The following is a 106,775-nucleotide window of genomic DNA, read 5'->3' as shown; positions in this document are numbered from 1 at the left end:
TCTTTGCAAAAAAAGGGGGGGGCACCAAAGGGCATTTTTGGGTGGAACAGCAAATTTTGTTCTATACTGTATCTTATATTTGTGAAAGCATATGTTCTGATCTTTATACCTTTTTACTGAAGTAACTAATACTGATTTTATATTATTTTTAATGAATTTAACTTTCCAGCAAAGAGATTAATTCTGTACCTTTCACTTTGTACTGAAAAAATACAGGGCGGTTCCTCATCTCTGTGTTAATATGCATTCCTCTCATTCTGCAGTTGGCAGAGAATTATGCCAGCATAATTTGTGTGGCCCCAAGGCCAGGCTCTGTTCTGTCTCAGTGATGAGGCTGGTGGCTGGGGCTGCCCTTATAGTTTTCTTGAGGCATAAGTTAAAGACAAAGATCGTGGATTCCCCTGGCTGTGCTTCCCCTGCCAGGTAGGTTTGAGCAAAAGTGACAGGTGCCTGGGACAAAAGCTTTCAATAGCTCTGAATCTGCCTAAGTGACAGATTGCCAGCATGGAACTTATCCAGGCTTATGACCTGTCACTCAAGCTATATTTGAACACAGGCCTAGCAATCTTCTGGAAGACCAACAAACCTGAGTCCTGAGTCCCAAACCAGCAAAACTGGCCTGCCTGACAGACTGATGGAGCAAAGGAAGAGTGCTAGGTAAGGCAGGAGGGAGCACACTGGGCAATCTTCCTCCCACTTCATCCTGTGCTTCTCTTCCATTTCCCCAACCTGTTAGCCTGGATAGTTCTGAACTTGGCTTTGGTCAATCAGACGGCACTTAGACCCCTTTTTAGAAACAGCATGAAAGACAGAGCACTGGTGGGCTGAAGAGGTTGCAAGGAGCATTGGCCAATCTCCCGCCAACTTCACTCCATACGCCTTTGCTTGCCTGTGGCCTGGCATTTGGGCTAAAAGAGATAACAGACAGAAGTCTTATCAATTCCTATATATTCCAAATCCCTACTTGACAAGAGAATTCAGTGCTGACAGCAGGTGGCTACAGCCAACAGATCTCAGTAGCCCAGAGATTACACAAAGTAGAGTTGAAGCAGGCAAAATGGCTCCCTCCAGGAAAAAAAATAGTAAAAAGAATGGCCACACAAAACCCCTTGTTGGCAGAAGCAGTGAAAATCTGTAACACACCTGGCTCTCTTTTCTGGTGTAAAATAATCAACCAGAGAAGGGGTATTTGCAGGGGGAGTCAAAAAAGTCAAAGTGGCATTTACGACCACATGATCAAAGCCCCGCCTCTTTTTTACATTGTTGATCATGAGGTCATGGTCACTGTCTTGAGTTTTTGACCTCCCTGCAGCCACCTCTGTACCAGAGCATCAGTCCTTTTTTTTTTACAAGATAGATGTAGCATTCTTTCAAAAGAGTGTTAAATGTGTTTTTAAAAATAGGTCTCACACTCTTCCAGAAAAGTGTTAAACCTGCATATATAAGGACCCTGCATAATGCCCAATCAGGCAGTCTCTGTAGCTGTCTGGGAATGAGACAAAGGGGATATCATGCAAACGTTTGTATACTGACAATGTGTCCTCTAAAGTCAGTTAGTGAGGCATTTTTATGTATCAGTCAGTAGGATGGGGGGATGAGCTTTTAGGTAGGCTACAATTACAAAGACTCTCTACTAGACAGTGACTGCCATCAAGTTGGTGTCAGCTCTTAGTGACCACATGGATGGTTTCTCTCCAGAATGATCTTTAATTTTTTAGGTCTCTCAGTGGTGCATTCATTACTGTTGTAATTGAATCCATCCACCTTATCACTGACCGCCCTCTGCCTCATTTTCCTTCAACTTTTCCAAGTGTTAAGCCCAATAAACACAGCATGACTGGACCTCAAGCAATCCAACCACGTTTTAGCCTAGTCTGTTGTGTGAATCCAGCTGGTGTGGTTTACTTTTTAGTTCAGGATGTTCTCCAAACCCAGAACATTAGTCTAATTGCCAAGCTTTTGAAGGATAAGCATGTTGTGCCAACACAAGGCAAGACTTACATCTGAGTTCAAATGTACAGGATCTCGTAACAATGATTTCAGGAGCAAGGAGTCAGCGAGATTGGGCAGTTTATCTGAACTGAAAAGAAGCTTCTAAAAGTAGTAGCAACACAAGAAAAAGGGCCTTTTCAGTGACGGTGCCCCTGCCCTACAGAGGAGCACACTTGCTTATGGTCCTTTGTGTGCTAGAGAAGCCCTTTTTATTTTCTCAGGTTCTGGGGCGTTTCTATAACTTTTAGTGGTACTTCTATATTTATCATTGCCATGTTTAGTACTGTATATTTTTATTGCCGTTATTACAGCCGCTACTGATTCTTGCTGTTGTGCTTTTTTTTAAAATGCTGCTTTAATACCGTGCAAACTTTATGCAGAGCAGGATACTGAAGGATAAATCATTTGTAGAATTGGCTTTATTGTACCCCGCCCAGAGTCACTTTGGGTGAGATGGGCGGCCAAATAAATTTGATAAATAAAAATAAATAAATAAACAGACAAACAAACACGGGAAGGTAATGGATCTGAATGCTCTCCCCTCCCCCTTGCGTGTAAAGTAGCTGGAAGATGGGGCGGTGGGCACCCTCCCACCCTGGAAAACAGAGAGGACGGGTTCACCGTGGCGGTCTCGAGCCCGGGCGTTTGCTCGTATCCTTAAAAAATGCGGCCGAGCCAGTCCCCCTCGTCCAAAGGGCCCGTAAGGAGTCGCAGGGGGAGGCTGGCTTGCAGGCCCTTTCATCCAGCCTGACCCGCGAAGGCCGGACCAGCCACACCCCGGGCGTAGGGACGCTATTATTTTCTCTCCTGGAAATGAATCACCATCGGCCCGCTTGGCTCTGAACAGCCGCCGCTGACCGGGGCTTCCCGCTTCCTTGCAGAGCGGCAGGCAGGGGGAGCGTCGCGCACTCTGCTCTCCACCCCAGAGAAGCGGCCGGGGCCGAAGGCACCATGGCTGGGATTGCCGCTAAATTAGCGAAGGACAGGGAGATCGCGCACGGGCTGGGCTCCAACTCCAAAGCCGTGAAACACTTGAACCAGGACTTTCGCACGCTGAGGGACGAGTGTCTCGAGGCGGGCAAGCTCTTCCAAGACCCCTCCTTCCCCGCCGCCGCGGCTGCCCTGGGCTATAAAGAGCTGGGGCCAAACTCGTACAAAACGAAAGGCATCGTCTGGAAGAGGCCGACGGTAGGAGACCATCTCGCAGACGCTGGCGGGAGAGAGGAGGGGGCGACCCGCAAAAGGGGGAGGGGAGGAGAGACAAGGCAGCCCAGTACCGTTGTAACGTCGCGTTTCTCTCCGATTTGGGAGGGAAGGAGAACGACGAAGGAGCCTGAATGACAAAGAACAGCCAACGAGTGGTTAATTCCTGGGAACGAACCTTTCCGTTCTTCCATCCGGATCCCCAAATTCCTGCACGAAGGAGCCTCTCTCTGGGTGTCTGAGGTCCCCACTGATCCCGTGATTAGTTCTAGGCTGCGGATCAGGTCAGGGTTGAGTTGTGCCGCAAGTCTGCACTAGGGTTGGCTGGCTTCAGCCGGTTAGGAGGACAAAACCCAGCACAAAAACCCCACCAGCCAAGACTGCTTGGGGCAAATTCGACACCACCTTTTATTTATTATTTATTAACAGTATTTGTTTGGTGTCCAATGACAGTCTCTTTGAGGGGCCTACATTAACTCTACAGGCATTTTAAAATGCCATCAAAACGAGGAGGAATATATATGCCAGCTTGTCATGCATGCAGAGTGCTGAGGAGAATGTGAAAAGTTTTGTGCCTTTTTCAGTCCTTCCTTTGCATGTTCCCAGTGGTGTACAGGATTCCTGATTATTTGGAATGTGGGATGGTTATTATTCAGGTTTAATTAAGTTGTAAGAAGGATATCCATTGTTTTTTGGATGTTCTGGAGTTAAAACTGTCTTTCCAGTATCTGGTAGCGCCTTTTCGACTAACAAACTTTATTAAAAGGCATATGTTTTTAATAAAATGTGTTAGTCAGAAAAGGTGCTACCAGATTGTTGACTTTTTTTTTTTTGCCAGCATAGACTAGCACAACTCTCTTCCTAAAAAAATCTTTCCAGTATGAATCAGTCTGACCCAAAAAAAAAAAAAAAATCAAAGTATGATGCCCCTCTGCACAGGAACAGTTCAAATGCCTACAACAAGAAACCAACAGATCTTTTACTCTCTTATCTGAAAAAGCTATGTAAAACTAAAACTCAAAGTCCGATTTATAGAGCCAGTCTGTAGCAGTGTTTCCCAAATTTATTAGAGATAATGCTGAGAAGGAATTAGGAGAATTTGAGATCTGGAAGACACTAGATTGGGGAAGAATGATTTGCATGCTACACTTACCAATTCACAGATGTTGTCATTAGCGTTTTCCTCATGGTGAAATCTTCATTGGAATAAATACCCTCATGTTAAGAGTTCCTGTGCCCTTACTGAATGGTCTCAATGATTGATAAAGTCTTCCACATTTTACATCTCAGAGATTGTTAACTGTGGGTAGTATCCACATGAGATGCCTAAGCCCTGAATTAAATCCCCACTTAGCAATCAACCTACACATTTTATTTCAATTCAGCTGGTACATCTAGGCAGTATTCATACACTGGGTTTCACTCTACACTTATGCTGTGACTTATTCCTTCTTGGATCCTCAGGAGTGAAGATAGGTCATCATTTCCTAATCTGGTGCCCTCCAGATATGTTGGACTAAAATTGCCATAGATCCCATGCTGAGTGAAAGTTAATTAAGTGGGTAGTCCAACACACTTAAGAGGGCATCTAGTTAGACAAATTTCTCCTGATGTTCTCTCCTGATGTTTCACATTCTACTTCTTTCCTCTTTCATTTGGCATAAGTAGGAAACCCATCATATTCCATTTGCACATTGCAGTTATAAGAACTGTAGTCCAACAATATTTGAAGGGCTACCCCTCACTGCCTAAACCAATTCTTCATTGCCTTGCCTGTTCTTTTTCACCAACCCTGGTACCTTAGTCTTCTCTAGATGAATTCATTGATGCATCTTCTTTACATCAGTTAACTTTACATCAATTTACTTTGTAGAAGCAGCTGTTTAAATGTTTGGATCCTGTAGTTACCAAACAGGAGTTGTTTCCTTTATGACATAGTTCTCTTTTGAAATAAATGGAATATTTGGTTTAGAAATCCAAATATATTTCCCATTGCCAGGGATACATGGGAATATGTAGGAATACACAAATACATGTACACAGACCTGCATATATAAACATTCCTGAGTGTGGATGCCAGCCAGAACTCCAGATCCCACTCAATTCACTCTTTGAGGGTGAAAAGGCAGTTGAAGAAAATGCAGGGCTGTTTATTCAAAGAGCTGGATTTACAGAGTCAGTACAAAGTTTGCTTTGCTGCAGGTTTTACATCAGGTTGTAGGTGCTCAAATTTCAGTTTAGTTAATCCAGAAGAATCTGTGTGCTTTTCTAAGAGCTAGCAAAATCAGCAGAAAACTACATAGATTATGTTAAAGCAAAAAATAAAATAAGGAATAAGACCATACCTGTCCATAGCCCCCTCCAAGGGGAGAGACTCATCTGAGAAGATTGACATTCACCAAAGCCTCTTGGATAGGGACACCTGGAAGAACTTTCCAAAGTATGCCACTTCCAAACTGGTATACGCATCCTCCCGTAGTTGCCAATATTTCTTGGTTTTTAGAAAAGGAACTTGAGATGCATTTTTTTAATTTGGCTTTTCAATGTTTTGCATATTAATGTTTTTTGGATGGTTGTAATATTAGTTTTAATAGCTTTATTCTTATTAGGGTTTTCTTTGGTTAATGTTAATAATAATAATACCTTGCTGTAATGCTTGAGTGGTCCTGTTCAGGTTACATAAACAATGGCATTCATAGCCAGAACATAGGAAATAAAAGTGAATTATGTTTACTTCAATGATGTGAAAAGCTTCATTTGCAGTTTCATTTGTTTAAACAGAATACTTTGTCTTCTGTGAGATTTAGCTAAGTCAGCTGACTGAAGTCTTTATTATTTATGTCGAGAAATATAATCTCAGCATCTCATGGACGCTGATTTCACAGCTCAGGAGCTCCATAAATAAAACATAAACTCGCCTTTCAACTGAGATTGACTTCTGATGATTGGATCCATGTAGGATTATTTACAATGTTATGGAAGTGGTGCCTTTTCAAGATTTTTTTTTCCAAATTTCCACTCTAACAACAACCCTAGAATACCCAAGCAATCTGCCATCCAAGTATTAATCATATCCTTAAAACAACAGAAACAACAACTCTAAGACAAACTCTAATTTGTCCTTTCCTTATTTTGCCAGGAATTGTGTTCCAATCCTCAGTTTATTATTGGAGGTGCCACCCGGACTGATATCTGCCAAGGGGCTTTAGGTAAGACATGTTCTGTATGGCTTCATGAAGCAGCCTTACCACTTTGTCTGCATTGCTGAAGATGCCCTTTCTGGACCTGATGTATTCTGTTCTGTGCAGCATGCATTCCAAGTTCTTCACTGCTTCTAATGTATTTCTCCTGCTCCTAATGTGCTTCTCCTTTTTCTGTGCATTGTATTGTTGATGGTAACCAAAGAGCTGACTGTGAACTTGGAGGGTTTTGCTGTACCTTAATTCTAAACATTAAGGAATTCCTGAATTCAGCAGTTGCTGAGAGTAATCTTCGTGAATGGGGAGAGTCCAGCTAAGCCAGCTTCTGGGATGGCTGTTGCCTGCTTTCCGCCTTCTTTCTTTAGAGATCTTTCCCAAATATGGTTGGGCTTCCACAACAAGCTGGACTGCAAACTACCCACCTCATTTTAGTGTAATCTGACACGTAAAAATCAAGTTATCCAGTATCTTCTCTCTCCGTCCATTTGCTTGAATAGGCTGCTAACCTGCATCAGTTTACTCAGGAGGAAGTTGTATTGAATCCTGCTCAGATTATTGCAAAGTATTTGTTGTGGAACTACCTTTGAAAACTGTTCAAAAATTTCAGTTCAACTGAAGTGCAACTAAACTGGTAATTAATACATTTTTATATAATTCTTTGAGAAGAATGAGGAAATGGGCCACAAAATAATAAGTAATAAACATAAGATATAGAAAGCAGATTCTGGTTGAATGTTAGCAAAACGTCTTAATGATAAGAGCATTTTGGCAATGGAACCAATTACCCAGACTCATGAGGGGCTGTCCTTCACTGAATATATTCAAGAAAAGGGTGGACTACCAAGGGTTAGAAACCAATTGCTACAAGAAGCACAGGGTTGGATTTGATGGCTAAATGAGCCTTCCAACTCTATGATTCGGTGAGTCCAAATATGTTTCATCTAGCCTTAAGATGGTGTATGGAGCTTCTGTTCCACTTCAAAATGTCAAACCAGCCGCACTAGAGAAATGGACCATATCTTAGTCACCTATATTCTGGTTATATCCAGATCAGATTACTGTTTTTTACATGGGGTAGTCTTTGAAGATAGTTCAGAACCCTTATGGAATGAAGTGTAAATATCCTATCAGCTGTATTAGCTGCCTATTTTCAGGTCTGAATTATTTTGAAGAACCACTGGCACTTGTAGAATGTTGCCAAGGTTTTAAGAACAGTGTCATGGGCACACTGAGAAAGTCAATTGTAAATGGTGACTAGTAAAGACAAACCTATTTTAGTAGTGGCTCTATCTTTGCAGCTCTCACCCCAAATAATGACATAGTAGTTATTAAACAAACCTTACTTTAAAAACTAGTTTGTTTCAGTCTACTTTCTGTTAAGAGAGCTGTGAATAAACTGATTTTTTAGAGTTTTAACAAAATCATTGGAACTATTTTACTTTTTTACTGTTTCATTATTTTAATCACTTTTTATAAACTGCCTTGGCAGAGTTGTGCCATGTAAAACAGTATCCATGTACTACAGATGAAGTCCACCATTCTCTTTCCATAGTGACGAACATGACTGTGCTGGGAAGCTCATAAACAGGAAGAAGAATAATCGCTATCTCCTTTTGTTGTTCCCTAGCAAATAATGCAGATGCTGTATATGTTCTCAGAACATGGGGAGAGTCTATGTCCATTATGATTTGTAGCCAGCCATTATCTTCCACAAATTTATCTATGTGCTTTTTTGCTTCTCAGCCCTTTGAGGTAGGCCAGGTCAGGAAACGGACAGACACCACAAGGCCTACTGCAGTTCTACTTTATTGTTGTAGGATTTAGTAACAGAATCTTAAAAACCTGACAGAGTCTCACTCTGCTCCCTCTTATACTAAAGAGAATCAAGCTGGGGTTATTTTGAATTTCTTTCTTACCCCCTCTTCCTTGCCAGGGCTAAGTGGATGTTTACCTGACCATTCTTGCATTCCTACTTCAAAGTTAGCTTCTCCACGGTGTCTTGAGTTGATGGCCATTGCCAATATTAAAATGTCTTAATTTGGCTTCTTTTTGCTATATATTGTACAGTACACAAAAAGTCACAATGTGCACAGTTATTTGTTGGAGGAATGTGTGTTGGGAATGCATGCTTAAGCCCTGTGCCCTCCAGCAACCAGCGTTGTTGATGAAAATGCATAGTTGGGCTATATATATGACTATTTGATTGAATGCAGTTATTGTCTCTGTGGGATTGGGAACCCAGATTTCATGCTGTCCAGTCCCATGTAGATCGTAAACATAAGATTTGTCTTATAAACACTGTGAGATGTAACTGTTTTTACATGTTCACGTGTAAGATAGCTATGTTCAGTTAAGAAATGTAAGATAAGGATTCTCTATCTTAGAACCCATGAACATTCCAAGCATTTTTACATTTCCATATATAAGAACTAAAAAAATTGATTTTTATGACTGAAAACCTGCTTTGAGTACCCTAAATTAATAACTTCTTATTGAGGTTTTCTAACTTTGCAATTCTGCCACTTGTGAGTCATCTGATGAAGTGAGCTGTGGTTCATGAAAGTGTGTACCTTTTAATAAAATAGTGAATCTGAAAAGGTGCTACCAGACTCCTTTTGATTTTTGGATAAGATTGTCTAATGTGGCTCTCCTCCTACAAGAGGAAATTATGAAGATCAATTCTTTCTTCAAGACCCAAGTGCTTAGACTTAACGTAGGGATGCTGGATATGAAGCCCTAAGCATTTTGTTGACATTCCAGTTGTTTTCTTACCATGGTGCTTATATTATGCAGCACAAACATGCACAGACTCAGATTTGCAGAGTCAGAAAGGCCATGGAAAAATAAAATTGGCCATTTTGAATCCATAAATTCAACTCTGACAAAAGGTTCTTTTGACGGGTATACTAATGAATTGCACTAGTGGCTCCAAATATTGAAGTAGTGAAAAACTACCAGCGTTCTTTACGTTGGCCAGTTAGTATTCAGTAACCACAAGGTCCCTATCCCTGAACTTTTAAATTGAACCACCAAAATGTCTCTCTAGGCAAGTCTATAGAACCTGAAATAGTGGCTCAGAGAGAAACCCAGTGCCTGCTCCCCCATCCTGCTACCAAACTGTGGTAAGAAGAGACTGCAGTCCTGGCCACTAGTTTATCCTGGCTGGGAATCTTGGAAGGTATAGTTCCAATACAGAAAGATGACACCAGATTTCAGACAACGAATAAGGGGATGGGAGGCTACTCAACACGCATAGTTGATAATAACTTTCATCCTTCTAGTCCATTGGTTACTTTGACAGAAGAAAATTGTGATATGCATCACAATTCTGCCCAAACTTGTTTCCTAAAAATGGTAATTGTTCAATCTATGTTTTCATACATACACACATATCCATTTCCTTTCAGAGTTAGCCATGTTATGCAGAGTGCAGAAAAGGAATAAAAAATAGCGAGGCAAGAAATTAAAAGCATAAGATATGTAAAAGAGAAAGAAATATAGCTGAAACCTAGTTTATAACAATACATTCACAAATACCCCTCCGTCCCTTTTTATCCTGCAAACCACCCTTGTTTCTATCACAACCATATACCACTTCATACATTGCCTTTTATTCTTTTAACTTCTCGCTTCTTCTTTTTTTCATGATCTCATCTACACCATCCAACCATGAGCTTCTTGGTCTTCCCCTTCCTCTCAACCAATTCGTTCTCCTTATATTTGTTTTGCAATTCAATCCTCATTTATTCTCTGTATAATGAAACAGTCTCAATGTACTTCTTTTGTACTAGTTCTTTTTTTTAATCAGTCCACATTCATTCAACACACATTCATTCTTGATGTGATCTCTTCTTGGTTTACCACAGATGCTTTTTGGTACCTCATTTTCACTTGTATTCATATCTTAATTTACATTTAGGTTTCTCTTGATATGCCCCACTCTCACTTCCATACAACAAAGTAGGCAGAAGCATGCTCTTATACACAGCGATTTTTGCTTCTTCTGACAGTCCGTCCTGCAGCAGACCACACACTACTTACTACCTATCTATCAGCATTTGCACATCTTAAAATCTCTCTATTTTTATATTTTCAGTAAACATTCTACCAAGGTACACAAATTCATCTACTTGCTGCATTTTTTGCCATTTATGTGTCAAACACCAGTATTTGGGGATTTGATATATCAGTTTTCAGATCCATACTCCTCATTGCATCACCTAATTGATCTGACAGTAGCTGCAAATCAGTGGTAAATTCTCCTTCACTAAAGGTCTTCAAACAGAAGCTGGAATTTCATCTGTCAGAGATGTTCTACTGGATCCTGTACTGATCAAGAAGTTGAACTAGATGATCTCTGAGATAACTTTTAACTCTATGATTCTAATACCTTTCATCATTTTTGTAGCAATAATTCTCTTATATGCATTTTCCCTCATTCACAGCCTCCTTCACTTTATTATTCTATCAAGCATCCTTTTTGATATATTCCATTAGTGTAACTCTATGCACTTCTGTGGCATTCCATAATATAATACTTTTCACTTTGTTCCATGCAACTTCCACATCCTCTTTCATTATTTTCACTTTCTATTCATTCTATTGCATGATTAATCTGGATATTTTTTCATACTGGGCTTATACTTCCTCTTCCTTCAATCATTCTATTTTCATTCTATTTTCATTCTCATTTCTTTCACTTTTTTCCTTTTCTTTCCTGCCTGTTTTTCCCCAAGATCCACTCTTGATGCTACCAAATAATGGTCTTAGGCTCCCATCACCCTTATATTTTTAAGTAATTCTTTCAATATTTTGTTGTAAGCAATCTACTCAATGATATTTTTTAGATTTATATCAAAACAAGCAGACCTTTCTTTTAGCAGATACTTGCCAGTTATCTTTCTCATTCATTCTTGGGTTTCCAAACAGTCCAGTCATCTTTACTGTCTTGTCGCAGTCTCGCCCACTTAATTGTGTGAGAGAATAGGAGAAGCAGAGAAATTCATCTCTGCTTCTCCTATTATCACTGTTCAATGGAGCATAACTTGCACTATCAGCAGCTTGTGGATTCTTACTTTCATATTAACTAAAACAGCCTAGATGACACCAATTCATATTTTCTTTCTTACACTTCCATTGATAGCAAGTCTACACCTTCACTTCCCTGCATATATTCATTAATTCCTTTGCACAAGATTAGGCCACCTTTATTCAGATCTATTACACCCTTCCCCTTTCTCTTAGTTTCACGACATACAACAGCTTTATTCTTCCTTTCTTCGTTTCATTCCTTAATACTTGTTCTTTATCATTTATTCTTCAACATGTATTAAATAATCTACAATATTTTATTTAGAGTTTATTAGAATTATAACCTGTCTTTATTTTTGAACATACAGAATGCTCCTGCCTCCTATTTTCCCTACAGCAACCCACTATGGGGTGTGTTGGTCTGAGAGAAAGAGACTGCCCATCATGGTTTTGGTCAATCAAGGCTTTTGCATAATGTTTTTAAGTAAGCTGGAGAAAGGTTAATAGTCTTAGTTGTTGCCATGCCCTATGCAGCATTCCCTACTAATATTAAGGACAGTACGAGTCAGTTTTGGCACATTTTGACCGGTATGCTATATACAACCAGTTTTATCCAAGCATGTTCCCACTTTACTGTGCAATTAGGATCTCTAATCTAGAGAGTATGTAGCTTGCAAGCTGAGATACTGTTGCCTACATTCCATCGACTGAGAGAGTTAACTAAGTTATGCAGTGAGCTGATGGACTCAGGATTTATCTAGGCTTTCTTCCTAGAGCATTCCACTCAAAAAAGCTATTAGACCCTTGACCTTACTTCCCCTCTTTTCCGTATAGTGATTATCAGTCCCACTGCCCAGTTTCCCATTGGATGTGATAGGATGATCTTGAGGGGCAATATTGCATTTGCCAAATAGCATCTTCTGCTTACCATTAAAAAAAAATAGGAATGGGAGAATAAACCATGGGAGTAGTTAAATTGGTAGAGGCAGTTTAGAAAGTTTTGCTACTTCAACCTGTTCAATTTCAAACGAAAGAAAAAGAGGGAGGGAAAGAAACAAATACGTGACGATGCTATCAAGTCTCCCCCGTAAACATGTTCCCTCTGTAGCAGGGTTCCTCAACCTTGACCACGTGAAGGTGTGTGGACTTGAGCTCCCAGAATTCTGGGAGCTGAAGTCCACACAACTTCACGTGGTCAAGGTTGAGGAACACTGCTCTATAGACAGTCTTAGTGAGTAAAGCGAAGGTCTTCACAGTATGGTAGCATGACACCATTATAGAAAAAATATTTCTTTTTCTTATGCAAATATGCTCTTTTACAGAGGAGACATCTGCCCCCTCCCACTCAGAGGGAAACTGTTTAAAGGCCATTGCTGTGATACCATGGCAACTTCTTTTGAAAAATGTATAAATACTAAACATGTTTTCTCTATGAAGACACCATTGGTTTCCTTCCTCTTGCTCTAATGATTCATTACATCCAATGAACTAAGCTTCCTGGCTATATGCAACCATCCACCAATAAAATAGACATTTAGCTATATTAGAATTTTGGGGAAGAACACTTCTCAAAATATACTAATGAATACCCAGAGAGGATTCTTTAAAAACCAAGCTGTATGAATTCTAGTTTGCAAGAAGCTTGCTAAATCTTTTATATGGAAATTATAAATTTGATTTGGCCTGTACTACAAAGTAATTGTGAGACCTAAAATGTGGTAAAAGATAATTAATGACAACTATTTTATAATACATGTTATATAAAAAAGTAGTTTGAAATGTGAAGTGCCTGGTTTCCTTATAGTATCATGATGAAATATTGGTGCTATTATGGCTCCAGTGTGCCCAAATAACATACTTGTTCAGACCTCTGTAATGCTACAGGCAGAATTGGGCTCTAAGGCAGCAATCCTAGTGGGAGACAGAGTGGGAGGAGACTCAGATTTTGAGAAGCTCCTCTTTGCAGACAGAGTGCTCTGTGGAAGGTGAAGGAGGTCTACCACCAGAGACCACCAGTTTGCTCATATCAATGAAAGATTCAGGAGGCCTTTAATCCAGAGGATCCAGAACTCTTAAACTGCTGACCCACAACTGAAAAATGCAAATATTATGCCAGTTTTAACACAGGCATTCTTTTTTTTTTCTTGTGGTAATGTCAAGAAGGGCTTTAACAAAGCTGAACTGTAGGGGAGAAGATGTTTCTTCTACATTGGCAGGGCTCAAAAAGTACTGGTTATTCTGCTAGGGATTCTCCCTCTCTAGAGTCATAAGGTTGCTTTGATCACCTCACTGGCTTACCTGGAGATTCAACCTTGATTCATGTGATATTATAGCAACCTGGGAGTTGCAATCCATTGCCTCAGAGTGTATGCTGCTATGATAATGGCTGGATAGAGGAACCTTCTAGATGGACTAAAAGGCCTAGTTCTTTCTCATAGAAATATCTACAGGGAAGATGATGCTGAAATAACAAAAAATTACCTTGGGTTAATTTACCTTTATCCTTTGCTTCTTTTCATTAGTACCACAACAGATATATGGACCTTGCCAAAGAAACTAATACAAATGTCTTGACTGCAGCAGCATAGAAGCCAAAAAATTAATTAATTAATTAAGTCAATAATCTGTATTACTGAGTTAGTGTATTCAAGCATTTCCCACTTCACTCACCTTCCCAGAGAGACTGAATAGCTGACCAGAAGGCAAGGGCAAGGCAAGACAAAGCAGAAGCACATCTAAGATAAATTATGCTAATCCAGGTCAAGAGTTTCCAGTCAAGGAATCAGATGAGAGCACAAAGGGGTGAATAAACAGAGATGTTGCACCAATAACAACCAGGCAGCAATGTAGCCATTTATTAGCTGCCCTTATTCTCCAAATGTTCCTGGATTATCAACAGGGTTCTGATCCAGGACACAAACTGATTCTTATTTCCTTTTTAAAGGAGAGCTATGCAATAGGAAGCTTGTGCTACTGTAAGAGACTGTGGGTACCAGGTGGAAGAGGAATTCATTGGGTTCAGGAGGTGGGGGTAATAGGAAGGATATGTTTCAAAGAGACTTTACCTTAATTGGCTTGCTATAAATCTGCCTGGGAACTTAACCAAATCTTGAACAGTCTTCAAGGTGGTTTTTATCCCTGGCAAGCATTAAAGATGCCTTTCTGAAATCTGTATCATTCTTGCTTTTTGAGTTAGCCAGCTGTTGGAGCTTGTTAGCTAACAATTGTGTGACGCAGCTTCTGATTTGGTCCTCATTTGGGTCTTGCTACCATCTCTACTTCTGGGATTCTAGTAAGGTGTGAGTCCAATTGTAGGCATTTAATTCCCTGGCACTACATTTTTCTTTATGTGGCTGTTCTCCAGGGTGACAGTTTCAGGATGTCTCTTTAAGTATACTGTACCCTCTTGTTTCTGGGATCAAGTCTTCATTTCCTACATCTAACTCTGAGCATAGAGATGAAACATATACTAAATGTTTTGGAGGGTAGAACCTATATTAAAGTGCAACTGATTGATTATGTGCCATCAAGTCAATGTTGACTCTTAGCAACCACATAGATTGACTTTCTCCAGGATGATTGGTCCCCAGCCTGGTCCTTCAGGTCTTCTAACAGTGCACTCATTGCCATTGTAAGTATGTCCATCAATCTTACTGCTGGTTATCCTCTTCTGTTTCCTTGCACCTTTCTCGGAGTCTTTGCATAATGTGTCCAAATTTTAATAAGGACATTTGTACTTAAATAAGAACAATGAATTGATTTATTCTATGATCCCAAAGTCATTTTATATACATTTTAACCCATTGCTTACGCCTGTGCCCCTGCTGTGGGGCAGAATGTTATCCAAAGTGGAAGTGCAAAATTGTTCTTTATTCAAGGCAAACAGACTCTTAAATAACAGTTAAATGTCTGTAGAAGAGCAAAAAGAAAGAAAAAGGTGGGGAGAAAGTTGTTGTGAAATCAAATCAATACTGTTACATGATTGTTTACCTCTGTATACAGACTGTTCCAACTGTATTGCCATGTTTGCCCTGAAGCACAACCAGCATGCAGTGCCTGCCACGATGCTCACCTTGCATTAAATATAAAATCAAAGAAGCCTGTTGTCTGTGATTGGTTTAGCTGAGTAAAGCAAAGTCAACTGTCCAGTCCCAAGAATGTTTATGGGAGAGGAGCACATATGCAGGAGTGGCATGCTTAAGTGGCATGCTTAAGATCAAAGCAGAACTGCATTGAATGGGATGGGGACCAGAATGTTGCTGGCTTAGCCACTGATTTTTGATGGGTTCAGGTTGTTGTGACATGGAGGCCTTTGGTTCCCTAGGAGGCTGTTGTTGCCTGCATAATCCCTGATAGGTATTTCTAGCAATGTAGGGTGGGAGTGAGGTGTCTGCTGTTTTCAATAATTTTGGGGGATATTTCTGGAGCTTTTCCTATCCAACCCAGGTAGAGCATATTTTGGATATAGTGTCTGTTCTCACGGACATAGCAGTGGCAGTCTTTATCTGGCATTGTTAGAACAAGAGTGAACTGAAAACCCCAATATATACCAATGGAGCCAAGGGCAAAAGACATAGAACTGAAGCATTATTTGTTTTGACTACCAGAACTGAATGGGGCTCATTGTCCCTCTGAATAAAAATCTACTCAGCGTCATTCCAGGCTTTTTTCATTTCTGCTGTACAATTTGGCAGCTGATGTTGTTACACCCTGTTGATCTTCTGCAAATCAGTCAATAGATTCTATTATGTTTTCTTCTTATCCCTAAACAAGATGATTGCTCTGGATGGGTCAGTAGGACTCAAATTTCCTAAATGTTGTTGTCTGTCTTTAATTAGCATTTGGTTTTATTTTGGTTTTTTCAGGAGACTGTTGGCTTCTAGCAGCCATTGCTTCTCTCACTTTGAATGAAGAAATTTTGGCTCGAGTGGTTCCCAGTGATCAAAGCTTCCAAGACAGATATGCAGGAATCTTCCACTTCCAGGTATCACAGAGTCTGGTTTTCTGCTGTTTCACTGAGGCAAAATTTACTGGAAGAACAGAAAGAGGCCTTTTAGATATAATTTCTTCCCAGGAAGGTCATGATGCTTTCATAGCACTTTCTTAGCAATGTTTTTCAAGTAATTCCCCATTTACAAATACTGATGAGATATAAACTTTCTGGAAATGTTGAAGACACGAAGTGGAAGGGGAGGGTAAAATTTTAAAAAATGTTGGAAAAGTATACATAAGTATAGTGCTTTGCATAATGTACCCCAAAGAGAACTACAGTGATAGGTATGTATGTATATCTAGTCAAGGCCTAGTGACATGAGCTGGAGCCATGCTATTGGTCAGCAACACTGGTTTGAAGTTCTGGAATGGTATAACAGAAATAAAGTTAATTTAGATTTGATAAGAAAAACACTATCGCATATTTTACTATATGCCTCTGTATTTGCATACAGGAAACATAGTAAAATCTGTCAACGGTAGAATAGTTATTGGAGGATGTGAGTTCCCCATCTCTGAAGGTTTTAAGAAGGGCATGGACAGCCACATCTCACGGATGGTTTAATTAGTTTTCCTGCATATTGCAGAAAGTTGACTAGATGATGCTTGTAGTCCCTTCCAGCTCTACATTTCTATGGTTATATTATGTGTTTCCATTGTTCTTGTGAAAAACCATATTCCTTGCCATCCAGAACAATCTTCCCAGCCTCCAGAACTTCCAGCCAGCATTGCTGACCTAAAGCATGGCTCCAGTTCATGTCATTAGGCCTTGATTGGATTGTTTTTTTTCTCCTTTCAGTTCTGGCAGTATGGAGAGTGGATAGATGTTGTTGTTGATGACCGACTGCCTACCAAAAATGGAGAACTACTTTTTGTTCATTCAGCAGAGGGGAATGAATTCTGGAGTGCCCTGCTGGAGAAGGCCTATGCCAAGTAAGTGAAGATTAAGAACATTATGCTACTTAATGCAAACTTTAGAAGCCTTCTCTTATTTTATACTGGATTTTCTTACCATTAGTGAAATCCAAAACTAGGGTATATACAGGTGGGCAGGCTTATGGCTTTGAGGATCTATCTACTATGTTTGGACCCCAAATCTGCTAGCTTGAACCTGGCTGAAAAGAACGAACTTAGAATGAAAGAATTCAGAGCCTAGAAATTTGTTCTGACTAACAAAACTAAACAGGGTTCACAATCCTTGGATACATAGCTCTATTTCTAATATCCCTTCTCCCATACCTTTTTAATTTTGGAAGTATAATCTAGCTTCCTATTGTTTCTCCTGCTAATATTCTGCAAATCTCCTATGGAAGAATACAGATAGTACATTTTAATGACACAACATTTTTTAAGATAGTAATAAAACCAGCGTATTCAGTATCCATTAATCTTTTCTCTCTTTGTAGCTGTGAGCTACCCTGAAAAATGTTGAAAGAGAGGGAGAGGGAGAGACCTACCTACCTGACTATCTAGGAGAGCTTTCGTGTCCCAATAGGGATAATATGCTTTGGTCTGCATTTCTAAGCAAACTGCCCTCATTTGTATTTTCTGGATTAATATATGAACCAAAATATGGTTATCTTTTGGATGGCCCTCTTCTTTATCATTTGTGATACAGTTTTCAGCTCAAAAATCATGTGAAAGGGCTTATGTTTAAGAAAATTGTAAAAATAGATGTTGTTTGAAAAAGAAAATTTTAGTGATTTAATATAGATTAATCTTACACTGAGTAGAAAAATATTGATTTGCCCATCCCTATTCCCTGTTGTACTTCTGTGGAAAGCTTGCTTTAGCTAAACTTTGCCCATATTCCTTTTAAAAACATTCGTTTCTGACTTTCACAATCCATGGCATTTATTTGGAGCCAGAACAAGAGTACAATAGCATAAAGTCATACCATAACATCAGGGGATACTGGATGCATAGTTTAATATGACATAATAATTGATACAGGCCAAGTATGTCATTAAATAAGTGAAAGAACCCTTTGTGACAGAGTCCCCATGTTGATGTTTGACTTTTCATGAATGAAAAAAGAGATAGTGTTAGACACCAAAGTATGGGGTTCCATCTCTGTTAAGATCAGATTTCAAAGATAGAGATACTAAATATTAAAAGTTTCGGTTGCATTTTTCACAGAGTGAATGGTTCCTATGAAGCTCTTTCAGGGGGAAGCACTACTGAAGGCTTTGAGGACTTCACTGGTGGAATTGCAGAGTGGTATGAGCTGCAGAAAGCACCACCAAACCTATTCAAAATAATCCAGAAAGCTCTTCAGAAAGGTTCTCTCCTTGGGTGTTCTATTGATGTAAGTTAATGCTATATTCTCAAAGCTCTTTTGAATGCAGAGGAATTGTTTGACTGATGTAATTGATAATGACATGATGACAATTTTCTTGCTAGAACAGAAACTGTGCCTAGAAACTGAAAAATCCATAGCTCTTCCCTTCTTTAAGAATGGAGGTACAGCTTTAAAGTGGACCAGCCTTGTCTGCTACAGAGCAAGAAGAGGCCAAGTGTGCTGTGCTAAAAGCATGAAAGGACCATGTCTTCCCCCATCATTACTATGCTGCTTAGCCTCTCTTGCAGCAAATAAATGGGTTGATGAAGGCTACAGCTGAGGAGTACAGAGTCAGCTGCTGCTTTGTAGTATCTAGGCATCTTCCTGCATTTGGAGACCCTCTCAAGTAAACACTAAGCCCAAAATCTTCTAATAACGATAGTGATTGAGCAGAACTAAGCAATATTCCTGGAAATCTTCACTGGAAGGGTTGAAAGTAGAGAGTGAACCATTTTAATTTCTGGCCAACCAGCTCAGCTGATAAGAAAGAAGCAGATATATAATGAAGTAAAGCAACTGACTCAGTAGTGAATTCTGAGCAAACACTAAAGCAACTAAAGCATCCAAATAGGGGATATTGTTAAACTGTTCCTCTGTCAGCATTAAACATTGCTAGCATGAGCATTCAGATTTTGTTTTCCCCTTTGAAAGCATTCTGAATCCAAATGGATTAGAAATCTCTGATTGCGTGGCAGAAAATTATCTGAGGTAATGCAGAACAGGTCTTTTGGTGATTTCAACATATACCCGTGGCCTCTCTTGCCAGTCCTGGCTCTTTGTAAGCTCTGATGCACATACAGATATTCTCAGCAAGAAGGTTTCCTTATTTACTTTAGTGGCAATGATGACTCTTCACTTGGATGTCTCAGCATACAGTAATTGTTTCCAGAACTAGACCAAATGGAGAAGCTTTGACTTTTAAGGGGTCTTCCTCAATATTAAGGCCAATTATCAAGGAATGATTTATTGCCTATGTATATTTCTCTGGTGTTGTCTCCAATGAGCCCCTCTACTCTCTAAATTTTATCATACTGTAAATTAGGCTAAGAGAGTTCATATATAATATGCTAAGCCCCAAATCACGGTTTACAAGCTACACTGGCTGAGTTCATCCAATATATTGAGCTAAAGTATGAACCCAGCCAGTGACTGCTTTAAGTCAATAGCCAACCTTTACAGTTGTGATAACATCAGATTTGAAAGCATGTCTCTAAATAGGGAGCTACCCATGTACATGTAAACATGACCTCAGAGTTTCATCTTAAAATGCAGGAGGAGCACAAAAATGAGAAGGATGGTGAATCCCTACCATGTCTGGGCTACATTTTCTACTCACATTATCCATGTACTATTCTCAACAACGTTTCTGCCAGGAAATATGTTTTTTAGAACTGAAACCCAGTTGGGGAAAATAATCTAGGGCCTGGGCCAACTGTGACACAAGGAAAGAATTGGCTGGCTGATGAGAGCTTGTCTTTGACATTGTGGCCTTTCTGGTTGTCCATGTGATTAGGGCAGATATATGTTGAAAACCTCTTGGGTGCTACCTGGAGTGAAACACATGTAGTTTCACTCCAGGTAGGGAACTGATCTGGAAGTTTCCTTCACACCAAGTAAAACACACTGGTCAGGATACTCTCTCTGGCTTATAAGAGGTTAAACTTCTCAAATAAAAACAATGAAGAGCAAATGCCAAAATAGGAAGGTTGTAAACATTTCCTTTTTTTCTTGCTGCCAAAATTAATGCTAGTGGTTTGTGAGCTTCAGGCTTGAAACTGATAGGCTGGCCCCTTTTCAATAAGGTTTTAATGAAATATGCAGATGGCCTGATAGGGGACTTTTTTTCGAACAAATGACAAACATCGCAGGAAGGAACTTTAGCAATGGCTCAAAGGGTTTTGAAAAATAATCTCTGCATTTTAGAATGAAATAATGCATTTTGAAAGAAGTACTTTAATGAAAGGAGAAGGCTCAAGGATAAAAAAATCAAAGTAAGGATGCAAATCTTTGATAGGTATGTCTGGAAGATGTGGTCTAAATAATATCAGTGCAGCAGCAGGTGCACTAATTTCTCCAGGGATAAGAATGGAATCACTCTTTTATTCTTTTCAGGAAGGGAGAAACAAGGTTTTATCCACTTTACTGCACAGTGCAGACATTTCCAAATTCCAGTAATGCAAACCAGTAAGTTTACATTGAAAATTCACTCATCGCTGGCTTGTTTTTTGTGTCCCTTGCTAGAAAACGTCTTGCATCTCAAGGCAAAACTACATTACAGGTAGTCTTCGAGTTGCAACAGTAATTGGGACCAGAATTCCCATCGTTAAGTGATGCGGTTGTAAAGCACGACATCATGTGACCGCATTGCTTAGTGACAGCAATCCCGGCAGTCCCCGTTGCTGTTGTTATCTCACCAGTTGTTAGGTGAGAACCCACCCTGATCCAAGCCATTCTTGGTAAGATAAGGGACTGCTTCCTCTTCAACTCCCCCCACCCACCTATCTCTCCCCCATCTCTGCCCTTTTGGTCACCCTGCACTCTGCCACCTCTATCGCCCTGTCACCCCCAGCTGACCTTCACCTTCTTCTTCCTCCCGCTGCTGATAAGGAGCACCCGGCCTGGTCCTTTGCAAGGCAGCTGCTGGCCACGCCAGGCCTTCTTCCCAAGGCCATGCACAGCCTTGTCCAAATCGTGTGTGGCTTTCTTGCGAGGGTTTGGAAGGCTTCTAAAAGCTTCCTCGGGAAGAAGGCCTGGCACAGCTAGCAGCTGCCTCATGAAGGGCCAGGCCAGGCGCGCCTCATCAGCAGTGGGAGGAAGAAGACAGCGATGGTCAGCTGGGAGCGGCAGAGTGAGCGGATCGCAAGGCGAGAGGAGTGCAAGGCTGGCAGAGTGGTGGAGTGCAAGGCAGTCTAAAGGGCAGAGATGGTGGGGGGAGATAGGTGGGGGGTTGAAATGCCCCTGCGATCATAAGTGCAGGTGGGCTGCCAAGCACCCAAATTTTGATCATGTGATTGCAAGAGTGCTGCAACAGCCATAACTTCAGGGACCAGGCATAACTGCCATTTGTTCAGCACCGCAGTAATTTTGAAGGGTCGCTAAATGAATGGTCATTAAGTAAGGACTACCTGTATTGTCATACCCATTCTGATGTTGTGCTAAACCATTTTTAATCCTGATTTACCAAATAAATCACAGCAGGCTGAATATATATGGCATATGCCATGGTTTATAGAGCCAAACAGGTAAGTTCTAATAGCATTTTAAGCCAAAATCAAACAAACCACATTATGGCTTAGCATGGTGTTGCAACCCATCTCTGCTTCTGATCCGAAAGTCTTCATTAGTCCTTAGGACTAGTAACTATGTAAAGCTGGCCCTCTTTCTAGTTGATACTGTATCCATAGCATTACCCAATTAGGATTGGTCCTATTGCTGTCTTAGTTTTCTAGGTAAATAGAACTTAATTTCTTCATGTTTCTAGATCACAAGTGCTGCTGAGACTGAGGCAGTCACAACACAGAAGCTGGTCAAAGGGCATGCATATTCTGTCACAGGAGCTGAAGAGGTAACTTCTCCAATTTGGAAAAGGGAAAGATGAGTGTTGGTTCTGGATATGATATGCCCATGAACCAATTTTGTATCCAGTGCTCTGATGTTTCTTTTGCTCAAGTGGTTGTTCTGTGAGATGGTTGAGTGTGCTTCCCTCTTGTGGCTGCATGGTTTCACAACGGTCAGTTGCTTCATTTAACCTGAAGAGATTTTTGTGTAGCTTATGTAATTTGCATCATGATGTCTCATACAAGTTTGTGTTATTTGTGCAATGACACTATGATTCACGTACCATCCTTTCCCCCCTTGCCTCTCCCCACAGATGCCCATGTACACACTATCAGTAAACAAGCCAATGTACATTTAGCTTTTTTGCCAAGAATTGCATGAGAAACTGTAATTGGCCTCACTCCCATTAGAGAGCAGTTTATTTCACTGTTATAAAGTAACCTCTTGCAGTCTCCTTGCACAATGGAAATCTGGGTGGATTCATTTCCAAGGTTCCAGGGACTGAGCTCACTGAACAGAGAAATAGGGAAAAGGAAACAGAAGTTTGAGATAAAAATTGAAAAGAGAGTCCCTAATAAATTCTGGGTGCCCCACTGTTTGCCCAAGTTACACTATTGCTGTGTGAGCTGCGCTGGCTCCCTCTTGTTTTCCAGGTGCAATTCAAAGTACTGGTTATCACCTTTAAAGCCCCCTACATGGCACAGGGTCAGGTTATTTGTGGGACTACCTCTCCCCCGGGCTACCTGCCTATCCTGCTAGGTCAGATAGGGTGGGCACACTCCAAGTCCCTTTCCTTGAAAGCTGATGGATCCTCGGAGGCATGCCTTTTCTGTAGCCACTTCCGCCATTTGGAATAGCCCTTCACCTGAGATTCAAGGGGGCCCTACCTTTTTAGCCTTCTGGAGGGCCATGAAGACCTGGCTCTTCCCCCAGACATTGGGCTAGGATGTGGGTTGAGTCAGGAGGCTAATAGTCTGGTTAGTCTGGTGCCTAGTCAGAAGGGTTGTTTTTTATTCCTGTTTTTACTGGTTGTGAGCTGCCTGGGATCATTGTATGTGATAGGCAACCATATAAGTTCTATATTTTTATATAAAATGTGTGTGTGTGTGTGTGTGTGTGTGTGTGTACATCTGTATGTACGTGTGTGTGTATTCCTTAAAATCAACACTATATATTTGACTAACCTGCAAGTCAAGAAGGGAATAAGAAGAACTAAAAGCCTTCATTTTCTGAACTATCACTTACAGTAGCCGTACAGCCACGCATACCTACCCAGCACAAAATCTCCCTGGCCAGCTAGATTTGAGTTTCAGAAGAATCAAAGTGGGATGCCCGCTGTGCACAGTGTCTTGTTCTGTGTGATGGCTCTAAGGGACTATTGCTCCTCTAAACTTCTATAACTTCCAAGAAGGTTGATTAGTCCATCATGGCTTGGCCAGTTCCACCTTGGCATTTCTCCCATCTCCTGGTACTTTTCTACTTGAGAGCCATTGCTGCCTCTAATTCACATGAGAATTACCTCTTATTTATATTTTGTTGTGAGAATGGTCTTCTTCAGAATTGCTATTCTTCCTGGGCTGGGCAAGCAGAAGTCTTCCAGGATAATTCTTTCTGCTTCTGTGGCCTGCATTATCTTTTATCTTTATTTTTTTTATGTTTTATTGGTTTTATTGTAATTTTTTTGGTTGATTGTTGTGAGCCACCAAGAATCATTGAGAGTTGGATGGCATACAAGTGTTGTTGTTGTTGTTGTTGTCGTCACATCTACTCCATATTTCATACATATAATAATACCATTTCTATTTACAAAGACCATACAACAGATACAATGTAATCCAGTAAAATAGGGTAAGGAATTAACACAAAAAGAAGAATAGAAGTTTAATAATAGATTTAAAATGCAAACATTTATATTTGTTCACAAAAAATTCCCAGAAATACATGGTATAAAACTCCATATTACCACTATATCATGGCAAAATATAATAATGGGCAAGACATGCTAGCAACATTATACTTGCATTACAGGTAGTCCTCAGCTTACGTCCATTCGTTCAGCGACCATTCAAAGATACGGCTGCGCTGAAAAAATGGACGTATGACTGGTCTTCAAAGTTCCATCCATTACCACACCCCTGTGGTCAAGTGATCACAATCCAGACACTCAGATGCCCAGCTGGCAATTATGTTGCAGGGAGCCGCAGTCATGTGATCACCATTTGGGACCTTCCCTGCTAGCTTCCCACAAGAAAAGTCAGTGGGGAAGCCAGGAGGAAACTTTGCAAGTTGCTCCAGTAAGTCACTCATGCTTTTTCTCCCGCCCAAAGCAATCCACACACAAAGCCTCTATTGGCCCTCCGAGTGCCCCCCCAGCCTCCCACAACTTTCACGTGGCCTGCACTGGCCATCCCAGGCCCTCTCCTAGCCTCTGCTGATTCGCACGCGGCCTCCAAATGAACGTATGTGTGTATCTAGCTTCTATCTATCTATCTATCTATCTATCTATCTATCTATCTATCTATCTATCTATCTATCTAAAGTAGGCAAAAAAGTTTAAAAGCACATTGTTTCCTTTTTCAGTTACTCTATCTGTTAATAGCTTGTTTTTTTTCTACTGGTCCTACCAGGTGAATTTCCAAGGCAGCATTCAGAAACTGATCCGGGTCCGAAACCCCTGGGGAGAAGTTGAATGGACTGGAAAATGGAATGATAAGTGAGTTTTAAAAGTTGAGGCCATAGCTGTCTATTTGCTGCCCAGTGCAAGCAATGTTTCCTGTAGAGTTTTGCATTGTGAATGATTAAACTTTAAACTGTTGGCTTCCTTGAAAGCATGTTGGAAACCAGTGACCAAAATTACATGTTTTCTGTGCCACTATAATGAGATCTCTTCTCTCTTTTGGTGAGGTGCATAATCCTCATTCATAAAAAGTTATGGATTTTTTTAACATTTAATATCCAACCCCCTCCAGCTAGCAATGGGGGAAAGATGCTCTCCTACTTTCCTAACATGGATGCTGCCCCTACAGCCTTGGGCCCAAGCATGGATGCATTTCTGCATTATGAACTACAGTATCTGTCTAGCTGCTCCTTCCTTCACCTGCCAAAGTTAGAGGGAAAGCTCTGTTGGCTTTACTGAAGTGGTGTGTGTGTGTGTAGGGAACCTAGTTAATTTGATGCATCATCAGGTACATTAAATAAAGTATTATATTTTGCAAAACTCAAGTGTGAATATTAAACTTTTTGAAGGGACAAGACGGCAAGACAGCCCCTTGTCTTGGATATCAAATAGAAGGAGGCACCTAGATGAGTTCAGTGACTTCGTCTTTATTAGATGCAATATCTGTAGTTCACTAGGCTGGGAAAGAACAGTATTCTTTAATAGATCTCTAGCTTGTACAAAAATGAACTCTGTCAGGTCAGCTTTCAAGCATGCTGCTTTTCCATTTCCAGCTAATCAGTTAAAACCTCAAGGCAAGATTGCCAAACAGAAGGCCATCAAATCATTTCTCATTGTGGGCAAAATCTTAATTTTTATTTTTAGCTTTCCTTGTTCAAGATGACCCTATCATAGCTTCCTGTTTCCATTGTCCTGATTAGCTAAGATTTTTTCTAGCCATTGACTTATAATTTAAAATGAATTCCCTGTTCTCAGAAAAGGGAGTGAATTAAATGCTTCCTGTTCTCCTTTGGACAACATCTATCCACCAATTGTTTTTACTGCTAAACACACACCTTTCCCACATCTTCCTTTTCCATTTTATTTTCAGTCCTTTTATGTATTGACTACAGAGCTTTTGTATTTCTTCCAGACTATAAATAATATCCTTGTAGAACTGTATTACAGAAAGGGGCACTTTAGTCTATGCATAATATTTCATATTTGTTTGCACTGTGCATCTTGTTACTGATCTCTAAGACTAATTTACCAAGGCAATTTTATTATATCTTTCAAAGTAAAACAAACAAACAAAAAGCTATAGTCACCATTGTGATAATCCAAAGTGCTTCTTACAATACACATAACTGGGCATAGGTGGACTTAATGTGTCATGAAAACAGCTAAACTCAGTCAATTGTAGGGTTACAGAGGCAATTTTTAAGTAATGTATCTCTGGGTTATTTTGCATGAAATTAATCTCCCTCATCAATAGTGTCATCTAAAAACAGAAGAAAGGGATAACATTGAAAGGACATCTCTGGGAACTCCCTCTCTCTAATTATTTGGTTTTTCATCCTCCTCTGGCTACATTGAGGACAGAAAAACATTAGATAAGTCTGTCTGTGGTGACTTATTATCTTTTTCTGGAGATTAAAATAAAATAAAATAAGCACCTTTGCAGTGGTAAGTCTTCTATAAAAATGGCTACTTTTTGAGGTATCCCTGGTCATCTGTTAATGGCTGACAGGGGTGAATATGTACCTTGAGATAGAAGCAGACTGTGCCAGCAAATGCAAGCATTACGTGTTTGGGTTTGAGCTAAAATGTTGAGGCCCTCCAGGATAACACAAACACTATCCATAGCTCTAAGTATGAGCCTGAAGCTTCAAATAATTTTGATTTTCTTTATTTAGCTGTCCAAACTGGAATGGTGTTGATCCAAAAGTGAGAGAGAGACTGACCAGACAACATGAAGATGGAGAATTTTGGTATGGATGGTGACTTGCTAAGGGTTGGGAGAGAAGGACAGCATATAATCTTTCTGTAATACTTAAACATGTTGTCACATCAGTATATTTCATCAAACTGTAACAAGGATATCTTAGATATTCCACATTTTAGATGGAAATATGAATATTAAGTCCTGGTCCATATTGGACTATAGAGGATCAGAATACGTAGGAGAAAATGTGTAGGAGAAAGGTTTCAGATAGATGAATGGGGAAAAAAGTAGCTGTCGCTATCCTGAAACCCCATTGCTAGATGGTGCTATAGTTCAGCCTTCCTCAATCTTTCGCCCGCTAGATGCATTTGGATTTCAGCTCCCAGAATTCCCAGCCAGTATGGATAGAAAGCATTATGGGCATTGAAATCTAACATATCTGGAGGGCATGACACTGAGGCAAGTTAACTTGTCAAGGAAGCTTGCTCTCATAGTAACCAATGATTTTTTTTGGTTTTCTTTGATGCTGGAACAGCAGAAGGGAGGAAGCTTATCTGAAATGCCTTTTCTAAGTATGTCATTTTTGGCATTATTCCATAGGATGTCATTTAGTGATTTCCTGAGGCATTATTCTCGTCTTGAGATCTGTAATTTGACTCCAGACACCCTGAACTCTGACAAGTATAAAAAATGGAGCTTGAACTTGATGGATGGAAACTGGAGAAGAGGTTCCACGGCTGGTGGATGCCGAAATTATCCTGGTAAGACTTTTTTCAGCCTATGCTTGCCTTCATATCCATGTCTGTTCTGCTGTATGTATGTATGTATGTATTATTTTTGAATTTGTATGCTGCCCATCTCCCCCAATGGGGGACTCTGGGCGGCTCACAGTTAAAATCAAAACCCCGACAACAATTAAAAATACCCCATAAATAATTAAAATGAATTAATCCATTAAAAATCAAGTATAAAAAACAAACCCTATACATAAATACTAAAAACATTCAAGATGACAGGGGCAGGGGGCAAAGTCAGTCACCCCACAAGCCACCTCCATTGGTGTGAGCCCCCATCTGGCCCCCACGCCTTCTGGCACAGCCAGGATTTCACACCTTTCCTGTATCTTCCTAACAATCTGTGAGTAACAGAATTGCCTATTATCAGTTTGGAATGTGGGCATTTACTTTGTTCATAATGCCTTGTGGATAAAATAAATATCTTATTTTAATGCATTATAATGATCATCTCCTAGAAATGGTCACATAAATTGTAGCAGCAGTACAAACATTTGAGAGCCACACGGAGGCTGCACGTTCATTAACTACAGTAATAATTACTCTCCATGTATGTAATCACATTATGAAAATTACAATTTGTTGACAACTTTTGGAATGACTCTAAAGGCTGCACTTAAGAATTTGAGGCGCTATATGCATTCCTGGGGTTACAGATTGTATTGTATTGCATTGCATTTTGTTTGGTGTTTTTATTTTGTGAAGTGCTGGGACCCTCCAAAATTTGGCAATGTATAAAACTCATAAATAAATAAATGGCATTTTAAATCATTGAAAGCTGAATTCATTTGATATAACTGGCAGCTCTGGTGTTGTAAAAAGGTCCTGTATTTGTTTTGAAATGAAACCCCAAATTCAGTGTGCTTCTCTCTTGGCAGCCATTTGTAGAAAATCTTAGGATCTGAATTTTATTTATAACATTTTGTTCTTAATTAAAAAGACCAAAGCTATTTATAGTAACAAGTACAATAAAATAAAGATTAAAACTATGAAAACAATGAAATACAGATAAAGCCAACAAAATAAATGAGAAATCAACTATGTTGATTTAAAATCAAGGGAGGACCTGTGGAAATAAATGCACTTTCAGTTTCCAGCAAAAATGTTCCACATCAGGGCCTACCTAATTTTCATCACAATTTTATTCCACAAAGTGGACACCATATCCCAAGTGAATGAATATTAGCTCCTGAACATAAAGATCAGGTATGCCTGAAGGTTCCTTAAAGAACTGAGATATTGTGATGGAATGTATCTATGAGGAGGAGAGTGATGTGGGAGATCAAGGCTATCAGGAGGGAGGGCTTGCATTCCAGGAGGGGAACAAGAGACAATACAGTCCTCAAGGGGAGTGTGGGAAGCGAAAGAGGTTCAGGATAGCCACTCCCTAGAATCTCCCAGGGTATATCCAATAGTTGCTGTAGTATGGATTTAGTTTGGCAAGATTCTGTCTATAAAGTGTAAGCAAAGAAAGGAACTATACTTGACTGGACTGTTTCACCGTTGTTCTTGGGCTGGACCTGACAGATATTACGTCCTTTCAGACCAACAGTAACATCTCAAAAATGATTCAGTAGCTAACTGGCAAGCAGCAGAAGGATTCCACTGAGAAATCTAGTAATAGCATTCTGCATTGCTGCAGTCTTGAAACACCCTTATGAGGAAGCACATATAGGACATGTTACAGTGATCCAGACTTAAGGGTTTTATGCTTAGACTACTATAGCAAGACTATCTGAGAACAGCTGTAGTTGTGAAAATATTCATAGCTAGTAATTATTGGGGCATCCAATAATAAAGTTGATGCTATAAGTACACCCCAAATTGCCCACTTGTCCCTGTAGGAGAATGCAGATCCAACCAGAAGACATAATAACACAATCCTCAGATCCAGAAATCACCTCTTCATAGGACTTCAGGCTTACTGGGATCCAGCCTCAGCCAATTTGTCCTCATCAGAGGTTCACATTGTATTCAGGCACTACTCTCCCTGATGAGAGAGTACATGGTTTAGATAATGCAGAGAAATACAACTGCATATTTTCCCACTCTGCTTCAAGTGACTTCATATAGATAATAAATAATATTGGAGACAAAATAATGCCTTGCTGGATACACAGTATAATCGACAAAGGCCACAGTGTAGTCTTTCAGTAAAAAGGTCCATTCCCTTGAGTCAAGCTCAACTCTAAGTAGATTTCTTGCCAACAATGGTTTGTCATTCCATTCTTCCTGAACATTTTTAACTTTCCAGTTTTAGTCTACAGCCCTGGGAAATCCTGGTAGTTTCCCTTCTTAGTACTAATGAAGTCTATCCTTGCCTAGCTTTTTTGAGATCAGCCAAAGTCTGATTTTGCCACTTCTAAAAATAGATGCTTCTGCTAGGAGCAGAAATCACTGCAACCCAGCACTGTCCACTTCAACCTAACAGAGGATACCATCAACAACCAAATTGTCGTATCTGTGACTTATAAAATGTCCTCAGGCAAGAGGAAACAAGATAAGGTGCTTAATAGATTGGACACAGAAAGCCTAACCCCAACTAATAAAACAAAAGTTTCATGGTTTATAATTACTTCCATTTAAACAATCAGTCAAACTTTATTTATAGTCCAATACCAAACATGACTTCCATTTACAACCTCCACTGGAATTTAATTGTTTAAAAGGAGGTACACCCATCCATAATCTGGGGGAAATAATTCTAAATCTTGCTTTTAGGTATACATTTATAAGTGCTCTTAAGGTGGGCACACCAATCTAAAATGTGTAGAGCTGCATCTTTCCAAGCCACAATTCCTTATGAAAATCAGAATAAGTTGACTTACTGTACCCTGGGGATAGTTTTAGTGACCTCCTTTCATTTTGTCAGATACGTTTTGGACGAACCCACAATATTTAATTAAACTTGAGGAAGAAGATGAGGATCCAGATGACCCAGAAAAAGGTTGCACCTTCCTAGTTGGTTTGATTCAGAAACACCGTCGGAAGCAGAGGAAGATGGGGGAGGATATGCACACAATTGGCTTTGCCATCTATGAGGCAAGCTCTGTTTTTTTCCTGGTAAACCAAATCTTGAGATAAAGATGATGGATCACTTCTTTCTAGCCACAGAACTGACACATTCAGGAATATCTTGTTAATGAATTGCAACATTAAAGAGTCCATGTAATCTTCACAAATGAATTAGATGGTATCTCTTTTTTACCATAAATGTGCAGTTCATTAAAGTTTATGTTTATTACTGACTTGACAGTTGCATGAAATGATGATTTATACAAGGGTGGAGAATCTTTCCGATTCTAAGAGCCAGATTACTACTTGGGAAATCTCATAGGAGCTAAACAAATGAGATTGGGTGGGTCTCTTTTCTCTGAAACCTCATCTTGGGCCAGTGCCTTTCATTGAGCAGAGAGATGGCTTAACTGTGTCTGGCTTTTTCTGATCATGGGGAAGAATTATGGGGAGGAGGAGGAAAAGAACGGAGAGGAAAAATAAATCAGGCATTGGGGGCTTGCATGTATGTGAGATACAGAGAGAGTTGGGAAACAGAATGGAGAGTAATTTTATACAAGAAGCATGGGTTTGGACATTCTAGAGTTTGACACTAACCCATCTTTGTTTGGACTCAATTTTTAAAAATTTTACCTATGTAAAATCAATGCATTTTATGCTCCATGGATCATTAGATATTTGGGACTCACATCCAACCTCTTGTAGTCATTTTTTATTTGTATTTTGTAATCAAATACCTCTGCCTTTTATGGCAGTATTTTCCAAAATTCCAAATGCATTTGTGGGCTCAAAGAGTTTGGGGGGCCCTATAGAGTAGGGCACAGTAAGGAATAAAACAAGTCAAATTGTTTTAGTAAAATTGGAACTATGACATTCATTCATTCATTCATTCATTCATTCATTCATTCATTCATTCATTCATTCATTCATTCATTCAAACTGTATGCCTTCAAATCAGTAAATAGGGCAGTTTACAATAATTGAATAAAAAGCTCCCAACCAATGAAAATGTCCATGGTGAGCATAATTAACATCACAATTATAATCCGTATTATATTAATAATAGACCATGGAAATACAGCAGTTCAGTTGAAAAAAAATGCAACAATTAAATAGTCACGAAATGCTATATGGAAGAATTCTATCTGAAGCAGCTTCTAGAAATGTTAGAGGGGCAGTGTGTCTTAATTCTATAGGGAGGCTCTTAATTCTTCAGGGAGGCTATTCCATAAGGTTAGAGCAGTGACTAAGAAACAGTGCTTCCTGGGAAGGATAATTGTTCAGTGTTATTAATAAAAAGTGAATAATTTGTTTCTCTTTTTGCTCTTCTACAGGTGCCTCAACAGGTATGTGGTGTATATTTTTTCTAAGAGAGTAAACATATTTTTAGCTAAACATTGTACTGAAAAAAGGGACCTCTCAATGTTAATGCTGCAGAATTGTATGTATTTTTTTAATTGTGGAAGTTTTGTTCTTCATGATCTTTAAAAATAATTATCCATAAGAGAAATTCAAACTGGGCAAGTTCAGATCTATTGTTTCAGAAAGAGTGTTGAGGCTTTTCATTTTTGAAAACCTCTGCATTGTTCAAAAACATCCTGTTGTTAAAGTAAGAATCAAGTATTTAAAAAACCATTTTAGTCACACTGCATGGTAAAACAAATATATTAGTTAACATTTTTAAGAAAAAAAATTAAAATGATTTTAATATTGGTGGTCAACAATTGCAAATAATATCTTATATCCTTATTTCTTTGACTTGTACCCTGCTTTTCTGCTCAGAACAGCTAGTAAATATATATCAAGTTAAATGAATTCTAAAATCAAGTGACATATAAACAATCTGGAGATGCATCTTTACAGCTTTTCTAAGTGCTGAAAGAGTGGGACCTAAACACAGTGCTGAGAGAGTATGTTCAGTAGTCTGGGAGCATTGTAGGAAAAAGTCCCTCCTGGGTGCCACTTGGATAAGCATCCACTAGCTTTAAGTTAGCTTTCTGAAATGCGGCAGAATCTCTTCAAAAGGGCCTTTCTTACATCTCCAAATAGTTGGAGAATGGAGAGGTGGTCCTGCAGATAAACTGATTAAGGTCTTAAAGGTTAAATGTTTGCCCAGTTAGCAATTGACAACCAATACAACTTCTTTCAGTAGAGACTTGTACCTTGCAGCAATTCAGTTGAGCTGCTGTGTTTTGTGGCATTTTTAAAAGGTAATTCAGTGTAGAGTATGTTGCAATAGTTATGACTGGATCCAAGTAAGAGATGGATAACAGTTGCCAAATCTAACTGGCTCCTGAGAGGTTGCAGCTGGTGCATTACCCATAACTGTAGACAGACTCTTTGCCACAGTCACCATTTGTGAGCTGAGGATCAAGGAACACTTCCAAACTGAGGAACCTCTCTTTCAGGAAGAGTGCAGCTATGTCCCAACCAGGCTGGGCTTCAATTCTCAAACCCACTTTCTTATTGACTAACAGCACTTAAGTGTATGTAAACAATAGTCAGCACACAGAACAGATTTTATTGGTTTTATCCTGGCATCTAAAGGACACTTCCAAAAGTCCTGTGTGCTGTTTAAAAATAAATCAAACAAATTATATACCATGACAGAAGTAAAACATACTAATGATTGCTTACTTACTTGAATAATAGACATGTTGGTCTTTGTGCACAGAGTTTGTGTCAAGAGCTGATCTTAAAACTGTCTGCCTCAAAATGGTGCTAACTTCTCATTATGCCAAGTCATTATGGGCATGATGGAAATTGCAGTATGATACAACACACAATTGGCTGTATTGGATGGGAGTGATAAGAATTGTAGTTTACCATTTCTGGAAAGCATCAAAATTGAGAAAGGTATCCTAAAGCTATACTGCTGTAAGTCTTTGATCTATAACCTAACCTAACCTTCTCTATCTCCCAATACAATTGTGTGTTTTCCAACTACATAGTTTGGAAAGAACTAGGGCCAGACTCAGCATGTTGAGCTTTACAGTTGAGGAGGGTTTGTTTTTAGACTCATTAACAGGGCTTCATTCTTCAGAGATGCATTTCTGCCCTTAGTGCAAAATATTCTTGAGCTTTCCTCATTTTCTAGTGATAATTTGCCTCATCCTTTCTTCAGTTGCCAAGTGCTTGACCACTTTTCATTTGCGATGCAGTTGTAGGAGTCTGTAAATTTACTATTACTACTATTCCTCCCACATATAGAGCCATAGAGAACTGCTATCTTGGCTTTTGATGTTTTGTAGATGTAGATGTTCTGGAGAACCCTCCTGTCATGCAAATTAATAGAATGTAACTTCCATGCTACACAAGCTTCCTCTTCTGATGGACTAATGCTATACTGCTGTATTAACACAGTCATCTGAGTAGGATTCAGGTAGCTTCAGAATAATAATTTCCATTTTGTCCTTTCCTTCCATGAAGTCTTCTGGCCAAATGAATGTCCACCTGAGCAAAAACTACTTTCTCACAAACCGAGCAAGGGAACGATCCAACACATTTATCAATCTTCGGGAGGTGTTAAATCGATTCAAGCTTCCGCCAGGAGAGTATATTATTGTGCCATCCACCTTTGAACCCAACAAAAACGGGGACTTCTGCCTCCGAGTCTTCTCTGAAAAGAACGCTGACTCACAGTACGTCACACATTCACCAGTCCACCTTCTCCGTCTTCTGCATTGGTGGAGTCCATGGACCTGAAAGTATTGAGGATAATAAGAAAATAAGGGGTGGTGGTGGTGGTTGTAAGCCATCCATTGGACAGCTGAGGGTCTGTAGGGGAAGTTAAAAGGAAAGAAAACAGTTCTTGAGGCCACTCTCAGAACAGAGCCATAGCTGTGAAGCTAACAAGGAGCATATATTTCACTTTAGTTCTGTTGGGCTCCGACGTTTTATGATTTCTTGCAATATCCTGTTTTTTATATCAGTTGTTAATTGGAAACTAGGGGGAATATCACCAGAGATCATAAATCTAAAACAATCACACTATCATTGCTAATAAAGATAAGTGAGAAAAACAAAGTAAAAAAATAGAACCAGTATCTACTATATACTTGAAGTAACCTCTCTAGCTGCCTTTCTTCTCACTGAAAAATATATTTTTAAATATTAAGTATTATTTCCACCCCTTCATGAGAATTCCTGAGTGAGTAACAGTGATACCACAAGCAATAAAATATCATAAGATTAATTAAAGGCATGTTGAGAGACAAAGCAAATATCAACAAGCAACGATAGATACAGATACATTCAATATAACAGGTATCAAATACAGTGGTACCTCTACTTACGAACTTAATCCGTTCCGTGACTCTGATCGCAAGTCGCGTTGGTCGCAAATCGAAGTAAATTTTCCCATAAGGTTCAATGTAATTACCGTTAATCCATTCCGGCGTCCACGGACCACACGTCAGGGGCAGAAAAACAGCCGCTGACCACGCGGCAGGGCAGAAAAAATGGCCGCGGACCACGTGTCGGGCGGAAAAACGGCCGCGGACCACGTGGAACGGGCGGAAAATGGCCGCGGACCACGTGGAACGGGTGGAAAAATGGCCGCGGACCACGTGGAACGGGCGGGAAATGGCCACGGGCCACGTGGAACGGGCGGAAAAATGGCCGCAGACCACGTGGAACAGGCGAAAAATGGCTCGTAAGTCGAGGCGAGTTTGTAAGTAGAGGTAAATTTTTGGGGCCGGAGCTGATCATATCTCGAAAATTTCGTAAGTAGGGGCGTTCGTAAGTAGAGGTACCACTGTACTCATGAATGCCTAGATATAAAATATGGTGCCAAAATAGCAATGAAATGGGCACTTGATGCACTTCTGGAAGGAAGGCATTCCAAAATCAGAAAAGACACCATGTTCTGCTTGATTTATTTCTTTTATAATAAGAAATGATGGACCTCCTTTCCCATTTTTAAAAATATTTGGTAGGAAATTACCTGAAGCTTGGGTCTCCATCGGCATCTACAAAGCTCTCTGCTTCACCTGATTTTATCTTATTTTATTCTATATTTTACATTTTATATTGTTTATTCTGTAGTTTCAAAATTAAATGAGAAGCTAGCTTGCTTCAAACGAAAACCTAGTGTCGAGTTTTTCCAGTGATGTCCCTGGGCTCACAAAGATCTTAGAAGCAGTCTTCAAAAACAGCCAAACGTTGAGTAGCTCAGTGCTGCATTTGCACATGCTCAGAAAAAGTAAGACAAGCAAAGGTGGTAGAAAGCATCCTGGGAAGCTGGGGAGGGAGGTGGGAAGGGGATCAGCCTCGCTAGTTTGACTTTTGGGATTTGGCATGCCCACATTTGAGGGCATCTCTGGAATATGCTCTCAAAATTCCAAATGTGTCCACCACCACCCTAAATTTGGGGAACCCACCCTAGAATGTGTATGTCAGCCTTTTGAGGTAGGCCAAATCAGGAAACGGGCTTCATAAGTTTGACTGGAAGTCTGCTTTGTTGAGAGGGGCCCAACATAACAGAATCTTGAAGGCCTGACTTGCACCCCAGTGAATTAGGGTGGAGCTAGTCTGAGCTTCTTTCTAGTCCTTTCTCTGTTTCCCAGGCTTAAGGGACGCTTCTGTTTTTGTAACCATTTCTGCATACTGTAGCTTCTTCAAGGTCATCTCCATGGCTCTCTGCAATGCCTGTGCTCACTAAAAGCCACAAATCACTGTGTATCAGAATATCCATCCATCCACAGCTTTCTTTATTTTGCCATCTTAATTATTTTTTTAAAAAGCTGTTTTAAAATTTTTCTGAGTGATTGTCCAGGTAACCAAAAATGGCAATGTTATGTGCCTTTTCTGTGAATAGCTCTCAGAATACTTTTCCATGCATCTTGACCCTACTCCAGTACATAGGAGCTTATAGGTGGCTTGGTGCATGCATAAGTTCACCCTGCCCCAGTTGTGTTCCTCTTCCTATCCCCTGATCTAAAAGTCAGTCGTATTTTTTTGTGTTAACTCATCTTCCTGTGTTTATTTGTAGAATTGTTGATGATGAAATTGAAGCCAATATTGAAGAGGTATGTTAGCTAACAAGAATGCTTATTTTGGCTGCAGTCAGGCTGCATAAGCCAGGATTCCCAATTGGTCATGCTGGCTGGGAATTCTGGGAGTTGTAATCTCAGTGTATTTGAGGGATATCGGGGACGCAACTTTATCAGTGAACATTTTGTGTTCAGGTTTGTTGTGCTTCTGAACAGTGGTCAAACTGCAGAAATCTTTCTGATAGAGAATCCAAATGTTGATGGATTCAGAACAGCACTTGGTTCGGGGGAGGGAGACCAAGTAACACTCCATGTTAGCCTCTGGCTTATAAAACCTAGATCTGCAGTGTTACACTGTGAAAGGTGCCTTGTAAAAAAATTCTCTCTCACCCTTCAAGAAGACATAAAAACGGCAGTGTTGAAGGATAGGCATGCCCAGAGACAAAACAAAAGATATGCTAAATGCATTTAAGGTACATTTTCTTCTTTATGAAATAGCAACTTCTATAGCAGAAGCTTTTTTTATTTTTGTTTCCTTGCCCTGGCAATTCTTTTCTTTCCTAGAAAGAACTTACTGAAGATGAAATTGAACCCAGTTTTAAGAAACTATTTGGGCAATTAGCTGGAGAGGTGAGTAAATGAATTTTACATGGGGAAGAGTACACAGCTCTCTGGGCAATCTATGAAGATAGATTCTAAAATACCAAGGCAGAATATGGCTTGATAAAAATATGTTAATCGGTTTCAGAAACAGTATTTAACACACGTGTTCTTAAAGCTATCCTTATCTCTCCTTATACCAGGATGCTGAGATCTCAGCCTTTGAACTGTGTAATATTCTGAAAAAAATTTTGGCAAAACGTAAGTATTTCCTTTTTCTTCCCTTTCTTACCTGGTTGGGTGTCCTTCACCTGGCCTGTGCTGTAATTCCCATTAACCCCAGCTGTATTAGTGGGTCTGAAACCCTGCACATCTGGAAGACGAACAAGCTGGAGAAGAATTAGTTTGAAAACGAAGGGCCTAGGAACAGCTTCTACTTAGATGCTTAAGAGCAAAGGAGATCCATAACATCCCAAAATGTGGACTGTGGGTCTGATCAGATATCTGATTTCTATGCTCTTTGATCAGTACTGTACCGTGAGAGGAAAAGAAGTCAATTTTGAGGATATTGTATCCTCATAGGAAGCCAACTGAGCAAATTGGACAGGCTATGCTTCTTAGCCCATGTTGGACCCTTATGGATATGCAGACCCAAAATTTATTTGTACGTTCTGTGAAGCACTAAAGCATCTCCAAAGTTCTGCATGTCCATGGGATTTGATTCAACAAATCAAAACTTTAGCTTCTTTTTCCCTTTGATTTTAATACTGGACGAAGTTGACAAGAAGATTTTACCTCATTTATTTGAGCTTCATATGTCTGAATTTCCTTTGTACAGCTTTATATTGAAGAAGTTCCATATGAGCTTGCCCTTTTTGCTGAGTATGTGACTTTCTTTGGCTCATTGTCATAATTGTAAGGAGTTAAAATCAGAAATGGGACTTTAGGGTTACCATATCTAAGGTGCAAAAATTTGGATAAACATTAAATCTAAGTGTAGAGTAAAAGGTATCTGTATCTCTTTGCTGCCGTCTTGTCACTGTCCAGTTTTTTGCAGCCCAGATGATAGTGGGCTTAGGACTTCTCAGTGATGTTACTGATTGTGGAATGCTCCTGCCAGAGAGGATCATCTGGCACTTCATTGTTGTTCAGTGGTAGGCAAAGCTTCTTTTTTCAGGCATTTAAAGTGATATTTTTAACACATTCTCTTTTATTGGTGTGGCAGCTTTATTAAGTTTTTCTATTTGTTATTAATTGAATTGTGTATTCAGATATTTATAAGCCACCTTTCTAGGATTAAAGCCTTCAGTGGTAATAAAATAATGCAAGTATTAAAAAGCTCCAGTAGTGAAATATTGTAAGAAAATATAATAATTCATAAAAATTTTAAAACCTCATTAAAATGTAATTTAGCCAGTTTGGAAACAAAACATCATTATAAATAGAAAAAAGCAGCATAGTTAATAAAGCACATCCATTAAACTTTTTGAAAGAAAGCCTTTTAAAGTTTTGCAAACGAGGGAGATGACTTCGGGCTTGAAAAAGTCTTATCCTTTAGTGCCTGTTAATTTATTAGCACAATAAAAGGCCAATAGAACCTGCAGTGTTGGACTTGTTCATGATTTATTTGGGATTCTTAGGGATTTTAATATGCTATGTTAGCCATCTAGGGTATTCTTGGGGGGCGGGTGGGGAGTTATCAATGCTTAAAATTACCTGTTTAAAAATGAAATAGAAATAGATGAATAGAATAATTATGGGAGCAGGAAAAGAATTTAAAAGGCTTGAGAGAAGTTTTCTGTATGTAACAAATTTGCTGTTTTTCTTTGCAGGTCAAGATATTAAATCTGATGGCTTTAGTATTGAAACATGCAAAATCATGGTTGATCTGTTAGATGTATCCTTCAATGCATGTTGTGCATTTTCTGCTTAAGGGTTTAGTAGGGAAAAGTGCGGGGGCAGTAGAATTATGGTTGGATAGTCATTAAAACAGGATGATGAAGAATTACCTGGAAAGGGAGTGGTTAAGAGTTTGTAGCGTGCTTTATGAGTATTCCAGCTAACAAAATCCTCTCTTCGTTGAATCTTCTGCATTTAATAGATGTATGCTGCATCTCACCCCTTGGGTGAATGGATGGGACCATGCTGATCATAGTTGCCTTATTTTACCAGACAGCATTTGTCTGATGGGGGCATAGCCAGTAGCAGGACACTCCATGTTGAACTGCCAAGAGTCAGTTCAGATTGTGGTGGGATAGAAATGTAATAAATAAGTATATAAATTGCAGGGTGTACACATCCATAGTTAGCCTGTACATTAAAAAAAACATTTGGTAGCAAGGCTAGAATGAGATTTCAGGCTGAGAGCGTGGGGACACACCTGCCAACCAAACAAAATGAATAGTGCTAAGCTGTATGGAACATGAGTTTGACTCTGCATGCGCTGTCTGTATGCTCATAAATAGAGAAGGGTGCAGCTGGTTACGGTACATGTGCCTTTATTCACATGTGCAAAGAATATTTTTGCCTGCATATAAAGCATTAAATCAGGCAAACCCTACCTGGGCTGAAAAATTATCACTAGATGGCAGCAACAAGATACTGAAAATTTTAACATGCCACCATCTACTGGTGATCTGGATTTTTGGCATGCCTAATAAGATGAAGTTACAAAGCTTTTTCTGGAGTTCCACTATATTGTTCTCCCATATGCCCCATCCTGCAGTTTTTCTGTCCTATAATTCTGTCAACCTCAGCTACCCAAGACCTTCTGCCTCTGGTTACTCCACTTGTTTCATGACATGTTTGGAACATCTTCCCAAACAAATGAAGAACCCTTCTCAATTGCCCAGGTTGTTTTATGAAGAATTTGGCCATCCTGGATGGAAATTCTCAAATCTGCAGTCTCAACACATCTGGAAGTATGAAGTTAGGAAAAGCTGACTTAATCTTTCTTTTCCAAGCATAAATACATATGGCTCCATTTCCTTGCATTCTTACCTTACTATATAATTGTATTTTCCTCTCCCTGCCCTTCTCCAATATCAAATATTAGACTCCCTGCTCCTTAGTGAAGGAATCTTTTTTTTTTTACCTCTGACACTCTGTAAAAGATTATGAATATACATGGTATTGTGTAAGTATGCAACAAAACAACAATATGAGGCAGAACAACAGATCAACAACTATGTTGTACAAGTCAGATATCAAGTAGAGACAACAGTCCTTGTTTCCCAAAAGAGTTAAACACATCTACCAGCATACATGGCAAGTAATCATAAATGTAGCTGTTAGAGACAGATGCAAGTCATGTTTCTGATCAAATGTAGCAGGGGTTAGCTGTATATATGACCGGAAGTCCACTTTTTGCAACCTTGGAGACCCCTCTGACCATGAATGCTAAAAATGAAAGCACCGTAACTAGGCAAATAATAAATACAAACAGCCCGCAAACTCTGGCTGCGCATTTGATGTGGCCGCATTCATTTTGCATCTGTCCATCCCCACTCCCTAAAGTTTGCCCACGCCTCAAATATAGTAAGTAGTAAAATGGTAACATAAAAAGAACAGGTGTCCACCACATGCCTAAGAATTGGTTTCTTTCTACAAAGGTAGCAACTAAGATTGCTATTGCTCTATAGACTGATTTGGAAAAAAAATATTGCCACAGAGTGGCAATTTGGGAGAAAATTGGATTTTTTGTTGTTGTTGTTTAAAGTGGAAGTTTCCTTAACTAAAGCAGACTGATGGAAGTGGTAAACTTGGGCTGAAGGAATTCCACATACTTTGGACAAAGATTCAGAAATACCAGGTAAAAGTGGATCTTTAAATAAAATAATGTGGATTATTTTGAATCTGTTTAGCATCTTGGATTGTGTAGGCTGGATAGGTTTCCTGGGACCAATAGTGTCACTGGTATCAAGCAACATACATTGTTGATCTGAGTTCATAAAACTTACTAGTCTTGGCTTTTATAGTAGAAATTGCAGCCTGTAGTACTGTTCACTTAGACCAGTGTTTCTCTTCCTTGGTAACTGGAAGATGTGTGGACTTCCCCATGCTGGCTGGGGAAACCTGGGAGTTGAAGTCTACAAATCTTCAAGCTGCCAAGGTTGAGAAACCCTGATTTAGACATTATTCCATCAAACTTACAGGGCCCTAGATTAATTTTCCAGAAGAATACGTATTTTAAATTTATCAAAAGATATGCATGAATCTGCATGAATATTGGGGAAATAAAAGTGACTATCTGTATATGTCTTCGTTTCCCTCAGAAAATGCAGTGATTTCTTTTATAGGGAAAAAAATGTCCCTTTTTTTCCCTTGCATTCTGCAGAAAATTTATCGGGAAATGGATGTAGATCGTTCTGGCACCATGAACTCCTATGAGATGCGGAAAGCCTTGGAACAAGCAGGTATATTTTGGTCAAACCTCTTAAGATCACCAAAGACCAGTGATTAAGGCCCAGTACATGATAGCCTCCCTCATCCTAGCAGCTTCCAGATGTGGTCCTGAAAGGTTGTAATACTCCACAGTTAGAATACCATAGCCCAGCTTTCCCCAACAGGATGTCCTCCAGATTGTTCTCCTATAACCTCCACACACCCAGCCAGCATGCCACCCATGGGTGTACTTTCTAAGAATGCTGGGAAGTATAATCCACACAGTTGGAGGACACCTAGCTGGGTAAGGCTGGAAAGACCAATTCCAAACTCGGTAAGTTTTGTAGTAATGCCGAAGCTTCTGCTTATTTGATCGGAATGTTTATCTTATTAAAATGTTTTGAAGCATTCTACAGCAGCCCCTGCCTGCTTTGTATTCAGCTGCACCAAAATGCATCTGTAGCAATAAGATTGTGTTTATTTGTATTTCAGGATTTAAGTTGGATTGCCAGTTGCATCAAGTCATTGTGGCCCGTTTTGCTGATGAGCAGCTAATCATTGATTTTGATAATTTTGTTAGGTGCTTGATTCGACTGGAGACTTTGTTCAGTGAGTACCTTGTTGTCAGTTTAATTTAGGCTGGCAGTCTTAACATAATGCTTTTGTTTAGGTTTTAACTTTATTGTATTCCAGATAGGCAGGATTAACTGTTTCCTCACATCAAGATTTGCAGCAATAAAGTGGAAGTGTACATTATGTGCATTTTTAATATATAAGGGACACTTAGTGAAAATAAACAAACTGACCTCCCTGCTTTATCTCAGAACAGATTTATTTATTTATTTAGTAGACTTGTCCCCGCCCATCTCCCCACAATGGGGGACTCTGGGCGGTTTACATCAAATTAAAACCATAAATACATAATTAAAAGTTGTAAAAAGAACCACACTTACAGAGATAGAAAAAAGATAAAAAATCCAAGAGGCCAATGGAAGCCACACCAGGCCACTAAGGGGCTAGCCAACCCCATTTCTGACAACCTCCCTCCCCGCCCCAGGCCAGATGGCAGAGCCAAGTCTTCAGATTGTATTTAGGAAATGGAACAATGTTGTATGTTCTCATAATTATACATCTTAATTTGATTACAGACTTGTAGGCATAGGCCCAATAGGTAACAGTGATAATTTTCTCCCTGGTTTCTCTTGATGAAATAGTGATTGCTGCTTTTTTCTTTCCTGGGAGAAAGTGATGAACGTTATTATTCAAATTCAATTCTCTTTTATCCCCTTTGTAGAGATATTTAAGAACCTGGATACTGAGAAAACAGGAACAATACAGATGAATCTTGTCACTGTAAGTCAGCAAGCCTGTCAAGGTCTAATGAAACAAAGTCACTTTGGAGGAAAAGCTCCTAGTCTTTGTGTTTGCTAGTTTAAAACAACCTTGATTATGCATGTTCTGTTGACATGTCAGGCACTGGAAGCCTTCTGTTAACTAAATATCCAGCTCATAGATGTACAAAGTTTCTTGATTTGCTCATTAAAGCTGCTGGAGTCTAAAAACACAGGGCAGGAAATTTTGCACAACACTAAGATTGCAGTCTTCATGCAGCTGTGGCTGAGATGTGACAGGCTGTGCCTCAGGAGGGCAGACTGTCATAATTAAGCCCTGTGGCCAGCAGAAACTCATCAAAACTCTTTCATGTCTTTTTTGTGCTTGCCTACATAGGCTCCATAAACAAATAATGCTTACAGGCTTTAAGAGATGAAACAGTAATACACAACTCACTCATCAGATGTGTGTATTAAAATAATTCTGGACTACACTGATCCCCCATAAGTCAAATTGTTCATTAATGCTTCATATATTTTTCTTCTTGATAAAAACAATGTTTTGGCAGATGTAGAAACCACTCAGGCCCTCTGCATCCCTGAAAGCAAAAACATGAATTGTTTTTTGTGACTATTTAAGCATTGTCTTGTTCATAAATGCACCAGAGACAGTGCAGCATTTCAGTAGACTCACAGAGGGAATGACAGCATTAGATGGCATGGATGTATCTTGCACTTTCTTACTTTAACTTGAAAATATACATAACCCAATACATATCATTACCCTGAACATGATAGATCTTTAAAGATACTGTAATTGATTATAGTATATTCTATGTGAATATGAAGGAGTAGAAGACAAGAGTGACAGCAGAGAATATAAATCAGCTCATGAGAGCAATTTAATTGCGCATCTATTAACTGAGTTCCGCAAACATTTTGTACCAGAAAGTTATTGCTCTGCCAAAAAATATACATGGGCCCCCTCCTCACACACATTAAGCCATGCTTAGGATTTTCATGGGTTAAGAAACTAGAATTATGATGTCATCTAGCAAGGAGAGGCATCCTGGCACTCTCCATATGTTTAAGGCTTCAACCCCTATCAGTCCTAGCCTGGCCAATAGGAAAGCATGATGAGAGATTGCCAACCTGTGGTATAAAATTAACACAAACGATCTGCATTTGTAGATATAAATCAGAGGAATTCATATGTGGGGTTTGGGGCTTTTATGAAATGTAGATATTTTGGGACTGCTGTATCACCTACACATCCAGGCAAAAAAGTGTTTATTTCCACCCTGTGAAGCAACAAATGCTGGGCAAATTTGTCTAGAATTTGTAAGAGTGTCAAGTTTGCTTTGTTGATTCTTTTTCTACAGAGAATTTTAGTTTTGAAAAGAACATAATTCAGCTAAATTTTATCTAAATTGCCATACATTTGTTTAAGGTTGCTTATAGCATGTTTTTCTTTCTCTTCCACAGTGGGTGTGCTTTACTATCATATGAAAAAGCAATGCACAAATGGTGGAAAGTTCTCTTGGGAATCAGCACGGAACATTTAAAAAAGGGCTTATTATGCATCTTGTACTTACAGTGAAGCTGCTAAAGGAGAGAGAGAATTGAAAAAACAAAGTAACTGCCAAACAATCTCAATATATTAGCTTTAACTTTTTATGTAATACTATAGTATTTGCTTAAACTTTTCCAGGTTTGCCATAAGGTATTAGTTGGAATTTCTGGGAGCTGTAGTTCAATTACATCTAAGGGTATTGGGAATGGCTGCATTTTCTATAAGAAATTATAATCTGAAGATCTGTGCTACTACTAGGCAAAAATGTAAATGACATATTTCCCTACAGCTTCCCACTACAGATCAGATCTTAAATTAAGCAACTGAAATGAGATTTATCAATAAGGAATGCTTTTGCCACTCAAATAAAGGATGGTCACTTTGTAATGCTCCCAGGTCAAATTTTCTTTTCTCTTTTCTACTCTTCAAATAAATTTCAAGTTTTGAGCTTCTTCAGGAAAAGATGGTTTTTTAAAAGTATATCTAGCAGTGTAACTTGAATAAAAGTCAGAAAGGTTGCATTCATTATAGAACAAATCTATAGTAAAACTGGTGCATCTTAGCAAATGCTTATTTGCAATGGAGTAAAAACTCATAAAATCTGTTTCACTTACATGCACAATGTAATGGCACTCCGTTTTCACTGATTACTTAGCAATACTAGCAATTTCTAATTAAAAAAAATTGTAATGATTTTTGGTATGTTATTTGAGCCAGTAATATTTTTTAACCAGTAAAATGGAATAAATTGCTTGGATTATAATTGCCAACTTACCTGCCATTGGGTTGTCCTGCCTCTACAATACAGGTGGTCCTCAGTTAGCAACAGTAATTGGGACCAGAATTTCCATCACTAAGCAATGTGGTCGTAAAGCGCAACATCACATGACCACATCGCTTAGTAACAGCAATCCCGGCACTCCCCATTGCCGTTGTTAATTGAATCCCACTGATTGTTAGGCAAGGACCCACTCCAATCCAAGCCATTCCCAGCTTGGTCCCTCCCAGCCCTGAGCCTCAGCAAGGTAAGGGACTGCCTCCACTTGAACCCCCCCCTCCCCAATTTCTCCCATCTCTGTCCTTTTGGCTGCCCTGCACAGCAGCAGTCCTTGTCAGTGGCGCTGGGGCTAAAGTAGAGGCTTTGGGCCTTCTGCAGTCTCAGCTGGCCACCGCCACCCCTGGGTGTCTATGTCAGTCCCAGCGCTGCCGCCGAGGAGTGCTGCCTCAAGCCCCATGCTGCAGCCAGCCACCCCGGCATGAGAGAGCAAAGCCTCTGCCACCCTGCAGGCCCTGCCATGCCCAGCCGACCTTTGCCTTCTTCCCGCTGCTGACAAGGCATGTCTGGCCTGGCCCTATGCAAGGCAGCTGCTGGCCACACCAGACCTTCTTCCAAGGCCATGCACACCGTTCTCCAAATCGTGTGCACTGTTCTTGCAATGCTTCGGAAAGCCTTTGGAAAGTGAAGATTTGGAGAACAGCGGGTGTAGCCTTAGGAGCCTTCCAAAGTATTGCAAGGCCTGGGGGCGGGGGTGGTTGGCTTGAGACTGCTGAAGGCCCCCTGGCCTCTACTTCAGGCCCAGCACTGCCAAGTGCCTCGGTGCAAAAAGGGCAGAGATGTGGGGGGGGGGAATAGGTGGGCAGAGTGTTGAAGCACCCCTGCAGCCGTAAGTGTGGGCAGGCTGCCAAGCACCCAAATTTTGATCAAGTGACTGCAGGTGTGCTGTAACTTTGGGGACCGGGCGTAAATATTCATTCAGCACCAACTTTGAATGGTTGTTAAGCGAGGACTACTTGTATGTACTTTAAGAAAATTATAGCTGTCAGTGTTTTTTGGGATATCGGTAGTATTCTTGCCTAACACTGTAGAAGGGAATTGTAGTTTTATGTATTCTCACTAGATAGACAAGTGGTATTTCAGGAGTCTAAATTCACAGAGAAAAAGAATAGTCCATCTTGCTCCTAACACAAGGTGTTTATTTAGTTAACAGAATGGTTGATCATCAAGTCTAAGAATGCATTTTCTGGGTATGGATGCTCCCACAGAAAAACCTACCATATACACGTGTGCCCACATATGCACAGAGCTGTTGAACAGATCTCTTATCAGCCTACAGCCTTGTCATTGCCAGCAAATATTTTGCCTCTAGTGCTTAGCGAAAAGCTGAATGTCCAAAGGAGTAAGTACTGTTTCAGGCCATAGGGTGCTTGCTGCAGCTGGGGAGATCTTAATTCAAGTAGGTATGATCTTGTCAATAATCAATACAAAGCAATTTTGGAACAAAAGGTTTCCTTTTCAGATATCTCCCTTCTCCTGTACCCCCACACCCCCCACCCAGCTATACAATCTAATTAGTCAGGATCAAGTGATATAACTTAAACATCAAGAGCAATGTCATTTTTATAGCAGTTACAGGTCACAGAAAACATTTCCCAACCTAATAACCAAGAAATGCTGACAACACTTGGAGTTACAAATTGTAACCTTTATTGTGCCCACATCAGCACATGAGAACAGCTCAATGATAAGAGCATTGCGTAGTCAAGGAGTAAAGACAAACTAGTATTTTCTGAAGCAAAGGTTTAATCACAGTTAAAGAAAAGACAGTTGTAACAAAATTTGTGAGATGCAAAATCTGTGGCTTTTCTACATTTAATATCGAAGTTACAAACAAGTTTTTTGTTTGTAAAAAAAAAAAACCACTCCACATAAGCTACATCACATATGATATATTTCAAATACTTTGGAATCGTAAAATGCTACTTGCACTTTAAAGTTATTGCTCAAAGAACTGCTTTAGATTCCTTAATTTAGGAGATGTTCTGTCACTTCATCCTATTAGCTCTGCTACTAAGACATTTTAAAAGCATAATGTTACTAGTTTCTATATGAATAGGTTGGCTGACTTACATTGCTCTGTTTCTAGAGAAAGAAATGTAAAGGCTTAAGAACAGAGACTGTCTAGAGCAATTGTTGGGTTCTATCTTACTAGTAAGTTATAAAAGAGGAAGAAAAGAAAGCCATCAGTAGAAGGAGAGCAGGCAGTGATTGACCATCAGGCCTAATTTGCCTAAAGGGAGACTAGTTCATTGCTTGAAAGTAGCATCCCAGATTGTAGTTTCTTCTATAATTATCCTTCATATGTTTTCAAGGTATATTCAGCCTTGCTTTTACATCACATTATAATCAAAGGAAGCCTCACAGATGCATTTCTTCAGATGAAAAGGAAAACATCTGGCAGCTAATACTTCACAAAATTGCTTTAACATTTTCATGCCAAGGTTCTTTGCCTTGGCTTAATCCTTGGGTATAGCTGGAAAAAAGAGGAAAGAGATTGTTGTCCAAAGTATGCAAATTAAGACACACAGTATTTAAAGAATACCTGAGAGGCTATCTTGAAGCTTTTTTAAAGGGAGTGCATATATATAGATGCACACACAGACCACAAAAATCATGCAACTCCTGGCAGTTGCAAGAAGTCAAGAAGTTCAAGACTAGGGAGGGAAGAATAAATTAGAGAAATTCTATAATATCTATTGGGTACATTTTGGGAATTAATCAAGATCTCAGTGGATGGATTTAATTCTATACCTGCATTTCTGCATCAGGATTCTTTTTAAAATAGCATATACTGCTTTTTCCTCTTAGAGGTTCCTCAATTCTCTAAAATATTATAATGTATTTCTGGAATTGTCAATGCAATGTAACCATACATAATATTTGACTGTCTCACTTGCTAATCATCCTTTAAAAGAGTATCAGTTACACAACTACGGTCAGCTGAACGGATTGCCACTATAGGGTTGTTTTCATTCCATGACAATACATTGGAGCAGCATTCTCAACACTGGATGGGCATAACCATTTCTTTAAAATACATGTGTTCATACAGAATAATTTGCTTGCACCCTATCTGTATTCCAATAAACCAGAATATACCATCAGCAAAGTTTTATGTAATCTGACTTGAAACAGGTCTTTTATGAAATCAGCTTCAGCTGCAGAAGAGGAGCTGCCACAAGATAGAAATTGCTGATTTTACAGCATCACTAACATTGAACTGGAAAGATGTGGATTCACATCCATGAATTTAGGATAAATCATACTAGCATCCTAATTTAACTTGCAGGAAACCCTGACAATGAGGGAGGAAGGTGAGGGAGACCATTAACACAGCCAAATCATTTGTGTAAAATGTATATTGCCATCCACCTACTAAGAAACATTTGTAATTATTTCAACCTACCCCAAGCAAATTCCGTGGCACATAGCCTTCTCTGTCACTTAGCTGAGCCCACCACCATTCTATTTCTTCTTCATCTTCCCGGCGAAGGACTGTCATGCAATCCCCTCCTTTAATGGATAGTTCATCCTCATTCTGAGCCTCGTAATCCCAGAGAGCATAAACTACTCCTTTGTTCATTATCCCCATTTTTTCTTGCACTCCTGCAACACAAAAAAACAGACCAAGTGATCACAACCAAAATTTATTCCACAATGTTAGCTACCACAAAAAGTCCTAACTATGTAACAAGTGCCAAAAGTCAACAGACCTACAGCAAACATAAAGCAGAGTTTTTGTAGGAATGTTCAAGTAACACGAAGTGGGAAAATAATTTCTACTGGAAATGCATGTGAAGATAGAATCTTTTTTTTATTATTTATATTTATGGAGAATTTTACAGTAAAAGTCAAATCTAAAGGAAAAAAAGGATGCGAGAAAAGAAACTAAAGTTATGAAATATAGTATGATGACTTCTGACCTTCTCTTCAACAGATAGTTACAATCTTATACAAATCTCTTCAAACCCTTACTTAATCCACATCTTTTTCAATCCAAAAAATCCCATAAATTATCAGATCATTTTTTTGTTTCAGCAAAAAGTAAATATATGGTTTCCAGTCTGCATGGGGAGATACTATCTGAAGAACTAGCAAAACACACCACACACTTTTGTTTCTATCCAATATCCCCCACCTCTGTTACACATGAAAATCCTATCATGATACCAAAAGTTGAGACATATTCCACCTTTTTTGTACATATCATTCACTATTTATCCAAAAATTGTTAAAATTATAGCATTTAATTTCTAGCTGGACAAATGTTATATTCAATACCAGGAACCAGCGAAAGGGTTTTTATTCCAAGCCATTTGGTATTTATTTAGTAAAACCACCAATGTATAGTGGTCTTTCAAACTAAGTACCATACTAGGATGCTACATTTTCACTGGATAAGGGGGACTTAGCTTACTTAACTGTAAAATCCTGAGTGGCAACACAGTTAAAACATGGTATTGGTGCTCTTAAACAAGACACTTATATAGGGAGAGATCATTTTGAGATGCAATCCACTCTTAGTGAAAACATGGTCCACCTGTTTTCCTGGCTTCAAAACCTAACACACTTGAAAATATTTGGTATACTTATGCTTGAGAAAGCCTGGAGTCAGGCTGTGAAAGGGAGGAGGATGTCACTTATCATTTCCCTGGTAAATCAGTGGCAGAGATGACTTTTCTGAACTAAAGTGGCTGGTAGCAGCATATCTAGTTGGCTTTCCCAGGGGTTGTGAGAAAACATTTTGGAGACCTCTCATGCCAGCGAAGGCTCAAGAGACCAACTGTCAACTAAGAAGGCAGCTAAGTTTATCCTAAGATTCCTAATCAAGTTTGAAAATTCCCCAAACCCTCATGGCTTTGCACTAGTGTTTGTGTTAGCCTTCCCCAAAGGCACTCTCCAAATGTATATGTTCAACTCCCAGACTTCTCAACAGTGGCCATGCTGGCTGGGGACTTCAGAGAACTAAAATCCACATAACACCATGATTAGAGAATGCTCATCTACATTGTCTGATATATAAACAATCCCTTACTGCCTAAATGTTTCAGTGCTTTGTTCTCTGAAGTTCCCTTCAGAAGAAAACTGGCAAAATAAAAAGAATTTTCATATGTAACTAAAAACTACTGGAAATTAAGGGATGGCAAAGCAGATAAGACTGAACAGCTAAATAATCCTTTCACATGGATTATTAAAATTCAGTAAGATTTGCTGAAGGACGTGCAAAATGTTTTTAATTAAATTAGTTCAAGCTTGAAACACTTCTGGAATGGTCAGAACAGCTATTCTGAACATGAAGCAATTGCTTCAAACTCAAAACTTTTCAGGTTTGTAACACACACTCCTCCTATGTAAGCTCTTTGCAACTAAAATATTAGGAGAATATTATCCAAGAGTATGTCTTAGTTTTTCTCTGCTATCAAACAAAGGAAGCCTCTTTAGTTGCCCTGTTTCTGTCAGATGTAAGTGAAGGTCAAGTTTCAATCCATGAAGAAACAACAATAGCATAAGCAAGTGCAGATAAGGGAAAAATCTAATCAGCTCTATGGCAGAAGAATTAACACTCTGTAGTGAATAAACAATCTCCACAAACATTAAAATCAAAGCAAGAATTGAAAATTTTAACACATGATGCAATATATTAATCTCAGTTCAGGATAAAAAAGAAAATATTTTGCATTCAAAAGGAGCAAGTGACCATCTCTACTACAAGGAAGGAGATTTCAGAGAAAAATCAGTTTATAAGAGAAAAAGCAACAACTCCAAGGACAGTCAGCATCAGGTCATCTATTAAGTAGTAAATATGCAAATAAGCCTATAGTGAAGGTTGGGATCAGGGAAGAAGAACCAAATAATGCTTTTCATTTGATGTCACATCTAGGAATGGGCATATTTAATAAAACTATCACAAAACCTCAGATGTATGGACATGTGGTTTCCTGAAGCTTGAAAAAATCTTCTAGATGTAGAGGGGAAAGCTGGAAAAAACCTACTCCTCCAGGGAATCCCATTTTGGGCACATACCATAAAGAAACTGGGAACACTGGGTATAGCCTTCTTCCATTTCTTCACACTTGTCTGCTGCAGTCTGCATGTCACTATACGTTGTGGCAAATACAGCAGCACCTGACTCCACTAGGAATTTGCACACTTGGACATTATTGCAAGATGCTGCACAATGCAGTGGAGTCCTATAAATTGCAAAGGAAAAGAAAAAAGTAATAAGAATGTTTTAAATAATTTTCCACAAATACCCAGATTGATGGGTATTTGGCGCTTGCTCTTTGGAACATCCTCCTCCTGGAGATTAGATTAGCTCCAACCCTGGGGGCCTTTTGGACAGTTCTGGCTATGTCATTGGGTGTGGCGTTTGGAATATGTGAGAGTCCATGAGATGGTGTGTTGATGGTTGAGAAGTTTTTTACCTTGACTGCAGAGTTGTATTTATTGTGATTATTATCACTATTTTATGTTTTTAACTTCTATTCACTGCCCATATGTCACAAGGTTGAGGTGGGTGCCGTATAAATAAATATATACATCTACTATAATATGAAAAACAGATAAAAGTCTTAATGGTTGTTATGGTTTCTTAAACTTTTACCACTAACAACTGCATTTCCTCAAAATTACTTTTTGAGAGCCATATTCTTCCACCTCTACACCCCAATTCCCTTTTTGTTGATGACAGTAATGGTGTTCCTATCCTATGGTGCCCAATGCTGTAACTAAAATCTTTTGCTTTGTATTCCACAGCTGTTGAAATCACCAACTATTCTTCTGAATCAATGGCAATTCTTCCCACACGAAACAGGAAGATGATTACTTCTTCTCTCGGGCAAATATCGAAATGGATGTAGACTATCATGTGTTTACTAGATACCACAGCAAGTTGGAAAGTTCCACTAGTTTAACTTATGTACGCTAATTCAAAAAGCCAAAGAGCACCCTTACCATCCATCACTATCTGCAGCATTTACGTTCACACCAAACTGTACCAGAAACTTCACAATCTCTGTGTGACCAGCACAGACAGCATTGTGAAGTGCAGTAATGCCCTCATCATTGGGCAAACTGGGATCTTCAACCTGTACAGCAAAAAGAAAAGGGAATGCTAAGTATGCCTTTCCATTATACCAAGTACTATTTTATATTCCACAATTTATTGGATTGAATAACATCTGAAACTATTTAGGAGTATTGCTCTCATATTCCAACCCTGAATGTTGCTATAATTCATGCAGTTCTAAATGTAGGTCAAGTCTCAATACAGGAACATGGAATTTGTACCTCATAAATAATCCGCTGCACAAGGTCAAATTCCCCCTCAAGAGACGAATCTAGAAGTAAAGCAAGCGGATTGAATTTAACTCGCATTCCGTGACCAATCCTGTCTGAGCCAGTTTTGCGCAGGTTTGTCCGCTTACCCTAGAGAAAACAAAACAGTGGTATATAGGGGCTTTTTCACTGAAAATGAAAACAATTATTTAGATAATATAAATGCTATAGAAAGTTTTTAAAAATTAACATGACCAATTATTGCATCATATTAAAAGTTACAATTGCTTAATTGATATACTCTAGTAAAAAACCTTGAGTAGATTGAGCAACATATATTTCATCCTAGTATGCCCTAAGAGTAGAACATCTCCAAACCTGTCCCCTGTAGTCCTGGACATGATCAGCTTCAGAAAAGGGCCAAGCATTGCCTCCTTAACATTTCCTTAACTCATACAAGCATTTTCCTGAGCCTATATGGCAACCACATGAACCCAAGAAACACTGCAGCTTCTTTAAGGCGCACCCAACAAGTAGAGAGAGGCCACTTCTGAAGCATGTTTACAAATTACTAGAGATGCACAACAGTGTGATCAATGAAGAGTTCCTCTAAGATGATGGATAGAATGAGGCACCCAGAAGCCAGAAATAAAGGGGCTAAGAAGCAGCAAAACCTGGAAAGTCCCAATGGCCATCTATGTAGGACCTCAGTGTACATAAAATCCCAAATCAAACAAAATATAGGATCTTTCTCATATCAGAAGCAGTGGCTGGCTTGAGAAATAGTATGGTGCTGTATCAGAAGCAAGTGACACAATTATTAGCATAGCATGCATTAGTTATTCTCCAAATAGCCTAGCAAAGGTATCGCCCCAAGTACATGGTTACACTAAAATATTTGTTCCTAAAGCACCATCACTTGGAGGCAAAAACTAGAAACCAACATTTAAGAATGGAAGCAGGCAAGCAATGTCATCTTCACAGAGTAACCATCAGGAAAAGAACTAAAAAAAAGTTTGTTTTTTTAAATCAATACCTCAAATGATGAACACAATCTGATAAAGCAAAGACTGAAGAAGGCTAACATGAGGGAGAGGCTCAGCAGTTTTAAAAATGCAAATATTTGAGCCTGGAACACAAACATAATATGCACCAACTTGATAAAAGGAGTGAATAGCTGCCATTGAGCAAACAACATATTATTCGTAAGTACATAAACCCAACTGACATCAGACTACACTGAAAAAGTAGAATATAACACCAATAGCCTTGACTCCTTCCATTTGTTCTGTTCTAGAATCAATAGAATGCTAAGATTTGGAATATTGTAACTGAGTTAGCAGCAAAACAAAACTACACAAATAATTAAACGAAAGCTGCAGCAATTCCACTTTGTGGAAGATAATTATTCAGTATATCTTGACGCTGGCAGCAGTTTAGCAAGCTACAAAACTTGTAGGATAAGTGAGATTTGAAAGTCTTTCCCATTTTTCTAAAGTAATGTCGTAATGCTTTTATTTTACTTTCCTGATGGATGTTATAGCACACTCATACTGTACATTTTCAAAATATTCCATAGTGAATTTTAAACACTTTAAGGTGATGGAAAATCGAAGCATCAGTGAAGAGAGAGAGAAAAAGAGAATGAATGTGCAAAGAGGCTATCAGACAGGAGGAAATTTAGGAAATGTATTGTTTTTTAGATGCTACAATGGCTTCTCCACATTGGCAGAGTGTAGACATATTAGTATTCTCAACCAACTTGTACTTCTTACTATATAACATAGAAATGTTACTGAAGATATCTGATTATCACGAACTTCATAAACATTTCAAAGTGAGGTACTGACCACATTACTTTTTACAACAGAGACATTTAGCTGAAATGTATCCCACAGAAGTAAAACTTACCCTAGCATAATAGCCACTTTCCACTTGACTTTACCAAAGCACATCCACCCGTCATTTCAGTTTGAACAGGGCTTTCAATAAATGAAGTCTGAAGATACTGCACAGCAGCAATGTATGGCTAGCAATCAATAGTGCTGAATTATCTTAGTTAGAGTTACACACTGCAGAAGTGGCACAATAAATCATCTAACTTGATAAGTGTCGAAATTACTGAAACAGTGTATTTTTACTTACAGGTGGCAAAGAAAACTGTCCGGTGACTTCAGGTGGTTGCATATTGAATGAGTCCTCTCCCAAATTCTCTGGTTCTCCTGAAGGATATGGAGGTGGTGGGTAGGGAGGATATTCCTCCATGTATATGTCAATGGGCAAAGGCACATCTAGACTTGGTTCTTCCGTTTCAGGCTGAATGAGAGAAGTGATGTCAGAGATCCCCTCAAGAACACTATCTAGTCCTGATGAAGGTAGAGAGCTAGTGTTGGACTCAGAATTTGGGGTTTCTGCTTCCTCTGAAATAGTTGGCTCAGGTGAAATAGGAATCACTTCTTTCACCACTTCTGAGTTTAAGTAAGGGTTTGGAATTTCTGTTGAGATTTCAGTAACTGCAGGTGAAGTTTGCTTTGGTGGATATGATGGGGCTGAAATGGTCTCCATAGCAGCCAGAGTGGTCCTCTGGTACAATAATTTCTGAATGTTGGGCCCATTAGGACCCTCTGGCTCAGTAATAGAGCTACGTTTCTTCAGTGGCCTCGGTGCGTTAGACAGCTTCTTCCGAAGGGCCTCCAGATCAGCATCGCTTTGATTTCGGTACGGATTTGACAAGAAAGGCAAAAGCTTGGTTGGGCTGAGTGGGCGAGGAATACGTTCTGTTTCATTATTTTCATTGGCCAAAGCTGTAGTTTCCATTTCAGGCTCTGGACTAGCTGGCTTGCCTTGTGTATTTGAATAATTATTGTCCATCTGCTGCTGCTGGTTTGGGACACCAGCTGCAGCAATAACTGGCTTTCCATATACTAAGGAGCAATTCAGAAAGAAAACCATAAACACTTGGCAAACAGAGCAAACAAATGCACAATGTATACATCCAACCATTTCGATTTATATCAGAAGAGGTAATATCACTGACTACTCCAATCAGCTAAATGCAGTCACCTCATTCATTATATCCTTAGGAAGTGTAAAGGAACATGAGGGTTTTTTTACATTTCTTTCTTTTTAAATTTAAGCACTGGTCTCTGATGCAGTGTGGACCACCACAGAAATAGAGGAAAAATTGAGGCGTTGGAGGTTTCGACAATTCCACTACAGCTTGACTTATGTTTTAATACCGCCACTGAAAAGCAGCTTCTCTCTTAAGCAGTGTAAATACTTGCAGTGGGAATGTCAACATATTATGCACGTGGCTCAATCAGACAGTCACAAAACAAACCCTGAAGCCACAGTCAATCGGAATTAACCATCCTCAATACTGGGCCAGGCCGAACTTATTCATGCTCAATGCAGACTCACTGCAACCTCTGGAACGAAACTATGACTGCCATACCCCACTGATTTCAATGGGTACTTAAGCACAATTAAATCCAGATCCATAATATTTAATAATTACTGCACTTAAGAAAATCTATACATTTCTCCAGTAAAAGGAGAAACTGTTGCATATTCCTTAGACTATTCCAACTCAACATCTGAAGATCAAACTTCAAATGAATTTCAATTAAAAATTTTTATAAATTGACAATTAATAAGAGTGTCTGCCACAAAACCCAACTTTTAGTCAGTTCCAAGTTAGAACAGAATATGTATTTTTCTATTCTGCTTTTCAGTTAGCCCTAAAAAGGAACAATTTAATACAAGTTGCAGGTTTCCTATTCCTTTTTTATCATTCTGAGGGAGTTTGGGGGATGTGTATTTGATAGCGCATCCAACTCTCCAACCCACCCTCCCCAGTTTGTGGTTAGCTATTTCTTCATACTTCGATTATAAATTTCTTTGGATCTAAATAGAACCTATTTGGATTCAACTCAGTATATAAGTAATAATACATGAAAAGAAAAGGATATCTTAAAACAGGGTGGATAAATTTGGGAGTGGGGCCCACAACTTTCTTTCAATTATTGTGGCAGACCCAAAATGGTTGGATTTTTTATTTGCAACATTTAAGGCAGTGGTTCTCAAATGGAGAAATCATGAGCAACTTGGGAGAGGGTTATGTGGCTTATAAGCATTTTTTAACCTGATCAAGCTTACAAAACCAAAGCAGGAACACAGACAAAACCTACCCCAGGTTTTGCCTATATAAGCTGCTGTGAGCAGTTGTGATATTGTCAAATTTGAGAACTCATGTGAAATATAGGTTAACATGTAATTATTAAAAGTGAGTGGCATTTTTATTTCTTGAGCAACCCTAATACCAACAAAATAATTAGCTTTTTTTTAATGGCAGCTGACCCAAATGCATTTATCATTTTAGGGCTCATGTTACCACAAACCACTGGCTTAATTTTGCTCCTTAAAAGACCTGAAAATAAAGGACCAGTATTTCCAGTTCCAACTACTCTAGGGATGACAAGATGATAGGGACTGCAAGCAACTTGCAAGTTACTGGCCCCTGTTTTAAATAGAGTGGCTCCCTGAATTCTCACCACAGTTCAGGCTGCCCTCCCCTTTAGAGACAGTCTTTGGTGAAACAGAACATGACCTAGAAAAGCAAACATATCCTCAAAAGCTCACCACTTGGAAAATGTGGTCCTCTGGTTTGGGCCCTTGTCAGAGCACTCTGCACTGCCTGCTGAAAGTTCTTTCCAGGGGTTTGCTGCTTTGTGTACATGCTGTAAATGGAACTTGTAGTCACAGTCTGTGGCTTTCGAAAAGGTGGTGGAGGGGCTTCTTTGGCTGGCTGAGGAGTAAAAGGTCTCACAGCTGCTGCAGGAGGACTCTCTTGCTTGGGAAGAGCTAGATCCAGAGTAGGAGGAGGGCCACTTGGAGAAACACATATCTTCTGCTGAGCATATTGAGATGCTGATGGTGCCAGTGGGGCTGGTGGCTTCTGCTTGCTTCCTATGCTGGCAATTGCCAGAGGCAGCTTCTGGACATTACCATCAGGCTTAACATCTGACGAAGGAAGCTGACCAGTTTGACCAAAGTAAGGTAAGTTGATCTGTTTTGGTTTGGTAGGAACAGGTGGCGGTATTTTTGCCATACTTTTAGTACCCATCTGCAAGTCCAAACAGCCAAGAAAATAAAACATCTATTCTCATACTGAGGCATCAAAAGAAATATTATTTTACAAGAATAAAAGCAAAATATAAATAGTACACAAGATAATGCTCTCTATATTCCCTTGCTCATATACTGTATTAGGGTTGGGGTTAGATGGTGGTCACTGATTTCCAATAAATATGTACATATTAAAAGGGTGAAATCTCACAAGACAGCCAAATATTGCAAAATCTCAGTGTTCTCACAAGAATCCTTATGAGATTTGGAACATTTTTAATCAAAAAGGAAAACAAAAAAGGGTCCCCCCTTCCCCATGTTTATGCTTTGGCATCTGTGATATCTTGCAAAATCATGCAATGGCACCCACTGCTTGAAAAAGTTGCTGATCCCTTGTTTAGGAAGTTATAGATTATTATTATTCATTAGGTAGCATACGAAGCACTCCCACTGTACAAAATTAATAGTTGTGAAGTAGGTTAGGCTAAGAGGAATTGACTGACCCTGAGCAGACCAACATCCCAGAATATTCTCTACTGAGCTGTTTCAACACAAAACTCAACCTTCTCTCCATCTATATAGCATTAAGCTGTCAAAAATCCCCAGGGTTTGGACCACCATAGTGACCCAAAGGAAAGTGAATGGCTGAAAAGGCTACCTGCACCAGGGAAAAGTGTATTGGTCATACAGACCAATATAGAGCAGAACAGAATAGGAAAGGACTATTTAAGCTATCAGGCTCCTGGGGAGCCATCACTGGAACAGGAAGAAATAATTTTTGTAAACCAGCCAGAAACCTTCTGTAATGAACCTGGATAGGAGTACAGAACACAGAAATCATAAGTAAATGTCCTATCTCAGTGTCTGGAGGCTGTGAGGATCTGGATGGGGAACAACAGGCTTCAAATGAACCTGGCAAGACTGAGTGGCTCTGGGTTTGAGCTCCTCTGGTTCTAGGATTTTACTAGGATCTTTGTCACTGGATGGGGTTGCACTGCCCCAAATAGGCCCTGTGCACAATCTGGAGGTCCTCCTGGACTCATGACTTCTGTTCGAAGAGCAGGTGGCAGTCATAGCTAGGAGTGCCTTTGCACAACTTTGTATTGTGCGCCAGTTACACCCATCCTAGATCAGAGTGACCTACTCACAGACACTCATGCCCTAGTCACCTCCAAGTTAGATTACTGAAATGCGCTCTACATGAGGCTGCCCTTGAAGAGTATCCAGAAGCTGCAGCTGGTGCAAAATGTAGCGGCATGAGCAGTTATGTGTGTTTCTAGTAGGACATGTGTTATACCTCTGCTTCATGAACTGCATTGGTTACCAGTTTGTTTCCAGGTCCATTCAAGGTCCTGGTGTTGACCTTTAAAGCCCTTCATGGCATGGAGCTGGGCTATCTGAGGGCCTCTCCCCAATTTCATCTACCCGTCCTACCAGATCCAGCAGAAAGGCGTTATCAGTTCCGTCACTTAGCGAACTACATTTGGCGGACCCCAGGCAGCGAGTCTTTTCTGCTGTGGCACCTGCCCTGTGGAATCTTCTCCACCCTGAGGTGAAGTTGGCCTCATCACTGTTGAGCTTCCGGATGTCGCTTAAGACTTGGTTATGCCAGCAGGCCTGGGGACCCCAGGGGACGGGGGAATTAGTGAGGTGGCTCCCTTATTTTTAACACACTTTTATTCTTTGGTGTATTTTGCTTTTTATATTTTCAATGTATTTATTGACTGTTTTCAGTTTTGTTGTACGCCGCCCAGAGTCGCCTGTGGTGAGATGGACGGCTATATAAATTGGTTTAATAAATAAATAAATAAACTCTCTGGAAAGAAACAAACAAAACTTGGATCTTCAGAGATAAAAGAAACTGCAGAATATGCTGGATAGGACAGAAGACTGGGTTCATATGCAAAGTGGCTATGAAGCTTTCAAAGTTACCAATGTAACCTTGTAAGAATAAATGGTAGAAGGCTTTGTTAGGTGTCTTGAACATCCTGAATTGACAGCCAAGAAGATATGTCAGACAGAGCCAGTTTGCCATCAGGTAAAGACTTTGTACCTTTGATAGAGAAATTAATCCTAAACTTGGGACAGAAATATCTGTGAAGAAGAAAGTGAGGATACAATTCCATTGCCAAATTGAGTGAGTCAGCAGTCAGAGCTATCTTGACCACCACAGGATCACTAAAATACAAAGGTCCAATTATAGCAAAGTTTCACTGGGACGTGGTGATTAATGGGATCAGAGAAAAAGCAGAGAGAAAGCTACAAAGAACCCAAACAAAAAGGTGACACCCCCCCCAACCTCCAAATTATAATCTGTGTCATCTGTTATAGCAGAGTTACTTGATAGTTGGTCCTGTTCACAGCATTCTCTAGAGTTTTGCTTTTCTCTGGCAGTGCACAGCCACTGAGAAGTGGATGTAGATGCATCAGTTCCAAATGTCTTCAGAGTGCTGGAGGAGGGTGCAAGATTAAGTTCCTCATTTGTTGATGCAAATAATCATTCTGTTCTTTAAAGCAGTGTGGAACATACAGCCAAAAAAGAGCCTGGAAGGCTTAACTAGCATTCTGAACCACCAACTGCTCAAGTTGTTAAAGTGCACTTTTGCTTCTGCCATACTCCACAGACCCAAAACTTAATACTTACTTCACTGTAAATTAAGTTTCCAATTGTGAGGTTGCAGGGAGCCACCCACCAGAGAACACAATACATAATCAAATGAGAAAGAAAAGTATAGTCATATAGAAGATACCACAACCATAGTCAATGCCTTTAAGTTGAGGAAATGCTGGATCTTGTCTGCCCTGATCACACCAGAATAAAAGAGGCAAGTGACAAGTTCTATGATAGAATCCATGTAATCAGGGGAAAAAACTGGAGCCCAGGAGACTTCACTGAAGATGGGGAGAGAGTGGAAGCTGAGGATGAGGAAGTGCCCAACCTATATGTTCATTTTGTGGCAGCCACATAGGCTTGGCTACTCCTGGAGGTTCTCCTTCCTCCACAGCATCTGGGAGGAGTATTCTTTATCTTCCCTCCACCCCTAAGAAAATGTGATTAAGAGGAGGAGGAGGAGGAAGAGGAGGAGGAATAAGATAAAGCATACGATGTACATCAGGGCTCCTAGAGATGGAGGGTCCCTTTCTTCTCTGATGGTGAAATTCTGCTACTTGGATTTGGATGTTGTCTACTAAATTGGTCTAGGAGATGGAGCAATTTTCCTTTGTGTGATTCAAATAATGAAGGGAGTAACTGTGTCAGTCTCTGACTTTCTGCCCTCCAAATGAGGAGATAAGGCTGGCTGGGCACTACAATGCTTCTTCCTTCAATTAAAAGATGAAGGGAGGAAGCATCACTCTCATCTAAAAATGAATATTATGTCCATAATATTATTAGTATTAATTAAAAATCAATGGGAAACTTTTATCAGTACCCATTGTATCAAATCAATTTAGTTACTTCTCCTGGCATGCAGAGAAATCAAGATCAAAATATCACTTAAATGATATTATGCTTTTTAAAAATACCTGGCCATCCCGCAGGAGGTCTTCACTACTCTGATTTTTTCTTAGCGCAGTTGTTGTAGGCATAGAAGTACTTCCACTCGATTCAACAGAATCAAACATGGAAAGGGGACGCACTTTCTTTTCTCTTTCTCGAAAAGGAACATCTCCTTCACCAACTAAAAAAAGACAGACTTGGAGTTAAATTAAATAGGTATTTGATATCCACATCACAAACATAAACTAAGAAATTATCAGGGTTTTTAGGGCTTTTAAGCTAGATATAAAGTTGTTTTCAGCTAAATCCAATTGGGTTTGTTTGATGTAAATAATAAAGAAAATTAGTATTAACCTTGTATTTCAAAGACAAACAAGACACAAAGAAGTCATTGTTTATATACTATCTATAATAATCTATAATATCTTCAGAAAAAACATTGCAAATATGAATTATAAAACATACTTGTACTACAACATAGTCATAAGATCCTTTATGAAGAAGCAAGCATTGGATTCGAAAGAACACTGAGGCTTCTTGCTGAAGGGATCTGACAAATGTCAACAGTATCACCAAACTTAAGCAGATATGAATAGAACAGGCACTGTTAACTGAGTTCAGAAATTATATTGGCCATTTCTGTATCTAAAGGAAGCACCACAGCTCACTGACAAAATCTCTAGAAATGGGGACTACCCAATACTTTAGGTATTTCTACATACATTAGTCTCTAAACAAAAGCACATAAGTCGCATAACACTTGATTCATTTTTTAAAAAAAAATACTGTCTGGGACATGTCAGAATGCTTGTTTTTCATTCTGATTCTGGAAAGATTTTGAAATATTCATTAAAAAGGTTTAGTTTAACAAACGATCAGTGAAACAAATTAATGAAATCCCCACAGGTAGTTTACCTTGCCCTTCATTGTTGCTACTGACATTTATCGCTGAGGGAGTTGGGCCTTGATTGATAAAGTTATCAGCACTTAAATTATTCCAATCATTGACAGCAAGTTGAGGTTTTGAAGCAGCAGCTGTAGTTCCTGTAGTAGAGATGAAGAATAGAAAAATTAAGTTTAATTTTAAACTTGCAGAGTTTTATTTTGATAGATGCATATATAAAAGAAGGCTCCTCTCTGATATATTAACTTGTACATACTACCTTTAACCCATTGGTTAATTTTGACCCCAACAGAAAAATATTAACACTACATTTTGTCTTTTGTAATAAATGTTTATAGCAAATTCAAGAAAATATAATATATTGGAGTTAATGCTAACCCCAAAACAGAAGAACCCCATTTACGTTCAACCCCTATCTCAAGGTAAGTGTGGCTAACTCTTATAAATTTTGAACATAAGTTAGACATGTTGTATTATCAAAGAACTCATTTTCTGAGTATTTCCAGTATGCAAAACACTAGAAAAATGCAGAACACAAATAACTTCCTTTCCTAACAATGCATATCCTGATTGTGGGGTTCAGTCAGTATACTATATGAATGTTTTCCACAAATGTTCCGTTAGAAACATTCAGATACAATAAATCACAGAACAAAATTGCCATCCACTTTACATATCGATAATGGCAACAGACAGCTTGTTTAAAAAAATCTGTACAGATTAATAAAGATTATGAATAAATGCTGAACAAATCCTGTAACAAATCTCTGTTCAATCTCTTTGTTTCTGAAGCAAAGATATAGCTTTATAAGAAAATGTTTTGCATTCTTATAAAACTATCTTCCTCGTAGCAAGTGCAGAAAACCTCTTTTTTCTTTAATTTGCAGATGAGTTCACTCACTCAAAGCTATTGACATTAATTCACATACAACAGGGAGATGAATCAAAGTTCCCTAACATTCATCCAGTTCTTTAAAGAAGCTTTCACTTTAATAATTTTTAAGTGTGACAACAATAAGTTTTCACAGACAGAGCAAATATTAAATAGTTTCACAAAACTATTAACAGAAATAAAGTTTGAGCACTTTACACAATGGTTACAAGCACTTCTAAAAAAAATACACTATGTATCTTACACCACACCTTTCTTCCACTCAAAATATTTATGTTACCAGTAACAAAGCTGAAGTCTATAAATGTTTTCGTTCATGAAAACAAAACTAGGTTTCTAATTATTAGTATCTTTCATGTTTCCAAATAAAACTATACTTTTACTTCCAAGATTTTATGTCCACACTAATGCTAACATAACAGAACATTTCCTAATGATGTTAATGGAACAAATATTCAAGCAAAATTAAATCATCCGTTTTTACACAATGAGAATTCTAAACAATTACCTAGAAACAACTATCTATGTTTTTGCATTTACATTATTTAATTTTTTATATATCCTACTGTATAGTCTGAAAGAACTATGCATTTAGAAGCCGGATGTTACTTCAACTAGTTCAAGTGATTGAAGAAAGTATGGAGAAACATTATTTTTATTTTTCAGATATCCTGTGGAATTAATTAGCCTAACTGCCTTACTTAGCAATCTGCATGGCAAACTGATAGAAGATTAGATGACAAGAGGAAATGTCAAAATACTTCACACAAGTAGAAAATAAAAGGGGGAAAAACAGCATTTACCACTAGGAGCTTTTGTCTGTGAAAGAACACCAGCTCTTATGTTTGGCAATGTCTGAGTTTTTAGTGGACCATCAGCAACTTGTAAAGTTGGATTCCCATCTGGAAAGGCTGGTTTAACTAACAGTTCATTCCTTGAGGCAATACGTGGCATGGTGGAAGACTGGATGTAAGGACCAACAGCTGCCACTCGGCTTGGAGTAGACACAACTGGTTGTGGCTGGTTCCCATCTGAAGACACCTAAGCGTGAAGTTTGCAGATTAAGAAAGAAATTAAATATTGCAACTCAAAACTTGTCCAGGAAAAACTCAGTATAAAAAATCAGTCTATTGAGAGCACCAGAGGGGCAAAAGCATTTTTCCTTATCTAAAAATAGATTAATGCTGATGTGTTATTTCAGATGGTTTTCATACTATAAGAAAAATGCTAGGAATACAGCATGGGGACTCTCAATAAATGTCACATGCCCACTCATCCAGCTAAATATGCTTCAGTAGCAGAACAGGATTTTTGTTGTGTCTTCTGGCACTCACTGGCACATTCTCTTTTTGCTGCAGCGCAGCTTTCTTTTTCCACAGCCGTTCCCTCAGCTCATTAACACGCTTATCCATAACTGCCACCTCCGAGTTGCGTTTGTTTAAAGAGTCCCTCTGTTGTTGCAGCTTGGCATTCTGCTCCTGGTTCAGCTTGTTCCTCAGCTGAATGCAAAAGAAATAATTTTTTCAGGACAATGCTAGAATGCACCTGACAATTAACAGAACATTATGCAACTTCTGAAAAGTTTGGGAGACAGAAGTCCAGAAAAGTAGTTCTGGCTAGGCTTTACTTCTTCCCACAGAAATGGCAGGTAATTAGAATTATATACTGAAAGTGACCTAGAAGATGACATAATCTATGTTCATTGTTATGGATTATATAATTCTGGCTTCCTAAGGTTTTTCTTTCCCTGAGACAGTGTGATATACACCCCAGTTAGCCCTTATTGCCGGTCTGCAGGGTAGATTTCCAGTTACCTGAAGCTCTTTGTACAGGCGGTCAAGCTCAGCTACAGCAGACTGGTTGTCGTGGTAACCATCAACCCGGCCATTCTTCAGCATCTCCAATTGCCTAGTAAGTTCTTCTACCTTTGACACAGCCAGTACCAGTTCTCGTTGTTTTTGCTGGAACAAACTGTTCATCTGCTCAATCTCCTCCACTAAAGAGGAAGACAGAATACAATAGCAGTAGTGGAGAAATGACCAAATGTTGGCTGCTTCCAAGGCAGCTATTAAAGGGACAGAAACACCCTATCGCTCTCCAGCACAGAGCTGGCAAAAAGCTAAACATAAAGTTTGAAAAGAAAAGCACATTTTATCAATCCTAAGCAAAACTGAAGACAAGGGAATTATAATTTGGAAATACACTGCCTTATGCTAAATATTACTTGAAAAGAGTTACCATCAGAATATGGAACATTTTTAGCCTCAAAGCCCTATTTAATCATGGGAAAATTTTTAGGGTCTATGTGCAGTGGTAAAAACAAGACAAATGCCAAGCCCTACACCAACACCCGCATATTTGCATTCTGCATGCATGCATGCATTATTTTTATCCCTTCTCTCTCATTCTCCCATATTTATTTCTCCCTCCCCTCAGACAGCCTCCCCTCTACCCTAAACATGCCACATAAGCTTTTAATTGTTTAATTTTGCTTTCAACATGTATGTATAATGAAACAAAAAAGCAACAATTTTGAAATATAACAATTATTTAAAATTTGCCCTAATGGTAATGGAATCTCTACCTCCCATTTGTACAACCAGCATGGCTAATAGTTAACCACTAACCTTCAGAAGAGTGTCTGTGTTGGTCTGCTTATGTTACTCTGCTTGATTAGTAAACCAAGCCTCATAAAATAAAGAAAGGGTTTTGAAAAAACTTGAAGGAATACATTAGCATGACATTTTATATGCTGCATATCAACTATGAAATAAGTGCACTGTTGTCTCCAAATTCAGGCTATTTCAGAAATGAAACAAAGCCAGCTTAATAACTACTCTAAGAAGTTACTCTGTAATATTCAGGGGAATACTATCTTCTGTTGCTTTCTTAAATGATTTAAATGTTATTCAAACATTGCTATACATAAGCAACAGCAAATCAGGAAGAAGGGATTTGAAATTAGAGTAATACTACCACCATTTAATTTTTATTTAGCCCCCAAAGCAAATATATGTTTCATGTTTATCCAAATCCAATAACGCATACCACAATGCCAATTACGCATTTCCCAAGATTTTATTTATACTTTCTGTTCAATTGTCTATAAATCATTCTTACGGCCATTCTCAATTTAATGTTTGTGAAGATGTTAAATTCTAATACCACTATGCATTTTATGCTACTTGGTATGTAATAAATATAGAAGTACAATCACAGGGAGAGAAAATGCAGATGGGAGAGGGAAAAGTACTACATACAAATCTGTAAAATTATTTCCAAATTGCCTTTCCATCAAGACAGCCCTCCCCGCAAACAGTTCACAATCTGAAGAAACAGTTTTAGTCCTAATATAGTTCTATTAAAATTTTAAAGCTAAACTTGTAAGTGAAATGCCCATATCGATCATTTTCTCTAATCAGATTCCAAACAAGTTAAATTCCTTTCTGTATCAAAAAGGGCTACAATATAGTAATTTAATGAACAGGGTATTAAAGCATATTTTCCTAGCGGGAGCAGAAAAAGTTAATGCAAATCTGAAAAAGATTCCAGCAAAGATACTAATTGGAAATATCTGAATTTAACTTTTCAACAAACCAAAATCCAAAAACTGAATAATAGCTCACCTAATTTCCCATTACTGAGCCGTTTCTGTTCTACATGGCCTTTAAGCGCTCTCACTTTTTTCAGCTTGGCTTCCTGATTCTCAGCAATTTCTTTTAATCTTTTGAGTTTCTCTTGCTCTGCAGCTTGTTGCTGCTGCCGTTGATCCTGCTGTTTCAGAAATTTTAAACGCTGCTCCTACAGGTGCAAGCATTAAACCAACTTTGAATATATTATATAACACTGACCTATTATTCCTAAAATAGACAAACACTCTACAGTGCATCCAGTGAGTACAATTCATTTGATTATTTCTGTTACTAAACATAAGCCAGCAGCAACATGTTATGCACCAAAGAAAGACAATCATATTAAATTAAACCTACAGTTTAGGTTACCCAAATCTCCCAATTATCAACACAACTGGGAAGGGGGATTAATTTTAATAATCAAAATGACCTTCAAGGAAAGGATTAGGTATGCACATACACACTTCTGTAATTCTCCAAGTTTTCATCCTCTTATTAATCTTCCCAACTGAAGAATCCTAGAGGATTCCAACAGATCACAAGATCCTTGGACAGTCAACATCAGAAAAAAATACTCTATCCACTGATACTCAATATATTATACACTATATGTTCAATGATAGCATATTTGACATGGATAGTGCCTGACTCCATATCCCAGCTTTGCTATCAACTTAATAGGTGCCCTTGCTGGAGTCTCAATTCACCTCAACATACTGCTTTATCCAAACAGTTTAGAACAATTTAAAGAATTTCAACCCACTTTTAAAGAAATACATACTTCACAAAACTCATACTTCAGAAAGTTACTTTGTCATGCTTTTTTGAAAAATTCAAAATATATACAAAACTTATTTCAACAAACCTTGTTAGCGAGCAGCTGCTGCTGCGCTTCTATTTGCTGCTGCTGTCTTGCTGCCATTTCCTGCAGCTCTGCTAACGTCATGTCCATCCGAGGAACAATGACCTTCATTTTTAAAAAATGGTATGTAAATGATATTTTGTTGAAGCTCACACAATAAATTTGCTGCTAGCTTTCAAATACAAAAGGCTACCTTTATATTTGGGGGATGTAGTAAAAAAGGAATTAAATGTAGCATGAGAGTTCATGATAAAAAAGACCATTAAGTTACTGATGGATCTTTTATCCAATGGACACAAAATAAAACAATGAAAGAGAATGTCTCAGAAATTGCCCATGTCTACTAGCATCCAGCTATCAACCTTCTTGATGGACTGACTGAATACCAGAAGCGAAGAGTAAATGAACCACCCAATATTCACATTACGGGAGAATTCAAGTGGTGGCACGGTGCAAACACAGGCTGCTTGCCAGTTTGACTAGAGGCTGAAAAATGGTTATTCTCCCATCCCAAATACAGCAAGCAGAAGACAAAACCAGGAAGTTTCCAGGAAGAACATTTTACACACAGAGATCTATCCTTATCCTCAAAATTTAAAGATGCCAAGTTTTTGACACTTTTCTTAAAAATATTTTTCTCGAATCTTCCAATAAGAGAACAATACTACCTCATACTTCAGCCTACTATGCTAATATTTGTTTATCTAGACCAACTTATGAGGATGCTTGTAGCATGACCCTAATCCTGCTGGTCTTTACAAAGATGCTGAGGACCTGGTTTTTCCCAGAAGCCCATTTCTGGCCCCTGGCACAGTATATTTTATTTTATTATGCTTTATTATAATTTTCCTTTGTATTTGTCGTTTTAAAAATTATTTATTTATTTATTACAATTTAAAGGCTGCCTGACTCTTGGTGGCTCATAATTAAAAAGAGAAATACCAAAAAACAACAACCCCCCCCAAAGAACTAGAAATCACAAGCAAAATGGAACATAAAAACAAAAAGTTCTAAAACATTTTTTGTCCTTGAATCCCAAGTGCTGCAGAGCCCAACTTCCTAATTCCTTAACGTTAGGGCACACTTGTCCTGCAGAAGGAACTGATGACATATTTCTAATCGGGAGGTCGGTCTCTTTTTCTCCTGTAAACAACTTGGGATTGCTTACTCTGGGTAAAACTAGAGTCCCTTAAGCTGAGCTTAACTCCTGGGTGATGACATGAAATTTTCTCGGCAACAATATGGATAAGGTTTGCCATTATCTTTTTTCAAAATGCTTTTTTAACCCCCCCCATGGACTCTACAGTCCTAGAATTCTCTAATGAATTCCATCCAAGTACTAACACATTCAGCCTGCTTAGACAAGGTTGGCCAGATGCTGCCACTTGTTTGACTGCTTTAAAACACTGTATGAGATATTCTGAAAATAGTACATCTGTAAACTTTCTAGAGCAAATTATCTGCTTAGTTTTATTTAAGAGTGCTAGCTGAAAATACTTACTCCATTCTCCATTCTCCGTTCACCAGGCATTTTAATGCCATTTCTCTTTAAACTTGGATCCTGCATCCTTGGCCCACTCCCTTTATTAAGTAAAACACAGAAAATATTACTTTTGAAGAACAGAATTGGTTTAAGTATAATTTTCCTTTTGCACAGCTGGAAAAATGAAGTGGTAAAAGAATCCAATTGGTTTGCAGTTTCAAAATAAATACAAAATACTCATCAATGTTTGAAAGTCAGTGTAAGCAGATTTGTAGCCCTGTCAGGTTTCTACCTAACAGCTGACTGTGCAACAAATTCATTAGATTGCTCTGATATATAGGGATAAATAAATGAGAAAAACAATTTTTTTCATAAAAATTAAAGTACCCAAGCTATAGAACACAACCACCCAGCAGTTACAGTAAAAACGAAAGGACTGGTTTATAAAAATCAGTGACACTCATGCCACTATAACATAACCATTTTGCAATTGTGATAAGAATTCAAACATACTTGCTTATCAACCAAACTCCAGAAAAAAAAGCTTCTCACTGATTCATTTATTCATTTGTTCAGCCAGTCAGTTTAGAGGCCACTCAACTCCACATGACTTCACATTACAGTGTTAAAACCAAGAAAAGAATAAAGCAATAAGAATGAAGATCATGTGCATTCATAAGATTTTTAATTGAGTAGCATTCTACAGGGGCTCAACATAACTATCTCTTTAATTTTATATATTCAATTAGTTAGCTAATCAATGAAATAATGAAGCAATGAATTTAAAATGTTATGACAATTGTAAATTCTGTTCATTTACTGATATTTTACTTTCCGTCCACTATGCCTTTTTTCATTTTCTTCTTTTCTCTTTTGTGTGGTCATTTATTTTATTCTTTAACTGTTTTAAAATAAATTTATTTAAAAATAAATCACTCTATCCCAAGGCCTAGGAGTATAGCCGGGGGGTTCCAATGACTTTTTGAAGGTCATCAGGGTAGGAGCCATATGGTTTTCTGGGGGGATACTGTTCCAGAGAGCAGGCATTGCAACAGAGAAGGCATGCTTCCTAGCTCCAGATAGAAGGCTCTGCTTGATCAAAAATACCTGGAGTGTACTCACTCTTTCAGGATAGGATAGGCTCCACCATTTTATCTCTTACCAGTTTCTCGAGTAGGAGGTCGTTCATGGCGAAGGAAGAAGCGAACATCATTTCTCTGGACTCCATGGCGCTGCATAAGATCTAACATACGCTCATTATCAGCTACAGGGCGCTCTGAAAAACAGAAAACAACTTTGACATATTTTCTCCATTGTGCTTTCCATGCTAAGCATGTATTCTATATTTCACCAACACATGTTCAGTCACAAAGGATTATTTTATCCGATTTATCAAAAATGCATTTGCAGAGTACCCATAACATTTTTATGTTTAAATGTTGTGGGTTCATCCTGCAGATGCCAGAAGTATGTCACTTAAATGGATAATAAAAAATATGGGGGAAAATCCTGAGCCACACACAAATCAAATTCTACTGAAGGTTCTGTAAAACTGAATAGTTGTTCCAAAGCCAATGAAACAGAAAACACTGAGACATCTAACAGCTATGACATATTTGCCAAATACAAATATTAACAGCATTATTAGGAAAGTCCAACATTTTTACAAGTAATCTGCAAATGAAAGGGGAGACTCTATTCCAGTTTACAAAGGCATGTGTTTCTATTACTGAAACTAAAGCAAGATATATCCCAATTAGAAAGACTGATGTAGCTTTTGCAAGCACATCTGTTGGGGTCTACTGTCTTCTTTTAATACTTTCATCTCTCCCCATTAACACTTGTAAAATTCCAGAAATTGTACCAAGAGCTGTAGTATTAGTCATCAAATGATGTCTTCTGAATGTAATATTTCTAGTAAAGCCAAAGAGAAGGATCTAGTATAGTATTATGGTCAATTTAAACTGGAAAGAAAAAGACTACTGTAAATCTTGAGACACAATGTTATGTCTATACCTCAAACAGGGATATATATTTCCATGGGAAGTCATGGTTCTTTGCCTGGTAGAGGTAGAGGTCCAGAAGAGATACCCCAGTCCCTCCCTAGCCTAAGAATGGAAAACAAAGGCAGAACTGGAGGGAGGAATAAAGGAACTGAGGGTGTCTTTATCTCTCAGTACAAATTAGGACATTCTTTTTGTATGTCAGTCTTGAATCATACTTTTCAGGCATGTTCCAGAAGATCTAGCATTTTCTTTTCTCTTTAAATAGAGGAGGAAGAGGTGGAACATCAACTATTACTATTCCCATCTCTTTCCTGGAACTGTGGGGAATTACAAGCTACTGCCTAATTGGAGTAGTGGGTTGGGTGACTCTCTCAGCCTAGTCTTCCTCAGTGGGTTGCTGTTGTGGGGAAAATAAGAGGAAGGAGGACTGTGTAACATCACCCTGACTTGATTTTTTTAAAAGGCAAGATATAAATCTAATACATAATCTGAACAATTCTGTAACTGATTTTTTTCACTACTGAACGTTTACATTTTGGATATCTGAAGTTAAAAGAGAAGGGGTTTATTTCATCTTTTTTTTGTATTAAAATTTGATGTTTGCCTCTTATGAGATTTCTATTTCCTATTTCCCATGGAAGAGCTGAAATCCTCTAGCAACACACCTCTTAGCTACATAGCCAGGCAATGGTATTAAAGAAATACTTCTTTTGTTGTTTTTTTACCTTGTAATCACCAGAAAAGCAGCACAGGATGTAAGAACCCTATATCGAACATAGATTGGGGTTGGGGATAGGAAATGCCAGATGAGGCACCCCCTGAAATATAGGTAGATTTAGTAGTTAGTTGTCTAGATAGCTAAACAGCTCTGTATATCAAAAAGGGGAAAGTACTGTATCTCTTTGTTAAAAAAGGGAGGGTTTGGCTTATCAGACATTAAGTTTTAATCAATACTGCAGTAAAACTAACTGAAGTTAAGGAATGCCTTTATTCTAAGATTCACTCTACATAACAGCCATGGTCACTGTCATAATCGACTGCTGTCAAGAATTAGTGGCCTAGCACGATTACAAATGACAATCAAGATACAAGGTCAGGGTTATTAAAGAACTGAATGTTCTGCTGCTGGTACTTCTAATTTAAAGCTTCATAACAACTACACCCGCTCATATCGATTATTGTACCATGAAATTGGTGTTTTGACAAGACAAACTAACCTGTTCTGTTGTGACAAGCTGAGTAAGTCAACATGCTAGCACAACACAGTAATACACCATGCTCAAATAGTCATCATTATTCATCACCACACTACAACATAGTTTGAAGCTGCCAGACTGGGAAAGTGAGCCAAGTATTTACCTATGAGTTATTTTTGAAGGTTTGCAACAAAGAACATGAAGTGGTGCTTTCTCTACTTCCTTCACACAAGAAGGTACAATAATTATAATGGCTCTGTGAGTTTTCAGAGGTGTGATTCCATTTGAAATGGCGGGAAAGGAAATATTGCTACCTTAAGTTAGCAGAGCATTTACTGCAAAACAATTGTTAATCCACTAGCTACTAGTGCTAGTAGACAACAACATTGTGCTAAAGGGAGAATCCAAATTCAGAGCTACATTTTAATGTTCATTTTCTTTTTCAGAGATTAAGAAACAGATTGCAATATAAATGCTTCAAATTATAGCACCAAACTTAGATTATGAGAAGAGACATTTTAGTAAAAGAAAAAACTATCTTGCCACAAATGTAGAGCCTTTATAATTCTGAACAGGAAAGTGATAAAAGATGGCATGCCCATATTTTTATCTGATTTCAAAACACTCTATAGAAACATGAAAATATAAAAAAGCAGCAGATAAAAGGACAAAAATTTAACATATCTGAAATTGTAAAAATACAGTAAAAATAATGCGATAGCAACCCTGCTGGATCAGCCACGGGCAACCCACTCTAGCATTTTCTTGCAGTAACCAGCCAGGTGCCTCTGGAACGCTCACAAGCAGATGTTGGAGACGTGCCCCTTTCCCACCACTGCTCCCTGCAACTAGAATATGGAAGTTTCTCTGGGGTACCAATGAGTCTTTAATAGCTCTTGAAATATTTGTTCCTCGTGAATTTATCCAATAAATTTTTAAAGCTACCCAAATTAGTGACCATCATTACATCTTGCAGTAATGCATTTTATTTATTTATTTGGTAAATTTATATATCCACCCATCTTACTTATATAACTGAGTGGCATACAAAGTTAAAAATACAAAAACAATACAACAAAACAACCAAAAATGTAACAAAAAACATTAAAAAACATTTAAAACAATTACAAAAAAACAATCTGCGAGAGAGAACACTCAATTTCCCTAGCAATACAGCTGCTATGCAGGCTCCATGCTCATGTTACCAGATCCCCATGCCAGATGGTAAAGCCAGGAAACATCTGACTTCAGGGGGAATGATGTTCTAAAGGGCAGATTCTGCAGCAAAAGGGTCTTCTCCTAGACAGAGGACATTCCTTTGTGGGCAGGACCTGCAACAAGCCCTTCCTGCTGTGGAGTCCCTGGGATTCTCTGAGCTTGGTTCTTTTCTTGCAAACGTTTCATTACCCAGCTAGGTAACATCTTCAGTGCTAAAATGGGCTGGGGTTTGCTCTCTATTTATGTGCTGTGGCCTGCCTTGCCAGTGCTGGTAAGGGTGGGGGTTTTGTTTTGCTCCTCTGATAGTTCTTTGTTCTATGTTTGCTGCTTGACTGTGTGCCTGGTGGTAGCCTAATCACTCCAAAATACCCTAAGTAAACCAAAAGACCCAGTAGCCCAAGAAGAAAAAGCAGGAGTCATCTACAACATACAGTGTAAGGACTGTAACAAACACTACATAGGACAGACAGGCAGAAGATTAGCAGAGCGCATCCACGAGCACCAACTAGCAGTCAGAAGACATGATGAAAATTCCTCAATCTCACAACACATGGACAGATTCAACCATGGTTTTAACTGGGAAACTGTCAGCATTTTAGACCAAGCTAAATCCAAATATGCAAGAGAATTCTTCAAAGCCTGGTATTCAGACAAGGCAGCAATTAACAGACACACAAAGATTAACAGCATCTACAGTGGGGCAAAAAAGTATTTAGTCAGCCACCAATTGTGCAAGTTCTCCCACTTAAAAAGATGAGAGAGGCCTGTAATTTTCATCATAGGTATACCTCAACTATGAGAGACAAAATGAGAAAAAAAATCCAGAAAATCACATTGTCTGATTTTTAAAGAATTTATTTGCAAATCATGGTGGAAAATAAGTATTTGGTCACCTACAAACAAGCAAGATGTCTGGCTCTCACAGACCTGTAACTACTTCTTTAAGAGGCTCCTCTGTCCTCCACTCGTTACCTGTAGTAATGGCACCTGTTTGACCTTGTTATCAGTATAAAAGATACCTGTCCACAACCTCAAACAGTCACACTCCAAACTCCACTATGGCCAAGACCAAAGAGCTGTCAAAGGACACCAGAAACAAAATTGTAGACCTGCACCAGGCTGGGAAGACTGAATCTGCAATAGGCAAGCAGCTTGGTGTGAAGACATCAACTGTGGGAGCAATAATTAGACAATGGAAGACATATAAGACCACTGATAATCTCCCTTGATCTGGGGCTCCACGTAAGATCTCACCCCGTGGGGTCAAAATGATCACAAGAGCGGTGAGCAAAAATCCCAGAACCACACGGGGGACCTAGTGAATGACCTGCAGAGAGCTGGGACCAAAGTAACAAAGGCTACCATCAGTAACACACTATGCCGCCAGGGACTCAAATCCTGCAGTGCCAGACGTGTCCCCCTGCTTAAGCCAGTACATGTCTGGGCCCGTCTGAAGTTTGCTAGAGAGCATTTGGATGATCCAGAAGAGGACTGGGAGAATGTCATATGGTCAGATGAAACCAAAGTAGAACGTTTTGGTCTAAACTCAACTCGTTGTGTTTGGAGGAGAGAGAATGCTGAGTTGCATCCAAAGAACACCATACCTACTGTGAAGCATGGGGGTGGAAACATCATGCTTTGGGGCTGTTCTTCTGCAAAGGGACCAGGACGACTGATCCGTGTAAAGGAAAGAATGAATGGGGCCATGTATCGTGAGATTTTGAGTGAACACCTCCTTCCATCAGCAAGGGCATTGAAGATGAAACGTGGCTGGGTCTTTCAGCATGACAATGATCCCAAACACACTGCCCGGGCAACGAAGGAGGGGCTTCGTAAGAAGCATTTCAAGGTCCTGGAGTGGCCTAGCCAGTCTCCAGATCTCAACCCCATGGAAAACCTTTGGAGGGAGTTGAAAGTCCGTGTTGCCCAGCGACAGCCCCAAGACATCACTGCTCTAGAGGAGATCTGCATGGAGGAATGGGCCAAAATACCAGCAACAGTGTGTGAAAACCTTGTGAAGACTTACAGAAAACGTTTGACCTCTGTCATTGCCAACAAAGGATATATAACAAAGTATTGAGATGAACTTTTGATATTGACCAAATACTTATTTTCCACCATGATTTGCAAATAAATTTTTAAAAATCAGACAATGTGATTTTCTGGATTTTTTCCCCCATTTTGTCTCTCATAGTTGAGGTATACCTATGATGAAAATTACAGGCCTCTCTCATCTTTTTAAGTGGGAGAACTTGCACAATTGGTGGCTGACTAAATACTTTTTTGCCCCACTGTATACTAGTGGATCACCCAGCCTCCCTTACCATAATGTAACATGAAAGCAGATTATTCACATCCAAGAAAGCAATATTTCTAAAAGTTTCACGAATGTTAAATATTTTATGTTCTTTTACAAGATCCTTTAATTAAATATATTTAATTAATTATCTTTAATTAAATATATTTAATTAAGCTTGATTTCACAATAGAGATAATTCTATAGATGCCCAGGCAGGTAAAAGCACCATGATGTACATACCTGACCCACACCATACTTCAGCCAGGTAGCATTCACTCTCACCAGGCTCTTTGCATAAATCTACTACATCTCTGCAAGTAGTTTCTGGAGTGACTGGCACTTCTGTGAAGTGTTGTTCATTGTTAGTGAGGTACACTGTGAGAAACATCTGGAAGAGAACAGTTGAAGTGTTACATCAGTAACATTCATAACCTAAATTATAGAAGTTGATATTTTGCTCATATGTAAAATATTTCCCATTAAATATACATCTTGTCTGCACACTGATGATGTTGGAAAAAGCAAAGCCGTAGGATAACGACTGCTAAATATAGGATTTCTGCTATCTGAGCTTAGAATTTGACTTAGCTTTGATACATACCTCACTCACTGCATAGGAATTTCTAAAACTCATTTCTAAAATTATATGCAACTACAGTAACTGATCCAAAAATATTAACTGAGGTTGAATGATACAGTTGTTCACTTTTAAAAGATAAAAAGTGGAAAGCATTCCTGAGTTGTTGATCCTGCTCATTTCATGATTAACAATGCAAGCATCTCCGTCATCCAGGTATACCCAATCAAAAGGACATATTGACTGGTTCTGACGTAACTGGATGCATTTATAGAACAGCCTAAGGCATATTATTATTTGACGTAATGTAACATTCAAAGCTGAATCTTGGGAAGACTATGGTGAGGGCTTAAAGTCATAATCTTGTTTTAAGTTCCATGTCATCCAAACCTAGACATGGGACTAACCAATTGTTAATTCCCTCTTTCAGCTACTGGGTGTAATGATAAACCGCAGCAGAAGCAAAACAAAACACAATTGTTTTGTGTTTTCTAATTATTTTCCTTATGTATTTCTTAAACTAAAGGATTTCTAAACCATCTGTTTTTCATGGTCTTATTGTGTCAATATCAACAATTGCTTCTTCCAAAAGATATATAACACACGTTAACTAGAAAGTCATTTTGGAGTCAAAGGAGATCAGTATTGATAAAAGCTAGTCCAATTTTCCCTCAAAGCATGACACAGAAAGAATCTGCATGAGGTCCCTATTAAAAAATTTACTCAAATCCTCCAAGGAAACAGATCTCACTATTTCCAATATCAAAACTTATTTACATGTAATGTATAATGGTTAGAATTATAATAATGTTGATCATCATGAATAGGATATATAGATGAGCTCCAGGCTGAGCCATAAGATATTATGTCCCAAGAAGAATGGAAATTGTGCCTGCCAATATCAAGATGACCCTCTATATAGGCATGGCTAGCTCATAAGCTGTGATGGCTTATGACTGCAGTCATTACCTATGGCAGGTGATACATTATTTGGTGCCTCTCAGCAAAACTAATGGCAACTGTAGTCCACAACCTAGGAACTGAAAAATAACGGTCACTCATGGGGAAAGCACCCACTATGCCGCTACTATGGCCTTTGCACTAGTAACTGGTCACATCTCTCCCTTTCAGCAGTGGATTTAATAGCTTCTGCATCATTAGAAAAGGGAAAGTCCCACAATCTTTGAAATTGTCTCAGGCCAGAAATGGAAGTTCATAGAGAGGAGATCCTCAGCATCAAAATCAAATAATGTTGTGAATGTCCTTTACTGTCCTTCCTTTCTTCTGGTTCACCATACACTATAGCATTTAGATTTAGTCTCCTATGCATCTTTAATTTTAATTTTTACCAGTGTAGAAAGATGTTGAGATCTGAAAAAGCTAGTTTGAACTAGTATGTTCAAGCTTGGTATTAAGGTCCTGAGACACTAGTCACCATGGAAATCAATGATTGAGAGTGGCTGGAATAAAAACAAACATTAAAACTAGGCAAGAGATATCCATACCCTAGCTCTAAAAAAAAAAACACCCGTGCTGGATAACTAAGATCAAGGCCCAAACAGAAGCTTATTGTAACATTCTGGGGCCAAAATGGGTCATAATGAAAGACTCAAGGACCTCTGATGGTTAATTTCTAGCAATATTACCAGCATCTTGTAATACCTACTCCAATAGTAGTATCTGAAAGAACAGTAACCAAATCCACTGAGCCTGTTTGGTGAAAACATGATTGAGGGGAGTTTACTCCCATGAATCAGACACCTATGAAAGAGAACCATAGAAGGTTTCACAGCTCAGAGAGATACTATCAAAGGAGAGGATAAGTATACAAGGAGGAGAATAAAATAAAAGAACGATCAAGATCTGCTGAATTTGGTAAGAAAGAAACTTGGTAGAGATAGGGAACACTCCTAGGCAATGCTGCTGTGGAAGAACTCTACAGGATGAGTGAAGTAGACCTCTGCACTTTAAAGATGGTGGGAGCATGCAAAGATTTAAAATGCTTCTTAGTTCTACAATGTTCTAAGTTCTATGCCAACACAAACTTACTCAAGATTCCAATTCAAAATAGATCCTTTAGATACCAAACAATAGATAACCCTGAAATACAGAGTTACAGTGAAGTCTCTTCTTTCATCCTATATTTAAAATACCACAGAAATTATTTAGAAAATGAAGATTTTGGGGGTTTTTTTAGAGTGGCACAGGCACAGAATACAAAAAAGCACATTAACAAGAAAAGGTAATATAAAGGAAATATTTCCTGAAACATCTTTAATTAAAGCTGTAATGTCCATTTACCTATAAAAAAAGCCTAATCACACAATATTTTTCCATGTATTTCATAAGCCAAGCAAGCACCACATATTTATCATGCATTCCCCATATAAACATTTTTCCGATTCAAAAAGAATATAAAAACTGCGCTGTTTTGGGAAATGGTCATTATAAAATTCTATTTCAACATTATTCCTTTACATGATTCATAGCTTATTGTAATTTGAGCTAGTGCTATATAAAATACTGAAAATAGTTTCAGTGGTACAGAACACACTTTTTTGATTAATATGTTTATAAAGTATTTTGAATCACAACATTGAAAGAGCTCCTAAAGATTACCCTATACTACAAAGTCTGATTCTCTCATAGCAAGGTATGTAACAAACAGTGTTAATATTACACAAAAGAACTTTCTGTTCTACATTACCATCAACATTTTGGTAGCTGTTCTTCTTCATAGCATGACTACTGGGTGAGAAGCTATGAAGGGCTTCATTTATATTTTCTAACAAGAACAAGAACTTACTTTAAGTTAAATTGGGGGAAGTAATACAAGCTCAGCAATTATGTTATTCTGAGGATTACACAGCCATACTTAAACAGCCAGATTGTTTACAAAACAAGAAATCCATTTAGATATTTCTCAGTATTGCTCAACTTACCTGATCCCAGAAAATACACATACAGGCAACCACAAAAAATCAACACCAGAAATATTTTTGTCACAAATGTTTCTTTTTGAAATGTTTCTATATATCTTTTACTATCACTAATTAAAGTCTTTATGCAATATTGGTATTTACTTAAAGATCAAGGTACATGACACTAAAACTAACCTAACCTATCAACAAGAAACTGCAGCTTCACATGCTGTGATATTGCATAGCTATTTACTTCCCTGCATTAAAGTAAACCTTAACAGAAGGCAAACGTAGTATTTCTCTGTGTCAACATCTAATGGTCAGCGTACATTTTAGTCTTCTCAGTTACTACAAACACAGTCCAGCTAAGTTGATTTGGCATTTAGCCACAATTGTAAGAAAGGAAGCTGTGATGCAGATTAGGTGGAGTACCAGAGGAAATACAGCATAATTGTTTAAATTATTCTGGTACTGAATAAGATGAGGGACTTTTTCCCTTTATTTATTCCATAAGTAAGCATACACTTACTCTTTGCCATTCACAGTAATCTCCATTAGCTACATAACTTACTTACAAATTGTAATTAAAGTTTTCTGCTGTTCAAGAACAGAGGGAATATTTTTGATATTCCATAGACAAGTAAGGTTTATCAATATTCTGATTTTTGCTACTTTATAACATAATCCTATGTATGTCTTCTGATAAACTCAATGGGGTTCATTTCACAGTACACATGTTTAGGATTGCACTGTAAGCTGCTCAAGATGAGCCTGACATCTGGAAAGTCAAAAAAGTGTTAATTTACCAAGACACAAACTATATTTATATTATCTCCCCAGCAATCTCCATTCAAAGTGAGATGACAAAGTACCAACATTTAATTACACTTCACGATCACAACTTTCAGGACAAAAAATTATCCTGAGATATCTTAAGGAATGCATTATTTTTGCCTGCAGTCAAAAAGCTGGCTTCACTTTTTGGCTGTAAAAATGGGAGCATAACCAAAGACTCCCTCTCCAAGTCCTGCCATGCTATCTCATCATGGCAAGGGATGTTCCTGAGAGGAATCAGCAAAGAATGCCAGGAGTGTACGCCAAGAGCACATACTCCCAGCAGGGTCACCCAAAGGGTCCATAAGGCATGAAAGTCATTGGTACTGCAAGCAGGCATCTATATCGGGCTAGCAGTGATATAGGAAGATGCTGGAGGCATATCATCACTTCTATGGCAACAGCAGTACTTTGCGGGAGAAGGCAATGGTAAAACCACTCCTGTATTTTTGCCAAGAAAACTGCACGGATACACAAGATAAACTAATTGATGTTATAGTGCCCCTCAGGTTGGATGGCACTCAACATACTACTGAGGAAGAACTGAGGGTCTTTTGGAATACTAATGATGTTCATGACATGGTTAGATTAAAGCCTTGAGATGTCCAGAATGTTGCTGATGTTGTTATGCAGGAAAAGAAAATCCAAAGCTGCCAAGACAGAATTACAGCGGGAACATGGAATGTGAGAAGCATGAACATGGGAAAGCTCAACACAATGAAAGGTGAAACGATTTGACTACACACTAAAATATTAGGTATCACTGAATTGAAATGGAATGGAATTTGACACTTTCAGAGAAGATCATATTGTTTACAATGTTTACACAAGTGCTTTCATAGTCAAGAAGGACATAGCTAAGACAGTACTTGGATACAATGCAGCCCAAAACCAAATAATACAGTCAAACTTCATGATCAACTCTTTAATAAGGCAGTTATCCAAGTTTATGCTCCAACCACTGATACAAAGGAAGAGGAGGTTGACAAGTTTTATGGTTGAGTTCAAAGTGAAATTGACAGAACATGCAAGCAAGATGCATTTCTTGTGGTTGGAAACTGGAATGTCAAAGCTGAAAATGGTAAGGTGGAAATTGTAGTTGGAGTGCATAGCCTAGGAAAGTTTTTGCCAATCCAGTGATTCCTTCATTGCTAATACATTCTTCAAACAACCAAAATGATGAATCTCACCAGATAGAGCACGTAGAAACCAAATTGACTATATTATTGGTACAAGGAGGTAGAAGAGACATAAAAAAATAAGAAAAGTCTTCCAAAAGATCGCCAATCTTAGAAGGAGATTCCAACATCAAATTGGTACAGTACAGAATGTCAATGGACAGATAATAACGGATTCAAAGAAGATCTAATAAACTTGGAAGGAATTCTGCATGGTAGGGATATCGACATTCAAGATACCCCTGAAGATATTTCCTATTTACAAGAACTTCTAGTAGTAGAAGACAAAGTTCCATCAGCACTCTGGTTATTACCAAGTTGGAATGCTACAGACACTCAAGATATATCTACAGAAATATACAGAAGCAACAGAAGAAGAATCAGTAAAGGTTCTAATCAAACTGTGCCACAAATCTGGCAAACAACATAGCGGCCAAAAGACTGGAAGAAGTCAATATACATACCAATGCCAAATAAAAGAACTTTGCATTCAAACTATTGTACAATATCCTTAATTTCACATGCTAGCAAAATAATGCTTGGGATCATCCAACACAGATTAAAGTCCAACATGGAAAAAGAATTGTCAGAAGTTCAAGCTGGCTTTAAAAAAGGCTGAAGAACAAGGGACTTTATTGCTGATACACTCTGGATAATTGAGAAAACTAATGAATACCAAAAAGAAATCCATATGTGTTTTATTGATTACAGAAAGGCCTTCAATTGTGTCAATCATATAAGGCTGTGGAATGTCCTTAGGAAAATGGGAATCCCAGAATTTCACTGTCCTCATGCAAAACCTAGACACAGGTCAGGAAGCCTGTGGCAAAACAGAGAGGCTCCAGGTCAGGAAAGTGAGGCAAGGGTATACAGATAGTCCTTGACTTACGACAATTTGTTCAGCGACCGTTCAAAGTTATGATGGCACTGAACAGACTTACGACCCATGCCAAAGTAACAGCCGTTGTAGCACCCCCGCAATCACATGATCAAAATTCAGGCATTTGACAGCCCACCCACACTTACAACCACAGGGGCACTTCAACTCCCCCACCCGCCTATCTCCCCCCTCCATATATGCCCTTTTGGTACCCTCCCACCCTACGCACCAGCTGACCTTTACCATCTTCTTGCTCCTGCTGTTGACGAGGCATGCCTGGCCTGGCTGCTTGGGCCAGGCTGCAGCTGGGCTTTGCACTGCAGGGCGGGGGGGGGGGGGGGGAGCCAAAAGCAGCAAAGGGCTTTTTGGCATGCTGCAGCCCAGAGGCTGCTTTTGGCTTTTTTTCACAACACAAAGCCCAGCCCTGCCCAGGAGCTCTTTGCAAAGGGGCTGCTTTGTACTGAAAGTTTGCTTTAAAGAGGTTCTATGTTCCATTGCATTGCCTCTCTGAAAGCAGGACATGCTGGTTTACTAGGCAAATGGATGACTCAAGTCCAGTAAAACTGTACTCATGGAGAGCCTAATAGAGGCTATTAAAAGAGCCTCAATTGTTTGATATACAATATGTTCAATGCTATAAAAAGAAAAAATGGTGCTTTTCATAAAAACATTGGTTCAAATGTTATTATTCCAGCAAGTATTATCAACCTCCATGTGGACATACTTACTATAAAAACTACTATTTGCAAATATTTGCAAATATCCAACGTATTATCACACCTCCACATGGACATACTTACTATAGAAACTACTATTTGCAAATATCCAAAGTGAATGTGATCATTTAATGCTCACTCAATGCTAGTACAGGTAGTCCTCACTTAACAACCATTTGTTTAGTGACCATTCAAGTTTAAAGCAACACTGAATGAATGGTAGTTATGCTCAGTCCCAGAAGTTACGGCCATTGCAGCGCCCCGCCGGTCATGTGATAAAAATTCAGATGCTTGGCAGCCCACTCACACTTATAATGCAGGGGTGCTTCAACTCCCCCCACCTGTCTATCTCCCCCCAACTCTGCCCTTTTGGCCACTCTGCACTCCGCCACCTCTGCTGACCCTGCTGCCCTTCCAAAGCCTTGCAAGAAAGCTGCATGCAATTTGGGCAAGGCCACACATGGCCTCACGAAGGGCCAGGCTGGGTGCACCTCATCAGCAGTGGGAGGAGGAAGACAGTGAAGGTCAGGTGGGGGTGACAGGGCCTGCAGAGGTGGTGGAGTACAGGGTAGCCGAAAGAGCAGAGATAGGTGGGTAAGGGGAGTGAAGCGGAAGCAATCCCTTACTCTTACTGAAGCTTGGGGCCGGGAGGGACCAAGCCGGGAATGGCTTGGATCGAAATGGGTCCTCACCTAATGACCTGTGGGATTCCATTAATGACGGCAATGGGGAGTGCTGGGATTGCCATCGCTAAGCAATGTGATCATGTGACATCGCACTTTATAACTGCATTGCTTAGTGATGGAAATTCTGGTTCCAATTACCATTGTTAATGGCTGACTACCTGTATCATGCTTTCTAGATATCTGCTAACAAGCTAAGAACTCACATGATTTTCGCTATCTGTACAAGAGGTTGTATGCACTATAACTCTCATGTAAAACATGGCCATACTGAATCACGTACAGAATAATGGCAACATTCACATGAATTAGCTTTTACACAGGTGTTAACATTCAGCCCTAATTAGAGTTCTTTGCTCTTTTTTTTTTGGACAGAGAACTCAAAGCCACCTTATCTGCAAGCAGAAGCTACCATGTTGAGTACACATACAGTCAGGTCCAGAAATATTGGGACATCGACACAATTCTAACATCTTTGGCTCTGTACACCACCACAATGGATTTGGAATGAAACAAACACAATGTGCATTAACTGCAGACTGTCAGCTTTAATTTGAGGGTATGTACATCCAACTCAGGTGAACGGTGTAGGAATTACAACAGTTTGCATATGTGCCTCCCACTTGTTAAGGGACCAAAAGTAATGGGACAATTGGCTTCTCAGCTGTTCCATGGCCAGGTGTATGATATCCCCTCAGTACCCCAATTACAATGTGCAGATAAAAGGCCCAGAGTTCATTTCAAGTGTGCTATTTGCATTTGGAATCTGTTGCTGTCAACTCTCAAGATGAGATCCAAAGAGCTGTCACTATCAGTGAAGCAAGCCATCATTAGGCTGAAGAAACAAAACAAACCCATCAGAGAGATAGCAAGAACATTAGGCGTGGCCAAAACAACTGTTTGGAACATTCTCAAAAAGAAGGAACGCACCGGTGAGCTCAGCAACACCAAAAGACCCAGGAGACAACGGAAAACAACTGTGGTGGATGACGGAAGAATTCGTTCCCTGGTGAAGAAAACACCCTTCACAACAGTTGGCCAGATCAAGAACACTCTCCAGGAGGTAGGTGTATGTGTGTCAAAGTCAACAATCAAAAGAAGACTTCACCAGAGTGAATAAAGAGGGTTCACCACAAGATGTAAACCATTGGTGAGCCTCAAAAACAGGAAGGCCAGATTAGAGTTTGCCAAACGACATCTAAAAAAGCCTTCACAGTTCTGGAACAACATCCTATGGACAGATGAGACCAAGATCAACTTGTACCAGAGTGATGGGAAGAGAAGAGTATGGAGAAGGAAAGGAACTGCTCATGATCCTAAGCATACCACCTCATCAGTGAAGCATGGTGGTGGTAGTGTCATGGCGTGGGCATGTATGGCTGCCAATGGAACTGGTTCTCTTGTATTTATTGATGATGTGACTGCTGACAAAAGCAGCAGGATGAATTCTGCAGTGTTTCGGGCAGTATTATCTGCTCACATTCAGCCAAATGCTGCAAAACTCATTGGACGGCGCTTCACAGTACAGATGGACAATGACCCAAAGCATACTGCAAAAGCAACCAAAGAGTTCTTGAAGGGACAGAAGTGGAATGTTATGCAATGGCCAAGTCAATCACCTGACCTGAATCCCATTGAGCATGCATTTCACTTGCTGAAGACAAAACTGAAGGGAAAATGCCCCAAGAACAAGCAGGAACTGAAGACAGTTGCAGTAGAGGCCTGGCAGAGCATCACCAGAGATGAAACCCAGCATCTGGTGATGTCTATGCGTTCCAGACTTCAGGCTGTGATTGACTGCAACGGATTTGCAACCAAGTATTAAAAAGGGAAAGTTTGATGTATGATTATTATTCTGTCCCATTACTTTTGGTCCCTTAACAAGTGGGAGGCACATATGCAAACTGTTGTAATTCCTACACCGTTCACCTGAGTTGGATGTACATACCCTCAAATTAAAGCTGACAGTCTGCAGTTAACGCACATTGTGTTTGTTTCATTCCAAATCCATTGTGGTGGTGTATAGAGCCAAAGATGTTAGAATTGTGTTGATGTCCCAATATTTCTGGACCTGACTGTATAAATAATACTAATATGGTTGTCATTAAATCCCTAGTACGTAAGTATTTTAATAATCTGAACTGCTTTTTAATTTATTAGCCAGACTACTGAAAGAAGGAGCAGCACTTTCTCTTGAGTTATCGGACATAATCGTACAAATTTATCCTCTCTCTGCAAAGGAAGGGGGGGGGGAGTTAGTTTTTAAAAAGATAATAATGAGACCAGCGCAATTTCATCTCCTTCACCCTGTAGTGCCAAGGCAGAGGAGAATGGAGTTAACTAGGGATAGGGAAGCACACTGTGTGGGTGTATATGTATGTAGTGTGTGTTTGTATATACACACATGGACACACACAAACACACACACAGCAATAGGGATTTAGTGTTTTTCTGACATTTTCAAGAAAAACAAAGAGCATTCTACATCTCTTGATGCATCAATGAAGCAGATGGTAATCCATTAAAGCTTATTCTATAATAAATATATTAATCTTTAAAATGTCACAAAATTCTTTGCTATTTTTGCTATGAGAGGCCATTCTGGAAAATGTTTCTGCAGATATAGATTAAAAAAGGAAAAACACAAAGGTCATTTGGAATATTATCTGCAGAAAAATATACTGTAATCTTAAAGCACCTCCCCTTCTCTTTTTGTCAGGCAGTAAGACAGTAAAATTAACTCTGTGGGTCACTGGGAGGAAAAGTACTTTTATTTTAAGCTTGTAATGTATTGCTAAACTAAGGTCACTGGCATTACTAAATCCAAAATTCATGATTTACAGAAAAATAAAATCTGCATCCCAGAACATACAATTTTTAAGTTGTACAAGATGGCTGGTGTCAGTTTTATTTATTACATTTACTGATTAAAATACCTTACAAGTTAGCATATATCAGTTAAATTCTGAAGCTTTTGCAGTGATTTTTTAAGAATGGTAATTAATCTAGCCTTGTTCTTGTTTTTACAAATTATGTTTAGACATCTCAAATTTCTTATGGAAAATTTCATGTCAGGGAAATGAACTAAAATGGTCATTAACACAATGTTTTGATACTGTCTTATTTAAAAGTCAGTACAGGGAGAATAGCCTCTTCATTTAAGATGGGGGTACCTATCGAACTGGGAAAGTTGTAGAGCGTTCCTAGTTGTACAGATCAAAGATAGTTGTACAGATCAAAGATTTCTAAAATGGAAATTATAGTAAGAGAATATAGTAGAGATTACAAAATCATAACTGATATATATAAAGCAGCAAAAAGCAATACAATATGGGATTCTCCCAATTAAATTCTGTAAATTCTGGACAGATAGAAAATAGTGCACAAATCTGGTGGAATTTGCTGATAAGATATGGCAGCTACAAGCAGCTTGGATGACTTCAAAAAGATATTAGACCAACTAAAGATGGTAGGCCTAACAATAATAGCTAACTGGAATGTTCATGTTCAGAATTGCATGGACTGCAGTAAGCTATAATATCATTTATTTACTCTTGATAAAACCAGCCAAGTATGGCTTATTTAACAAAACATTGTTAGCAAAGCATGCCGTAGTATAATTTATGAGCTTAACTGAATAACCTTTTAATGGAGCAATAGTGCTCTGGATTTACAGCATTACAAATGTGCTTTACTGTCTTCAAGAAGGTATAATCACAGGATTACAGCTATCCTAGGATGCCCAGTACCAACCGCATTCCATTCCAGTACAAACCATTCAAGGTTCCTGTTGGTTCAGACCTAATTCCATCTAGTTCACCATCCTGCTACCCATAGCAATCATTTTCCAATATTAGTTTATGTATTAGTTCTAAATATTTTCAGCTTCCTTACTCACCAAACAGGTTTCTCAAAACAGGGGACCAATCAGCTGTAGTTTAAGATACAGTTTTGTTCACTTCTTAGTATCAATGGAAACATTCTGTTCTGGGAAACCAAATGAACTAACCCCTTCCAAGACTGTAAGTATAAATACAGAAATAATTCTTATGTTCAACACAGCATGTGCAAATCATTAAAAAAAAATGAAAACTAAAAAAAATCAGCCTATTAAAGCGCAGTCTCAAAATAACAGTAAAGTAACATTTAGTGTTTGCACCTACGCAGCAAAAAGAGAAGAACAATCTAAATTTAGATGCTAATTATTTAGTTAGTTACCAGCCTTGCACATTTAAAGCTTTAAGACAATGCTGCAATCTGCATCTACTCATACACGTAGTATGTTCAAGTTATCACAATTATATGGAGTAGCTACTATTAGTAATTAAATATTAATTTATTTGAAGTATTTCTAACTGCTTTTCTGCTCAGATGCTCGCCAATTCAAAAAAAAAAAAAGAATGGGTGGAAAAAAAATAATAAATTTCATAATAATGCATTTAAGGTTGGAATCCTATATCCACTGAACTGGGATCATTACTCCAAAGCGTCATTCTCACTTCCCCTAAATCCATGTCAAATCATGCCATAGGATTACAGAGCTGAAAGAAGCCATGTCATTATCAAATCCAATCCCTCCTGCAGTACAAGAATTTAAAGCTAAAGCATTTCCCAAATACAGTTGCCTAGCCTCTGCGTTAACACATTCACTGAATAGGAAGCTACTACCTCACTGGGAAATTGTTCTCATTCTCACATTGTTCTTACTACTAGGAATTCTTTTCTAGTATTCAACCAGAATTTCCCTTCCTGTAATTTAAATCCATTATTTTGTGGTCTGCGCCCTGGAAGGAAAGAAAACAAGCCATGTCCCCTTTGCAGGTGTTCGAAAAATGCTATCAAACCGCCTCCCCCCCCCGGCAATCTTCTCAAAGCTGAACATTAGCAATTTCTTCAATCTTTCTCCATATGACTACATTTCTAATATCTTGATAATCTTTTTTATCCTTCTCTGAACCTGTTCCAGATTCTCTTAATCCTTCTTAAAATATGGTGTCCAGAACTAGATACAATATTAGAAGTGGGGTCAACCAGAATAAAATGAATCTACTTCCAGTGATTTGGATGTTATGCATCTGTCAGTGCAACTTAAAATTGCACTTTCTTTTTGTAGCTATGTCAGATTGTGTCCTCTTTGCATTTCACATTCAATTTGATTCATATTTATCTTTTTCACATGAATGTTTACCAACAGGTAATCCTACCCTATAACTCTGCATTTTTTTTCTTAAGTGAAGAACTTTGCATTTGCTGTATTAAACTTCATTCTCTTTTTTCTAGGCCATTTCTCTATCCTATCAAGCACTTTTAATTTATTTTCTAGATATTAGCTATCTCATCCAATTCTGTGCCACCTGTAAATTTGATAACCATTCCCATCATTTCCTAATGGAAGTCATGAATAAAAATGAACAATAGAGCCCATAAAGAAATTTGTGATATTCTACTTGATGCTTCACTCCATTTTGATGAGGAAACACTGATGAACACTCAGTGACCATAAATTTCAAGCTAGCTATGTGTATACTTGTCATATCACCCAGCTTAACTTAAGTTGCTAATAAGAATGTCACAAGGTCTTTGAGGGTTATATGAGGAACTCTCTCCAGTTACATTTATCTGTACCATTAGGTCTAGCAAGGGAGGCACGCTCCAGATCCCATCTATTAGGGAGTGCCATCTGGCAGGCCCTAGGAAGAGAGCTTTTTCTGTTTTTGTGTCTGCCCTTCGGAACATGATCCCTCCAGAGATCAGACTGGCCCCAACCCTACTGGCTTTTCATAAACTTTGTCACTGGGCTTGGGGATCCAGGTATGCAGTACAGCCTGTGCAGTGGCTATACTGAATGTTGTTGTTTTTATACTTTGGCTGCAGATTATGTTATATGGTTTTTATTTTTTTTTATGCTTTGTATTCTTTCATTTTGAACTCTTGTAAGCTGCCCAGAGCCATGTATTTGAGATGGGTGGCTATATAAATTAAATAAATAAAGTCATAATCAACATATATTATTTCTACAGTTTGACTAATTTATGCTAATTGGTTTGATTACATGCCTTCAAGTAGGTGTCAACTCTTAGTGACCACACAGACCTTCTCCAGGATGATCTGTCCCCAATCACATGGGTGCTTCTACTGCCACTGTAATTAAGGCCATCCACCTTGCTACTGATCATCCTCATCTTTTTTTTTTTCTTCCCATCTTTTCCAGTATTATAGTTTTCTCAAGAGAGCTGGGTCTTTGCATAATATATTCAAATGTGACAGTTTGAGCCTGGTCATTTGTGCCTCAAGTGATAACTCTGGATTGATTTGTTCTATGATTTGTTTCTTTTCTTGCCTCTTCATGGTATTCTCAAGAGTCTTCTCCAACACTGAAGTTCAAAAGTGTCAATAGTCTTTTTATCCTGTTTCTTCAAAATCCAACTTCCACTTCCATAGCGTGAAAGGAAAAACCACTGCCTGCATGATTCTGATCTCTGTAGTATGGAAATGTCACCACATCTTTTCCAAGACCTTCCCATATCAAGTGTTGACCTATGATATATTTCTTTGCTTGTTTTAGGATAGTTAGTCATAAAAGGCAGAAGCTATCCACTTCAATACCGTCTCTAAAGCTGGTTGCTGTACCTGTTGTGATTAATGTGGCCTTTAATCATAGTCCCATTTTTTCAGTATGCTCCCTGACTTCAGACAATTATCACAATGTTTTCTAAGTGCTTACTGACTGATTTATGATCTGCTGTAGAATTTTCCTAAGCATCAGTATCAGACTGACTGGTCTATAGTTCTCTGGATCCTCACTTTTCTCCTTTTTGAAGATCAAAAGATTCCTTTCCAGTTGTCTGGCATTTATGTTTTCCAGGATTTCTCAAAACTAGTGCAAACGCTATTAGCAAATTCCTTCAGGATGCAATTTATCTGACCTTAGAAATAAAATAAACCAATATTCTCTAACCATGCTTTTGTCAATATCAAGCTTCAATCTAATCCTGCATTCAGCTTTTCACAATTGCTTGATAGAACACATATCTTTTTGTTGGAGAAGAATAAAACTAATTAAGAGTTAAGTAACCACTTTTTCTTCATAACTAGTTACTGTTTTGTTGCCTTCACTGAACACATAACATACTGACTCTTTTTCTCTTCTTTTTATTGTGAACATATCTATGTAAATGTGGTTCTTAGCATCCTTCAATAATAAAAGCTCATTCTGAGCTTTTGCTTTCCTGACACTATCTCCACAGTTCCAAACTATTTGTTTGTATTCTTCTTTGTTGACTTAGCCTTTTTTCTACTTCTACATGTAATTTTTTGTTTTCAGTGTTCCATGAAGATGTTTTGTGCAGCAACACTGGCTTCTACTGCTGCTTTATATTGTTTTTCCTTGTTGGAATTGCTAGTAACTCCTTTTATTAAGAATTCCCATCTATCCTGAAGTTCTTTTCATCAGCTTCACTTTTCATGGAATCTTATGCATCATTCCCTATTATTAAAATCCAATTCTGTGAAGTCCCAGATAGAAGCTTGACTATACTCCAGTTCTCTAAAGTAGCAAGTTTCATAAAGTATATATTTATTTGCAACTATAGGTTGTAGCAAAATTCATATAAAATTGCAACAATCCATATCAGTTCAATACATCCCCTCTAATATTAACAGCACTGTCAACATCTGCTTTCATATCTTCCTTGCAGCTACTGCAAACAATGCAACTTGTTTTGTTACATGTTCATCTACATCAGTCTGCAGGAAATAGATTTTTTTCTTCTAAACTAGACTGATTTAGTTGGATTAACAAAGCAGATTAAAACCACAAAAGGTACCCACCAGGGCTGCATACTGGCTCCTTTCCTCTTTAATTTTTATATAAACAACATTGTAGAAGAGCTTAATAATCCTTCCATTTATGTTCCATCAATTAGAAGTAGAAAGGTCCCCATATTACAGTACATGGACATGGCACACTCATGTTGATAACATGGAATAAGAATTATGACAGAATTTGGCACTTATTCTGGGAAATAATACTTACAGATAAATTATTCCAAAACCAAGATAGTATTTGCTAAAAGACCAAAGAGACATAGATGGACACTAGATGGTAAGGAGACAGAACTAATGAGGTCATTCAAGTATCTGGGTATCCAGTTTACTGAAACACTATCATAAAAAACACATAGAGCATGAGGAAGAACAATGGCTATGAGATCAATGAGAGCCATTTGCTTCTTCTTCTATTCAAAAGGAGGCCAGTTAGTACAGCCTGCACTCAAAATCTTCCAGAGCAAAACAATCACACAGTTGACATATGGGGCCCCAATTTGGGGTTTCAGTAAACTAGAAGAATTAGAAGTGATCCAGAACAAATTCATGAGATCAATCTTAGTCTTACCCCATATATACCAGCAGCAACACTGAGATTAGAAGTGGGCCTTCCATCAATTAATATAAGGGTGAAGAAAGCAATCATGTTATATTATAGGAGACTAGTACTCATGCCCAACATTTACTTGGCAAAACAATGCCTCCATGAACAATTAAACAGAAACAGATGGGTGAATTTGTGTCTAAAACTATTCTCTCAATTTTCACTAGATCAGGAACTGTTGAATGACATACATTATCACACACTATTGAGGGACTAGTCATTTTTTAAAGATTTTAGACAAGATAAAGAGCAGATATGTAAGATTAAGTTGGCCAAGTGGTATTGATCTTTTAAAGTTTATTCACTTGCCTCTCTAAGCAGGAGTGAATATTTTTACATTTTAAATAGCAAGATGTACTACATGAAGTCCCTTGCAAACACCAATTCCACAAATCTCGGTTTAGAATAAATGCAACAGAAAAAATATGAATTTTAGAACAAGTTATTTAAATAAGATCTTGACAACTGAACTGCAAATACATCAACTGAGTCCACACAAGCTATTTTATGCATAGCCAAGAGACTGTTTAACCTAATAGGGTTTTTTTATTTCTTTAAATCACTTCCAACAGTTGCCATACAAAACACTGCTTTAGACTACCCTTAAGTTAAATACCAATTTTTGTATGTCTGTGAGAGAGAGTACAGTTCAAGAAGCATAAGAAAAACATTCTCTAGGGTACAGATAATTCTTTGGATACTAGCCATTTTCAACACAACTTACTTCCAAACAGATGCGTTTAGAGCAGATCTGCCAGAATTTTTATCACCAACATATCACAGTCTACAAACAGTAGTAATAAGCATGTCTTCCATTCAGTAGCAGAATACATATACAATGCTGCTTTTTCCTGAGGGTCCCTTTTTCAGGGAATGCATGAGGCTGCAGTACAAAGGCCTACAATGGGATGCAGAGATATTGCCAAAATCAGGATAAAAGCAGCAGCAAAGACAAGATTTATTTGCACAAGTTGCCTTGATCTGGTTTTGGCAATTATACCTCCAACTGAAAATGTATATATCAGCAACATTGAAGAGGGTCCTCCAACTTTCTGAGCACTTTTTCGTGAGGTACAAATTGCAGAAGAGAATTAGAAAGTCCAGCTGTGAATCAAGTGTTCCTTCTGCTTAATATTCAAGATATTCAGTATCTATTGCCTAATAGGAGGCAGTACCTAAGAGATCTTGACTGATATTACAAAAACTAAACAATCACCAGTACCATTAGTACAATGAGGGCTACCAAAAAATCTCAGGGCAATAGCTAGACGGAGAAATCAAAAGCAAACATATGAGCAGATGACAATGACAAATCACTTCTACATTGTTACTAAGAAAATTACATATCCATGTTATCACTAGAAGTCAAGCTCAACTTGATGGAGTTTTCACTTTTTATTCTATAACTTCTTCGTGTTAATTTGATATCCACTTTTAAATAATTATTTTTATAAATGTGGCTGTTCTACTAATCTCCCAGTATAAACTATAGAGTTAAATCCAATATTGACCATTCACTTACTGTATTGGTATGTGGGAATGACCTTGTGAGATAGGAGGAAGAGCCACAGCCTAGACAATGATATGATAAATTAAATTTGAGTCTGAAGGAGGAAGGGTAGCGAAAGCATCTCAGAAGGGACCCTGCGTAGTTTTCAGGAGAGTAAAAGTGGGGGATGGGAGGGATACTTTCAGATTTGCAAGATTGATGTTAGCTTTCCGAGGTAGTCCAGACAAGAAGCACAATCAGGAATTCTAGCTCTATCTTTATTGTAAGGTTACATTAAGAGAATCTTGCAAGTCTGAAAGTACTGTTGTCTAGGCTGCGGCGCTTCCTCCTCTCTCCCAAGGTCATTCCCACATACTATTATATCTATACAAGATGAGGCACATGATTCTCACAATCCTTTCCTTCCCACTGAACCCCACCCACCAAAAGTTGCTTCTGAAGATTGGGGATATTTCCTGGATTGTATGGGAAGTAACACAGATGTACAAAGAGCATTCAATATCACCAACCAGCATAATTTATCAACTTTAATGAGCCATGTACCACAAATCAATATAATTGCTAAATAAATAAAAGAAGAATGGCAGAAGCTATTTAAATCCCAATGTTATTTACAGTAAAGAAATCTTTGGGCTTGGTTTCAGGAGACTGTATACATGTAGTTTCCTTGGCTGTGTTACACAAGTGGTTTGCTACTGAAATGCTTTTACATCACTTGAATATTTTAAAATAGGACCACAGATTTAATTTCATGGAACAACGTAAAATGAAGGTTACACTGATGTAAATAATTCTGAACTGCCTGCAGTAGAAATATAGACAAACAAAACTACAAATGGCTAACAAAGTGACTAACAAGCTGTGAACTGGTTTCTTTCTTATTAATGTTTCCCTGGAAGAAGTTTCATGAATGACTATAGACAGTGACTAATGGAAAGTTTTCATAATATTTGAGAAAAATGTCAATCTGGCAATCTTGAAATGTCCTGACAATAAACCTACCAATATCTCTATCAGCAGTTTCAGCAACCTGGGCCCTCTAGATGTTCCTAATTCCAATTCTCATAAACCTAAACCAAGATAACCAAAAATCATGGATTAGACAATCCAAAATAACTGAAGGGCACTACATTGGCTATCCCTGGTCTACATTATAGACACTTTACACTGCATATTGGAAGTTACCTCCAGTAGTCTTGTCCATGTGTGGAATGGCATCTGCTAGCAAAATGGATCCCTGCTACCCTTTGCAATACTTCACACAACTCCAAATTCCATCTGGAAGTTTGGGAGAGACAAAAAGGGCTGTACGAATGAAAGTTCTACTCTACAAATGGAAGCCTGTTTACATAATGTCTGATATAGTTAAAATCACTTCCAAATTCTTACTTCCTTTAGTAATATGTACATGTGGATGTTAAAATGGAAGCACAGAATACTATTAATTAATCATTTTCAAATTTAATAAACTATTCTCTTGTGCAAAATAAACCAACTTCTAAGTATTTTTCATGTAAAACCACATTATAAATAATATGCGTAGTCTTAAACCAGTTGAATGTACTCGATAATTTAGAATATCTTGGTTTTGAACCAATTCGTAAAAATGTCAGTTACAAGTTTAATTATGTACAGCATTTCATTCTTCTACGAGAATTAGAGGTATACAGTGGATATAATTATTCAAGTACAGAGTACATAGATCTGCTCACAGCATACAACAAAATCTTTGATAAAAGGAAACCTTTAAGTTTACAGGTAGTCCCTGGGTTACAGATGACCCATAGTTAAGAATGGAGCCTAATGTAGCAAAATTCGAGTTAAATAACAATGGTTCAAGTTCATTACACAATACTGCTTATACAGTATTATACAATAATACTGTTCTGGCTTATATACAAATTCGACTTGACAGACCTTGGGAACAGAACTCATTCCTAAACTGGGAACTACCTGTATACTAAAGGGAACCTCCATAAGTTTTTCACCCTGGATAAAATCCATCTATGTGGTTGTTAAGAGTCAACACCAACTTGATAGCAAATTATCATTATCATCCATAACCTCTGAGCTAATCCCACAGCTTGATCACATTCCAGTTATAAAACACCACGATATTTGTGTAAGCTTATCCAAAATCTCTGATCACATTAAAGAATAAACATGCAAAATTTGGTTACTAAAATAGTCACATCATATCTGGAAATGCAGGGTCCATTCAAATAAACTTTCTTGTAATTTTATAATTATACATTGTGTCTTGTTAAGCTGTCAGTGTTAAAACGTGATACTGTATTTGTGATGGCAAGGCAAAAATATTTAGAGGCAGAGAAACTAGGCTTTTTGAAGTGTTTTAGCCCTTCACTGGTGTTATGCTGCATCTAATGCACACATGTGATAGACTGCGAATTCTTGATCACTCAGTCTGCTAGTTTTATCTCCATGGGCTGTATTACATTATACCCTATTAAATGATTTACAATACTCTGTTAGAGCAGGATTGCTGGTTTGGTTTCTGTCACTGGCCAGTGTTTGTTTACGTTTTTCTGTTTGCTTCTGTTTCAAAAAGACAGAAGAGTTAAAGAATCACTTATGTTTGAAAATGCCTCCTTAACAGCATTAGTCAAAAGTTTTCCATTTTACACACACACACACAATTTCAATTCTATGTAATTCTTTTTAACTGTGTATTTGACTGCCTGTTTGTTCTTTTATCCAGGCATTCCAATTTTTTAAATTGCATAGATTTCCATAAGTTTGAAAAAAAATTGTTATATTTAGAAAACTGTCTGACAGAATGTATGACTTGTCCAGAGTGATTTAGGATCAAATAACTCCTGAGCCATAAGGCCCACCAGTGACCTTGAGCTAACCATTATCTTCTAGCTGACTGTGAAGAAAAAAAAATACACACACACACACGCATAACAGCCCCTTGGAGGATGAATTGAGTAATTACAAAATAACTGAATATTATCCAGTAATTAATAGTTTAGTGACCCCCTTTCATGAACAGTTTTATAGCAATTGTCCCAATTACAAAAAAGGTACTCTGAAAATGTAAGACTATTATCATTTTTAAAAAAACTAAAATAATTTGTATAAATATATTACCTCTAACCTTAACAAAATTAAGACTAAATTAGTTAGGAGTTATACTCTTACTTTCTTATTTACCAATTAGCAAATCAATTCATTCTACTATAACATCCGAATAGTTCAAGGCATACTGATAATGCTATAGTTGTATCATAGGTCCATAAACTGTTGTGTAAGTTTGCATAATGCAGAACTTCATAGTTCTTTACAAGTTGTGCCTTAAAACAAGTTCTCTTCTTGAAATGCATTATTTTCTACCATCTGACAACAGTTATGCAATTAGACCCTGAAACTAATAAAATGCCAGCAAAAGCTCAAACAGAAAACTGTCAAGCTCAGGATGGTGTGGATGTGCATGTCTTGATTTAACCAGTTTGTGGAACATTTAACAAGTGTAAAAGTATGACAGAATTTCTATCAGAAGGTATGCTGGCCCAGAGACAACCTATGGAAAATAAATTGTGGTATACTCTGAGGAAAAAAAATCTCACCAACTGGATACCTAGAGATGGGGATTCATGATAAGTAGATCAATTTCTTGTTCTTCTAAGACACATTTGTAGTTATGATCACCTTAAACCATTTAGCAGGAAAGACAATAGCAATGGAAAGACTACAACAGCTGCAAACATCCAGAAGGCTTGCATAATTCCACCAACATAGAACGCCAAGGACAATGGTAAAGATATGGAGAGAACGCTACAATATCAAACACAGATTGGAGAAGATGCTTTCTTGCACTCCACTGGAGCTTATAGGACACACGTGAAATCTGATAATAAAGTAAGAACAAAAGTATTACCTGAAACGCAATGTACAATATGATACCCAATCTCCACCATTCACAGTACCTTTATGTTGCATCAAAGTGGTAACAAAACATCAGTAAATAACACCAGATTAAAAACAATCAAGTCCACTCAAGAGGGCAAACTCTGGATCTAACTGATTATTTAAAAATGAGGAAAATCTAGTTTTTAATAATTCTGGTTCTGTACACAAACATTTGATAAGAACTAGTATTAAATTATTTGTGGAAATCTCCCTAAAAGACAAAAGTTACTTAATTAAGAAAGGCCTTTTAGAACCAAATGTTACTTTAATTATAATACCGTACTTTTTTAAAACAAACCCACTATTATCATATTTATTCATTTTTCCAAGCACTATTTTATCTGTAATATTACTCTGTTATTAGATACTTCAATAATATATATTCCTCTTGATGTTTTCTGCTAGAGCATTAATTATAATTATCACCACCATCATCAGAGGAAGCACTTATCTCCCTTCAATAGTTACTCTCTTTAGCCACTCTAAAAATGAAATATTCAGTGAAGCATAATCAAGGTCACCTAATAAAAATCTGTTCCTAATTACAATATTGATCTATTTTCCACAAAAACCTACTGAAAACTGAAAGATACCTAATGTTGTTATTTCATTAATGCAAGCTTTTCTTTTTCTATAATAATTTTATTAAAGATTATATTATACAGATAAAACGAATACAATCTACATAAGATACAAATATATAAAAAAACATTAAAAATAACATTTAAAAAATTTAAAAGTGCAGAAAAAGAAGAAAAAGGGGGGAAAAAAACCCTCCTTCTTCATCCCCAGCAGGTATACTCAACATTAACAACTTATCACCATCTCTTAAAGTAAAAATCAACCATCTCTTCATCCCATATCTCACCCCATTCTCTATAAACACATCTTTAAAGCCTCATTACTCCATCTTAATCAGCTAAAGTCCATTAAGGGTTATCAGAAATAACAACCCATTTATTTTAGCCTTGATCAAATACACTGATTTTGTATTGCTTCTCCTTTCTCCCAACAATCTTTAGACCCCTCAAATAATGTCCTAACATCTGCTTTCTTTTCATGCTCTTTGCCTCTTCTCCCAAAATCATTGCCACCTTTAACAAGCCCCTTTTGTAAATCCAGTATAAATGGGTTATCCATGTCACTGTTCATATTCCCACTCTCTCCTCACAAAATCACTGACAACTTCAACAAGTCCCTTTTGTAAATCCAATATAAAGAGGATATCACGTCACTCTTCTGGTTTAGTATTTGTGTGTCTTTTTTAATTGTTAAGTCATCAGCCGGTTTCATTTGTATATCTATTTCATCTTTTTCCATCTCTTTCTTATAGGCTGCCATTCGTAAATCCACATTCAAATCAGTTTCAGTTTTATTCCATGGAACTTGTTCCTCTTCAATAACCTATTTTTATAAACTAGTTTTTCTAAATAGCAAATAACTTTAAAATTATTTTCTCAGCCCAATAGTCATAAATCTCTTTCAACAGATCCACTGATATATTTACTTCTTTTTGGTGGCGTTCTAGTAGCCAACCTTCAAAGTCATCTTATCAGTTATTTTTTTTCCAGATGTAAACATAAAAAGTTTCCCACAGGAAGGATTCTGATAGTTAATGTCAAAGTTTTAATTCAAGTCCATCTGGTCCCTTAATCCATTTAAAATTTTCTAAAATCAACACTGTAATCACTCTTTTGCTGTATATTCTAGGAAAAAAATTTTTTTTTTTGCAAAACCTTAAATCCATAACTAAAACTTCATTTTTAAAGGATTGAAGAAAAGCTCACATAGTGAATATGATCAGACTTGTGGTTCTGAAGGTTCTCAATCTTTAAAAAGCAGTAGAAAAAAAAAGTAAAATCCAAAATGATTAAGAAGTGAAGTTCTGTTGAACTCTGAGTCCATAAAGGCTACATTGATGGCCACCGATTCCAAAATTGTCCAATAGAATCTCTAAAATGCAAGAACCTATTTCCCATTTCATGCACACCCCTAATAACATACAAGACTAAAACATGGTTGGTCAGTTTGTGGTTCAGCGTGTAATGCAAATATAACCATAAATAGAGTTCATTATTCTTGTAAAGCTAAAATGATCAAGCTGATTCTTTTTACCCTTACATTTGAACAAGAACAAAGACAAAACTATGTACCAAGAAAAATGGCAAAACTTTTATAAAGACAGACTATGTAATCATTCATATTATACCAGGCACACACTAAGGAATCATACAGCTGAAAGAAGATATTCAGGTTACTGAGTCCAGCTGCCTGCTTCTTCAGGACTTCAACTTTAAGCATTTCTGATAGATAACTATCTAGGCTCTACCTGAACACAGCCAGAGAATGGCAGCTGGCCACCTCTCTGGTAATTTATTTTACTGCTAACTATTCTTATTGTTACAAAGTTTTTTCTAATATTCAGTTTGAATATCCATTCCTGTAGCTTTATTCCACGTCCCTTACGCTGAAAGGATAAAGAATGGGTGTCAACCTTTTTGACAGTGTTTCACATATTTCCATATATCCCTCTTGAATTGCCTTTTCTCAAAGCTAAACATCCCCCATTCCCTTAATCTCTCTTACTAGGCTATAGTTTCTCGTCCCATCATCATCCAAACTGCCTTTCTCTGAACTTGTTCCAGTGTGTCTGAATCATTCCTAAAGTATGCCCAGAACTGGACGCAATAAACAAGATGTGGTCTGACCAAAGTAAAATACAATTATTACTTCCCATGATTTGGAAAACATTACTTCTGTTGATGCAGCCTAAAATTGCACTTGCCTTTCCTGCAGCCCCATCAGCTGCTGGTTCAACAGCTGCAAACCAATCATTATACATCTTGCTTAAAAGAAACACCTCTGACTTTCTCTTTAAAGGCTAGGGACGTAACTCATCCCTTCCATGATATTTTGATAGAAAACTACCTGTGCTCCCCCACTCTAAAGGCACAACACCGCAGAGCAAATCTATCAAACAGCAACACTTCTGTTCAATTACTGCATTCTTAAAGCCCTTTTCTGTATAAGGGGTATTTCGGTTGGATCCATTTCCTTGCGTGAATTAGCTACAGGAAGGAGCAGAACTAAATTTCCTTCGATTTAAATCTATCTACCTATCTAGGAACAAGACCTGTAGAAAGGGAAATACTTGTCGGTACATTAGCAAAAGTGACCCTAAGAGTCTTCGAAAGCAGGAGAGGCACCTCTTCTCTCCATTTTCTTAAGGCTGCGAGAAGCAGGAACAGCAGCTCCATTCGCTGATTCTCTCGTCCTCCTGAGTCTCCCCATCTTAAATCATCTGAGGACAACAGACCCTCTTCCTAAGGCGGCGGCAACTGCTGCCCAGAAGGCACTCAGAAAGAACCCGGCGTCCCCAAGTGCACGTTTCCACAGAAATCTCTCGTTTTCGAACTTTTCCCCCCAATGCTCCCTCCGCATGAAGTTGCTGGAGAAAAGGAAGAGGAGGAGCGGCAGCAGTAAGCCCGATCCGCGTTCCACCTCGAGCCGAAGCGACGGCGACCTGGGAGCCGACCTAACCCTCCGCTTTGGCTCACCCCTCCAGTGACCTCTTCCGCCCTCCCCCCTACACGTTCACGCACACTTACCGGCATCATCTTGGCTCCGAACCGCATTGAGGCGGGTGGTGCAGGTTCCGGGACCGGGCAGGAGACCAATGACTGGGGCCTGGGGAGGCGGAGCGGCCTGCCGCCTTTCCCTAAGAACCTGTTGCGAGAGGCGGTCCGGACCGCGACGCTTTCCAAACGGCCGTGCGCTGCCTGGCCTGCGCTTCCCGCAAAGCTCCGCCGCTCTTGGAGCTTGGAGCTTTGTCTCTTCGGAGCCCCTCCGCGGTCTGCCTCAGCCCCGGCCACCGCGGCCCTCGAGCCCACTCCGAAACTATTCCCCACTGGCTCAGCAAGGAGGAGGAGTGGAGCCCCGCCCGGGTCCCACCCCCAAATTGGGTTGGGCAGAGCTTCGGGAAGCTCCGCGCTCCTCTCCTCGCTCGGGGAGGAAGAGAATTGGTGCCCTGGGGCCTAAAGCGAAGTTCCCGCCATTAGTTTCGGAGCAGCGTTGCTCTCCACCTTCTCTGAAGCGTGGCCTGCGGTGGGTTCAGGAATACCCTTTACCTGGCTCTAAATGGCTGCGCGAAGGGATAGCTCACAAGTAATCTATCGCGGCTATGCCCTTTACCTTTGTTTGATCCTTGTGCGTGTAATTCCGCCCCCGCTTTTCAAATTGCATTAAGTAGAGCATATTTTGTATTGGGTAGTGTAGCGGTTCTTCGAGATGGAGATGTGCTACATTATAAGGAATCGATCCTTGCGTTCCAAGCCAACAACTATATATTCCTCCAAGGCAGCTAAAGTTTTAAAACAACTTCATATTGCCAAAGGAACTTTGTTGCTATAATAGTAAATAAATATTTACTATATATTGAAAGATGTTAAACTGAAATTCCATTAAAAAATCTAAAAGGAGAGTAACATTTTGCAATAAAATTAACCATGTTTTTCCAACACATGAAATGTTTAAGCAACATTGATACACAAGCTCTATTACTATTAAATGATCATGGTTCAAGTGGGATTTGGCCCTTTTATTTTAGGAGTTCATGAGGATCTACTTGCTTCTTACCTATCCTCCGTGAAATACAGACTATTAAAATTATAATCTGATTTCTATTATAATCCTTTCACTGTTCGATTCTTAATACATGTTCATTTACAAAGCTTAAATTACATTTCCATACGCATTTCCCTGGAAATAACCAAATAAAGTGAGTTCACTTTCAAGTAAACTTAATAGATTTTGGCATTTTCACATATCTGTCAAAATTACGCTTTCTGAATATAATGCACCAGCACTCAATAGTCTTCAGGTTTTTTGATAAAGAGTTAAACACAATATACTACTAAGCTGTTAGTGAATTGTGTTGTTTTCTTTTGGGTTTGTATTTGTTGTTGACTTTCAGTATGCCACCCAAAGTCACTTTGTCTGAGATGGGCAGCCATATAAATGCTATAAATAAATAAATAGGATAGCATTGAACTAAACTGAGAAATAAAAATTAACATTTAAAATACCAAAGAAGGATCAAATTATTTTTTTCTGTATAGGTTTGTAGTATTTTAATAATATAAATGTCATTTTTGAACTACATTTTCACCCTTTTTGGTCATGCAATGAGCCCTGCTTGACTATATACAGAAAGTTCCCTTGTTTTCATTGTCCTCTAAACTTAGTAAATGCAGTTACCTCATATTATAGCAGAGCACTGAAACTGAATCACTGTCATACTAGGATTCAGTGATTCAGAAAATATGAAAGAAGTACAAAACCAATTAAAATGCAATATAAGTAAGCTGATGTCCAGTAGTCAGGGACTTCCCAGATTAGAGATCTCATTCTTCTCATTTATTTTCACCACTGTATATTGTCTCTAAATATCTTTTCCTATTCCATTTATTTTATCAGCTAACAGTATAATTCTTGTAAAAATTCAGTTACATTGAAATCAACTGATTTTAAGACTGCATCTTTACTTCTTTTTCAAAAATCCATTGACTGTGAGCATTGAGCCACATATTCAATGGACATAATCCCCCATGGAATTTTTAGAGAAAAAATTAATACTGGAAATTTAAAATTTGTTTACAATATAAAATGCTTGTCTAAATCAACAGCTTACAAATTATAAATACATAAAGGAGGGATAAGCAAATGGGGGTGCGGTGGAGGGCTGAGGGCAACTCATAGCATTTAAAAGTCATGCTGCACCCACACTCCAGAAAGTAGCTGAGCTAGAACAAAGTGGTAGGTGGGGCAAAGACAAAATGAAAGTTGGCTTAATTAAATATTAAGCTTAATTAACATTTTAATTAAGTGTTGTTGATATTACTATTGCCCATTTGTTTATTTTCCTTCCATCAAATTGAAAATTTGGTGGCAATTTTGAGAAGAAATCTGTGGGCTGTTCTAACAGCTTTCAGGGACTATTTGTAGAACTCGAACCTCAACTTATGTACTTTTAGCATATAGTGCACAGTCCAAGTCTTACTAATGCTAATATGATTTAAATGTTAGTGAATTAACATTGCATTTAGGATATGTAAAACCAAAATGGATAAGAACGTGGTGTGATACATATTTTATTTTAAAAAAATATATAGCATATTTTTTGGTCAAAGAACCCACGTATCAATCTACAAAAGCCATATTTGTTCCTCTGTCTCCAAAAATGCCTCAAATTCTAGGGATTTAATAGAACTCTTAATGTTTGTATTAACTACAAATGACACAGTGGCTCTCTTGCAGAATGAGAGCTAAATTAATTTATGGTAGCAAAAAATCAGGAGGAGTCTAGTGGCATCTTTTCAGACTAACACATTTTATTAAAAGGCACAACAGAAGACAGCTGTAATTCACAAAAACTTAGGACTTTTCATAAATTGTATTAGTTTGGAAAAGGTGCTGACAATTGTACTAAAAAGCAGTCTTAGCCTAGTTGGTCTATGGGAAAATTGTTTAAAAACACAGGTGACAGCTTGTCCCATCTTTTCAGGTTAGTTTGGAATTGCCAGCTGTGGATTTTGAATTAGTCCTTCTAGTAATTGAATGTCTCCTGTACCTTAATACTCAGGTTGCTATTTTGAAGTGTTTTCTTTGGTCATTGCCATGACTGAGAAGGGGAAAAATATATATTTGTAATTCTAAGATACAAAAACTGAAGTGAATCTTATATAACACATATATGAAAGAGTTAATTGTACTGTTTGCTGTTCCAACATGTTGCTAAGAGACAGTGTTGGGCTTAGTTAGCCAATGAAAAGCACCAGTGATGACATAATGGTGTTGCTATACCTTAACAGTCTTGCTCGTCAAAAATTCAGTGAGAATTTGATAGATTACATTAATCGGGAAAGCTAAATAAAAGCTTTCATTGCTAATAAAAGCTAAGATGTGTACTTTTTAAAAAACCTTTCCTGCTTTCCACTAGAAACCTCACTTTTCCTGAGTGAGTAGCAAATTTAAATCTCATTATGAGTGTCAGTTCAGCCATGTACTCTTGATTGCTTTTTTATGTTGCCAGAATTGTTTCTAGGTGGAGAGGAGTTAAATAATATTCTCCTTGCTGGGAACTTAAAACCAGTAGATCTGAAATGTTAAAATCAACCATTCCCTTTTCTGTGCAGTGCACACTAAAATTGCCACATGGATAGGGATTATTATTGTTAGTTTTATGATACTATTCTTTAAAAGAATGCTACTAAAGAATGACCTTGATTTAGGCTATAATTCTAATTATAATCCTATAATTATTTTGCAATGTTCTATTAATACTTCTGAGTAATAATGGTTAACACCTTTAAGTTTAGGTGTTGCAATAAATTATTGTTGTAGAACTGCATGTGTAGGACAGGTTTTAAAGGAAATCTTAGACTTATTGTTAGGATACTGAGCATTATTATCTTACATTTATACAGTTGTCAACAGTCCTTATGGTCCTTTTCCAAACAAGTTCCAAATATGTGTTATTGTGCAAGGGGATGAAGTCATTATACAAGTGGCTGCAAAGGATCCAAACAGCATTCCTTCAAATCACATGATCATTTCTGGAGGATTGAAAATACTTTTCTGCAGATATCATTTGAGTTAAGAAACCTACTTTCCATTCACTCAAACTGAAATGAATGGTTATAGGGAAAACTACATTTTCTCTGTAGCTACCACTTCCATTCCAACTGTGAATATTGCATGAAATAATATAGTATAAATGAGATTACCCTTGCAAAGTTGGGAAATTGCATTTGATTCAGAACGTGGTCAATAAGTGTCTGGTAGTACTACAGATGTGGCCATAATATGGTCAATGGGTGTCTGATAGGAGTCTGGTAGTACTACAGTACCACATGTTTAAGCCACAATGATGTCATTCATGTGCATCATCATACAAATAACACAAATTATGTAATTTGTGTGGGTCATATCATTGACACAAAATACATCATTCACATCATTTGCATGAAGACACCTGTGATAACATCTGCCTTCTTTGCCCCCCCGCAGATGCCCATGCATAGTTCATATATATTATAGCCCTGAGTTACTCCAGTTGTACTGGTTGCCAGTTAATTTTTTGGCTCAGTTTAAAGTATTGAAGTGTTGATGATTATTGCCTTAAATGGTTTGGTATCGTGCCGTCTTAGGGACACCTGGGCCACATAAATCTGTATGAAATGACCTACTCAATAATGGCAGTGGCTGTAAAGACTGGGAAGCTCGCTGCATGGGAAGATTAGCCAAACCTCCTCCTTTCCTCTCATTATTTTTAGAGCTTTTCTGAAGAAGGCCTTGCAACTGCATTTTATTTGGCTGAGTTCTAAAACCATTAGTAATTACTAATTCCATTTTTTCTCAACAGCCTGTGCAGTTTTAAAATAATTATTTTAAAATCAATCTATTTACATGTTTCTATTATTTTCTTGTCAATTAAAGGCCAAGTCCTAGGGTCAAGCTTGACTTCTTGTAACTTCACAGATACATCTATGTAGTTTTCTCAGCACCAGTATGGGAGTGGTTTGCCATTCCAAGATACCTTTTGACTTCCCAGTCTAGCCTACAGCCCTGAGATTCCCTGGGTCTCCCATCAAAATATTATTCAAGCCTGACCCTGCTTAACTTCTGAACCCTGACAAGGTCCAAAAGATGCTGTTTATTTAATCTTTTTTTTTAAGAATAAAACTAATAGAACAAGCAACCAACAAAAAGAATAAAACTGACAACACCCCTTTCTATCAAAATTGACCTTCTATTCTCATTTTTCTTTTTATTGAATTGCTTTTCTTTTTTGTATGATTTTTTCCAGCATTGACATTTGCATATACCTTTATAAAAAAAAGCCACAAGAAAGTATCACCACATACCAAGGATACAACTGTAAGAGAGAAACTTGAAATGTTACTTATTGTCCTATTGAAGCAGCAGTTCAAGGGACAAGATTCCTGCGTGTTTTTTTAAAGATTTTTTAAATCTTGCCTTTATTATTTTTATAAATAACTCAAGGCAGAGAATATAACTAATACTCCTTCCTCCTCCTATTATCCCCACAACAACAACCTTGTGAGGTGAGATGGACTGAGAGAGAGTGACTGGCCCAAAGTCACCCAGCCAGTTTTCATGCCTAAGGCAGGCCTAGAACTCACAGTCTCCTGTTTTTTGGCCTAGCGCCTTAACTACTAGACCAAACTGGCTCTCTTTCCTTTCATCTAGA

General features: G+C 38.4%; 2 protein-coding genes across 4 annotated transcripts; one reads left to right on the top strand and one right to left on the bottom strand.

The window, feature by feature from the left end:
- The first annotated feature begins 2,710 nt into the window (after nucleotides 1-2,710).
- CAPN2 (calpain 2) lies at nucleotides 2,711-46,241 on the top strand. The gene is made up of 21 exons (XM_007426284.4): nucleotides 2,711-3,180; nucleotides 6,335-6,404; nucleotides 16,292-16,410; nucleotides 17,218-17,351; nucleotides 18,558-18,726; nucleotides 22,241-22,324; nucleotides 24,945-25,030; nucleotides 26,890-26,964; nucleotides 27,519-27,679; nucleotides 30,585-30,754; nucleotides 32,062-32,073; nucleotides 34,157-34,368; nucleotides 36,720-36,756; nucleotides 37,285-37,350; nucleotides 37,524-37,581; nucleotides 39,153-39,217; nucleotides 41,063-41,131; nucleotides 41,657-41,735; nucleotides 42,196-42,312; nucleotides 42,998-43,056; nucleotides 44,520-46,241. Exons 1-21 carry the CDS (start codon nucleotides 2,944-2,946, stop codon nucleotides 44,541-44,543), a joined length of 2,103 nt encoding a protein of 700 aa, XP_007426346.1. The 5' UTR covers nucleotides 2,711-2,943; the 3' UTR covers nucleotides 44,544-46,241.
- Nucleotides 46,242-47,294: 1,053 nt separating this feature from the next.
- TP53BP2 (tumor protein p53 binding protein 2) lies at nucleotides 47,295-101,427 on the bottom strand. 3 transcript variants are annotated; one of them, XM_007426286.3, is made up of 18 exons: nucleotides 101,113-101,427; nucleotides 76,082-76,229; nucleotides 70,285-70,398; nucleotides 69,141-69,220; nucleotides 67,643-67,744; nucleotides 66,772-66,946; nucleotides 64,960-65,141; nucleotides 64,480-64,644; nucleotides 63,949-64,186; nucleotides 62,265-62,393; nucleotides 61,376-61,530; nucleotides 57,365-57,848; nucleotides 54,869-55,647; nucleotides 52,736-52,873; nucleotides 52,400-52,533; nucleotides 51,470-51,636; nucleotides 48,852-49,051; nucleotides 47,295-47,918 (listed from the first exon to the last, which is right to left on the bottom strand). In XM_007426286.3, the coding sequence occupies exons 1-18, from the start codon at nucleotides 101,137-101,139 to the stop codon at nucleotides 47,877-47,879; spliced, it is 3,459 nt and encodes a 1,152-aa protein (XP_007426348.1). In that variant the 5' UTR covers nucleotides 101,140-101,427; the 3' UTR covers nucleotides 47,295-47,876. The 3 variants fall into 3 exon arrangements, with proteins under 3 accessions (XP_007426348.1, XP_088002358.1, XP_088002374.1); XM_088146232.1 differs by lacking the exon at nucleotides 101,113-101,427 and adding an exon at nucleotides 100,711-100,956; XM_088146248.1 differs by lacking the exon at nucleotides 101,113-101,427 and adding an exon at nucleotides 79,361-79,641.
- Between the last annotated feature and the right edge of the window lie 5,348 nt (nucleotides 101,428-106,775).

The sequence above is a fragment of the Python bivittatus genome, unplaced genomic scaffold (assembly GCF_059951505.1).
Source record: "Python bivittatus isolate LINGU-HERP-01145 unplaced genomic scaffold, Pbiv_v1 ctg000020_np1212, whole genome shotgun sequence".
In the NCBI taxonomy this organism is placed as follows: Eukaryota; Metazoa; Chordata; class Lepidosauria; order Squamata; family Pythonidae; genus Python; species Python bivittatus.
The sequence above is the reverse complement of the archived record's forward strand: the minus strand, read 5'-3'. Positions and strand labels throughout refer to the sequence as shown.

What these genes read in the sequence shown, in the direction of transcription:
- CAPN2 (XM_007426284.4), top strand. Translation starts at nt 2,944, where the DNA reads ATGGCTGGGATTGCCGCTAAATTAGCGAAGGACAGGGAGATCGCGCAC. An exon ending in TCCTTGGGTGTTCTATTGAT is followed by an intron (nt 18,727 to 22,240) that starts GTAAGTTAATGC and finishes TCATGTTTCTAG; the next exon opens with ATCACAAGTGCTGCTGAGAC. An exon ending in CTGTCACAGGAGCTGAAGAG is followed by an intron (nt 22,325 to 24,944) that starts GTAACTTCTCCA and finishes TGGTCCTACCAG; the next exon opens with GTGAATTTCCAAGGCAGCAT.
- TP53BP2 (XM_088146232.1), bottom strand. Translation starts at nt 100,761, where the DNA reads ATGGAGCTGCTGTTCCTGCTTCTCGCAGCCTTAAGAAAATGGAGAGAA. An exon ending in AACGGAGAATGGAGAATGGA is followed by an intron (nt 67,745 to 69,140) that starts GTAAGTATTTTC and finishes TTAAAAATGAAG; the next exon opens with GTCATTGTTCCTCGGATGGA. An exon ending in GTGTTCCCAGTTTCTTTATG is followed by an intron (nt 49,052 to 51,469) that starts GTATGTGCCCAA and finishes TTTGTGTTGCAG; the next exon opens with GAGTGCAAGAAAAAATGGGG.